The sequence below is a fragment of the Xyrauchen texanus genome, chromosome 16, assembly GCF_025860055.1.
Source record: "Xyrauchen texanus isolate HMW12.3.18 chromosome 16, RBS_HiC_50CHRs, whole genome shotgun sequence".
NCBI classification, from domain to species: Eukaryota; Metazoa; Chordata; class Actinopteri; order Cypriniformes; family Catostomidae; genus Xyrauchen; species Xyrauchen texanus.
In genome coordinates, this window is record NC_068291.1 from 17,053,040 (window position 1) to 17,197,218 (window position 144,179).

General features: G+C 41.4%; 3 protein-coding genes across 4 annotated transcripts; all 3 read left to right on the plus strand.

Moving 5' to 3' along the window:
• The first annotated feature begins 18,662 nt into the window (after nucleotides 1–18,662).
• colec11 (collectin sub-family member 11) lies at nucleotides 18,663–27,044 on the plus strand. Of its 2 annotated transcripts, none has more exons than XM_052145697.1 (7): nucleotides 18,663–18,774; nucleotides 19,364–19,494; nucleotides 19,653–19,724; nucleotides 24,939–25,010; nucleotides 25,097–25,150; nucleotides 25,257–25,352; nucleotides 25,636–27,044. In XM_052145697.1, exons 2-7 carry the CDS (start codon nucleotides 19,365–19,367, stop codon nucleotides 26,043–26,045), a joined length of 834 nt encoding a protein of 277 aa, XP_052001657.1. In that variant the 5' UTR covers nucleotides 18,663–18,774; nucleotide 19,364; the 3' UTR covers nucleotides 26,046–27,044. The 2 variants fall into 2 exon arrangements, with proteins under 2 accessions (XP_052001657.1, XP_052001658.1); XM_052145698.1 differs by having other exon boundaries at nucleotides 25,654–27,044.
• Nucleotides 27,045–28,411: 1,367 nt separating this feature from the next.
• On the plus strand, nucleotides 28,412–94,779 carry LOC127656737 (doublecortin domain-containing protein 2). The gene is made up of 12 exons (XM_052145213.1): nucleotides 28,412–28,695; nucleotides 29,534–29,582; nucleotides 40,499–40,575; nucleotides 41,052–41,183; nucleotides 41,262–41,411; nucleotides 45,721–45,775; nucleotides 60,274–60,382; nucleotides 73,985–74,085; nucleotides 78,960–79,103; nucleotides 79,235–79,336; nucleotides 87,268–87,337; nucleotides 94,748–94,779. The coding sequence occupies exons 1-12, from the start codon at nucleotides 28,412–28,414 to the stop codon at nucleotides 94,762–94,764; spliced, it is 1,290 nt and encodes a 429-aa protein (XP_052001173.1). The 3' UTR covers nucleotides 94,765–94,779.
• A 28,068-nt stretch (nucleotides 94,780–122,847) lies between these two features.
• LOC127657060 (hatching enzyme 1.2-like) lies at nucleotides 122,848–124,225 on the plus strand. Its single transcript, XM_052145703.1, has 5 exons — nucleotides 122,848–122,910; nucleotides 122,995–123,073; nucleotides 123,171–123,311; nucleotides 123,405–123,522; nucleotides 123,835–124,225. The coding sequence occupies exons 1-5, from the start codon at nucleotides 122,848–122,850 to the stop codon at nucleotides 124,223–124,225; spliced, it is 792 nt and encodes a 263-aa protein (XP_052001663.1).
• The last annotated feature ends 19,954 nt before the right edge of the window (nucleotides 124,226–144,179 follow it).

A 144,179-nucleotide genomic window follows, 5' to 3' on the forward strand; every position in this document is an offset into this window, starting at 1 on the left:
GACCCTGAATGACCGGGAGAAAGCGCACAAGCGCGTACTCGACCGCTATCATTTCCAGACAATTTATGTGAAGGAGGAGTTTCCTGATTGTAAGCATTTTGAACGGTCTTTTTGCAAGCACCTTGTTCAAACCCCTGAGATCTAATATTGGTCTGAGGCCGCCGTCTTTCTTGGGAACAAGAAAATAACGGCTGTAAAACCCCGACTCGCTCAGCGAAGGCGGCACTTTCTCTATGGCCCTTTTGCACAGAAGGTTTGCTATTTCTGAACGAAGCATGCAGGCTGCTTCCGTGTTCACAATAGTTTCGAGCCGCGCTCTGCAGTGGGGAGGGCGGTGATCGAACTGTAGCAAATAGCCCTGTTTTATTGTGCTTAACACCCATTTGGATATCCCTGGGATAGCTTCCCACGCTTTGAAGCGTAACGCTAGAGGGTGAATGGCCAAATCGCCCTGATTGCCGCACACAGCGCGCTGAACAGAATGTGTGAGCGTGCTTACTGTGCTTATGCATGACTGCTCGCAGACAGCAGGGACAGGCTGTTCTGTGAGTGACTTCCCGATTGAGGTGAATGGGGAAAGAGTCACATCTGTTAAGTGATGCGCGAGCATAGTCACGGGCACGGGACTTACATACAGAGGTGTTTGCTGGCCGTGTGACAGAGCGGGCAGAGAATGGGCGCGCGCACGTATTCGTGAGTGCGTTTATTGACTCTAACACTCGAGCGGGCTGTGTCCGTTTTATGTGAGTGGGCTCTGATCAGGACACGGGAAGTGTAATGCTTGTGTGTAGAGGTGAACACTGGATTGTGGGCACATTTTCTACACATAAGGCTGGTCGTGTGACAGAGCGGCCAGAGAAGGGGCGCGCGCACGGATTCGTGAGTGCGTTTATTGATTCTAACACTCGAGCGGGCTGTGTCCGCTTTATGTGAGTGGGCTCTGATAGGAACACGGGAAGTGTAATGCTTGTGTGTAGGGGTGAACACTGGATTGTGGGCACATTTTCTACACATAAGGCATGTTTGCTCTTTACAAGATTTCTTTGGGTCGCCGTGAAAACGGAGTTTGAGTGCAGGCAAGCGGACAGTATCACCGGCTTGTTGGCTGCTGAATCCACCACTGTAGTAGCCTGAGAGAGGGGACTGACAGGGGCTAAGCTTTGACGGTGGTCCGGCCGCGGCGGGACTGAGCCGTCGTTTTTTCAACAAGGCTAGGAGGACTTCGGTTGCTCAGGTTTCAGCGCAACCTTAGACCGAGGCCCGCGGGGGGGCGGCGGTCTGCGGCGGCTGTCTGATCGCGATCGAGGGCGGCCGCCCTGTCGACGCTGAGAAGTCTGACTTTGTTGAGCTGGGCACTGTGAAGAGGCTCGTGCAGGAGGCTGGTCACGTGGGCGGCCTGCAGAGGAGCTAGGCGGGAAGGAAGAGGTTCATGGCTTGGGTGGCTTTCTGGACTTCTGAAAAGCGGTCAACAATGCCACTCATCGCGGAGCCGAAGAGACCGGTCGGAGAGAGCAGTGCGTTGAGGAACGTGGAGCGCTCTGCTTCTCCCATGTCGGCTAGCGTTAGCCACAGATGTCTCTCGGTCACAGTCAGCGAGGCCATGCACTTCCCTAGAGCTTGGGCTGCAGCTTTGGTGGCGCGAAGGGTGAGGTCCGTCACGCTTCTTAGATCTGTAACAGCCTCTGGGTGCCTGCCTTTCTCATCCCACTCCCGAAGAAGGTCCGCTTGGAGGATCTGTAAGACGGCCATGGAGTGCAGAGCAGATGCGGCTTGGCCGGCGGCGGAATAGGCGCGGCCAACATAGGCGGAAGTCGCTCTGCAGGCCTTAGACGGGAGCACTGGCTTAGACCGCCATCTCGCGGAGGGCGGGCAAAGGTGTGCTGCTACCGAATCCTCGACCGGGGGGATGGAGGAGTAGCCCTTGAGTGTGGAGTTCCGGCAGGAAGGGAGCGGCCCGGGCCGCGGGTGTTGCGCGGCGACGGCTCTGAAGAAAGCAGCCGTCGAGTCTGTTGGGAGCCTGCTCAGGGGCGGTGACCACTCGAGCCCGAGGTGGTCGACGGCCTGTGTGAGTAGGCGTGTTAGTTCCCCCTTCGACTCCGGCGCGGGTCCTGCTGGATTCCTGGGCCGAGGAGGAGGCGTGGGAGCCTGACCACTCCTCGCTGTCCGAAGCCATGATGGAACAGCCCTTATCCTCCGCCTCGTCCTCCGAGATGGCAGCACTGCGGCCGCTGGGCGGCAACTGCGCGTCCCGGGGGGGCGGGGGGGTGAGAGCGATGCTCGAGGGAGAGGCTCCGGCGAGGCAGTCGCTTCTATCACCGGTTCTGGCAGCCTTTGGGAGTGGCGCTTTTTCCTGCGCGGCGGAATGGAAGGCGGCGCGGCGGCTTCGGTTCTAAGCGCTTCGAGTCGAGCCCGCAGGGTCGACATCGGAAGCTCCTCGCAGAGGTCGCATCCGCCTTCAGCGAGGGCGAGCTCTGCATGCCCCAGTCCCAGGCAGAGAGCGCAGATGATGTGGCGGTCTCTGGCGCTGAGAGGGTCGCGGCATGAAGCGCAAGTGGTGTGAGGCATCTTAAAAAAGACGCTCGTTACTCTTTTGTGAAGTTCGTTAAGAACTAGCTTGCTCTAAAAAAGGATACGTCGCCGGATGGCGTAGCTCGCAGGATGGCTGAAGGTGGCGGAGACGGCCGGCTTCTTCTAGCGCTGTCCTAGATGGCCATCGAACGGCGACACGGCTTCCAGTTCAGAGATGCGAAGAGCTTCGCTGAAGAGATGAAAATCAGGGTTCCAGCCTACGAACTACGCTTATATGCACTCTAGCCACGGCCATTTTGGCGGGCTTTGATGCAGTAAGCGCGTGGACGCCTCTCATTGGACGCGAGTTCGCCCAAGTTCGTCTATAGGCTGCAGCAGTTGCCGCAGAGCAACCAATGACCTCGCTAGCTAGCCCGCTCAAGGTCTGCAGTTGCTGCACTGCGTTGACAAATGATACAAAATTAAGGATAATTTTTTGGCTTCAATATCTCAGAAAAGATGAATCTTTCCCATAGCGTAAGCTAGCTTACGCAATACGAGAGAACCTCTCGTAAGAGAACCAGCAGGACAGTATTTTTTCCCTTTTGCTTTGGTGTGCATATTTACATAGAATAATTAGACAAGCTCAATGCCATTTGATTTTAAATCATTTAAAAACAAAAGCACTCCAAAAAGGCTATTTAACTACAGCAGTGTAACTCCACGCACATAACAATACTTGCGTCTGAGCAAATAGCATTTTCAGAGAAAACTCTTGCAGCGTGCTGCAGTGAAACTGGCTTACTTGCAAAATGATCAAATGTAAGGCAAAGAGAGAGTTGCAAGTTAATGGGCTACCCGATTATATGTGAAAAGGCTTACACCATGTGAGCCGATTGGCATGATATGCCAAATACAATATAGGCAAGCTGATTGGCTAATAGGCATGTTTAAAGAACCTATCAGCTTCAGAGTTTCATGCTTGAACTTATTAATTGACAGACTGAAGTAAATATCAAAGATGGTGATGTCCATAACACCAGACAACCGAGCAACCGAGGTGCGAGTTCATACCATCAGATCATAATAATTGACAGCAGCTTTGGGTGCTTTTTAATTTAGTGAAGAGCACAGCATTTGTGTTGTGTGGCTTGTGAACCTGAGCAGCTCCAATGGAAGACAGTGGCTGGATCTTCGGTTAACACACAGCTCATAACCCCGTCTCCGTGAGTTAACGAAACCAAACATGAAACACATGAGATGTGCTTTTACAGAGCACCATGCCTCTCATATTATATGACATGACATACAACTAATCCAGTGCAGGTTCAGTTCACACAGCACAGGTTGACTGAAAATGGGGTTGGGAGTTCTCAAAATGTACACGTGTCAGATCAGTTGTAGAATATGGTTGTCACTCTTGTAAATAACCGAACTGTGTTTGAACGTAACAGTATTAAGCACTCAAATACAAGACTGACATCCGTATTTTGCTGTTGTGTGAACATGTCATAGCAGTTGCTAGTGTATCTAATTTTTGACTATAATTTTTCATGACATGGGCTTTTGATCTGCCAGGTATTTCTTAATTAAGGTACCTTGCAAAAATCGAAAGTTCATGGAAAAGTTGCTGGAAATTTGCCGCAAATTCACCATTGATCATTTTCACACTCAAATAAGTTTTGAGGCAAGCTTCCAGCAAATTGTCTTTTGTTGCCAAAGATTTGCTACAGGCTCACCACTACCGGTGATGAGCTGCAATGTTCTGGCAAAAATTTGCAGTGAATCACACACTCATTTGCATATGAAAATAATAAGTTGGATATTTGCGGAAATTTGTAGCAAGTTTGCAGCTTTTGCCAGAACTGTAGATTTTTTGTTATGGTGTCTTTGACCATGTGAACAAAATTTTTAACATTTAGTTAAATAATAATAACTACCCCAAGAATGCAAATGTGGTACATAGTACACGTGTTTACTTTGGTATTCAATTAACTTCATAATTCTTGTAATACATTGATTGTTCCCTATTTGTCACTCACTCGATATTGTGTCGATGTAGTGACAATAGGGGTCGCCCTTGGGAGCCCCAAACATCTCTGAACTTTGAGAAAAGGCAATGGTAATTGGCATGCCACTCCCGTAGACATAATTGTATAAAAGGCGCTGGCTTGCAACCACTCATTCAGATTTTTTCTTCGGAGCCGAGCCAAATTCCTCCGCCAATCCATTCACCTCTGAAGACAGTGAAGCTGTTGGATTTACAGTGCATTACAGTGGTTCCCGCCCCTCTTACACCGCCGTTGTGCAGAGAATGCCCCTGGGCACTTCAGCAGCTAAAAGAGTATATTCTTTAAAAAATATATATTCCTACTAAAAGAGTGGCACTGACTTTTTCAAGATGCCTTTCCATTTGTGTATAATTCCTGGTTGCAGCCGCTATCTCTCCGCTTCTGATGGCTGTCTCACGTGCTTGGGCGCCACCCACGCGGAGACATCCTTCGTGGATGGTTCATGTCCACATTGCGAGAACATGACCATGACAACTTTAAGTTTGCGGCTCTCCTTCGTCAAAGGGAAAGCCACCTCAGCAGCTCCCCGCCTAACTACGGGTATGAGGTCGCAATGGTTAGCACTGGGGGACTTTGGGATTTGAGGACCTCAATGGGAGCTTCTCCGCCGGGAAACCCCCCACCGTTTCTTTATGGCAGGTACGGTGCTTCGGAGGTGGGTCCCCCACCCCCATGCGCCCAGCTGTGGCATAATCCCACCCACGACAGGACGGCTGATTGGAAATGGAAATTTCTCACATCATATTGAGAAAACATGGATCATAAGGTTTTGCACAAACTTATGCCAGATCGAGTTCATGCTGTTACTAAAGCAAAAGTGGGGCATGCAAAATCCTAAGAAATTCTGGAAATGTCAATTTTTCATTCAAATTGTTGTGCAAAATATGCTTTTTCTAATGGTCACAGACTTAAGTGTACTCTGTATTTAGATTAGAAATGAATCTACTTTAAATTGACACATCTGGGACAAAATGATCTAATGTATTAAGGACTAGCTACATGAGATATTGTCTTATTCCTAACTTTCATAATGGATTTTTTTCCTCTTGTGCTTGAAATACCCCTCATAGCACATTTAATATGTGTCGACTTGTGAAGCCGAGGCATATTGTGATGTAAAAACCTGCTAAATGTGGAGGTGTAGAAAAAACACGTTGAGCCATGGAACTTAACATTTTTCAGGGGTTTCTTATACTTGCCTTTTGTCCATAGCATATAACATATGTTTATTTAAAAAAAAAATGCATTGTAAAGTCAAGTCATTTCAAGTCATTTTTATTTGTATAGTGCTGTTTACAATACACTAGCCCAATTTGTTTCATGCTTTAATGTTTTAAAGCTTTACAGAAAATCATGTCTTAATTTCTTAAAGTGCCCAGTGAGCAATTGAAACAATGTCATTTTCTGTGTTTAAATGCAAGCAAATATATATATATATATATATATATATATATATATATATATATATAGCTGAAGTCAGAAGTTTACATGCACTTAGGTTGAAGTCATTAATACTCATTTTTTTTACCACTCCACAGATTTAATATTTGCAAACTATAGTTTTGGCAAGTCGTTTAGAACATCTACTTTGTGCATGACATGAGCAATTTGTCCAAAAATAGTTTACAGACATATTGGATCAGATGTTTACATACACTAAGATAACTGTGCCTTTAAGCCATTTGGAAAATTCCAGAAAATGACATCAAGCCTTTAAACAATTAGTCAATTAGCTTCTGATAGGAGGTGTACATGTTGATGTATTTTAAGGCCTACCTTCAGTGCCTCTGTGCTTGACATTATAGTAAAATCAAAAGAAATCATCCAAGACCTCAGAAAGAAATTGCGAAGTCTGGTTCATCCTTGGGAGTAATTTCAAACACCTGAAGGTACCACATTCATCTGTACAAACAGTAGTACGCAAGTATAAACACCATGGGAACATGCAGCCATCATACTCAGGAAGAAAATGTATTCTGTCTCCTAGAGATTAATGTAGTTCGGTGAGAAAAGTGCAAATAAATTCCAGAACAACAGCAAAGGACCTTGAGAAGATGCTGGTCTAAACAGGTAGCCAAGTATCTATATCCACATTAAAACGATTATTGCATCGACATTGCTCAGCAAAGAAAAAGCCACTGCTCCAAAACCGCCATGAAAAGCCAGACTACAGTTTGCAAGAGCACATGGGGACAAAGATCTTACTTTTTGGAGAAATGTTCTCTGGTGTATGAAACAAAATGTTAACTGTTTGGCCATAATGACTATCGGTATGTTCAGAGGAAAAGTCTTGCAAGCCGAAGAACACTATCCCAACCGTGAAGCATGGGGGTGGCAGCATTATGTTGTGGTGGTGCTTTGCTGCAGGAGGGACTGGTGCACTTCACAAAATAGATGGCATCATGAGGAAGGAAAATTATGTGGATATATTGAAGCAACATCTCAAGACATTAGCCAAGAAGTTAAAGCTCATTCACAAATGGATCTTCCAAATTGACAATGACCCCAAGCATACCTTCAAAGTTGTGGCAAAATGGCTTAAGGACAACAAAGTCAAGGTATTGGAGTGGCCATCACAAAGCCCTGACCTCAATCCAATGGAAAATTTGTGGGCAGAACTGAAAAAGCGTGTGGGAGCAAGGAGGCCTACAAACCTGTCTCAGTTACACCAGTTCTGTCTGGAGGAATGGGCCAAAATTCAAGCAACTTATTGTAAGAAGCTTGTAGAAAGCTACCCCAAATGTTTGACCCAAGATAGACAATTTAAAGGCAATGACACCAAATACTAACAGAGTGTATGAAATAAAAGCTGAAATAAATAATTCTCTCTACTATTATTCTGACATTTCACATTCTTAAAATAAAGTATTGATCCTAACTGACTTAAGACGGGGAATGTTTTCTATGATTAAATGTCAGGGATGGTGAAAAACGTATATTTTAAGAATGTGAAATTTCAGAATAATAGTTGAGAGAATTATTTATTTCAGTTTAAATGTATTTGGCTAAGGTGTATGTAAACTTCTGACTTCAACTGTATAGATTAAGAAATGAATGCAAAAATAAGAACAATCCTTTGTTGTTGTATGTACAGTGTTTCTTTATTTAGAAACACTATTGTACATCCAGGAAATTGGGCTTGTAGGTTTCAATGCATGATTTATTTCAACCATGCCTTGATTAACAGGTACATGTTGGCATCCTTGCACGGTATGATTTATTCACTAATCTTTCAAGGAAATTAGTGCCTTTAATGAGCTGAGATGCTTGAATGGGTGTTAAGTCCATCAGCTGAGTTGCCTGCCAACCTCCTGATCCTGACACAGCAAAAAGTGCTATTCTTCTGAAGGTGCCCTTATGGCTGTCATGCTCCGGTGATCAAGCCTCCGTCCTCTCCAGGCTCTGATCCACAGAGAGCTTTTTGCCTTAGTGGAGAAAAATGCAAGAACACAGCATCCAACAGCACAGTTTTAAATTCAGATTATATCCCTGTCCTCTCTGGTTCAGAGACAAGGCAATGTCTGACACAACAGAGAGGGTTTAAGCTATCTTTGAAAGAGAATAATAAAATGTAACATTTTCTTTTTTGTTTACCCAGAAGGTTTGAACCTATTGTCAACTTTAGATAGCAACAGAGATAAAAATGTTATATTCCATAGGCTTATGCCAGTAATATATTGAGCGCATTTTGTAAATGTCAGTGTCAGGAAATTTGTTGAATTCGAATTCCGTTTTGAATCCATTTTAATAATGTTTCTTTGGGGATTTTTCATGACATGGTGGACACTGGGGCTAGTTGTCAAAAAAAAAAAAAAAGTTAAGTTAGTTTTTTTCTCCTCTCTGCTCAGTAGGTGGCGATATGTATGAAGAATGCAAATTGCTAAAAACAAAAGAGGAACAATGTGAAGTTGAAAGTGAAAGTGGAGATTTATTGTAAAAAAGCACTTCAATAATGATCTTTTTCTCACTCACACTTATCATTTCACTTCTGAAGTTATGGATTGTAACAATTAAAGATGGCAAAGGAGGAAGCTGGGACCAGCTTGACAAACACATAGACATTTAATAACACTTTTCAGTGTACAATGAAACAAAAACACTGCTTTCAGCCAGCTATGTCAAATCATAAAAAAACTCAGGTGTAGCATGCATGTGGAAGTCATTCACAACTTATCTTCCTGGCCTCGCTCTGCCCAGACACCGCTCGGCTCCGCCCTGCTCACCACATGGATTAAACCATTGGAGTCATATGGATTACTTTTATGCTGCCTATATGTGCTTTTGGGGCTTCAAAGTTCTGGCCACCATTCACTTGCATAGTATTGACCTACAGAGCTGAAATATTCTTCTAAAAATCTTTGTTTGTGTTCAGCAGAAGAAAGTTAGTCATAGACATCTTGGATGGCATGAGGGTGAGTAAATGATGAGATCCCTATATGTACTCTAAATGTATGCTGGTGTGGTTTTATAGGCTACTTGTTTACTGAACAGCTATAGCATTGTAATAAATCTCATTGACAGTCCTACGGTGGTCAAAACTCGCAACAGCCAGCCGGTTTAATTTAGAGGGGTTTACACTTTATTTCAAATACATAAGCTAAAACTCAGTATCACGGGTACAGATATGAAGAAAGGGGAAGAGAGACACTGGAGAACCTGCAACACATCACTCCATCTACACACAGTGAGTTTCACGCTTAACCATCACGCAGTGTTTTATAGTCAACGTAACATACAGCCTGCACAGAACACAGTGACTACAAGTAGGGCGTGTTTCTCCAGTCTTCGTTCCCCGATCTCCCTCCCTGTCCCCGCTGTCTGCTACCCAATCAAAACAGTTCATACATGCATGAATAAATTAAAAACACTTCCCTCTCCACGGGCCAAGAAGACCCATCCGTATGGTGCGGATAGTGCCAGTAGCAACCTGTATCTGCAGCCGAAGATGCCAATCCACAAGCCGGGGCATTTAGTTCATTCGCATTGTCCGTTCAACGTTCGCGTCAGAGGATTTGCCAGCTCGGAGTCTCAATGGCAGGTGGATGACAATCAAGTGGAATTCCGAAGTAATTGGTGACACTATAATAATTTCCCCCCCCTCTAACTCGCTATGCTCACCCAGAGGCAACTAACTAGCTCACTATCTTCATCTCCGGAGGACCTATTGTCCCCGAGAGACAGCCAAGACGTTCTCCACAAGTCACCACCTCCTCACACCTCTTCACTTCCTCACACCTCTCTTTTAAAGTCCTTTGTGTACAACTTTCACAGGTGAATGTCATCAAAGCAATCAGTGATCGCCCAATGACGACACACTACAGCATGTTTACATCAAAATTTTAATTTAAAGGATTGAATTCACTTAAAGGAATATTCAGTGTTCAATACAAGTTAAGCTCAATGGACAGCATTTCTGACATAATATTGATTACCACAAAAATTTATTTTGACTGATCCCTCGTTCTCTTACGAGAGGTTCTCTCGTATTGCGTAAGCTAGCTTACGCTACGGGAAAGATTCATCTTTTCTGAGATATTGAAGCCAAAAAATTATCCTTAATTTTTGTATCCATTGTCAACGCAGTGCGGCAGCTGCAGACCTTGAGCGGGCTATCTAGCGAGCTCATAGGTTGCTCTGCGGCAACTGCTGCAGCCTATAGACGAGCTTGGGCGAACTCGCATCCAATGAGAGGCGTCCGCGCGCTCACTGCATCAAAGCCCGCCAAAATGGGCGTGACTAGAGTGCATATAAGCGTAGTTCGTAGGCTGGAACCCTGATTTTCATCTCTTCAGCGAAGCTCTTCGCATCTCTGAACTGGAAGCCGCGTCGCCGTTCGAGGGGCATCAAGCAAGCGTGGACAGCGCTCGAAGAAGCCGGCCGTCTTCGCCACCTTCAGCCGTCCTGCGAGCTACGCCATCCGGCGACGTATCCTTTTTAAAAGCAAGCTAGTTCTTAAGAACTTCACAAAAGAGTACGAGCGTCTTTTTTAAGATGCCTCGCTCCACTTGCGCCTCATGTCGCGCTCCTCTCAGCACCGGAGACCGCCACATCATCTGCGCTCTCTGCCTGGGACTGGGGCATGCAGAGCTCGCCCTCGCCGAAGGTGGATGCGATTTCTGCGAGGAGCTGCCGATGTCGACCCTGCGGGCTCGACTCGAAGCGCTCAGGACCGAAGCCGCCGCGCCGCCTTCCGTTCAGCCGCGCAGAAAAAAGCGCCGCTCTCAAAGGCTGCCGGAAACAATGGTAGAAGCGATTGCCTCGCCGGAGCCCATCCCTCGAGCATCGCCTTCACCCTCCCCGCCCACCCGCGTAGTTGCCGCCGAGCGGCTGCTCTGCTGCCATCTCGGACGAAGAAGCGGAGGATAAGGGCTGTTCCATCATGGCTTCGGACAGCGAGGAGTGGTCAGGCTCACACGCCTCCTCCTCGGCCCAGGAATCCAGCAGGACCCGCGCCGGAGTCGAAGGGGAACTAACACGCCTCCTCACACAGGCCGTTGACCGCCTCGGGCTCGACTGGTCACCGCCCCTTGAGCAGGCACCCAACAGACTTGACGGCTGCTTTCTACAGAGCCGCCGCTGCGCAGCACCCGCTACCCGGGCCGCTCCCTTCCTGCCGGAACTCCACGCCGAGCTTTCCAAATCATGGAACGCGCCTTTCTCGGCCAGGGTCCGATCCCACGTCTCCACCTCTCTTGCTTCGGTGGACGGCGCTACTGAGAAGGGCTACGCTTCCATCCCTCTGGTCGAGGATGCGGTAGCAGCACACCTTTTGCCCGCCCTCCGCGAGATGGCGGTCTAAACCAGTGCTCCCGTCTAAGGCCTGCAGAACAACTTCCGCCTGTGTTGGCCGCGCCTATTCCGCCGCCGGCCAAGCTGCATCTGCTCTGCACTCTATGGCCGTCCTACAGATCCTCCAAGCGGACCTTCTGCGGGAGTGGGATGAGGAAAGTAGGCATCCAGAGGCGGTTGCAGACATACGGAGTGCTACGGACCTCGCCCTCCGCGCTACCAAAGCTGCAGCCCAAGCTATAGGGAAGTGCATGGCCGCGCTGACTGTGACCGAGAGACATCTGTGGTTAACGCTAGCCGACATGGGAGAAGCAGAGCGCTCTACGTTCCTTAACGCACCGCTCTCTCCATCCGGTCTCTTCGGCTCCGCGGTGAGTGGTATCATTGACCGGTTTTCAGAGGTCCAAAAAGCCACACAAGCCATGAATCTCTTTCTGCCTCGTCCCGCTAACTCCTCTGCAGGCCGCTCACGTGATCATCCTCCTGCACGAGCCTCTTCACAGCGCCCAGCTCAACAATCTCAGACTTCTCAGCGTCGACAGGGCGGCCACCCTCGATCGCGCTCAGACAGCCGCCGCAGACCGCCGCCCCCGCGGGCCTCGATTTAAGGTAACGCTGAAACCAGAGCAATCGAAGTCTTCCTAACTTTGTTGAACAAACGACGGCTCAGTCCCGCCGCGGCCGGACCACCGTCAAAGCTTTGCCCCCTGTCAGTCCCCTTCTCTCAGGCTACTACAGTGGTGAATTTAGCAGCCAACAAGCCGGTAACACTGCCCGCTTGCCTGCACTCAAACGCCGTTTTCACGGCGACCCAAATAAATCTTGTAAAGAGCAAACATGTCTTATGTGTAGAAAATGTGCCCACAACCCAGTGTTCGCCCCTACACACAAGCATAACACATCCCGTGCCCCTATCAGAGCACGCTCTCATAAAGCGGTTACGAACCGCTCGAGCGTCAGAGTCAATGAAGGCGCCCACAAATGCGTGCGCGCGCCCATTCTCTGGCCGCTCTGTCACACGACCAGCCCTATGTGTAGAAAATGTGCCCACAATCCAGTGTTCACTTCTGCACACAAGCACTGCATGTCTCGTGTCCCCACCAGAGCACGCTCACATAAAGCGGTTACGAACCGCTCGAGCGCTAGAGTCAATAAATGCGCCCACGAATACGTGCGCGCGCCCATTCTCTGCCCGCTCTGTTACACGGCCAGCAAACATTCCTCTGTGTGTAAGTCCCGTGCCCATGACTATGCTTGCGCATCACGTAACAGATGTGACTCTTTCCCCATTCATTCCAATCGGGAAGTCACTCACAAAACAGCCTGTTCATGCTGTCTGCGAGCAATCATGCATGAACACACTAAACGCGCTCACACATTTTGTTCAGCGCTCTGTGTGCGGCAATCAGAGCGAATTGGCCATTCACCCTCTAGCGTTACGCTTCAAAGCGTGGGAAGCTATTCCAGGGATATCCAAGTGGGTGTTAAGCACAATACAACAGGGCTATTTGCTACAGTTCGATCGCCGCCCTCCTCGCTTCAGAGCGCGGCTCGAAACCACTGTGAACACGGAAGCAGCGTGCATGCTTCGTTCAGAAATAGCAAGCCTTCTGTGCAAAAGGGCCATAGAGAAAGTGCCACCCTCTCTGAGCGAGTCGGGGCTTTACAGCCGTTATTTTCTTGTTCCCAAGAAAGACGGCGGCCTCAGACCCATATTAGATCTCAGGGTTTTGAACAAGGTGCTTGCAAAAAGACCGTTCAAAATGCTTACAATCAGGAAACTCCTCGCGCATGTGCGCCAGAGAGACTGGTTTATTTCTCTCGATCTGAAAGATGCATACTTTCAGATTCAGATAAATCCCCGTCACAGGCCATTCTTGAGATTCGCCTTCGACGGCCAGGTTTATCAATACACCGTCCTCCCGTTCGGCCTGTCCTTAGCACCCCGTACTTTCACGAAGTGCATGGATGCGGCGCTCGCACCCCTGTGGAGTCAGGGTTTGCGAATTTTGAACTATTTGGACGACTGGCTGATTATGGCACAGTCACATATGGAGCTTCTGTCTCACAGAGCAGTTCTCCTCAGCCATCTGAACAGTTTGGGTCTTGCAGTCAATTGGACCAAGAGCTCACTACAGCCCAGTCAGACAATTTCCTTCCTTGGAATAGAACTAGACTCCGTGGCAATGACGGCTCGCTTATCTACACAGCGCACGCGCCGTGTTCAGCGACTAGCCGCATCTTTTCAGATGAACAGCCTCACGCCTCTGAAGAAATTCCAGAGAGTGCTAGGTTACATGGCCTCAGCCGCAGCAGTACTTCAGCTGGGTTTACTGCACATGCGCCCGCTTCAGCATTGGCTAAACACCCGCGCGTCTCGCCGGGCTTGGGCCACAGGCCGCCAGCCCATCAAGGTGACTCAGACCTGTATATCAGCTCTGCAGCCCTGGACAGTGGCCGAATGGTATCAGCGGGGAGTGACAATGGGAGCTGTATCTCGCCGAAAAGTCATCTTGACAGACGCGTCCAACATGGGTTGGGGCGCGGTCTGCGAGGGCTCTCCGGTTTTCGGCCTATGGTCAGTTCAGGAAAAGCTCCTTCACATAAATTGTCTGGAAATGATAGCGGTCGAGTACGCGCTCGTGCGCTTTCTCCCGGTCATTCAGGGTCACCACGTCCTGGTCCGTTCGGACAACAGATCTGTGGTATCCTACCTAAACCGTCAGGGCGCTGTGCATACTGAGTTGGTCCCAGTGCCACCTGCGCTCGCTGAGGGCGACGCACGTGCCAGGCCACCTGAACGACGGCCCGGACAGACTGTCCAGAGACAATATTCCCCCAGGGGAATGGTCCCTGCACGCTCAAACAGTCCAGACGTTATGGCACCTATTCGGCAGAGCAGAGATAGACCTCTTTGCGTCCAAAGAGAACTCTCACTGCCCAATATTTTTCTCGAAAAGCGAGGACGCGCTGGCCCAGGACTGGCCCAGACGCCCGCTTTACGCCTTCCCTCCCGTCTCGCTATTGCCACAGGTAATGCAGAGGATCAGGGAAACGCGTCACTCGGTGCTCCTCATAGCCCCGCGTTGGGAGAATCAGACATGGTTCCCGGAGCTTACGCAGCTGTCACTGACAGCGCCGTGGCCCATCCCAGTGAGAGCAGATCTCCTCTCTCAAGCTCGCGGCACAATCTGGCATCCCCACCCAGAGCGCTGGGCGCTGCATGCGTGGGTGATCAACGACTACCCGTCGCTCTGCCAGAAGGAGTAATAAACACCATCATACACACTAGAGCTCCTTCCACGAGAAGACTCTATGCGTCAAAATGGTCTGTGTTCTCAAAATGGTGCACCGACAGAGACCTGGACCCGCGGACATGTGGGGTGTCGTCGCTGCTCGTATTCCTACAAGAGCTGCTGGATAAGGGCAGATCCCCATCCACGCTCAAAGTGTATGTGGCGGCCGTTGCGGCGTTCGCTGAACCCCTGCACGGCCAGTCATGGGGTAAAAACGAGCTGGTCATCCGCTTCCTCAGGGGAGCTAGAAGGATGAACCCCCGCGCCCCCATCGGTTCCTATCTGGGATCTTTCTATAGTTCTCGAAACTATGAAAGCCCCCTTTCGAACCACTTCAATCCGTGGATTTGAAATACCTTTCACTCAAAACCGTTTTTCTGACTGCCCTGTCATCAGTCAAACGTGTGGGAGACCTTCACGCGCTGTCTGTCAGCGCTGCGTGTCTTGAGTTTGGACCAAGTGACTCCAAGGTCATTTTAAAGCCTAGACACGGCTATGTTCCCAAGGTGATCGGTACTCTTTTCAGAGCACAGGTCATTTCCCTATCGGCGCTACCAACACCCGATAGCGAACGCGACGCCAATCTCCTTTGCCCGGTCAGAGCACTGAGATTGTATACTGCGCGCTCCGCCGCTTTCAGACGCTCTGAGCAGATTTTTGTTTCGTTCGGAGGGCGCACCAAAGGTCTCGCCGCCTCGAAACAGACACTATCTAGATGGATAGTGGACGCTATTGCTGCTGCATACGCGTCAAAAGACCTGCCATGCCCGTTGGGCATTAGGGCTCACTCCACTAGAGGCATGGCATCCTCGTGGGCATGGTCCAGCGGGATTTCCATTCACGACATATGTGTGGCAGCGGGATGGACTTCCCCCTCCACCTTTGTCAGATTTTACAATATGAAAGAGCCCGCTCTGCAGGCAAAACTACTAGCGGTTTAATACGCTACAGCTCCCCTGGTGAGCTGCACTGATGGGTCACATTCCACACAGACCGGCACCGCCGCTCTGTCGTTCCCTTCCCACTATGTGCTTATGTATTACACAATCAATGACCCGCATTCTTGCCGGCCAAATATTATTTCCCCACTCATAAGGGCTCCCCCGGGTCCCCCCTTAATTCCCTGGGGCTCATACAGTGGATGCTTGGCACGCACGGCGTTGACAATGGGTTCCCGTAGCGTAAGCTAGCTTACGCAATACGAGAGAACCTCTCGTAAGAGAACGTATCGGTTACCTAATGTAACCTCGGCTCTCTCTAGATGAGGGAACGAGTATTGCGTAGCCGGCCGTGCTCGCGCCACGAGCGACTTTTCGCTTCAGTCAATGAAAACCAGGGTTCCAGCCTACGAACTACGCTTATATGCACTCTAGTCACGCCCATTTTGGCGGGCTTTGATGCAGTGAGCGCGCGGACACCTCTCATTGGATGCGAGTTCGCCCAAGCTCGTCTATAGGCTGCAGCAGTTGCCGCAGAGCAACCTATGAGCTCGCTAGATAGCCCGCTCAAGGTCTGCAGCTGCCGCACTGCGTTGACAATGGATACAAAAATTAAGGATAATTTTTTGGCTTCAATATCTCAGAAAAGATGAATCTTTCCCGTAGCGTAAGCTAGCTTACGCAATACTCGTTCCCTCATCTAGAGAGAACCGAGGTTACGTTAGGTAACCGATACGTTTTGCTTAAAGAAATGCAAAAATCGAGGTTACAGTGAGCAGGGCTGGACTGGTAATCTGGTTTACTGGGCATTTTCCCAGTGGGCCGACGCACTTGGGGCCGATCAGGAGAGGACTGGCCATCAGGAAAATTGAGCAGGCCGGTGTGTCTGCCGCAAAACGGGCCAAATGGCCCAGAAATGGACAGCGAACACCCCCACCCCACACAACAATGCTTTGCTCAACAACCCCCCCTCCACCACTCAACAACTCTTGGCCCAACACCCCCTACCCAAACCCCCCCACCCCCGCTCAACAACTTTTGGGCCAGTTGCTCTGTCAAGTCCCGGACAGATTTATCTTCCCAGTCCAGGGCTGACAGTGAGGTTGACAGTGTACAATGGAAGTGAAGGTGGGCCAATTTCTTAATGTTAAAATAATCACTGTTTCAAAAGTTTTGCCACAAGACATAAACAATATGCATGTTAACATAATTTTAGTTTCATAAAATCACTTAAAATGACAATAAAAATGATAGAACCCCTAAAATGACTAAAAATGATGATTTAAACAACTTTACAGCTCAAATAATACATGTGTTTTAACAGTAGAATTAATGTAAGTGCTTTTATAAAATTATAAGCTACATATTTCTGCCTTTAAACCCTCTAAAAACCCTCAACCCATTGTAAGTGCCTCACTTTAACTTCGATTTGAGCTTTTTTTTTTAAGAAAAGGAGGGACGAGTCAAAATAATTGTTTGTGGTAATCTACATGATGCCACAAATAATGTTGATTGAACTTAACTTGTACTGAACCCAATATATTCCTTTAAGGGTGTTTTGAACTAGGTGTTTTAAAGCAACATACAGACCCTCTGCTGAAGGGAACACACATTTGTGTAATTAGACTTTTGACAAAAAACAATCTTATAGTTGCTAATATGCAGCCCTTGTTATAACAACTAGTCCAGTCCTATGGAATATATACTCAAAAAAGCATAAAGTTAGTTTTTTGGAATCTTGGCTGTACTGTAACATAGATTTTTGCTTCGACAACGAGGGACAGGGTGAAATAAATGTTTGTGGTAATCAACATTATGCCACAAATGCTGTCAATTTTATTTGTATTGAACCCAGAATATTCCTTTCAATACAGATGGACCACTTTGTATACGAACCCAAAAATCAGATCAGTGTTTTCAGCATGCCGTGTCACTGCAGAAGTGCTGTGAATCAGTGTGATAACTGTGCTGCAGCACAATTTCAATTTCAGGTTACAGATTATTTTCTCATCATGTTATCATGTTAGTTTTTGTTACCAAGGGAAAGGATATTCCTTAGCAACACAAGAGAAGAGCACCATAGAGAAGTAGAGATGAATGAAACATTAATGGTTTTATTAAGCTTGTTTAGTAGTTCTTTGACTAAAAATAGCAGCTCGGGTGAATCTTATCTTTATTGTCATTTACTTGCATGTGTTTTTACAGTGATACATATGTATATATTCCTTTATGATAAAATAATTGTTTCATTTAAATGCAAACATCACCAAATTTAACCAAACATTACATCATTATAATAGCCAGTATATATATTTTATTTATTTTGTATTTATTTTTTTCTTTCAGATGGAACACAGACAAATATTTACTGCCACCCCGTGATCCAAAGCATAAACTGCAGCATAACTTTATCCATGCTGACCTCATCCTGCATGCCCCTAATTAAATCCATGGAGCTTTCATGAAACTTCCATGTATGTTTTCTGTACATTCATATTGTAGTGTACTATTTATATAAGGCAATATTATTTGCTTGGCAGCAAAGTAAAAACTATAACAAATTAAAAAAATAAATTTAACACCACAAAATGTCTAAAATTCCACATTTAAACTTAAAAGGATAGTTCACCCACAAATTTAAATTCTCTCATCATTTACTCACCTTTAGCCATCTCAGAGGTGTATGACTTTCTTTCTTTTGCTGAACACATAAACAAAGATGGACCTACAGAGCTGAAATATTCTTCTAAAAATCTTTGTTTGTGTTCTGCAGAAGAAAGAAAGTCATACACATCTGGGATGGCTGAGGGTGAGAAAATTATGAGCGTATTAAAAATGTTGGGTGAACTATTCCTTTATTTAAAACTCTTGAATATTTAGAATGTTTTTGATGTTGAATGTTTGTTGCAATAATGGTATGTGTTAAAAGTAGTACTGTCACTGACCCTGATGCATTCCCATGGAATTATCAGAGAGGAGTATTTCAATGCCGCTCTCTTATCTCTGTGTTTACATGTACTTGCTCACTCTCAGGCCTGTTTCTTGCAGGGTGCATGAAATGAGAAATGTCAGAGAGACCACCAGTGAGCAAACCTCCATTAACTCACTTGGGTCCATATGCATGCTGCGTCTGCTGCTTGTTATTTAGTGTGCTTTGGAATTCAAAACAAGGTAAGTCCATTTTAAAAGCAATAAAGGTGGCACAGACAACACCAAATGTTGCTTTTAAAGTTAGTTATTGCCTGTTTACTATCAGCTTTGAAATTGAGTTGGACAATGGGTTCCTGTGTGTATGAGACAGGTACGTGTTGGTGTTGGTATTTGTTTATTTGCTTTGTAAATGTTTTACCTTCTGTCAATGTGGTCTTGTTACTGTATAACTAAGGTAGCGTGTTTGTGCATCCATGGCACAAGACCAATTCATCTCTTTTAACGATGATATTTACTTTCCATTCACTATGGACACGTTGTCTATTATTCAGTCTTTTTAGTAGTAGAAGTGGCACGGAAAATATGATTTCGATTTCCATCATAGCACACTTAAACACATATCCTTCAGATAATATTAAATGATTATTTAAACACCTGTATTGCAATCATTACAGTTAGCACCAAAGTCTTTGTGAATGCAATATCAATAGCTAGTGTACTGTAATAGATTGCAGAGTGCTGGCATTTTGTTGCAGACAATGTCTGTATAATCAATGTTATGTTGGTCACTAATTTTCGCCAATACCAAAAGCCATCTGTTTGTTTCCAGTATGGGTGGAGAAAAGCTGGTGGCTTGTGTGTTGGTCACTATGCTAAGTCTGACACTACTGAGTTCAGTTGACACTCAGCACATGCCAGAAGAACCATGCTCTGTACAGATCCTTGTACCTGGACTTAAAGGTATTACACCTAAGATATCACATTATTTCATTTACACTGACTCCTGAAGTTCTCAACCAGACTTCTTTTACAATAGTCTGGTTGCAAAAAGATGGCTCCCAGTGTGTAATTCTCTGTTATCCACATTATTATGACATTGTTTATCCTCTGTCCTGCAGGTGAAGCAGGGGAGAAAGGAGAGAAAGGAGCACCTGGAAGACCTGGGAGAGTAGGGCCACCTGGAGAGGCAGGTAATGCTAAACCCTGTTTTGTATGGTTAATTTAATTCTATTATAGTGTATTTTAATTACTGTAATAATTGTTTTAATAACCCATTGGTTGATGGGTTTTCGTGTGGGGGGGATCGCCAAACTAGGTTGCGCAACCTTAAAGCACAAAGGCCCCTGGTAGTCAAGGGCCCCTGGGCACTGGCCCCATTGGCCCGGTTGGTAATCCATCCCTGCAACTAGCATATTATTAATGTACAGTATATAAATAACAAGCAATGTCATCAACTCACACATACAGTAGTCTTTGCCACAAATTAGATTTGTGCAGTGCCTAAAAAGGAAATCACCTTGTAGCCTGCAATATTCAATATGGCAAGAACTGAGAAATGCATGTATTGGGCTAGAGGAACTAATCTATTTAATATTTTACAGCCTAGATCAGTGGTTGCCAAACTCTGTAACTCTTTTTAGATTTACTACCCCCAGAGAAGACTTCTGTCTTATTGTTTACAGATACAATAAATAATGTAGAAAAATAACAGCATATGGTTTGGAATAACGTAAGGGTAAGTATATTTTTCATTTTTAGGTAAACTACTCCTTTAAAGGTGCAGTATGTAAGATTCAGAAGCCCTTGTTATTAGTGACACCTGTGGCCGTTTAGTGAACTGCAGCCAGTTACCTAGTGCTCATGCTCGCTCTCGTGCACACCCCATTGGGACGCAAACGAGTGAGCATTGGCCAAAACAATGACGTAACGTACAAAGAGACTGACCGTGATTCACCGGCATCATGCTGACAGATGAGGTAGCATAATTAAAATTACACAGTTTTCATTGTTTTACTACAAACTTTGAGACTAAACTAAAACTACTTATCAGCTAACATAGCATACTGATACACACATCCAGCTACATACTACCAAAATATACCAGACAGTTTACTGTTGCACTGTTATGTTGCACTATTGTATGTTTTGTATGTCATATGTTGTACTACAATCAAGAAACCAGCGTATTAGCTTAAATTTATCCTGTATATCTGACTTTTTGTATAAAGAGAAAATCATTGAAATTATTTGAAAGTAACGAAGCAAGGTAGCTTGCAATTCATCAGTGTAAGCAGGCAAGATCAAGTTAGCTAAAATGACACAGATCAATCCTTATGGCACTATATTTCAAATGCTTTGCAGTAATGTAAGCTTATCTATCCAATAAGAAGTAGCCAATTCAGGGTCGGTTTTGATCCCCAAAACCAAACGAAGATCCCTCCTGGAATCAAATGCCCTGCCGATGTTCACTCTAGTTTTCGCTCGACCACTATCCCGTTCCCGCTTAATCAGCTAGGATATAGTAGATAAATGTTTTTTTTTTTTTTGGCTTAGTCGGAGTTGGTGTTGTGCTGGGATCCAGACGTTTGCTGGATTACATTTCTAAGGTAATGTTATGTAGTGTTGCAGACTGTCAGTTGTCACTGTTGAATAGCAGAAGAGAGGCTCCGTGGCAAGGCTTTCGGGAGCGCGCATAAACGCCACATCCTTTGGCAAAACCGACATGCTCCCTTCACATAAAAATCAGTCTACAGGCTTTAATAGGCAACCTAGGAAGTCCAGGAAGGGCTAATTTTTTAAGTTGCGTTACAAGCCGTTCACACACTGGCAAAAAAGGCTAATATTACATGATAATTACATACTGCACCTTTAACTGGTGGCTTTATTTTTAATGCACATACACTACACATTATACAAGGACATAACCAAAACACTTGGTTGCACTTCATGAACTCTGGTTTCTTTTAAAAGAAGTCACTTAGAAGGTTGTTGTCCAAACATCAGAATTTATTAAAAACATAAAGAAAATAGTTAGAAAAATTCAAATTTATTGTAAATTATTTGAAAATAATATTTTCATAAAAAATATATGACACTGTTCTTGCCCAAAGGTAAAAACACAATAAAGTCGAAGTCACAGGTCTTTCTGTGTTTGATTTCAAATCTGAGGGTGTTAAACTTAAAGTTCATGGATATTTTTCTAAAAGAATGTCAAGTAAATATTTTTAGACAAATTCAAAAGCTAGCCAGATAACCACATTCATACAGTTCATTCACAATTTTCACACATTCGCTCTTTGACTTATGCCTGAAATGCTGAAAACTGCTCGGTTAACGTTTTCACATTCACAAATACGAATCACATTACGAATCAGGAACTGTACATGACATATTCTAACCAATTAGTATGAAAAGGTACAACTTATACATCAACCAATCACATACGGTTCACAAACATGTGTTTGGAACCCACATGTGTCACTTTTTTCTGTATTACACATCAGACTTTTAACATTAATATCATGTTTACACTCTGGGTAGGTTTTATGGTACGGTAATATGGTGTTACACTACAAACACTACACTTTATTGGCTGGGTTAAAGTTCCGAAAAACACAGTTTTGGATTAACACAGAACAAATGCCACATCAGGAACTACAAAGACACGAGGGATGCGTCTCTCATTGGTGGGTGTATAACTTGTACGATTTTGTACATATTCATCACCTCATGCTATTGTGACAAATTCTCGTAAGATCGGGTTTGGCGAATATCGGCAAAAGGTGAGTGGTTTGCATCCTTGGTCATTTCTATCAGTCTATTCAACACTTCTATCATAAAATAGCAAATATAGTATGTTTAGTTAGATACTTACATTTTGGCACTAATATTCTTAATCTGAACTGCTGAACTTGATGCGTGATGCTGGAATATTCCACGAGGTTCTCGCTGAGCTTCTATGAAAAGTGAGTTCCGCCTTTTTTATTTGTTTGATCAAATTACATTGGTAAGCGCTGAGCATGCTAAATATTTAACCTTTTTAAAAAACAAATCCATGCAACAACTTGATGACATTTAAACAGCGGTGCATAATGGACTGCCGCTGAACAGCAACAAGAATATACATTATTGTGGTAGGGGGACAGTTTGGCCATATCTAAATATTAGGGGGGGGCAAGTCTGTTGTGATTACTGCTCGGTATTATTTATCCTTGGAAAATGATTGGCAGGCCAAGATGAACAAGCTCCTCCCAAAATTTCGATTGGAACTTCCTTTTGTGCAAATTTGAAATAATCGATTATTTTTCATCCTAAATGTGTGCTTATGCACAAAAGTCAGAATTTGCGCACACACAAAAGTTTTAAAAGGTTTATAAAACGTAATTTATTCCAGAACCTGTGCAAAATTCCCTTTATGATTCAGTTAGTGTATAATGTATTCAGTTAATGTATTTTCAATTAGTTAAAAAAACATTTAGGTTATAGGTTATTTTACTGTGTCCTTGTTACAGTGCAATTATACACGTAAGTACTGAGTAAAATGAATTAACAACATGTACTTACTATAGGATTAGATGCTTGTAAATATGCATAATTTACTGTTACTACAATAGTCGTTACATGTAATATGTATATCAAGGACACTGTAAAATAAGGTGTTACTAAAATGTACATAGCCTAATATTGGCTGCATAACAGTTACTTCTGATTCGAGTGCTTAACTCCATACTTGTTATTCTTAATGTGGGTTATTGTATGAAAAGTGGAGTTTTCAGTCTTTTCAGTTCATTACTTAACCAGTTTATGTCAGCAATTCCCACACACCAGTAACATATTGTGTGGATGGTGCATAGTCTGTGCACATTTTAGAAATACCTAAATGTGAGTGGGAAACTGTGTATGCGCATTTCAATGCCCAATTTGTGCACAAACAACATTTAGGCCCTAGGCTCTAAATGGACCCCTAAAACTTACAAATAATTTTTTTTTAGAATGTTTGAGGTAATCTGATCAAGATGTCTTAATTGATTCATCATATTGACTTACACTCACCTAAAGGATTATTAGGAACACCTGTTCAATTTCTCATTAATGCAATTATCTAATCAACCAATCACATGGCAGTTGCTTCAATGCATTTAGGGGTGTGGTCCTAGTCAAGACAATCTCCTGAACTCCAAACTGAATGTCAGAATGGGAAAGAAAGGTGATTTAAGCAATTTTGAGCTTGGCATGGTTGTTGGTGCCAGACGGGCCGGTCTGAGTATTTCACAATCTGCTCAGTTACTGGGATTTTCACGCACAACCATTTCTAGGGTTTACAAAGAATGGTGTGAAAAGGGAAAAACATCCAGTATGCAGCAGTCCTGTGGGCGAAAATGCCTTGTTGATGCTAGAGGTCAGAGGAGAATGGGCCGACTGATTCAAGCTGATAGAAGAGCAACTTTGCCTGAAATAACCACTCGTTGCAACCAAGGTATGCAGCAAAGCATTTGTGAAGCCACAACATGCACAACCTTGAGGCGGATGGGCTACAACAGCAGAAGACCCCACCGGGTACCACTCATCTCCACTACAAATAGGAAAAAGAGGCTACAATTGGCAAGAGCTCACAGTTGAAGACTGGAAAAATGTTGCCTGGTCTGATGAGTCTCGATTTCTGTTGAGACATTCAGATGGTAGAGTCAGAATTTGGCGTAAACAGAATGAGAACATGGATCCATCATGCCTTGTTACCACTGTGCAGGCTGGTGGTGGTGGTGTAATGGTGTGGGGGATGTTTTCTTGGCACACTTTAGGCCCCTTAGTGCCAATTGGGCATCGTTTAAATGCCACGGCCTACCTGAGCATTGTTTCTGACCATGTCCATCCCTTTATGCCCACCATGTACCCATCCTCTGATGGCTACTTCCAGCAAGATAATGCACCATGTCACAAAGCTTGAATCATTTCAAATTGGTTTCTTGAACATGACAATGAGTTCACTGTACTAAAATGGCCCCCACAGTCACCAGATCTCAACCCAATAGAGCATCTTTGGGATGTGGTGGAACGGGAGCTTCGTGCCCTGGATGTGCATCCCACAAATCTCCATCAACTGCAAGATGCTATCCTATCAATATGGGCCAACATTTCTAAAGAATGCTTTCAGCACCTTGTTGAATCAATGCCACGTAGAATTAAGGCAGTTCTGAAGGCGAAAGGGGGTCAAACACAGTATTAGTATGGTGTTCCTAATAATCGTTTAGGTGAGTGTATAAACAAGGGAATCAAATTCTGAGAATTACTACATTCTTCAATTCACATCACATGCTTATTGCTATTTTTGTACAAACATATTACATTTATGTGCATATATTGGTAATTTAAGGAAAGTGAAAAAGAAGATTATTTTTGTTATTTAGGCCCCCCTGGACTCAAAGGCCAAAAAGGCATCATGGGACGTTATGGGAAGATGGGCCCCTCTGGACTCAAAGGTAACTTAATTGAAGTTGCAATTTTGAAATTAATTATACTGTTTTATCTAAGTGCTTAATAATACTGTGTGCTTTCTTTTTTCTAGGTTTAAAAGGTGATATAGGAGATCCAGGACCAAAGGGCCCAGATGGTGAACCAGGTATAGAATTAAGTTAAGATTTGATAATTGGATTGAACTCATTAGGAATCAGTTTAATGCTTGGACTGTTCATGTGAATGGTCTACTAACAAACTCATCTCCTCAGGGCTCCCCTGTGAATGTGCACCATTACGGAAGATGATTGGTGAAATAGACATTCAAGTGGCACAATTAACCAATGAGCTGAAGTTCATTAAAAATGGTATGTCCTGAAACTACATGACAGCAAAAAAGAAAAACAAACTGTGTGCACTCTCTGCTGCTGTTCATGAAGCACGATATTCAAATAATATATTTGATCATTCAGATGCATCGCACCTGTCAGTTAATTCATACAGTAGTTCTTTTTTTATGTACAGGGTGAATGAATGTAGACAAAAGAATTTAGCAATTAGCCAGAAGCTCTTTTGTCCAACTGTCAGAATGCACTTGTCTGAATTGGGTGCTGCAGTGTGATTATAGAAATTCAGATCCTCATTTTTCAGCACTGCCCTCCCCCGCAGCTGTTGCTGGTGCCAAAGAGACTGAAAGCAAGGTGTATCTGCTGGTGAAGGAGGAAAAACGCTACAGGGATGCTGAGGTGTTTTGTCAGGGGCGTGGTGGACACCTGGCCATGCCCAAAGAAGCAGCGGCCAACAGAGCCATCGCTGGCTACATCACTGATGCTGGCCTTAGCAGAGTGTATATCGGTATTAATGACCTGGAACGAGAAGGCCATTTTATATATGTGGAGCGCTCACCCATGACCACTTTCAGCAAGTGGAGGGAGGGGGAGCCAAACAACGCTTATGATGAAGAGGACTGTGTTGAGATGGTGTCTTCAGGCGAGTGGATTGATGTAGCTTGTCACCTCACCATGTACTTTGTGTGTGAGTTTGACAAGGACAGTGTATGAGCTGCACTATGCATCTAGTCAGGAAAGTGAACAAGAAAGGTTAATAATTGCAAAGTATTAAAGAGATCAATTCAATAAGGCTGAATTTTAAATGAAAATCAACACAGTAGCTACTGAAGATTTTCCTGTCTACCAATATACTGCTTTTATGATGACATGAAAATAATATGTAACATAATTAAAAATACTGATTGATTGCCTTCTTTGCATAGTTTACCTTTTTTTTTTTACCATTCTGTGTTATAGTATTAAACGTTTTTAAGTTATTTCTGATACTTAATACACCAGGGATTCAGCATCCTGCTTCCAGTGTCCTCAAAAAGTATTTGGACACCAAAGCCACACTTAAAAATGTATAGATTTAATTGCATGATTTCAAAATATATAATCAAGTGGTATCTACAAACAAATCATGTAGTTGCTTTTAATCAACTGGTGTCAAGGCGGATATATTGTCAGTGACTCTCAAAGGGATAGGTCACTCAAAAATGAAATTTCTCTCTCATTTACTCCCAGATTACTTTTATGCTGCCTTTATGTTCTGGCCACCATTCATTTGCATTGTATGGATCTACAGAGCTGAGATATTTTTATACAAATATTTGTTTGTGTTCAGCAGAAGAAAGAAAGTAATACACATCTGGGATGAAATGAGGGTGAGTAAATTCTGAGATCATTTTTATTTTGGGGTGAACTAGCCCTTTAAATTCACAATTAATGTGTTCATCATATTAATTATGGACGTGTTCATCTAACATCTGATGACCAGAATGTGCCAAAATACTTTTTGAATAAACTTTGAACAGTATACACACTGTTTTATAATATACATCTTACAACATTCATATTGTGCAATGTTATTCTTGAAAATTGTGCTTTTTTTTTTTTCTTCCAATAAATGCCACTTAATTCTGTGTTTTATTATCTAATATTGGGCCATACAATTTTCCAAATACTTTTTTGGGCAACTGTGTATTTCAGTTGTTTGTCTTGATTTCACAAAATAAATATCAAATCATTATACATTTTTTGATCATAAACAATTTGTCTTAACATTATTATTATTATTTGTTTGTGTGTGTGTGTGTGTTTGTGTGTGTGTGCGGGCGGTTTGGATGGATTACAACCAAACCAAATGTTTAGGTTACAACTGGTAATTACAAGTGTATTATGCTATTATTGCAGTTTATGAGGACATTTCTAGTGTCCCCATAATTCAAATAGCTTAAAAAACATATTAAACGATGTTTTATTAAAAATGTAAAAATGTAGAACATTTTGTGAGGGTTAGGTTTAGGGGATAAAATCTATAGTTTGTACAATATAAAAATAATTATGTCTATGGAAAGTCCTCCTAATGATAGGTAGACCAACGTGCGTGTGTGCGCACGTTTATGTTTTGGTGTGTGCTTTTATAAATCTCTAATTGTATTACTCTTTGAAGGGTCTCCATTCTTCTTATGTAAACTTATTAATACTACTAAAAGAAAAACCACTTCAATTTTTGTGCACCATAAAGCTTTTAAGTTGTAAATTGGCGCCCACTATGGATCACGGCTGGCTCTACACACTGATTCTGATTCTGAAGGTCAAACCGTCCTGGATGTAACTATGCATGAAAAATATAACAGCAGGCAGGAAATCTGATTCATTTGTGGCAAAGTGGCAATCTGTATACCTCCAGTTGCATGCAGAACACATTTCCCCAATAAATCTTTAATGATGCAGAGTGTTCTTGAATTTCATAATAGGCCTTAGACTAAACTTTACAAACGCATTCAAGCAACCTGCTTGTGTAAATTGATATCCTTCACTGCCTATCAGAGCTAACAGACAGACAATAGCATAAGTTACCTAGTTTATGGCTTTGCGTTCATAAACAATTAGCCCCAAACCAAATTTCGTAAGTGATAACATCAGCCATGAAATCACACTGAAAAAGGTTAACACATAGACGATAAAACTATATATATATATATATATATATATATATATATTTATCAAGTTTACCTACAACGTCTCCTACGACATGAGTAAGTAATACACTGATTAAAATTTAATGTATTGTTTGGGGCTTGTCTAACCTAAACCAATTAAAGCGATACTGCTAGTGTGTTGCATAGACTAAAGTAGAACAAATGGTATACTTATTTAAATTTACAAACAGATAAAACGATGACGATTCCATGTATATTTTTACTGAGGGGCCTTCGCGCTTTTAGGAATTTTAACTCCGTTACTATGGAAACTCGTCCAAACAGCTGCCTCAAGCAAACGGAAACCAGCGATTCAAATAACTTTCTGTTGTAAACGGTTAAAATAACGTGCATTATTTTTTGGGGGGCTTGTTGTTATTATAATTCATAATGTCGATGGGCCGGGGGTCGCATCAGCCTCCGCCAACAAAAACTGTTGTTGTGTTCAGGAACGGAGATGCTTTTTATCCCGGCCGAAGGTTTGTCATCAATCAACGCCAATTATCGACTTTTGACAGCTTTCTGAACACTGTCACTCGAGGCATCACGGCGCCCTTTGGGGCAGTGCGAAACATTTACACCCCTAATGAGGGTCACAGGATTGTGGATCTGGAGCAGCTGGTGCACGGAGAGAGATACGTGGCAGCCGGAGCGGAGAGACTGAAAAAATTGGAGTAAGTTAATTCCCCACATGATGTTAATGACGCCATTTATTTACAGGAGAGTAAACTTCACTGCTGTGGTGTTTGTGAGTGACCCACAACATTCTGTATGTGTTGTTAGTATGTGAAGAAAGACCTAATAATGAATTAAAACATCTTAATTGCATCTACATAAAAGTACTAAGAGGAAGAAAATGTATTCAATTCTTTATTACTAACAAAAAGAGCCCCCCTAAAAGAGCACCTTATGACATATTTTAGAAAGTGCATTCACATTAAATGAATGAAATAATCATTCAATCTGACAGCAATGACAGTGCATGGTCAAAGTTTATAATTCAAAACACTAGTTGACATAAAGACATCAAGTTGTATAAAAGGTCAAAGCTTTCATCTAAAAACAATTAGTAATGAAATACTTTTAACCATTTCTGCTTCCGGATAGTCCATCATCTATTCCTTAACTTGGTGCATATCTTACTGTTGCATCATAAAAGGAGCACATGCTCAAAATGTTCATCTGTGAGTCTATTGCGTTACAGGGTCAGAATATGATTATATTGTATAAATAATATAGTATATAAGTATATAATATATACTTTTTATATATTATCTATAAAAAGTAACTGTAGCCTGATTACGAGTATTTTAAAACATAATTCAATCCAATTACAAATACTGGATTTTGTAATCTGATTACGTAATCCATTACTACCTAGCACAGACTGTATCTTATACTTGTATTTTTAGTCACACGCATTTTTAGGGTAGGCCTATCTTTGTAGATGCTGTTCATAAAATTCACATTCTTCATTCATTACATTATTTCTCTCTGCTTTTTTGTTTATAGCTATCATCAGATAACAACACAGAAACCTCAAAAGAAGAAGAGTGAACCGGTAATAACTCAATGTCGTGGGAATTAAAATAAGAAATTGAAAATATAAATAACCCTTTAAACTAAGGTGCTATTCGTTAAAGGAATATTCCGGGTTAAATACAAGTTAAGCTCAATAAACAGCATTTGTGGCATAACTTTGATTACCACAAAAATATATTTACATTATCCCTTCCTTTTCTTAAAAAAAAAGCTAAATTTAGGTTTCAATGAGGCAGTTTCAATGAAAGTGAATTGGCCCAATCTGTAAACTTTAAACTACTTACTATTTCAAAAGTATACCCACAACAAGACATAAACAATATGCATGTTAAAATGATTTTGGTGTGATAAAATTGCCTACTAACCTTTTGTGTGTAATGTTATAGCCAATTTTACAACTTGTAATGATCCTGTAACTCTTGTCAGTCCAGCTTTTTGTGTGTCAGGGTCGTGGCATCATTGTTCTGTGTCTGTCTTGTGCTTTGTTTCTGTCTTTGTGTGAGTGCACAGTTTCGGTTGTTATTTCATGTTGGTCTTGTTTCATGTTCAAAGCATGGTGTCTGCATCCTGACTTCCCTGTCTGGTTCAGTTTTTGGTTTTGGTCTGTTATTGGTGTGAGTGCATTGCGCTTGTCATCTTGGCAGCGTGCACTCACGTCAGTCGTTTATGTCTGTCTCTCGCAACCACGGACGCGCTTCGTGTTGCGCACCCGGGTCCTAAGCTGTCTTCACGTTGTGCTGAGGTTCGGTCACTTCGGTCTGGGGTGTTGGGTTTGTGTGAGGACAAACTCTCACACAGCTGTCCTGTCTTATTTTGTCGCCTGTTGCATGCATCGCATGGAGTTTGCCTCACGATGTATGTTCAGTTTCTGTCTAGTGTGGGAATGCATGGCATTGCTTTGTTTGGCATTGCTATGCATTTTCTCATCTTGTCTGTTGGTTGGCATGAGTGTATATTGCCTCATTGTCTTGATGATATGCTCATGCCATTCGGGTGTTTGGGTTTTGTGAGAGCACATGGCTTTGTTTTGTTTCTGTATTGCCACGTGTCTCTCAGTCTTGCATCATACCATGCCTTCCCGTTTGCCCCTTCTAATGAATTGGCATGGACCTTGTCGGGCCATTAGAGCGGATGGCAAATGGGCATCAATTTTTTTGGGTTCTGGTGGACTACACAACGTGATAACCGGAAGCAGTGCCTCTGCGCAACATCTCAGCATGTAGTTTTGCAGAGGCACTCTTCAGAATAATCTCCCGAGTGGGGATGCCGAAAGAAATCCTCTCTAGTTAGAGCACAACATTTATGTCACATACACTATGCAAACTGTATGAATTATTAGGGATTAAATCGATTCGGACCAGCATTTACCACCCCCAAACAGACGACTTGGTTGAATGATGTAATCACACACTAAAGACTACGATTCGTCAGTTTGTGCACTAAGATGCCTGTAATTGGGGCAAGTGGCTCAAGCCCCTATTATTTGTAGTGCAAGATGTCCAGCAAGCCTCCACCGGGTTCTCCCCATTTTAAATATTGTACGTCCGTCACGTGGCGTGCTCGACGTCCTACGGGAAAATTGGGAGGAGGGACCTTTAAACAACAAAAACTCAATGCAATACGTTTAAGCAAAAGTCTACACACTGGGGCAAATAACGCATGAGAATTTGCTCCAGGCTCAAGAATGTCAAATCTGGCTGTATAATAGGGGTACTTGGCTATGGGAATTTGCAACGGGAGATAAAGTCCTTGTATTACTCCCCACATCGAGCTCTAAATTACTCGCCAAGTGGCAAGGACCCTTTGAGGTCACACAGCGAGTTGGGGAAATTGATTATGAGGTTAAACTAATGGATAGATGTGGAGCACGTCTTATATACCACCTAAATCTCCTAAAATGTTGACATTTTCCAGAGAGGGAGACCGCACGCTGCTTATGCCTCTACCTATCTGGATGATATCATCATTTACAGTAATGATTGGCAGCGACACCTGCAGCATTTGAGGGCTGTCCTTAAGTCGTTTACTCATGGCAAATTGATAAAGCTGCAGTGATTGTAGCCTGCCCAAGACCTAAGACCAAAGTTGTGACTAATTATTCAACCGTCACAAGCCTGCTGACTGATCTTCCTAAAATGAGGGCACCAAATCCGGTCCAGTGGATAGAACGTTCACGCAAGTAAAAGCTGCACTCTGTGGCGGGCTGTTATTGCACTATCCTGACTTCTCTCTACCTTTTGGGAGCGGTACTATCCCAGATGGTGGAGGGAGAAGAGCGCCCTGAGCTGTACATTAGTTGCAAGCTCTCGATGAGAGAGACTAAGTACAGCTCAATTGAGAAGGAGTGTTTTGCCATCAAGCGGGCAGTCCTCACCCTCCGGTACTATCTGTTGGGGCATGCTTTCACCCTCTGTTGTGACTACGCCACACTCTAGTGGCTCCATCGCATGAAGTATACCAATGCGCGGATCACCCATTGGTATCTAGCTCTCCAGCCTTCTAAGTTTGAGATGGTCCATAAGCTGGAGGCATATGGCTGTTGTGGATTTCCTCTCCAGAAATAGGGGGAGGGAGTAAGTGACAGGCCGGATGGCTGCCTGGCCTGAGTTGGGCAATGGGGGTATGTGGAGATGGGGGCATGGCCGAGAAACGTCTGTGAAGAGTGAGTGCGGTAAAGGTTTGCACCTGTGGGAAATCACCTCTAACAGCTGTTTTGAGAGCGGAGAGTGATTTAAAGGGTGATCCAGAAAGAGCCGAGCCTGCACTTGTGTGTGTGTGTACACTTATTTGCGTACAAAAAATATTAGAGTGAGTGAAAATAAAGATATTAGAGAGAGTGAAAGAACCATGTCACCTGTGGTAATCAACATTTCACCACAAATGCTGTTGATTAAGCTTAACTTGTCTTGAACCCAGAATATCCATTTAACATTAGTTAATGCATTAGCATCATGAAATAACAATGAACTATATGTTTTTTACACCATTTATTCATCTTTGTTATTGCTATTTAATAAAAATACAATTGTTCATTGTTAGTTCATGCTAGTTCATAGTGCATTAACTGAAGTTAACATACAACTTTTGATTATAAAATGTGTTTTTATATGCTGAAATTGACATTAACCAACATTAAAGGGGTCAAAATTTCCTTGGTCTTTTGACATATAGGAGGTAATTGTACAATAAAAACATTCTGTACATTTCAGAACTGAAAACCTCCTCCTTAAAAGAAAAAGAGCATATATTTAAAACAGGCTCTAGAAACCGGCCATTTGGAATTTGTGGAACTTATACATCTGCATATGATTCTTCCAACAAAACTATTTTTCCACATTGCACCCTTGGCCCCGCCCACTGGTGCTCAGACAGTCACACTCACACAGGTGAAGAGGAGAGAAGGCCTGATATGGGAGATTCATCCAAAGGGGACTTACACAAGACAAAGTCATGCACTGTTAACCATTACTGTAGTTTATAGGGTAAATAACTGTAAAATGACAAGTAAATACAATATTTAGCTGTAATATGCATTGCATAATGGGTAATTTCTGTTACGTCCCTCATTAATGACAGTAAATGACTATCTATCTAATTAATACAGTAACAAACTGTAACTAAATACAGCAAATTACTGTAAATGTATTTCGGCGGGAATCCCACATCATCTTTTCCTGTGGGAGGTACGTGTTTCTGTGTTCATACTATTATGCTAATGGAGTAGACACAGAGACAACTGCAGGTAAGTTGAACGATGAAATTGCCTCTATAATATTCAAAATCACAACGTTTGGTATTGGTAGGATAATGAACTTTAAACTTGGCTCTGTCTCTCTCACAGCTTCCCTCCACCCCCGACGGGTGGAGGCGAAGTTGACCTCAGTTACATTCCCCGATGCCCAGTGCAGCTGTCTGAGGAAAGCTGCATTTGAGCGGAATTCACACAGAATTCAAGTGGAAAAGTAGAAAACACCAAATTAAGTAAGTAAAAGCAGTAATAAGATGATAATTCAAGAATTGCTTTTTTATAGAGAAATACAAAAACTCTAATGATATTGAAAGGATGCCATTGAAGTTTACTTTGGGGCAGTTCACAGAGTACACTTTCTTTTCTTGCTTTCCGTCTGCATTATTAGGCTACGTCTTTGGTCAATGTTTTTTTCTTGCACGGCGTGTGTTGCGTTTTTAAGACAGTGCGTCACTTGGAAAGCAGTTCAACATTTTAAAATGCGACTCGAGACCCGTGTTTTGCTGATTTCTTGCATCGTGAAAGCAGCGTTTTAAGACGATGTGTCATGTTGAAAGCTGTTCAACGTTTTAAAATACGTCGAGACTCGCTTTTCGCTGCTTTTTCTTGCGTCATGAAAGTTGTATTTTTTTAAGATGGTGTGTCACGTTGAAAGCAATTCAACATTTTAAAATGTTTCCCGAAACCTGCATTTCGCTGCTTTTTCTTGCGTCATGAGTGTAGCGTTTTTAAAATGGAGCATCGCGTTGAAAGCGTTTCAACTCGAGACCCTTGTTTCACTGCTTTTTCTTGCTTCATGAAGCCTCATGTTGTTATGCATCATTTATTCACTCTCATGCCATCCCAGATGCGTATGATTTTTAGAAGAATATTTCAGCTCTGTAGGTCCTTTCAATGCAAGTGAATAGTGGCCAGAACTATATTCCATACAACTGCAGTCTGTTCCCTTTTGTAAAACTTTCCCTTTTATGTTCCACAGAAGAAAGACATACAGGTTTAGAGAAACAGGCTAAAGTACATACCGTAATTACATATTTTTTCATCGGATGAGCTAGTGTTGTATTTATACTTCTAGAAGTATGTGACTGAAGTGTGTTTAGTCAGATGTAGAAGAATATCAGCAATATGATGGTGCTATGTGATTACTTTAGGTGCTTCAGGTTGTATTTAGATTGTCCTTTGCGTAACATTATTACTATTTTTATTTTCAGTGTTTTCCTCATCCTGGCCCTATAATAACACACACTGCACTTCTGAAGTGAATGGCATGATGAAGTACAAAAATAGCAAGGCAAAAAGAATGCCATAGATCATATTATCTATGTTTATTACCTTGGTACTTAACCTTTGTGTATGAGGTGCGTGAGATGTGCCCGAAAAGACAGCCACATCTATGGCAAGTGCTACAGGAAGCGTGGGGTGAAATGTCATCTGAGTATCTGGACAAACTGACAGCAAGAATGTCAAGGATCTGTAAAGCTGTCGTTGCTGATTTTTTTGATTAGAACCCTTTGATGTAGTTTAAGAAGTTATGAATTTTTTTCCAAATTGTAATAGTAATTTTTCAAATGTTTAATGTCCTGACTGTATATTGTGATCAGTTGAATGCCACTTTGGTGAATAAATGTACCAATTTCTTTCCATAAGAGCAAAATCTGAACATTATTCCAAACTTTTGGCCGCCAGTGTATATGGAAGAATGTATAGTATGTATATCAAACAATTGCAATGTAAATAAAATATATTCTTCAATATGAATTTTCTTGAATGCACTTTTTTCATAAAATTTCAAACAATTCAACAGCAACAATATGGTTATATATTACAGTAGCCCATTTAAAAATGTTTTACAGTAATATAATTCAGCCACCAATTACAGTAATCAGTAAATAACTGTGAACAGACATTGCAGTAGGCTTTTAAATTAACTAGCTGGCAACAGTGTTGCCAGTATGTTACTGTAAAAAAGCCAGGTAAGGTCTAACAGTGTGCATCTGATTTAAATTTTTTCAACATAATCCTGCACTAGATGGCTTTGACCATTATCATTAATCTCGCGTCACTTTTAAAAGACACAATGTCAAGTAAGGACTCTAAAAAGGAGACCCTCATCCTGTTTCATCTTGTTTTGCTGTTTTGAAGGTATCCTGGGCCGTTTTTTTCACCCATTTGTGCTATTTGTATTTGTTAGTCTTTTGTACACATGCACTATATGGACATCTTTAAACATTTCAATGCGTTTCCGGCCATGTGCAGCGCGTTTTAAGAGTGGTACAAGTGCAACTTATAAAAATGCGTCTCATTCAGCTGCCGCTGCTCTCTGGGGGAAACACATGTCGTTCTGTGTGTAAACAAACACGGAATATGTGAGATGTCACGCCGGAGAAGACCAGCGTCTCTGCTTTGGCCTGTTGAAGCCAATTGAATTACCCAACATCACCATGGACTGTATTACATTTGCATATTCAGAACATTTCTGCATGTATTGTCCGTTTTTGTCTCATACCAGAGTGGATTGCTTGTGAACCAGTCACAGTGTGATTCAAGCTTTTCAAAGAAACTGAAAGTTGCAGCAGTTAAACACTACTAGACCCATGAGTACATTTAATTCACAAATGTTTTAAATGTATTGACTGTTTGATATTTGCTATGCTTTAGGGAACATTTTTGTACATTCAGATGAAATATGCTGGGTATACGTTGTTAACACTGAAATGTCGTTTTATAGATTATAATGTAAAGTATGTTCATTTTCTTTCAAATTGAGTTTCAAATATGGCTGTATTTGAGGGACTGTACAAGGTTACCCAATCAGAACATTGGTTGTTTACGTTGAAGTCTTAAAGGGCCAGATAGCTTAAAACCAAGCGTTTCAGACAGAGGGCCAGAGACAAGGGTTGAAAATCATCATATACAGGTGAAACTCGAAAAATTAGAATATCGTGCAAAAGTTCATTAATTTCAGTAATTCAACTTAAAAGGTGAAACTAATATATTATATAGACTCATTACAAGCAAAGTAAGATATTTCAAGCCTTTATTTGATATAATTTTGATGATTATGGCTTACGGATTATGAAAACCCCAAATTCAGAATCTCAGAAAATTAGAATATTGTGAAAAGGTTCAGTATTGTAGGCTCAAAGTGTCACACTCTAATCAGCTAAACACCTGCAAAGGGTTCCTGAGCCTTTAAATGGTCTCTCAGTCTGGTTCAGTTGAATTCACAATCATGGGGAAGACTGCTGACCTGACAGTTGTGCAGAAAACCATCATTGACACCCTCCACAAGGAGGGAAAGCCTCAAAAGGTAATTGCAAAAGAAGTTGGATGTTCTCAAAGTGCTGTATCAAAGCACATTAATAGAAAGTTAAGTGGAAGGGAAAAGCGTGGAAGAAAAAGGTGCACAAGCAGCAGGGATGACCGTAGCCTGGAGAGGATTGTCAGGAAAAGGCCATTCAAATGTGTGGGGGAGCTTCACAAGGAGTGGACTGAGGCTGGAGTTACTGCATCAAGAGCCACCACACACAGACGGGTCCTGGACATGAGCTTCAAATGTCAAATGTCTTACCTGGGCTAAAGAAAAAAAGAACTGGTCTGTTGCTCAGTGGTCCAAAGTCCTCTTTTCTGATGAGAGCAAATTTTGCATCTCATTTGGAAACCAAGGTCCCAAAGTCTGGAGGAAGAATGGAGAGGCACACAATCCAAGATGCTTGAAGTCCAGTGTGAGGTTTCCACAGTCTGTGTTGGTTTGGGGAGCCATGTCATCGGCTGGTGTTGGTCCACTGTGCTTTATTAAGTCCAGAGTCAACGCAGCCGTCTACCGGGACATTTTAGAGCACTTCATGCTTCCTTCAGCAGACAAGCTTTATGGAGATGCTGACTTCATTTTCCAGCAGGACTTGGCACCTGCCCACACTGCCAAAAGTACCAAAACCTGGTTCAATGACCATGGTATTACTGTGCTTGATTGGCCAGCAAACTCGCTTGACCTGAACCCCATAGAGAATCTATGGGGCATTGCCAAGAGAAAGATGAGAGACATGAGACCAAACAATGCAGAAGAGCTGAAGGCCGCTGTTGAAGCATCTTGGTCTTCCATAACACCTCAGCAGTGCCACAGGCTGATAGCATCCATGCCACGCCGCATTGAGGCAGTAATTAATGCAAAAGGGGCCCAAACCAAGTACTGAGTACATATGCATGATTATACTTTTCAGAGGGCCGACATTTCTGTATTTAAAATCCTTTTTTTTATTGATTTCATGTAATATTCTAATTTTCTGAGATTCTGAATTTGGGGTTTTCATAAGCTGTAAGCCACAATCATCAAAAATATCTTACTTTGCTTTTAATGAGTCTATATAATATATTAGTTTCACCTTTTAAGTTGAATTACTGAAATTAATGAACTTTTGCACGATATTCTAATTTTTCGAGTTTCACCTGTATGATTAAATTATGCCTGTTTTGGTGCATAAAAAACAACATCAACTTTACTGACATTATAAGTGGACCTCAGGGAAGATAATACAATTATAAAAATAAAGAGTATGTCATTACCCTTTTAATAAATGCTGTAAATGTTTTGTTCAATATTAGTTTGTGTTAATCAATGTTATTAACTAATGTTAACAACCTTATCGTAAAGTGTTACCAAAATATCACTGCATGACACAGAGATATTCATTTGTTACGAGTGTCAGAACTGCAAAGTAGAAGCAAATATCCATGGCAAATGATCATAACATGTTTGCAGTATGATGTTTACTGCAGCTCCGCATCTTATATCTCTATATTAACTCTAATCGATACATCCCTCTTGTTGAATATCACTGCAATATTTCCACAGGTTTAGCAGTTGACTGATTTCATGCATCCTGTTTTATTATTGCTGAAAAACATGAAATGAATTGTAATGTATGAAATGTATTGATTTCACTATAAAACCTCCATTTGAGTCAGCTGTTTCACTCCATTTCAAACTATGGTCTATATGTGAGGCAGCCTCTGAATACATATTTTTTTGGTCTACTCATATTATGACTTAACAGTATGGCTATTAGAAGGAAACTCAATACATGTTTTTACTGTACAAGTGTGGGTATATATTTGGATGTTCCTGATGTCTTTTTTAATAGAGAAATTAAATCTGTGGAAACGTCAACTGTCCCCTCTTTTCATTTTTGAATGTACCTAATAGATAGAAAATTGCCAATAAAATATCTTGTGTTATTTTAAAAGCTGTGAAAAGAAAGATCTGAAAATGCTTCTCAACATTTTCCACTGGCAGTCTTTGCTTAGGAGAACCCCCTTTAGCAGTAAATGCTTATAGTACAATCTTTATTCGCCCATTAAAGACATGTGCCCAGGATATTGACAGACAGCTCAGCCTTTAAACCTAACCCTTACTAAACCCACTTAAAGGCTGAACAAGCTGTTTGGCAATATATGGGCTAGCTTGTTCAAATGTGCTGTTCATTTACTCCCTCTAGTGGACATTTTCACATCTGTCCATCTAGCCATATCACATCTAGTAATCTCAAAATTGTTTTGTGATTTTTTTAATATAAGAGTTCACTTCACCTCAACCCTGTTGGTCTAAATGCAATGGTCATACATAATATGTAGATGTAATGTCACACTGTGACTTTCTGTGCGAGTGGAAGAAGGGAACGAATGGAAATAAAATGTGTTACTTAGATTGAGATGATGTGCCTCTTTTACTGTTGGCCAAAATAAAGTTAAATATATCAAATCTGGATTTCAGATGCCCATTATGTCTCTTTGCATTGCTGTTTGCATTTTTATTTGGCACTTTATTTACACTCATTTTTTTTTTTTTAAAGATTTACACATTTCAATTTCAGAAATCTTTCAAATTGAAATATGTGTGTGTCATGTTTAGATATGTTTTGATTTCATGTCTTTTATTTTGGCATTCTAGTTCCTGCTTCCCTTGTCATGTGATTTCATGTTTCCCTCCAGGTTCATGTGTCTTCTTTTCATTGGTTTATTGTCTTATCAGTTCTAGTCTGTCATTGGTTTAAGGTTATTAGTCTTGTTATCTTGTTTAGTGTTCTATTTGATCATTGGTTTATGTTTCCCCATGTTGTGTATTTAAGCCCTCATGTTTGTGAAGTATTGATGTTTGTAAGTGTTACTTTGTTGTTTTTGTTCATGTCTAGTCTAGTCTAGTCTAGTCTAGTCTAGTCTAGTCTAGTCCAGTCCAGTCCAGTCCAGTCCAAGTCAAGGTCATGTTTAGGTTTAGTTCTTGTTTATTGTTAGAGTTTTTGGTTTCATGTTTATTTAAATAAACTGTACTTGGTTTCTTCACTCCTTCGTCTTTGCCAGCATCGTTACAGTGTGTGTGTTAAGTTATATTAATTTGTTAAAAATTGCTCAGTTACATTTGATGGAATTTTGTTATAACTTGGAAATGCGTAAATCTTGAAAACAGGCTAATATTTTTTTTTGTGTATTTCTGAATTCTTATTAATGATTAATGCACATGACATCTAAAAAAAAAAAGTTGCTGCGAAGCACAATCATGCATGCTTTCAGATTTACAGAAAAAATATAAATATGTGAGTAATATAAAGCTATATATATATATATATATATATATATATATATGTGAGTTACAGTCCTTTCCTCAGATAATTAGAAAATAAAATATGTTTTATTATGTCACACCTGCCTGTCATTTTCATGTAAAAACAAAACCTTGATTAGCTGGTTCAGGTTTGTTTGATTAGAGTTGTAACTGAGCTTTGTTCAATGGTAGATTTTTAAAAGCATGCATTGAGGACCTGTGGTGTACTGTTTTTTTTAGTAGCATAATATACTACCACATTACCAAAAACTATTGACATTGGAAGTCAAAAGCAGGCAGGCTTTGGCCTTATATAGAAAGTTTGGTCTATTTGAAGTGACTTATTAAGCACTTAAAGACCAAGCGATGGGACATAATGAGCAATGATCATAACTAAGATGCCCACTTAGATTGAGGTTATTGCACTCTGTGTCACTCTTTTAGCTCTTTGTTTCCATCTGATCAACATCCAACACAGTATTTTCGAGGGCAAATTAGAGAATACCATATGTGTAAGTGCCTTAAATGAGCTGTGGAACAGTTATTGTCAGTGATGCTCAGCGGGGTCTTGTTCATTTTGTCTTCACTGCAGATCCGACCTGTAGTTCACAGCAGAATAATTGTCCCGGCTCGTTGGAAGAGAATCAGTAATGAGTCTTGCACCATCAAGTGAGGCCTGCTTTTAATGTGTCCATTCAATGGCAAGCCTTAAGGCTATGGCAAAGTCTAATTCATTTAGTCAAGTAATGTCTAATAGTATAAAGACCTCAATTCTCTGGTTTATTTTCTCATTATCACACATACTGTTAATTATCAGTGGATATTGCCTTATCTATTAAATGGATGGCTCAAAAATTTTAATTCTGTCATCATTTACTGATCCTCATATTGTTTGAAACCTGCATGACATTCTTTATTTCATTGAATACTAAGGGAGGTGTTAATTTTAGCTACAGTCACCATTCACTTTGGTGACTGAGGCTAACATTCTCCTTAATATCCATACTGGTTTAGAACAACATGAAAGTGAATAAATAATTACAGAATTTTTATTTTTAGGTAAACAATCCCTTTAAAAGAAAGCATTTGGAAGCACAGATTTATGGAATAAGTTCCTGAGTACCTAATGTGGTTGTATTTTGTAGTGTTTTTACCAATGGAGATATCTTGGTTCCTCCAGCACGGATCCTGATTCCAAAGCATACACTCACTAGCTGGGAAAATATACTTGCCATGGTGACAGAGAAAATTCACCTTCGCACTGGAGCTGTGCACAGGTACTGTATGTATTGCATTCAAATGTTTGCATGTAAATTTTTATTTAAGAGGATATTAAGTTGCCTCATTTCTTTCAGATTGTGTATGCTAAATGGGAGAACATTACATGGAGCATATGAGCTTGTGAACAACCAGTATTATGTTGCTGTAGGAGCCGAGAGGTTCCGGTCTTTGCCATATTATCAGCTGGTTTCAAGCAAAGGAGTAATCTACAACCTGACTGATGTGTAAGAAATAGGAGATTGTAATGATTATGCTTTCTAATATTGCAGACACATGACAGATAGTTATGTAACAGTCCATTCATTGCACCTTCTTAAAGGTTTGTTTCACCCAAAAATTACAATTCTGGCTTCATTTGCTCACATACATTCCCTTCCAAAGCTGTATGCTTTCTTTCTTGTGAGGAACACAAAAGGAGAAATTTAGCAGAATATTGCTGCTCTTATCTGTCACTCACTCGATGCTGTGTTTGGGAGCCCCAAACACCTCTGATGTTTTAAGAAAAGGCCAATGAAAATTCGAGAGTGGAATTTGCATGCCAATCCCCCGGATGTATGGGTATAAAAGGAGCTGGTGTGCAACCACTCATTCAGATTTTTTCTTCGGAGCCTAACGGTGTTAATGCATTCCACTACCAATACATTCACCTCTGCAAGAGAAAGCAAAGCACGATCTCCATGGCAGCTGGATTTTAAGGTGCATCACAGTGGTTTGTTCAGAGAATGTCCCTGGGCACTTCGGCAGCGCATGTTGAGCACTAAAAGAGTATATATCTCCTTAAAAAGAGTGTATATTCTCTAAAAGATTGGGCTCTGATGGAAAGGGTCTTTTTAAAGATGCCTTTCCGGTTATGTGCAATTCCTGGTTGTGGTCGTTATCTCTCCACTTCTGATGGTCACGATTGCTGCCTTATGTGTCTGGGCTCCAGACAAGCTGAGACAGCATTTGTGGATGGTTCATGTCCACATAGTGAGAACATGACCATGGCCATGTTGCGATTGCAGACTTCCTTCCTTAGATGGAAAGCCACTCCAGCCATTCCACGCCTCAGATCTTCTGCCCATGGGCATGACAGTTAGCACTGGGGGCGATTTGGGGACTTCAATGGAAGTAACTCCACCGGGTGAATCCCCACAGACCTCCCATTCCCCAGCACGCTCATGTGCCCCAGTTGAGTTCCAGGATGAGCCAGGCGGCCCTCCACAGATCAGGTTCGACCTCTCATTTGGTGCTCAGGAGGTGGATGAGATATCGATAGCAGCGTCAGAGAGCAGGCTGCTTCAGTCCGATGCGGAGAACTCAGCTTGAGGTGTGGCCGCCCAGTCTGAGGCTGACGCCGAGCTGACGGCCATGCTTACCCGGGCTGCTGCGAGTGTCGGGCTAGAGTGGGACCCTCCACCCTCCCCTGAACCCTCACGGCTTGATGATTGGTTCCTGGGGTCGGAGCGCTGCTCTTCCCGGACGTGCATTAAAATCTTGCGAAGTCCTGGCAGGCACCATTCCCTGCCCGGACCTCCGCTCTGCATGCCATGGCCCTCCTGCAGGTCCACCAGGCCTAGGCATTGAAAGAGCTGCACGAGGGTGGTCCTGACCCAGGAGTACAGGCGATGAAGGTCACAGCACGGGCTCTTGGGCAGGCGATGTCCACGTTGGTGGTCCAGAAGCACCACCTTTGGCGATGCCTTGGTTTCCTTTTTTGTTGAGTTCGTTGCACGCCCGATAGCTGCGGTATCCACATAAAAAAAAAAGATCACTTTCCTCACTCACTGGGTCATACACTTGATGCCTTGGGCCATCGTTGTGACAGCCATGCACCAAGCATTCATGGCCAGAACGTTGCAGGTGTGGGTTTCCTGCTTCCACACACCCGGCCGTGACACACACATAGCCATGCACAGGCAGTTGTGGCAGGCTACGAAGACGCTCAGCCTCCTCCCCCATTGCTGACCAGTCCTATGTGGGGTAGTGCTTGCGATGTAAGTGCTTTAACGTCTCTCCCTATACAGCGACTAGGGACATGAGGCCCCCCCGATGTAGCACTTTCTGCCCCGCTCTGCCGCGAGACCTGTTCTGCGGGTACGTCAGCAGCGGTTGTCCCCTTTGTGCCCCTCGTCCGGAGTTTGGAGCTGTAGTTAATGCTCTCCAACCCGTCGCAATGGCTGGCCAGGACGATCCGACTTGGCTACACAATTCATTTCGCCAGGCACCCGCCCAGGTTCAGTGGCATTGCCCTTCATGCGAAAGTTGCAGTCCTTCTGCAGAAGGCACATTCTATTGTGCATCCAGCACCGAGATTGCTTTGTGGTGGTAGACCTGAAAGATGTGTACTAGCCTCCAGCCTCGTCACAGACTGTTCCTTCAGTTTGCCTTCGAGGGTCACCAGTACAAAGTCCTCCCCTTCGGTCTGTCCCTGTCACCTTGCAGCTTCACGAAGGTCGCAGAGACAGCCCTTGCCTCGCTAAGGGAAGTGAGCGTACGCATCCTCAACTATCTCGATGACTGGCTGATACTAGCTCTCACTCGAGATCTGTTGTGTGCACACAGGGACCTGGTACTCACCCACATCAGCCGATTGGGGCTTGAGGTTAACATGGAAAAGTGCAAGCTCACCCTGTCATAGAGCATTTCATTTCTCAGGATGGAGTTGGACTCGGTCGCTTTGACCACTCATCTCACGAACGAGTGCGCTCAGACAGTGGTCCAACTGAAACAATTTCAGAGGCTCCTGGGGCATCCTCGGCGGCGGTTAAGCCCCTCAGGTTTAAGCATTTAAGACTGCTTCAGCACTGGCTTCAGACTCGAGTCTCAAGATGGGCATGGCGGCGTGGCACTCATCGCATGGCTATCACGCTGATCTACCGCCACTTGTTCAGCCCTTGGCATTTCAATGGGCAGTGGTTCCCCTAGAGCAGGTCTCCAGGTGAGTCCTCATCACAACAGACGCCTCCAAGTTGGGCTGGTGCTCTGTTTGCATTGAAGAGCTTTAGACGCTCCAAGCAGCGCTTTGTCTGTTTCGGGGGACAACAGAAGGGGAACGCTGTCTCCAAACAGAGGATTGGCCACTGGATTGTGGATGCCATCGCATTGTCATACCAGGCCCAGGGTGTGCCATCCCCTTTGGGACTACGAGTGCACTTTACCAGGAGCGTAGCTTCCTCATGGGCCTTGGCCAATAGTGCCTCTCTAACAGACATCTGTAGAGCAGTGGGCTAGGCAACACCCAATACTTTGGCAAGATTTAATAATCTCCAGGTTGAGCCAGTTTTGTCCCATGTTAGTAGGTACAAACAGGTAAGGATGCGGGCAGCTTGTCGGGTGTTCCGCTGGCATTCAAGCCCCTTTCCCCTTCTGAGGGAAGATGTGTCACCGGGATCGGTGAACCCTAGATTCCTCCCCTAGCACCAGCGGCAACCAAATTTGTTGGAGGAATTTGACTCCAGGCCCTGTACTTGTGTCAGTATGCCCTATTCAGGTCAGCCCCTGTGCTGGGATAGGTGCTCCATACGCGTTGATTCCGTCAATAACTCCATATGAATTAATCTTCCATGGTATGGTCCCCTGACAGTAGACCCATGTCTCCTCTTGGGCAGAGTCTCCTCTGCCACTGGCCGGTGTGTTTGTAGAGTTCCGTCTCCTCCGGTTAGGACCTACCACGGGGACTCCACATTTGAAACTGCCGATAAAGAATTGTTAAGCCCGTGTGATGTATTTCTACACAATTACCTCCCCTTCGGGCAGGGTGTGGTCTCTGCGGTGTCATTTTTTTTTAGAAAACCTACCCAGACTCGAATACGGTTGGCCCCAGCTGAAATCAAGCGAGCTCTTGAGAAGAAAGAAGAGAAATGGCCAAACCAGCTGGTGTGGCCTGTTCCCATTGTGGGCACGTTTGAACCCCCCCCCCCCCTTATGCTTTTGTGGGGTGAGGGTCCATAAGACGTGCACAGGGCATTGGGAAGGTTACGATGGCGCTGGTGCACTTGTTGCTTGGCATGCAGAGGCCTGTCTGCACATGCACCGCTGATCCATGTAACACAGTTCAGCTGGTTGTGGCGTTTCGTATAGGGACCCCTAGTGTCAGTACATCGACACAACGTTGAGTGAGTGACAGATAGGGAATGTCTAGGCTACTGTTGTAACTCCCGTTCCCTGATGGAGGGAACGAGACGTTTTGTCCCTCCTGCCACAACACTGAGCTAAATAATGTAAAGTAAATAATGACAGTGTTTTTATTTTGGTCGAATTATTACTTAAAGGGATGTTCCTGGTTCTATCATGCTAACTAAAATTACATAAGCATGTAAAATGTTTGAGTCTTGTGGCCATACTTTTAAATAGTGTGTATTGTAACGTTTATGGATTGGCCATAGCAACTTAATGTAACTCAGAAGTTTTTTTTTTTTTTTAAATAAACGAGGGACAAGACGAAAATCTTTGGTGATCAATGCCACATATGCTGTGGATTGAGCTTAATTTGTATTGGACCTGGAACATTGCTTTAAGGTTACCAAGCTTAATGTTTTCCCCCTTTTTTAGGATCAACAGTGGCATTCTTCCAGATATAAAAAGAGACAAACATGATAGAAGTTTGGTAAGTGAAATATATGCACTATATTTTTAAGATAAAATGTGCATATTATTGACAGCATGATTTTAACTACATGATTACACGAAAAATCGACATACTACTTCTGAATGTTCATGTGCCCTGAAATGTACCCCATTCCACCCAATTACTGACAAGCTCCATACTCCATCAAATATTCTTGCATTCATTTTAACTTGTTTAGGTTAGGTTTAGGGTTGAGGTTTAGGTTATTATTGGGTTACTATTATAGAAAAATACATTTTACATTACATTTATGCATTTGGCAGACGCTTTTATCCAAAGCGACTTACAGTGCATTACAGGGACAATCCCCCTGGAGCAACCTGGAGTTAAGTGCCTTGCTCAAGGACACAATGGTGGTGGCTGTGGGGCTCGAACCAGCATCCCAAAATAACATATGCATTCATGTTGAATATATTACATAATTTACCTAAAAATACAGATCGCTTTTAGTGCCACCCTGTGGACATTTCACAGAAACTGGTTAACAACACTGGTCGGCCACAAAATTTTTGAATTTCAGTAAGCACAAACCGATTTCAGCAGCAGAACTTTCGACCTACTGATGCTAAATTCAGTGTGATCAGTTGGTATTTTACAGCATCATAGACTAATAGGCAAATCCTTTAACCTTATCTAATCTATGGATTAACCAACTCTCATGGCCCAAAGGGGGTAGCTGTATCGTGAAAAATATTACGCTTAAAGCGTTAATGTCTCCGTATACATAGTCAGGCATATGAGGAATCATTTGAAAGCTTAGAATCTGAACTTTTCAGATATAACCATCTCTTCTGAGTTTATGTTACATAAAATAACAAAATATGGGGTACAAATATTTATATGAAAATAAAATTCCTTCACCTAGAACCTAAATAAACAAGTCATGCATCAAATAAAATCTCTCCTTCTCAGGAATGTGACTGTTATTTTGTTGCCCTAATAGCACAGTTTGAAAGTTTTTCAAAAGAATAACAAAGTGAAATATGATTGTAAGTCATCAAATACAAACATATCTTTTATGTACTGATCAATGCTGCTGTAAGCCCCAGATAGCTAAAAAAAAACATTATATCCACTTTTACTCAAGCAGTTTTCTAAATAAAACAAAAATCTAAATGCAATTGTTTTTCCTATGAGCTTACACTAATGTTATATCTTAGATGTCCAGAAAAAAATATGACATCCAACAGGAAAAGCATGATAAACAAATCATCAGAAAATATGTTTTCGCCTACTACTGATGATAAAATATTATATATCACAGGATCTCATCTTTCTAATGACACTTAGATTGAGCTTCTAGTCCACGCAGAGGCCGAGATATTTGATGAAATAACAAGGGTGGTGCATGAACTGAAAATTAGACTGAATGTCTATGGAAAAGCATAGCTATGAGGGCTAAAATGCATTAGAGCGCCATCTACATTTCAGATCTGTATATTGTGATGGAATGTGATTGAGAATTTTTTTTCTAGTGTTTGCTGCCATCTAGTGGAATGAAAAAAGTATTTGCAATCTAAAGTAAAGTGAACAGAACCAGAATTAGGAATTTTAAGAATTGTTTTTTTTATTTTTTTTTTATTTTTTTTTTATAAATCAGATACAAATTCTGTTTATCATGAGATTGGGGGGTGTTCTGAAAAAACAATAATAGCTAATGAACTCATTCTTTGCAAGACACTTGATCTTAATCAGCACACATCCCTTTTCTCTGTGACCGAACACTTTTAGTGAGACAGTTTCAATTTGGGGCCAGATGTAAATTCTTTACTGTTCATTAGTGCTGAAGATCAGATAGTTGAGAAAAATGTGACCATCCCAGAATCTCAGTACCTCCAATCAGTTTGATTGTGGCAGTAAGAACTGGGAGTAGATACACCCCCACATCAATCACTGTCTGAAGGAGGTATTGAGTTCTTCTCACCTCGCTTTTTTTCAAACTGTCCCAATGCTCAGAGTGTGTGTTACTTGATCAAGTGAGAGCCAAGCACCCTCACCAGGGGGAGGCATATAAACCCTCCCCCATACCCACAGAATGAGGATAAATAGTTTTGAGAGAGTGCTAGTGTTCGCTTGAAGCTTTGGGAATGTCCAGACTACAAGAAGAGCTAGAACTGGCAAACATGTGATGGAGAGAAAACACACACTTAGTGAACTGGGACTCTGAATGCTCCAAAGTGAAGTTTGAGACATCTGGCTATTGTAAATAAGAGAAATGATGGTTCACGTTTGCCCATTGATGTTAGAAATGAAAGCTCTGGTGGTTACTCCATGAGTGTTGTTCTCTAATTGATTTCTCATGCTTCATGAGCTTCATTGACTGGAGGAAATAATTTGAAGAAATTAGCAAATTATCTTTGATAGAATGAAGATGGAATAGCAATCAAAGTCTCATCAAAGTGTCATTAAATTCCAAGGTGTACAGTAGCTCCATAATCTGTTTACATTTAACCTGTAATCTCTATTTGTTTAGAGGAAAAACAAACACATTCATGCAATCACATATTAGTTTTCCCTTTTGAGTATCTCTCAAAGTAATTTAAAGTTGTACTATTTATAAAATGGAAAATACTTTTGTTTAATGTTAGAGCACTTGTACTGATATTATGATTATTCAGTATCAAAATCATATAATAATTATAATATTTAAGTATAATATTTTGTGCTGAAATTATAGCATAGCAATTTAGACTTTAAGGGATAGTTAAAGTCTAAATTGCTCCCCCCAAAATGAAAATGATCTCACTCACCCTCATGCCATACCTGATATGTATGACTTTCTTGCTTCTTCAGAGCAAAAAACAGATGCTGCATCCAAAATCACATACTGTTACAGTATGTAATCTATTTGATGAAGAAAGCACTTCTCGGCCGGTTAAACAGTTCATTCTTTTAGGTATGCATGCGAGTAGAATGAAAAGATTCAGGACATACGTCATCCAGAGAAGTGAGCATGGTCTCGTTTCCTGAAAAATGATGTAAGAACAACAATGAAAATAATCAGCTCTGGTTTTGTTAAACAAGCACCATTTTAGCACAAGGAACAACTTTCGCCTCAGCTCCCATAGGATTCCATCCACTCTGAGACAGTGTTTTTGACAATGAAAATGGAGCTTTAAGAAAACATGAAAACACAATACAAAAAATACAAAATATAAGTAATTGTATTCCACTACTGTTACAATATAAATCATTGGTAATTAGAATACAGTTACATTCAAAAAGTATTTTGATTACTGAAGAGATAAAATTTGTTTCATTTAACGTTTAGTCCATTCAGATGGAAAACATTTATACATATAAATGATGCAATCCAAAGTGCATTTGAACAGCGGTGAAACGATTTCTTATGATGTGTTACATTCATACGAGCAGACAGAGAAGTAAGTTTGTAGTAAGTTTGGAGTAGAAAAAATAGAAATAAATCTTGTGTAAATTGTCAGCTTTATGCTGAGCTACAATACTATTTCTAGCCATTTTACATGCACGTGACCAGGCATGATCATATTTTTTTATCAAGAAAATTCACGTTGGATCATGTAAACCAGTTCAATGGAAAGGAGGAGGCGAGAACTGGCTTGACAATATCAGTAATAGTTTAATGAAAAACTTAAACCAAAAGACACAAACACACATAGGATGGACAGCTGCCCATAAACGTTCTCTCTCTGTCGCACCACCGTCCGCAGTCGACCTTTATACCTCTCGGAGGCTTGATTAGCCTGATAAGGGACCGGGTGTGTAAAATCATGACCCGGTCCCGCCCTCAGCCCTGTCACATTCCTCCCTCATTCTCTCAGGGCATGACGTACACCCCCCTTTCCCTGGGGGGAGGGCGTGCCTTACACCCCATCTGCCAGCAGGTCATCCCCGCCTTCCTGAATCTGGGAGAGGACAGGGGGAGGAAACAATAATGAAAAATAGGGGGGCACTCCCTGTAACAGTGCAGTACCCCCCAACAAAAAAAAACTGTAACATTTAAAAGAGAGGGAAAAGGCCAATGGGGAGCAGCAGTGGGAGAGAGAGAGGAGAGAGAGAGAGAAAGAAAAAAAAAACACTTACTAGCCGGTTCTCCAATACGCCGTAGCTTTGTCCTCGGCCACTCATCCACCCTCTAACGGATGACAGCCGCGCCTCCCCAGGCAGATCGGAGGCAGTCCTCCAGCCCCTGGTGGACGGAACCCCTGGCGCGTTCTCGAGGAACAGAAGGGGTCTCCCTCGCACCTGGCAGCGGTTCTCTCGCTCCAGGCGGTCGGCAGTGAGCCCCTCCCCACTCGCGGTTGGTGGTCTCAGACCCTGCCACAATTCAGCGGCTGGTAGGGACTCCTCCGCCCCTGGCAGTGGCCCTGACTGCTCCAGGCTGTCGGTTAGGAGCCCCTTCTCCCCTCGCGTTAGGCGGCTGTTCCTCTGCTTCCAGGCGGCCGGGCTCCTCCGTCCCCCAGAAGATGGCTGCAGATGCTCCGTTGGGGTGAATGGTAGTGGCGAGAACTCTACTATGGCGTATCCCTCCTCCTTCCCAAGATTCGGCACCAGTGTGAAGCAGTTCAAGAGAAAGGAGGAGGCGAGAACCTGCTTGACAATATCAATATTAGTTTAATGAAAAACATAAACCAAAACACACAAACACACATAGGACGGACAGCTGCCCGTAAACATTCTCTCTGTGTCGCACCACCATCCGCAGTTGGTCTTTATCCCTCTCGGAGGCTTGATTAGCCTGATAAGGGACCGGGTGTGTAAAATCAAGACCCAGCCCCGCCTTCCGCCCTGTCACAGATCATAATTTCTTTTTTCTAGTAAGACATTTGATACTAGGGCAAAAATCATATTTTTGATAATAAGTTTTTTTTTCCTGTAAAAATATATTAAAATCCTTAAAATAATGTACATTTTATATATCTTGTTTTAGAAACAACACTGCATATGATATTTAGGTTTTTCAGAGAATGTTTTTTTAACATGTGCATTTTGTCTTACTGGCAGAGTTTTTATAGTCAAAACAAGTGGAAAAATCTACCACCGCTGAAGAAGTATCCAAAGTATTAAGAATACATTACTGACCTTGAGTAATCTAACTAAATATGTTACAAATTACATTTTACAGCATGTATTCTATATTCTGGATGATACAACATGGCGCCGCAGATGGCCGCCTCGTGTGGACCAATTCTTTTGTTGTTTTTGTTAGTTTGTCCTGTGTTTAGCAATCTTTTACCGATCAGTTTTACCAGGGACGAACTGCTGAACATTCGGCAGCACATACCAGATAATCTTTTCCCGGTTTTTCAATATTCGGACGTTTTGCTGGACATTTTAGTTGGAGGCGCTGCTGTATTGTTTAGATGCGCTACGAGACGCAGGCGAGGGAGACAAGCTGGCGCGCTGGTTAAACTCCGTCAGCGCGGCGTTCGAACAGCACTGCCAAGCATTCATCTCGCAAATCTCCGCTCTCTTCCCAACAAAACGGACGAACTACATCTCCTCACACATACTAATAAGGACTTTTCAAACTCTGCTGCACTGTGCTTCACTGAAACCTGGCTGAGTGAAGCCATTCCGGACAGCGCATTACATCTGCCGGGCTTCCAGCTGTTCAGAGCGGATCGCATCGCAGAGTTAACGGGGAAAACGAGAGGCTGTGGAACATGCTTTTACATCAACGAAAGTTGGTGTACAGATGTAACAACACTAAAGAGGATGTGCTGTCCTAATCTGGAAGCGCTCTTTATTAACTGTAAGCCGTTCTACTCGCCACGGGAGTTTTCTTCGTTTATTCTGGTGAGTGTTTACATTCCTGCTAACGCGTCTGGGAACTTAGCGCTGCAACAGCTGGCTGATCAAATCTCAGACACAGAACAACAATACCCGGACTCAGTCATTATTATTCTTGGGGACTTTAACAAAACAAATCTCACACGCGAACTGCCCAAATACAGACAGCACATTACATGCCCCACCAGAGACAGGAATATATTGGATCACTGCTATACAACATTAAAGGATGCATATCGCTCTGTCCCACGTGCAGCTTTGGGACTCTCTGATCACTGTCTGGTTCATCTTCTCCCGACCTACAGGCAGAAATTAAAATCAACAAAGCCAGTTGTAAGGACTATAAGGAGATGGACTATTGAAGCAAAGCTGGAACTACAAGCCTGCTTTGACTGCACTGATTGGAGTGTTTTTGAAGCTGCAGCTACAGACCTGGACGAGCTCACAGATACTGTTACATCATACATCAGTTTCTGTGAGGATATGTGCATCCCTACTAGGACATTTTTGTCATTCAACAATGATAAACCATGGTTCACAGGTAAACTCAGACAGCTTCGTCATGCCAAAGAGGACGCTTACAGGGGTGGGGATAGAGTCTTGTATAATCAGGCCAGGAACACACTGAATAAGGAAATCAGAGTGGCTAAAAGAAGCTACTCTGAGAAGCTGAAAAGCAAGTTTTCAGCTAACGACCCTGCATCAGTGTGGAGTGGCCTGAAACAACTTACTAATTACAGGACTTCTACCCCCAACCCTGTGGCGGACCAACGACTGGCTGATTTCACACAACCATTAACACCTCCTGCAACCCCCTCCTCCCCCCTCCTGCTACACTACCTGCACTCAAGATCTGTGAGGACGATGTGTGCCGTGTCTTTCGGAAGCAAAGGTCAAGGAAGGCTCCAGGTCCAGATGGCATCTCACCAGCTTGCCTTCGTTCCTGTGCTAACCAACTGGCCCCCATCTTCACTCAGATCTTCAATAGATCACTGGAGCAGTGTGAAGTCCCATGCTGCTTCAAACGCTCAGTTATTATCCCCGTCCCTAAGAAACCTAAAATCACAGGACTTAATGACTACAGACCTGTCGCCCTGACATCTGTGGTCATGAAGTCATTTGAGAGACTGGTTTTGGCCCACCTGAAGGACATCATTGGACCCTTTCTGGACCCCCTTCAATTTGCTTATCGAGCAAACAGGTCTGTGGATGATGCAGTCAACATGGGTTTGCATCATATCCTGTAACATCTGGACAGACCGGGGACATACGTAAGGATCCTTTTTGTGGACTTCAGCTCGGCTTTCAACACAATCATAACAGATATACTCCGGACTAAGTTAAACCAACTCCCTGTTCCCACCTCTACCTGTCAGTGGATTACCAGCTTTCTGACGGACAGGCAGCAGCTTGTGAGGCAGGGAAAATTCACTTCCACCACCTGTACCATCAGCACTGGTGCCCCCCAGGGATGTGTGCTCTCCCCACTACTCTTCTCCCTGTACACCAATGACTGCACCACCAAGGACCCCTCTGTCAGGCTCCTGAAGTTTGCAGACGACACCACTGTCATCAGTCTCATCCGAGATGATGATGAGTCTGCATATAGAAAGGAGGTTGAACAGCTGGCTTTCTGGTGCAGTCAAAACAACCTGGAGCTGAACACGCTCAAAACAGTGGAGATGATTGTGGACTTTAGGAGGAACACCCCAACATTGTCCCCCTCACCATTCTAAACAGCACTGTGGCAGTAGTGGAGTCATTCAGGTACCTGGGCACTACCATCTCACAGGACCTGAAGTGGGAGATACACATCGACTCCATTGTGAAAAAGGCCCAGCAGAGGTTGTACTTCCTTTGCCAGCTGAAGAAGTTCAACCTGCCACCAGTGCTGCTGAAACAGTTCTACTCAGCAGTCATTGAGTCTGTCCTCTGCACTTCAATAACTGTCTGGTTTGGTGCAGCTACGAAATCAGACATCAGAAGACTACAAAGGACAGTTTGGTCTGCTGAGAGGATTATTGGTTGCCCCCTGCCCCCCCTTCAAGAACTATATACTTCCAGAGTGAAGAAAAAGGCTGGTAAAATCACTCTGGACACCACCCACCCAGCCCACTACCTTTTTGAACTGTTGCCTTCTGGCCGGCGCTTCAGAGCTCTGAACACCAGAACGGTCAGACACAGGAACAGTTTTTTCCCTCAGGCCATCCATCTAATGAACAATTAAATTGCCCCATTGAGCAAATATTATGTGCAATACACAGTTTAATTTTAATTTATATTATCCAACATATCAACTTCTGCCATTACTTACATTGCTCTGTACATAATATACAGTTTTTTGTTCTTTATATAACAGATTGTATTAGATTTGCACTACGTGTGTGTATGTGGGTATGTATGAAGGTGAGTGTATGTACGTATATGCATAATTATTTATTTTGTGTTCTTTTTTGTTTTTAATTACCTATGTCTTGATGCTGTTTTTGGTATTGTTTGTATTGTTGTTGACTGGAAGCTCCTGTCATCTAGACAAATTCCTTGTATGTGTAAGCATACTTTGCAATAAAGCTGATTCTGATTCTGATATGTAGTGGAATACATTTCAAAAGTAACCCTCCCAAACCTGTGCACAGTAAGGGGAATTTTCACCCAAAACTTGAAATACTCTTATCATTTACTAACCCTCATGCCATCCCAGATGTGTATGACTTTCTTTCTTCTGCTGACCACAAACAAAGATTTTTAGAAGAATATATCTGCTCTGTAGGTCCTTTCAATGAAAGTGAATGTCGACCAGAACTCCAAAAGCTCCAAAAAGTAGATAAAGGCAGCATAAAATTCATCCAGTGGTTTAATCAATGTCTTCTGAAGCGATCCAGTTGATTTCAGGTGAGAATAGACCAAAGGATAACTCCTTTTCCACTGTACATCTTGTCATTGCAGTCTTTAGACACCATTATGATTACATTTCCTAGCACTTGAAAGATACACAGAGCGCTAGATGGCGCTATGAGAAGTGTAACAGAGCTTGAAATCATGATCGCCAAGGAGAATGCTGATGTCAAGACCCAAAACCAACTGGATCTCTTCAGAAGAGAGTTTTATATATTACTTTTATGCCGACTTTATTTCCTTTTGGGAGCTTTTGGAGTTCTGGTCAACATTCACTTGCATTGTGTGGACCTACAGAGCTGAGATATTCTTCTTAACATCTTTAGAAGAAGGAAAGTCATACACATCTAGTATGGCATGAAGGTGAGTAAAGGAGAGAATTTTCATTTTAGGGTGAGCTATCCCTTTAAGGAGGATCCCTTGTTTAAAAGCAGTAAAGACTTCACATAGGGAGGGAAAGGAGGACACAGGGAACTGTATAATTCAATTCAAAGGTGAGACTTTTAATAACAAAACTCAAAATCGCTTTTCAGCGTCACACTCATTAGCTTAATACAGTCTGTTTTAGATGGGTAGCTCTCTCTCCTCTTGCCGCTGGCGTGGTCCGTTATATACTGGTCTCCCCAAGCTCACTGCAATTGGAAACAGGTGTTAATCATTATTTGTCTCAGGTGTATTCACCCTTACCGCTTTCTCCCCCTCCGGATGGACGCTCGATTACACCCCTGCTGCCACTAGTACATTTTAATGAGGTGAACGTGTACTTGATGTGTATTGGAATCCCAAAAGTAAATTTTAAAAGTGTACTTTAAGGTAATATTATTTAAATGAATTAAAAGGATTCTTAAAGGAATAAACTTTCATGAGAATGTTTCTTAACTTACACACACTTTTAAAAAGTGCACTTAGTTTTAATAAACTTCAGAGTATTTTTTTTTTAAATCAATACCTTTAAAAAATGTTTTAGAATAATTAATTGGATTTAGTGCTTAACATACTTAAGTACATTCACACTTAAGTATACTTAATTTTCATTTTGATAATTTCAATTTAAGCGTGTTACTTGAAATTACATTTAGTCAATGTATTTTAATATGTTGTTTTATTTTGTTTCAAGACTTCTAGGACATTACTTCATAGCATAGCTTAGGGTGCTTAAAAAGTATCATTGTTTGTTACGCCAACATTTGTGTGTTTTCAAGAAATACACATCTAGGACATTAGTTAACACAACATTATAGTTTAGTATACATGTGTACTGTAGTAGAGTAGGAGTATATTTTATGATTGTGTACTTAGTTGCACTAAAGTAAACTGTGGTAGCAGTACAGGGGTTGGCAAGCACATAATTCACACAAAAAAGAAAAACAATTCACTCAAACCAACTCCATACTGTATGCCTTTCTTCCATGGAACACAAAAGGAGAGGTTTGGCAAAATGTTAGGGACTGACAGTTTTAGTCACTCTTTTCTTTCATTGCATCTTTTTTCAATACTTTTAGTCCATCACATTCTGAAGAAAGAAAGTCATATGGGTTTGGAACAACATTAGGGTGAGTTAATAATGACAGAATTTTCACTTTTGGGTGACCTATCCCTTTATGTTTATACATAGTCTCTTTTAATCCCAAACATGAAACTTTTCTATACAGCATCCATTCTACAGATCCTTCATTTACCAGATGAGGGAGACAAAGACTCAGATATGGCCTTTGCCAACAACCACTACCAAATCAGCCTTTCTTTTTCTCTCCAGCTGCTTATAGTATCCAGTGATGTCATTTTGCATAGAACATAAACATTTTGGTAATGAAATGAAATTATGTCAGAATCTGTCTCCTCTTCTCCAAGGAATCAATACAGTATGTTTATGCTTATATTTTATTTTCTCATTAAAGGGATAGTTCACCCAAAAATGTTAAAATGTACTCACCCACATTGTTCTAAACCAGTATGTTCTAAACCTACCTTTCATTCTTCCGTGGAACACATAGGGAGATGTAAGGCAGAATGACGGTCTCAGCCACCATTCAAAATCATTGTATGGAAAAAATATGCAATGACATTTTGCATTTTGACTGACATCCATAGGCAGGCATCCTGGCAAAGTAAATGTATGCCAGAGTCAGACCCATGCCATGGAACGGCAGGGCAAAGCTGTTCCCCTTATATCTGTGCTGGCTTGCTCATTTTAGATCTGCTGCTCTCCCCAGGTTAGATTCCTGTTTTAGAGTAGCATCAGTTTCTCAAGAATATTGCTGGAGACACCCATCCAGCTGCTCTCTGTCAGGCCGGTCCTGCCCAGGCAGGGGGTGTGGTACACTAATGCAGAGGGGGGTCCTCTACGCCTGGTTTCAGAGTCCCTTCCCCCAGTTTACCATACTCTTCCATGCTTTTGTGCTAAAAGTTGTTCACATATCAGTGTAGAATGTCCTGAAAAACACAAACACTTATCAGTGTACATCAGGCCCCTCAGTAGACCAATGTACTGTAGGCCTGGTCTATATGTTTAAGCCTCAGACTTTCAACCTCCAAATTACAGGGTTTCTTATCAGAAATGAGTCTGGAGTAGTCTGACTTTTGACTGTCGGCATAAAGCCTAATCCACATTGCAGCTTACACTTGCCAAGAACTTGGGTAAGAAGAGTCCATCTGACCAACATGCAAAATAAACAACCAAAGTTTACCCTTTTTTACTGAGATAAAATAAAAATAAAATAAAATATGTATAATATGTATATATATATATATTGGTTCAAACCAAATGATGCGTCCAAGCCTCCGTTAGTAATTCAAAAATGTCACTTCAGAAATAGTATCACAGCTTGTGCTGTTTCTACCAAGTTATTGGATACACAAGGATGGATGTGTGTGTGTCTGTGTGACAGAGAGTGAGAGAGAGAGAGAGAGAGAGATAGAGAGAGAGACACGGAGCATGTGTGATCACCTGTTGCCACACCCAAGCAAAGATGCTGTCAGCTATCTGGAGATCAGCTTTCTCAGTGGAAAAATAGTGGTCCAAGCGGGGGTAATTCTCCCTATTTCGCATTAGCCGGTGCACAAGAGTCTTTCACTTTAGAAACCGCAATGTCCTCCGCCATTTTGAACAGTATTTTTTTATCCAATGTGGAAAATCCAGTAAGTTGTATAATTAATCTGTTTGTTGTGTCTCTCAGCTGTGATGATAGTTGTTAGTTTGAAGCCATTTAAAGCTATTTTGTAGCTTTAGTCGTGTAGTAGTAATACGAGGGATCATGGAACACTGTTCAATGATTGACGGATTCACTTTACGTCACCAACTGCTCATATTACACACAAAAATGATCTTTTGCCACCACCTGCTGACTAACATATGTAATGTCAAAAATACAATAAAAAATATATGTAAGAGACACTTATACAGTAACTCTTAACACATATGCACTACTCTTACACTTTAGTTTAGAACAGCATGAACACAAGCGGAGTGACACACACACACAAACAGTGAAGCATCGGAGTGCTGATGGTGTCAGATCATCAGTGCTCATAGTACATCTCTCGTACAATCAGATTTGAGGACCGGAACTAACTGTTGTATATATATATATATATATATATATATATATATATATATATATATATATATATATATATATATATATATATATATAATTTAAATACTTTTAATACATCAGTGTCAATCTCTAAACGGCTGTACAGAAAACATAAAAGAAATGATCAGAAACATGCATAGGTTTTGTGATCAGAATTTATGTACTAATACCAATTTTTCCACTGACAAAACTTAAAAAACAAAGTGTATATCTAGTTTGCTTGCTACTAACAATGTAGAGTAGATTACCTCAGAAATGTAATCTGGTACTGATTATGAATTGCCCAACTAAAATGTTAATCAATAATGAAATTCAGATTACACTTCTAGGTAATATAATCTGATTACTTTTGAATTAATTATTGCATGCTTTGATGAAAATCTAATTTTAAGTGTATAAAGTACCATTTTGCATCAATGAACCGTTGTAAAGCATTCATTCTAAACTCCTCCTTTCAGAGAGCCTAATCTGCTCTGTTTGGTCAGATGTCCCAGTCTGTTGTGATTGGACTACCGCTTAGTGTAGTGTTTGAGGGCGGGTCAAAGCTGTTTGTTATGTAGGTTAGTACATGAAGTCTGGAATTACTAACGATTCGTTTCAGGTGTTCAGAATCGGTTCTTTCTTTTGGGAATCAGTAACTCCATTTGTCATGCACTTTGATTTTTGAAACTTTGCAGACTTTTTTACATTCACAAACAGATATAGTTTAATATAAAGGTAATATTTGAAAAAAAAAAACACAATTGGTTCTCTTTAAAACAAATCTCTGAGTTCAGTCTTGAGGCCACTAAACTAACAAACTTGGGCAAATCCATTGATTAGTTCTTGCTCAAAAGTGCTCATCGTTTGAACCCTGAACATTGTTAATATCACATTGTTTCCACCTGGACATGGTGCACCGCAACTGTAGGAAATCACATAGAAGCCAGTCAATCAAATCTGAACTGCCAATTTTTTTTTATTGTGGTTGCTAGTTTTGTGCATTATGAATCAGACAGTCAGTAACGGTCCATGGATGTGCTGCCTGGGGCTGAGATCTGATTAAAATGTACTCTTCCCAAACTCTTGCTCTTAGTATTACAGGTGTATATTTTCTTTTTCACAACGTTTTCTTTATTTCATGAATTTGTGTGTGGGAGGATAAATATAAGAACTCCACAATCTGAAGTGCATTGTGTGTGTTGTTTATAGCATTACAAAATGCACTTCAGATTGTGGAGTTCTTATATTCATCCTCCAACTTTTATATAGAAGCACTTTATGAACTTGATCTGAATTCTGAAACACCCAATTGAATATACCAGCTGAACTTACTACTGCTGTTGTTTTTTTGTTCTCCTTTGCCAACTAATGGCTGCTCAAATTCAAAGGAATGTCAGGCAGAGTTTGCTTTTAAAAAAGCAAGGGAGTATAACATATATTCAGCTATTCCCCAAACCCCATGTTAGTGGGCTTGCAAACACCATTGCCCAAAGTGTGTACCAGTGGAAGATGGAGATCAGTGAAGTAGCCCCAAGCTGCCTCTCTATGGAGCCAACTAACAGTGGCAAGAGCTGGAGAAAAATGCATTAGGTCTACTCTTTCCCTCACTTTGCCAGAAATGGCTCACCTTGCTCCCAATGGTAGAAATAGACAGGCTGCTGGAAAAAAAATTACCTTTTGTGGGAGTATTAATTCAGACATGCATCCCGCTGTCAAAGCATCAGTCTGAACTCTTCTTCCCACAGTTTTCTTATTCTCTCTCTCTCTCTCTCTCTCTCCAGTGCCCCAGCCTTTTTTATATCATCAATAACTGACTGCTGTCTGCCTAAGAATAAGTTATTCCCTCCAACTCTCTTTTTAAAGCTTGTTTGGATCCTCATTGTTTGACCTGGCTTGATAAATAAGACTAATGCTGTTAGAAATTCATGGCTGCCCTGTTTCATCAATAAATGATTAGTTTGCTGTGCTCTCTGGTGATTGATAGATTGCGCATGGGATGTATTGGAACCAGATGAATTCAATACTGTGCTAGTCGCTGGGGAGCTACAAAGCATATCAGCTCATGTAAAATTGAGGTCAATGGAAAATGTGAAAAAGAGAGTAAAATAGGAAGAATGCTCGAAACAAATTTGTTTCTTGTTATAAACGGGTTGTAGACACACTTTAAGCATCAGATCAAATCAAAGCCCTGTATGGTCTTTATTTGAAGATTGCTTTTGTTTAACATTGTAGCTCACAAAACGAGGAGTGGACAACAATGACTCAGTTTTTTATGCCAGAACGGACCAAGCAAAACAGCCGAGGCAGGGCTCTAAAATTCCAGATCTTTTCACTACAATGGGTGAGTGTTGGAACTTGTGATACAATAGTTTTCCTTCCATCTCCCTGGAGTTCATACATTTCCATTCCCTTCCTTCAGCAGGGATTTTGCATTTTGCATAATCGCTGATAGGCACTATAGTTGTTGTTTTTGTAAAAGTCTTATTTTCTCCTCTCTTGCACTCTCTTTCTCTTATACTCTCTCTTTTTTGTGATTGTGATGCATTTATGATTAAGGGAGTGAGAGAGAGACAAAAAGAGTGATCTTGTACTATTGCACAATTGCAGCGCAATACAGAAAGTGCGGGTGTGTGGTAGAAATTGCTTTGAATTGACAGGCTGTTCTCTAAAGCCCACCTACTTTAGGGAAATATGCTCTCATTCTTGGATAGAAAGCCATCCTGTGAGAGGAATATTAAGCACAGCATGGATTCAAATGCTGCAGAGGGCTTTAAATCATAGATACTTTCAATCAGACCGTTTTGTTTAAAATGTATGCAAGTGTCCTGATAGCTATGCAAGATAAACAAAATGTTTCCATTTTTTCTGATAGTTAATCAAAATGTTCATAAGTTATTCATGGAAAATCTCCCTCTCTCATTCTCTGCCCCCCCCCTATCAGTTTTTGGTTCTTTCACTTTCATTCATCCAGACTCTCTCACTATGTTTCTGCTTAACACTTCTGTCATATCTTTTTTGTTTTTGTTTTGCTGCTACTTTTATTTCTTTACTAATAGCATGTGCTTCAATTCATTATCTAAGCCGACACAGAACATTTCCTCCATATTTTCTGTGCTGATTTTGAGGGAAAAGTTGCACTTTGTAATTATTTGTTTATGTTGCACTGTCATCTTGGACTTTTACTGACACCTAGTGATGTGGATGCAGCATCACACAAAAGCCAATGTTTTCAGTTACTGATGCAGTTTTAGAAAAGTGCTAATTTTAAGTGTATAAATAGCCAGCCATAGTTATAACACAGGGTCACTAGCTGTGTTTACATCCATGTATTTCTATGCGCATTTTGGGAAATCACATAAAAACTGCTGAAAAACTCCAAAATGTACATAAAAAATGTATACACTCGGTTAAGGTGGATACATTTTTTTATTTGATAGGAAGAGATGTGCATACGATGGAAACACATTTACCGAATAAAATACTATTGAATTTAAACTCACCGAGCACTTTATTAGGAACGCCTGTATACTTACGTATTAATGTGATTATCTAATCAGCCAATCGTATGGCAGAAGTGCAGTGCATAAAATTATGGAGATACAGGTCAGGAAATTCAGTTAGTTTTCACATTAACCATAAGAATGGGAAAAAAAATGTATCTTTGATTTTGACCATGGCATGATTGTTGGTGCCAGACGGGCTGGTTTGAGTATTTCTGTAACTGCAGATCTCCAGTGATTTTCACACACAACAGTCTCTAAAGTTTACTCAGAATGGTGCCAAAAACAAAAAAAATCATCCAGTGAGCTGCAGTTCTGTGGATGGAAACGCCTTGTTGATGAGAGAGGCCAATGGAGAATGGCCAGACTGGTTCGAGCTGACAGAAAGGCTACGGTAACTCCGATAACAACTCTGTACAGTAGTAGTGAGCAGAACAGCATCTCAGAATGCACAACTCATCGAGCTTTAAGGCAGATGGGCTATAACAGTAGATGACCACATCGGGGACTTTATAATGGCCATAGTGTTCCTAATAAAGTGTTGGGTGAGCGTATTAGGAATACAAGATACATATAAAAAATGCCATATGACTAACTAACTCGTTCATAACTGGACCAGAGCCATATAGAGAGAGAGTTGCGACAACTCCATTGACTCCAATGGAACGTTTTTTTTTTACAGCAATGGCGGCTCGTGGAGCCTCTCAATAGTTTCCGGAAGTAGCAGCAAACACATGCCTCGCCGTAGAGATGCAGCAGAACAAACCGTTTGCGACGCACTTTTAAAAGGTGAGACGTTTAAAGAATAATATTATCTTATTCTGTATATTATCAGTACATCTAAATAAAAATAACTTGTAAATTAAAACCTTATAGTTGAGTATTACTCATTAAATTAGGAGATAAGGGATGTTATCGGATAACTAACAGATTAGGCAAGGATTGGAGCTGGATAAAGTTAGTAACGAACACCCTATTAATAGTAAAATCTGTTCTCTTGATTCAGTTTCATCCATCGTTTTAAAAAAAGTAATATCAGTAATATATTATTACAATTTAAAATAACTGTTTTCTATTTTAATGTATTTTAAAATGTAATTTATTCCTGTGATGCCAAGCTGAATTTTCAGCCTCATTACTTTTGAATGGCAGTTTATATATGAGTATGCTTAAGTTGTTTTAAAGCTGAATATATTGTGTATATGAATAAGTATTGTAAGAATTATACATTAGATATATAATATTTATAATCCATTAATAATTATATTACTATATATAGAATTGTAAGAATTGTAAACAATAAGCTTCATTTCACTAAATTTTACATTTACGTAACTGCTGCTAATAGTTAATAGTTCATTGACCCATTGTGCGGTGCGAGCTGGAAATCACCTGTCACCAGCCAGTCTCTGAAAAGTCATAAATATGACATTAGTTACCATGAGATTAGTGAAAACAATGAACATGAGGTAACATAAAAAGGCAACAGAAACCCTAGCCTGAAATAAGTTGAGGCAAATAACGGTAGCTGAACACTAATCCTCAAATATTAGCTGATTTGATCTTTAAAAAAACAACATCGCTGTAACAACATACTCATGCTACATACATATGTCGGTGTGTTACATAAATATATAAAATAAATGCATTTATTGACTACTAATTACCAGAAATCGAAGTTCTGTCACTCTACTCTAACAGTTTGAAATGCCCGCCAAAGCACTTCCTGGAACTATCTGAAGTCTACGTGAATCACGTGACAATCAAGCATTTAGAACTTCCGTTGTCGCAACTCTCCTTTATATGGCTCTGAACTGGACTAACCAGCGGACCAATCATTGCATCTGAAATTTTGCTCTGGTCATCCAAATATCATTGTTTTTAGAAAATCCAAAGCCTGCATAGACATATAAAATGTTCTTATAGATCCGCACTGTAAAGTAAAAAAGGAAGGAGCGCACACACATAACACTCCCGTAAATGTGTAACATGCTGTCGCTCACAGTAGCTACAATTTCTCTAGAAGTGACATTTTTGTACTTTTGAACACCTGGGATGGAAATGCAGCTTTATTCTCACATTGTTTTTGTGATATTAAGTTTATTTACCTAAACAAAATTGCAACTTGGATGGAAACATAGTACCCAATATAGCGGGTGTAGAAAAGTCCCAGCCTTAAAAGTTTTTATGTTTTGTACCGTGATTTAAGCTTAAGAAGCACAATATATGATACTATTGATGTTAGATGTTACTGCTGATTTAAAATATGTTATTTGATCATAATCTTGACTAACTGTTTTCGAGATTTCTGACATTCTCCATTTAGGTTCTGTAGATATGATCTGTAATATTATGCCACTTATATCCATAAAAATTGCTTTCTGAGTGTGTTTCTAGGTCTCTGTGAAATCCCTTTTATTTTTTTCCAAATTCTGTTTTATTGTCAGCCATATTCTGTGTTTTCTGTTTTATTTTCTCTGAATTCTGGGGTTTAAAATTTATTTGCATTTTATTTTTTAAAAACTGCCTAATCAAATTCATATATAAAACTGAAACAATTTCTTATCGACATACTATTGCATTACTTTTTATTAAATGAAGAGCATCTATACTAATCCTCACAGCATAATCAAAAACCCAAAATTTTATGTTTTTGTTTTATTATTATTATTATTATTATTATTAATATTATTATTGGTGGTCAAATACAGCGCTGCACAGCAGAGCATCACATTATTAATTAAAGCAGTGATAAAACTCTTGCTTGAGATATTGTATTTATTACTGATATACACTCAAAAAAATATTTTAGTCTATTTTCAAGATGTATCCATTTCAATTGAATAACAAATTTCCATCTGATTTAATAGCCAAATCTTTAACAAAATAAAATGTACAAATCATACAAAATGCTAGTTTTATTAATTACATTTTCTTCAAGGCTATTCAATTCAATTAGATGGAAATTTGTTATTCAATTGAAATGGATACATCTTTTGTGGTTTAATCATCACACTAGGACACATCAAGATTTTAATATGATTAATTGTGCATTATACATTACGTTCATCCCAAATATGTCATATTCCGTATTTTCCATATTTTTCCAAAACTAATATTAGTTTATTTATGTGCAAAACTTTTTAATGCATAAAAATATTACCGATTGTACCTTTAAACATGTAAAGATGTGGTAAATTAGGCAAAGGGAAGATGATGTGAACAAATTTGTGAATGTTGGGCATTCGAATTTTGCGGAAGTCTGAGGCACTTTCTACTGAGTTCTGCTGGTGCAGATTCTGTGTAGGACTGCAGATTATACATAGGATAAACTGAGCAAGACTTATCAGTACATCATATCCTATAGATGCCATGATGTCATTCAGTGAGTATTTGCAGGTGCACCAGAGCTGCCATCACTTTACACATAACAGCTGAGCCAGCAATCCTTGTTATGGAGTTGAGTTTCTCTCACTCGCGCCGAGCTCACATTAGCGTATAGGCGTATGTTTGCAGCAATGCTTATGAAAGCCCCTTAATGAAGGCTCATGCCTACTCTGGACACTTGGTCATGTCCTATGTGGTAAAGGAACCACATAATGAAAACGGAAAATAGTAAAACAAGAAACCACCTTTTAACTACATCAGTTGCTGCAGAGGGATAACCAAACATGCCATGACCGTGAGAGCCAATCACATCACCTATTGGAGGAGGAGTGCATCTGCTGTCAGCCTATCATTAGAGCAGATTGTCTTACCTTTGAATGTCAAAGTCACTAACCAATGCAGTTTACGTCTCAGGATCAAGAAAGCCCATTAAACACTTTAAGTGCTGAGCTCGCACAGACTTGATTTGATGTGAGCTGAAGTGTTCTGGGTAATGCTAAAGAGTATTTATTACTTTAACCCTCATGTCTTGTCTGCAGAAACAAGACATTCCATTTCCATACAGGTTTTCTTCTTTCGTCTGTGGAAATAGTCTGCACTTTAGATAAGATATTGAATGTTTTGGAACTAGCATTGATAAGAGGGCCTGTTCATTTACACTGCCATTTTGTTAAGTGCACAGTGAAGAATAAAGCTGAGCTTTAACACAATTGTCCTTAAGTGTCTTTCTCATGGACAAACCTGAAACTACTTTACGCTGATATCTCTAGTGTTTTGATTCTAAACTTTGTAAAAGTGATTTTATCCACTTAAAAAAAAGTGTATTATACTGTATGTTTTGCCTTTTTTTTAAATAATGCACACTCTCAGTCGGTCATACCAATTGCCTAGAAAACTTTTTTATTTATTACATATAATACTATTCAGATTAACATTCAGATTATAACATTATAAATCCACATTTTCAGAAAACAAATTGGACTGCATCGGGGAACACTGGCAGCTCTGTGACTGGCCAAAAGTTAGATTACTCTGATAAAACTCAACTTTTTGCAATCTGTTCCCATAGAAGGACTATGTTACTATAACAACATTTTTGCAAACTGACTTTTAAGTGCTGCGTTCTACATTTCGCCACAGTTTCCTTGTGAAATGAACACTAGAGGCACTACAACAACTGTGCGTTTTATTAACTTTCACAGAAATCATGACTACGATGGCTGATTTTTTATTAATAATTGTAAAATGTCAGTACTTAATGGAAAGGAGGAAGTGGGAGACAGTGAGATCCAACTCAAAAAGGTAATTTATTTTCACAAACTCGCTTTTCAGTGCAATTTTAACAACAGCACAATCTCAGTATGTGCGTGGCAGCTCTCTCCCTCTCACTGGTTTCTAGCTCGCTCTTAAAGTCCGTCTCCACTCTCACTGCAATGACAAACAGCTGTTAGAGACAATCATTGCCAGGTGATGATCCTTACCATTCTCATCTCCTGATCTGGCTATCCATTCACAAGCCAGCTCTCAACCATGCCCCCACCACCACAAAAATATTTGATTTGGTTTCACATGAAACGTCTTGGTTAATGTCATAACCTCCGTTCCCTGATGGAGGGAACGAGACGTTGTGTCGAATGAAGTGACACAAGGGGCCTTCCTGGGATGCCAAACGTTCCTCTGAACTTGAGAAAAGGCCAATGTCAAGTTGGCAGACAGAATTTGCATGCCCCACCCCAGACGTACGGGTATAAAGGGAAGCGGGGCAGCGACTGTCAGTCAGGATTTTGCACTGAGGAGACGAGAATAAGGTACAGCCGTTTACAGTGGTAGGTCTAGGGCTGTGGCAGGAGGGACACAACGTCTCGTTCCCTCTCTCAGGGAACGGAGGTTACGACAGTAACCACGACGTTCCCCTTCTGTCACTCACTCAACATTGTGTCGAATGAAGTGACACAAGGGGTCCCATCTAAAAACACCACACACTGACTGTGTTACGTGAACTGTCGAGACAGGTGCAAGCAGGCTACTGTGTGCTAGAGGCAATGGTGTTGGCTGCACGTAGCCCTCCCCAACTCCCCCAAAGAGATGTCACATACAGACCTTAGGTTCCCCGCACACCTGAAGGGGGGGAATAGGTGCTACATGCCTAGCATGTGAGCAAGCCTGGCAGCTGCAGCCTTTTCTCTCACTATGTCTCTCACATAGGACGTGAGCAGCTGGGGCTATCTTAACGCTATCAGATGTGTCGGGGAAGGTGGTCTTTCCCGGTCCTATACTTTCAGGGGGAAAAGACCCTGCGGAGGCCACATCCTACCCAATCTAGGGGGAGGTAACATGTGGAAAATACACCATGAGGGTTGTGAAGCTGTATGTGGGAGTGGCATGGTGGTAGGTCCAGCCTAATGTGGGGGGACTCTACAAGCACGGCAACCGGAAAAGCGGGGCTGCCCAAGGGAAATTCGGGTCCGCCGACAGGGGGACCATACCGCTGGAAATACATCATGGGGACTTTGCCTGAGAAGGGAACTAAGCCTGTGGAGCCCGACCCCAGTAGTGAACATCTGTGACTCGTAGTGGGTCTGGACGTGAATTGCTCCACTTTCCGCCCTCTGCCAGAAGGCTAGGGACGAGAACATCCAGGGAGTGACACATAGTGGCTAATCTGGGATAAAAGGCGCACTGGATAAACTTGCTCGCTGTGGGTGCAAGCGGAACACCGGGTCGATTGTGCCGCGTTACCGAGTTCAAACGAGTTCTACCGACTCGGACCTGACAAAACATGGGACAAGACTGACTCAACCCAGAGATTGTAAAATCTGGCGAAGGTATTGTGTGTTGCCCAGCTCGCTGCTCTGCAGATGTCTGATAAGGAGGTGCCATGGGCCAGTGCCCATGAGGATGCCACACTTCTCGTAGAGTGTGCTTGAACGGCAGGCACGGCCTGGGTGTGATAGGCTAGGGAAATAGCATCAACGACCCAGTGAGCTAACCTCTATTTTGAGAGAGCGTTCCCTTTCCACCATCCGCCAAAGCAGACAAAGAGCTGCTCAGAACATATAAATCTATGCGTGCGGTCCAAATAGATATGCAAAGCACATACACAGCAACGAAAGGGCTGGGTCTTCCTCTTCCTGGGGCAACACTTGCAAGTTCACGACCTGATCCCTGAAGGGGGTCGTAGGAACCTTGGGCACGTAGCCCAGTTGCGGCCTCAGGATAACGTGAGAATGTGCCGGACCGAACTCCAGGCAGGTGTTGCTGACAGAGAACACTTGCTGGTCTCAAGCGCTCTTGATGGAGGTTAACGTGATTCGAGGCCATCTTCAGGGTGCGGGCCTTGAGCTCAACTGAATCAATCGGCTCGGAGAAACCTTTGTAGGGCAAGAGATACAGCCAGCAACTCTAGGCAGTTGATGTGCCAACGCTGCCGGGGTCCTGTCCAGGAGCCAGCGGCAGCAGGCCCATTGCACACGGTGCTCCAACCCTGTTGAGAGGTGTCTGTGGTGACCACGACACGTCTGGACACCTGCTGCAAGGGGACTCCGGTCTGCAGGAAGTAGAGGTCTGTCCAAGGGTTGAAAGTTTGATGGCAAAGATTGTCACACGGAATGTGCCGTGGTGCCATGCCCATCTCGGTACTCCAGTCTGTAGCCGGTGCTGAAGCGGACTCATATGCATCAACCCGAGTGGCACAGCCACGGCTGAGGATGCCATATGCCCCAGGAGCCTCTGGAATTGTTTTAGAGGAACAGCTGTGCTGGACTCGAAGAGAGCGAGGCACCTGAGCACTGACTGAGCACACTCGTTGGTGAGGCGTGCTGTCATTAAAACTGTGTCTTTCTCCATGCCGAGAAAAGAGATGCTCTGAACTGGGGTGAGCTTTCTCTTTTTCCAGTTGACCTGAAGCCCTAGACGGCTGAGGTGCCTGAGCACCTGGTCGCTGGAGTGCATAATACCAGAACCAGGTTGAGCCAGTCGTCGAGGTAGTTGAGTATGCGGATGCCCACTTCCCTTAGTAGGGCAAGAGCTGCCTCTGCGACCTTTGTGAAGACGTGAGGGGACAGGGACATGCCGAAGAGGAGCACCTTGTACTGAAGTGAACCGTAGGAAGGGTCGGTTTCGAGGCAAGATGGAGACGTGGAAGTACGCGTCCTTCAGGTCTACCGCCAAGAACCAATCTAGCTGTCGAACACAGGTAAGAATCTGTTTTTGTGTGAGCATTTTGAACGGGAGTCTGTGCAAAGCCCGATTGAGAACCCTTCTTCATCTTGGCTGGAGGGACGGGCTCTATCGCATCATTGAGGAGCAGGGTCGTGATCTCTGCTTGTAAGGCGCTGGCTTTCTTGCCGTGCACGGAAGTGGAGTGAATACCACTGAAACGAGGCGGGAGCCGGGCGAACTGAATCGCGTAGCCGAGTCGGATGGTCCTGGCCAGCCAGTGCGACGGATTAGGAAGTGAAAGCCATGCATCCAAACTCTGCGCGAGGGGCACTAACGGGACGACCGTTTTTGACGTACTTGGCTGTGAGCGGCGCCCGGAGCCGAGGTACCAGTCATCAATCCGCGAAAGCTGTGGGGAGGACAACATCCAGTCCAAGCCCACGCTTACGGCAGCCCATGGCAGTGAAACAGTTGCTGTTGCACAACCGTTCGGCTCCAAAGAAAAATTCTGACTGATAGTCGCTACCCCGCTTCCCTTTATACCTGTATGTCCGGGGCGGGGCATGCAAATTCTGTCTGACAAATTGACATTGGCCTTTTCTCAAGTTCAGAGGTACGTTTGGCATTCCAGGAAGACCCCCTGTGTCACTTCATTCGACACAACGTCGAGTGAGTGACAGAAGAGGAACAACAAAGACAAAACACACAAACAACAAAAACAAAGATTCAGTGGATACAAGAGTAATCATACAATGTAAGTGGGTGGGGCTGCATGTCATTTGCACATAATCAGTACAGGCTGATTTTGACTTTATAAACACTTTGACTGTAACGCATCTTTACAAAAATGATAGGTTTTAATGCTTGAGACCCACACTTATTCCAATGTAATTTGCTTCCGTGGCAGATCACTTGATAGCAGGAGTAGACTGGGACTAAAAAGTGTCCCTGGACTTTCTGGCCCAGATTGGCCCATGAAATCTGGCCTGCAACACACCAATGATTTCATTTTCCGGCTCAATGAAAATGTTTTATTTCTATTGACTGCTATATGACAATGGACCTCACCAGTGCAAAAGTTGTCATAACTTTAAAACATATAAACCCACTGTTAATTTCATGAGAATATTAATCAGACAAATAACATGTATTTTAAAAAATACAGATTTTAGGTTCAAATGTACATGAAAGTACAAGGGAAAGTGTGAATTTTAGGTGCTGTGACAAGTCAGCATTTCTTCAAAGTTTTTAAAGATCTTAATCACCTTTCCACTTTTTCTAGAAGTGCAAACAAACTATTGTTTTAGTTAATATGAGGTTGTGGAAATAACAAGTATAATAATAATATATTATATATCATATCATAAAATGATTAGATCATAAAATGTTGTTTAAAATAGTTAGATGAAGAAAGTGTCACACAGCAGGACACTGATGACAATGCTTTGGATGAAAATTTCATGTAAATTACTCTGTAACTATCTGTAAATGTTTATTAAAAAACTTTAAATGAAACAAATTTGGCCAGAATACATACACATATAAATATATGTAAAAAAATACAATAAACATACCTCTTAAAGTGTAGATCTTTGCGGATATTTTGCAGATTAATTGCTCATATTTTCACTATATATATAATTGTTGCATTTTTATATCTGCAGTGCTTTAATTCCTTTTCCAGATTATTCTTGAGGAAATGTGAAAAGCCCAATGCTTTGACAAGCACTGTTTATTCTATCCTTTAAACAAAGTAAGCCAAAGTAAGTCAAAGAAAAATAGCCACAAAGTAATATTTTTCATGATTTATTCAGCATTTTTATCAGGCGTGAGCATTATTCAGCAAGCCACATTTCTGCTCCCAGTACTTTTTTGCAATATGAATAAATTATGCAAATGACTATGTACTACTCATAGCTTTAATGTTATATTTACACTACTGTTATTGTATTTGTTATAATTTGCATTTATTTATTCATTTATTTTTATTTTGTCCCCTTTTCTCCCCAATTTGGAATGCCCAATTCCAAATGTGCTCTAAGTCCTCGTTGTGGCATAGTGACTCACCTCAATCCGGGTGGTGGAGGACAAATCTCAGTTGCCTCCTCATTTGAGGCAGTCAATTCGCACATCTTATCACGTGGCTTGTTGAGCTTGTTATTGCGGAAACATAGTGCGTGTGGAGGCTTCACACTAATCTCTGCAATATCCACTCACAACTAACCACGTGCCCCACCGAGAGTGAGAACCACATTATAATGACTACGAAGAGGTTACCTCATGTGACCCACCCTAGCAACCGGGCCAATTTTGTTGTTTATGAGACCAGGCTAGAGTCACTCAGCACACCCTGGATTCAAAATCATGACTCCAGGAGTGGTAGTCAGCATCTTTACTTGCTGAGCTACATTGGCCCCCCTGTAATTTGCAGTTATTTGTCATTTTGTGATTATTCAGAGCTCATCTTATACTTAATATGTTGTTTTTGGTTGTCACCATTATTGTAATTTGTATGTCAAATATTGAGATCCATGTGAAGTAGGTTAACGTGCTCAGACGGATGTTCGTTCGCTGTGTAAGTCATTTCAAAATAAAAGCCATAACATTTAATCAAATGAAAGCTATTGTATTGGTTTACCTTGCAGAGTTTATTGAATTTACAATTTGTTAAGGGGTCCGCGCAGGCATGTTGGTGCCCAGGGTGGCTGTTTATATGGCCTGTAGGATGGGCCGGTACTTGCGCTGTAGCATGCCGGCCCAAATGACCCAGCAGCCCACTGGGAAAATGCCCAGTGCTCCCGATGGCCAGTTCAATCCTGCTTGATAGAGTGTTGGATTTCAGACTTGAAGGACAGAGGCTCGAGCCCAGCCAAGAACATAAGCTGACACGTGAGCCGAAAGTGTCATTGAAGCTACACCAAATGACCTGGTTGCTTTAGAAAATGTGCTTTTCATTTTGCATTTACTTTTACCACAATATTGGTTAGGTTTATTTATTTGTTTAGTATTAGGATGTCTATTTTGTTAACCTGCTATTTGCATTTATGACACTATTGGTTATGTTTAGGTTAAAGTTTGATGTTAGGGAGGTATGTTTTACTCATTAAAATCTCAATCTAATATTTACCTTAAAAACTTTGTCTGATTACGACACCTTTTCGCTCACTTTTGGCAGCTCCCGTTGAACATTTTACTAGGAAACTGAGCGAAACGTATGATGAAGCACATCATTTTGTTTTGTAAAAATTTTGCCACGGTCACGTAATGTTCATGAGATCAGGTGGACTTTTCCTTGTGGAACACGGAAGCTTGAACTTTGGACTAGAGTGTTTACAATCTGTCTGAGATCTGAAATTGTGAGACTGTAATTTGTAATTTTGAATGACTTATTTTGAATTTTATATAAATGTGATAATCTGAATATTTACACCTCTATAAAGAAATTCAAAACAAAAATTCTGCTGTTTTAATATAGACATTTATAAAATGTGCAACAAAAAGCTTACGTTTTGTTAACCTCCTGACACTGAAACGCAACTGTTGAGTGAATTTCTTATGTCCCTTTTTGATTTGAAACTAGTAACCCCTAATAAACATGCACACATTTTTTTAGAGCAAATAGTTTTCCAAAAATTGACGTCCACATACATATATGTAAACAGCAGGACTTTTAAATAAATCCAAGCTATAGAAAGTTCTCTTTTTGCACTGTCAAACAAACAAGTGATAGCCAGTGCTGAAGCATTTTACCATCAGAAATTAGCATAATTTATTCTGATATAAGTAATAGTCAGCATTGTCCAATCAATGCCATCCATGTTAAAATAAAATAATCTATGTAGTGATTACCATTGTCTCATGTCTGACAAACATGTTCAGTGGTCCAAACTTCATCTGCAACCTGAAACTGAACTTTTGGTCTGAGATTAGATGTGAATGCACTTGGCTGTGTAGGAAAGCAATAGGATGCTCCTTTGCTCCCTATTTGGTAAATTACATAACCTCCAGTGTGCTGTCTGTCTGCACTGGTCACAGAACAGTTCGAAATTAACCTTATTTTCATCCTAATTCCATCTAAAGCCTCTAAAAGCAAAAATCTTTCAGCTTTGGACGAACCTTCGATTCTAAATGTGATAATGCACAGTAAATATAGGATTTCTTAGAGGAAAATAGCCCTGTAGACCACGTCCATTGTCGTTATGATTAAAATCGTGCCGTTTCACAATAAATCCCTCAAATCTTTTAAATGGCACATCGGATGAACCTAGAGACTCCAATCTTTTGACTCAAACAGGTTTATGAAAAAATTGTAATGAAGTTTCTTACGAGATGTAGTTGTTTGGTGTTTCTCCCAAACACAAACTCCACTAAGATCAGCACCATGTTGTTTTGTCTCATGACTTAGTGCATCAAAACTTGAACCATTTACTGACAACCCAGTGTGTCCTGAACTGAGATCAGTCGGTTTAAATTAAATGAAATTATGCATAGCGTATAGTGAAGACAAAACATAATGTCCTCACAGGAGGACATGGGTCGCACGAGGTTAAATGTAACAAGTATAGAATTCAAATGAACAAAATTCAGAGTCAAATACATCATTCATTGTTTTAGCTTCATGCATTTTAGGCATTAGGTGTCAGTATGAAGTCCAAAATCACTGTTGTTATACAAAAAATATGTAGTGCACCATAAAATCCCTTGTGTGTCAAAATCCTGAACGGTCACTGGTAATAGTTGAAGTAGTCTATCATTTCAATAAAATTGGGTGCTTTAAAAAATGTAAATTGTCACAACAGACCTGCTTTAATCAAATTTGGCTATTGAAATTGTGTGCAAGATGGGTAAATCAAGCATAATATCAATGTGTAATTGAGATATATTACTCACTTTAGAAAAAAGTGTCTTCAAAGCCACCAAAAAAAGGAAGGAGACACTAGCAGCATCTGAGGTCCTGGAAGAGGAAAGTATGAATGTGGATCTTCCCATAGAACAGGTGAAGTATAATTTCTAGAGAGATGTTAAGTACTTTCCCACCATCAGGCCAAACGGTTCTCATTGCGGAAACAATCCCGTTCCATACCTGTCTGGGCTTGTTGGCATGGTTACAGTTTCTTTTTACTGTGGTGGTGCAAAATAAGGATAAGAATTAACTTCGAAAGTGACAAATTGTGAGTTGCCATGTCACTATGTGTGTTCAACCAGAGTGGTTCTCAGTCCTTAGCAAGTCTAGCTAACTGTGCTGAGAAATCTGGGATGGGAATGGTTTGTAAACCTACTGTACCGAGCCATGCTCAGGTAGAAATGCTTCTAGAACCATTAGTCAAGTCAAGTCAAGTGGTTTTTATTGTCGTTTCAACCATATACAGTTAGTACAGTACACAGCAAAACGAGACAACGTTCCTCCAGGACCATGGTGCTACATAAAAACAACAAAGGACCAACACAGGACCACATGAGACAACACAACGAAATAAAATACCTATATAAAAAAACCTACATATACCTATATAAAGTGCACGTGCAAACATGTGCAAAAAGTACAGGACAGTACAACAAATTTCTGACAATGAACAGGACAATAGACAGTGCAGCGCCGACCAGTACTCAGTAGTGCAAAAAGATGACAGTTTCTAAAAATGTAAACATAACATACTATGAGATAATGTTCTATGCACATAGCAGTTATTGAGGTAGCAGACAGTTATAAAGTGACAGTAATTAAAGTGCAACTCAGGACACGTGTGTGTCAAACCAGTCTCTGAGTATTGAGGAGTCTGATGGCTTGGGGGAAGAAGCTGAATGCTTCGGTACCTCTTGCCAGACAGGAGGAGGGTAAAGAGTTTGTGTGAGGGGTGTGTGGGGTCGTCCACAATGCTGGTTGCTTTGCGGATACAGTGTTTTTTGTAAATGTCTTTGATGGAGGGAAAAGAGACCCCAATGATCTTCTCAGCTGTCCTCACTATCCTCTGCAGGGCTTTGCGGTCCGAAACGGTGCAAGTCCCAAACCAGGCAGTGATGCAGCTGCTCAGGATGCTCTCAATAGTCCCTCTATAGAATGTAGTGAGGATGGGGGTTGGGAGATGTGCTTTCCTCAGCCTTCGAAGAACGTAGAGACGCTGCTGAGCTTTCTTGGTGATAGAGCTGGTGTTGAGGGACCAGGTGAGGTTCTCTGCCAAGTGAACACCAAGGAATTTGGTGCTTTTGACGATCTCCACAGAGGAGCCGTCGATGTTCAGCGGAGTGTGTTCACCTTGTGCTCTCCTAAAGTCAACAACCATCTCTTTTGTTTTGTCGACATTCAGGGACAGGTTGTTGGCTCTACACCAGTTCGTCAGCCGCTGCACCTCCTCTCTGTATGCTGACTCGTCGTTCTTGCTGATGAGACCCACCACGGTCGTGTCATCGGCGAACTTGATGATGTGATTCGAGCTGTGCATTGCTGCACAGTCGTGAGTCAGCAGAGTGAACAGCAGTGGACTGAGCACACAGCCCTGGGGGGCCCCAGTGCTCAGTGTGGTGGTGGTGGAGATGCTTTTCCCGATCCGTACTGACTGAGGTCTCCCAGTCAGGAAGTCCAGGATCCAGTTGCAGAGGGAGGTGTCCAGGCCCAGCAGGTTCAGCTTTCCAATCAGGTGCTGGGGAATGATTGTGTTGAATGCTGAGCTGAAATCTATGAACAGCATTCGAACGTATGAGTCCTTATTGTCTAGGTGGGTGAGGGCCAGATGGAGGGTTGTGGTGATGGCATCGTCCGTTGAACGGTTTGAACGATACGCAAACTGCAGTGGGTCTAGTGAGGGGGGCAGCTGGGTCTTAATCTGCCTTATGACGAGCCTCTCGAAGCACTTCATGATGATGGGTGTAAGTGCGACGGGACGGTAGTCATTGAGGCAGGACACTGAAGACTTCTTTGGCATGGGGATGATGGTGGTGGCCTTGAAGCATGTTGGAACGACGGCGCTGCTCAGAGAGATGTTGAAGATGTCGGTAAGAACATCTGCTAGCTGGTCTGCACATCCTCTGAGCACTCTGCCAGGAATGTTGTCTGGTCCAGCAGCCTTCCGTGGGTTGACTCTACGTGGAGTTTTCCTCACATCTGCCGTGGTAAGACAGAGCACATGGTCGTTGGGAGGAGGGGTGGACTTCCTCGCCATCACGTCGTTCTGCACTTCAAACCGAGCGTAGAAGTCGTTCAGCACATCTGGAAGGGAGGCATCTTTGTCACAGGCAACTGATGTTGTCCTGTAGTTGGTGATGGCCTGGATGCCCTGCCACATGCGCTGCGTGTCACCGCTGTCCTGGAAGTGACTGTGGATTCTCTGGGCGTGTGCATGCTTTGCCTCTCTGATTGCCCGTGACAGTTTGGCCCTAGCTGTTCTTAGGGCTGCCTTATCGCCTGCTCTGAAGGCGAGTCTCGGACCTCAGCAGCGTGCGCACCTCCGCAGTCATCCACGGCTTCTGGTTGGAGCGTGTGGTGATGGTCTTGAGAAAGTGACATCATCAATGCACCTGCTGATGTAGCTGGTCACTGATGCTGTGTATTCCTCCAAGTTGGTAGAATCGCCATATGTTGCAGCCTCCTGAACATGTGCCAGTCAGTACACTCAAAACAGTCCTGAAGAGCAGAGATGGCTCCTGCTGGCCAGGTTTTCACCTGCTTCTGAAGCAGTTTTGTGCATCTGACGAGCGGTCTGTATGCTGGAATTAACATAACAGAGATGTGGTCTGAGTAGCCGAGGTGGGGGCGGGGCTCCGCCGTGCACGCCTGGGATGTTTGTGTAAACAAGATCAAGCGTGTTCAGCCCTCTCATTGCAAAGTCCACATACTGATGGAATTTAGGGAGCACTGTCTTGAGATTTGCATGGTTGAAATCTCCGGCGACAATAAACAGTCCGTCGGGGTGAGCTGTTCTGCAGTTCAGCTCATAGCCCCATACAGTTCACAGAGCTTCCTTAGCGTTAGCTGGGGGAATGTAAACTCCGGTTATGCAAACAGTGGTGAATTCCCGTGGTAGATAAAAAGGTCTGCATCTAACAGTCACAAGCTCCAACAGCGATGAACAGTAACTAGAGAGTAACTAGAGACTAGCATATTACTCACCTTGCTCAAACATTCCAGATGGCAGCAGAGAAAAGAGATGATGATAGGGGTGAGTTTCATCCTTCAGAATGCTGCTGGTTCTGCGGAGGTAGTGTGATCTGAAGGTATCTTCCAGTGAGGGCAGGCAGAGAACAATTATTTTCTGGGCTGTGTTTATGACTCTCTGGAGAGCTCTTCTGTCTGCTGCTGAACAGTTGCCATACCATACTGTAATACAGTATGTTACTACACTCTCTATAGAGCAGTGGTAGAAGGACACAAGCAACTTCACAGACAGGTTGGTTTTCCGAAGTGTCTTAGAAAATAGAGCCGCTGTTGAGCCTTCCTGACCAGGGTACTAGAGTTTATTGTCCATTTGAGGTCCTCTGTGATATGGGTTCCTAGAAACTTGAAGCTGGAAACCCTCTCCACTTCTTCTCCTTTGATGATTAGAGGAGCGAGGTCCTCGCGTTGTTGCCTAAAGTCTATGAAGAGTTCTTAGTTTTTTTTTAAGTTCAGTGAAAGATTGTTTTCAGTTCACCATCCTACTAGTTTGCAGACTTCGTCTCTGTAGGCTGTCTCGGCCCTGTTCGAGATCAGTCCCACCACTTTTGTGTTATCTGCAAATGTAATGATTGTGTTTGTGGGATGTGTTGGTATGCAGTCATATATGTAAAGGGATTAGAGGAGGGGAGTCAGCACACAGCCTTGTGGTGCGCCGGTGCTGAGTTTCAGTCATTGGGACAGGTGGGGACCGAGTCTGACTGTCTCTGGGTGGTTAGATAGAAAGTCCTTGATCCACATGCACAGGGAGTTACAAAGACCTAGGTCAATCAGTTTGGTGACCAGCCTGCTGGGAAAAATAGTGTTAAATGCAGAACTGTAGGCTATAAAAAGCATCCTCACATATGTCCCCTTCTGTTCAAGGTAGGTCAGTGCAGTGTGGAGAACTGTGGTGATGGGATCCTCTGTGGATCTATTTGCTCTGTAGGCATACCGGTGCTGGTCCAGGGTGGGGTGAAGGGTGGATTTGATGTGCTTTAAAATCAGTCTTTCAAAGCACTTTGCTATGATTGGTGTGTGTGCCACCGGTCTACAGTCATTCAGGCAACTGGTGTTGGTCTGTTTTGGCACTACTATAATTATGGCTGATTTCAGACAGGCAGGTACAGTAGCCTGGGACAGGGAGAGATTGAAGATATTAGTAAACACCTCTGCAAGCTTATGGACGCAGTCTCTGAGCACTCTTCCTGGAATCTCATCAGGCCCAGCAGCCTTTTTAACATTTACATTGCTAAGAATTTGCCTTACCTCCTGTGTCTGTATGGTAAGTAATTGATCGGTGGTGGCGGGTGGGGTGTAGCTATATTGTCTGATCCTTTTTCCTCAAAGCAGGCAAAGAAGTAGTTAAGGTCCTCCACCAGCGAGGCATTGTTGCCTATAGGTGGGTCTTTGTTGCTGCTGTAGTTGGTGATGTTCTGAATGCCCTGCCACATACAGGCACGTGTTGGATCCCTTTTGGTGAAGTGGTCCTCAATCATTTCGTTGTATGTGGCCTTAGCACATTCAATACCTTTCTTCAGGTTGTGTCTGGAAGCGCTGTACTGTTCTCTGTCTCCAGATCTGAAGGCTACGTTGCGGTTTCTCAAAAGGATCTGGAACTCCTTTGCCATCCATTGTTTCCTGTTTGGGAATACGCGGATGATTTTGTTAAGGGTGATATTTTCAAAACATTCTAAACTTGGGAGAAGTACTGAAAACAAGCTAAATATTTTCTTTGCAAACAGATGGAATTCAAAGAAGTTGAGGATGAGCAAAATCACCACAGAAATCCCCAACCAGAGAGTTTTTGTAATAGCCCTGCCAAAGACTTCACAAATCATCCAAATGCAGCTGTTACACGAAGATCATCATCTTCTAGAATCAATAAGGTGCACCCTAATATAATTATTTTTTTTTTTTATCTGAATATGTCTGATCAAATGAAGTAAATTTACTTCAGTGCTTTGACCATTTTCTCAGGCCATAACCTAGTAAACATAAACACAATTCCTGTCAACAGATCTCACAACATACCACAAATATGGAGGAGCCAGAAGGAGACCCACAACTCAACAGCCATGGAGATAGTGGGGACAAGTCATTAGCTAAACCAAAGGTTAAGGTATGGAGCTTACAAATCAGTATGTGACTCAGGGTTTCCGTTAGCTGGTAATTCCGGGTTTTTGACCATTAAAATGTCCTGGAGTCTGACATTCAAACATTGTTGGACACAATGTCCAGTGAAAATATTAACTCTTTAGTTGATGCTACAAGTGTACAGTGTAATTGCATGCCAATGATAGCAGCGCTTCGCTGCCACAGAGGTTTAAACTTTCCCGAAGCTTCCCAAAGTTCTACTCAGTGACTACAGCGCATTGTATGCCACACATGGGCAAACGCAGCCTGCATTAATGATTATTCCTGAGAATATTGTAATTTCAGAATCGCACTAAAACAGCCTTGCATTGTCGTCTTATGGAGAGAATGACACCAGGCTTATGTGAATGTCAAGTTGTAGAGAACACAGCAAAACACAAGGAAAATAGTCAGAAAAAAAATTGCCAAGGTGAGAAATTAAGTAAATAACACAAACTAATGATTTGTTGTTTTAATATTTATTTATAAATGAGAACATATGTGGTAAATTGCATTAAAACATTTATTTAGTTTTTCCCCAAAATAATTTAATGTTTTTTTTTAAATTACAAGCTGATTCCATGACGGCCTTTCAAAACATATATATATATATATATATATATATATATATATATAAAAAGAATGGAAAAGTAACTATAATGAACACATTTTTATCATTTGACTTGATTCTGTCATTATTAACCCATATTGCATTATTATGCATCATCCATCATGTTACTGTGTAAATTAAATACCAAAATGAGATGACTGGATTTTTTTCCAATTTGTCTGGCAAAGTTTCATTTTCCCATACATGTTGACCGGCACCAGAATGTTTTTGCAGAAACTCTGATGTGACTATCTGTGCTGTAAGCAATTTTATCCATTCTACTCCCACGAGACTGAGCCACTGAATTAGCCATGCCCCCTTTTCCAAAAACCTGCACTCCAAAGATACAAAATGAGCTTTGAGACTGACACCAAGCAGAAACAGTTGTCAAAAACAACTGCAGATAAATAGCACCCTCAACTGACAACTCTTATGAACAACATGACATAAAAATTGCATTAAGCCTCGATAATTCGCTGCAGCTACAATACTACAGGAATGCGCAAAATGATTGACAGGCAGAAAATGTTAGAGACTGTGGCCCGCAGACCCATTTTTGTTTAGTGTTTACAGAATCTAGTGCTGTCTCAGAGACCGGTGAAATATCTCAGGACACTTATTTCAGTGATAACTTTCAGGGAGAAGGACATTTTTTGCATACGTTTCCATGAAAAAAAAAAATGCTTACAGCACATTCTAAAACTGATACACATACCACAAGTCTTTAATATCTACTCTGTTCTGTCACATAATAGATGCTGTCATGAGGAGGGAAGCAGAACTTTATTTTTTCTTCTTTGCCTGTGATCTAACCCCAGAAATGAGTCCATTTAGATAAAGCACTTATTTTGGTCCAATAGTCCTTGACCACTGTAGTGTGACTCTCATAATGTTGATGAACATAAAAAACAATGCTTTGGAATATTACAATGCCATGCAATTTCACAGTGCTTTGAAACAGAAAGATATCAAGTCTTATTTAAACAATCAATAACACACAGCATTCCATTTAATGAAAACTATAAGTTCAGACAAAAGCAATTACACCACCGGGTATTGTTTTGGTGCTACGATTTTTGCTGTAGTCTGCATTTTCCTAATAAAGATATTCTTATCGAAATAATTATTGAGTGGGTAGTGTAGTTATTACCTTGTTAAGGACCTCATCAATAGTATAATTCATTCCTTATCACATTTAGTCCTGCAAGGAGATTGGACTATGTGTAATAGAGAGTGGTAATTTTCACCAGCCTAACCTCAGATAATTGGCAGAATCATCATCACCACTCAAAACATGATTTGATTTACAAGAGCAGATGAGGGCTCCTTTTTATGACTGTTCACACTCTCTGTACTAAAGACATGAAAGTGCTAATCTTGCAGGACTTGCTTAGAATGAAATGTTAACCATTAACCACACTCCCTAGCACTCAACAATGTCCAATAAATATTCTTGTGTTGAAGGCTTTTATTCCCATTGCACACATAGCTGTGGCACACTTTTCTTTTCATGTTCAGCCATGTTTATTGTCCAGCATCATAATGCAAGAGTATAACCCTTGAGCAGATTTAATAAGAATCTGACAGTAACATGTACTGTATATTATGGCGTAGATATTTTGCGATGAGTTATTGTTAGGCTGCCTGTGCATTTAATAGTGAGTTGTCATTTCTTAATCTACCATAAATGAGTATATATATTTTACAATGGCAGCCACATCTTTATTTAACACAAATCCTCACTTTTCAGCAGAACACTTCCAAATCACACACACACAGCTTGAAGCTCGGCTCTCTGTCTCGCCTGTTGCCATCTCCTCTCTTTTATCTCCGTGTCACAGTTCACTGGGAATACAAACAGGTGTTAGCACAGGTGTAAATCCTTAACCACTCCGCGGAGCTCTCTCTCCACAGATCGGCACTCGATCACTCCCTCGCCTCCACATATCCACACCGCCCAACTCAGGCTGGGGACCATCCAGCCTGCAACCGAATCCCCCCCCCAATCCGAGAGAGAAAATCGTCCATTCTGCGCCCATGTCTGTGGACCACCTCGAATTTAAAGGGCTGAAGAGCCAGATACCAATGTGTGATCCGTGTGTTGGTATCCTTCATACGGTGGAGCTATTGGAGTGGGGCATGATCTGAACAGATGGTGAAGGCACTCCCAACAGGTAGTACCGGAAGGTGAGGACAGACCATTTGATGGCCAGGCACTTTTTTGTATATTGTGCTGTACTTCCTCTCTCACACTGAGAGCTTCTGACTAATGTACAGCACGGGACGCTCCTCCCCCTCCACTACCTGGGATAATACAGCCCTCAACCCCCTGTCCGATGCATCCATCTGTAACAAAAAAGGGAGAGAGAAGTCAGAAGAATGCAAGAGTAGTCCACCACAGAATACAGCTTTCACTTGTGGAAACGCCTGTTTGCACAGCTCCTTCCACTGGACTGGGTCTGGTGTCCCCATTTTAGAGAGAACAGTCAGCAAGCTGGTGACATCTGAAAATGTAGGTACAAACCTACGATAATAGTCAGCCAGCCCCAGGAACTGTCTCACCTCCTTTTTGGTCTTGGGTCTCAGATAAGCCACAACAGTTATTGTTTTATTAATTTGTGGATGCATTTTTCCATGACCCAAGTGGAAACACAGATACCATACTTCCACCCATCCAAGGCATTGGGTCGAATTTAGACACCGTGTTTTCTTTTCTATGGTCCACACAAAACTGGACTGTCCTGTCAGACTTTGGTACAAAAACCACCGGACTGGCCTAGTCACTGTGGGACACCTCGATCACACTCATATCGAGCATGGCCTGAGTTCTTCCTGGACCACTTTATTTCTTGTGTTCCAGTAACCGATTGGGTGGGAATGTACCACCACTCCTGGAGTCGTCTCATTGTGGTGTTCTATGAGGTTCGTGTGACCGGGTAGAGATGAAAACTCATCTGAAAAATCCTTTTGCAACCTGAAAACCTCATTGACTTGGGACGGTGAGAGGTGGTCTCCACAGGGAACTGGGGATTGTTTGATGGCAGTTTTTGATTTCACCTCTGGACCTAACTCTGCCCTCTCTGTGATGACCGTCACCAAAGTCACAGGTGCCACCTCTCACTTTTAGGAGATTCAGGTGGTAAATTTGCAGTGCTCCACCTCTATCTGTTCGATTTAGCTCATAGTCTACTTCCCCAACTCACCGTGTGACCTCAAAAGGCCCTTGAGTGGTTTAATCAATCTGGGGAGCAGGCTTCAGGAAAATGACCCCCTAAATTCACCGGGGGGTTGGGACAGGAACAGTATGGGATGGGTAAGGGGAAAAGAGAGGGAGAGCTGAATGCTGATGGTGCTGTTTTAGGTTACGGCCAACCCGTTGCAGGATGGATCATTTCAGGTCCGAGTACTCCAGCAAACTTGCGACAGGTAGCTGTTGTGCTGTAAGCTGAGGCTCCCCCAAAAACAGTGTCAACAGACAGACCACCCACTGCGTGCGGGACCACCCCGACCCCTCCGCTGCATGCTCGAAAAGTTCTACAATGGCTTCGGGGTCATCCTGTGGCCCCATTTTCGCCAGCATGATCTGAGGCACAGCAGGCATGGTTGGGGTTGCTGCTGGAGTACCACCCTGTGGCAGCAAGTTCCGGATCACCTGCCGGTTCTCCACCTGGGCTTGCATCTGGGCCTGGAACCATTGTTCCTGTTCCGACCGCAGCTCCAGGAGGGACTGATGTTGTATCTGGTGGATGCCAGCGAGGTTTTTGATGATCTTGGCCAGCGGCGAGGACTCCATGATGACGATCTTCCTCATTCCCAGGTTTCGGCACAACTGTAGCAAATAGTTCCAGGGAATGAGGAAGCATGAGACGGTGTACTTCATTCCAATTATTCAGTCTTTATTTAACACAAATCCTCGTTTTTCAGTGGAACACTTCCAAATCACAAAGTCAGCTTTCTTGGACCTCACTCTCCACAGATCAGCACTTGATCACACCCCTGCCTCCACACTGGGTTTTCTTTAAGTAAGTAAATAATAAATTATCATGACAAAAGCAATCATAATGTAAAAATACTACTTGGATGAGAAATCAGAGCATGCTCATCAATTTGAACCTCTAATGTTGAAAAGCATGTAATATGAGAAAGCACAATATATAGGGAGGCTTCTTAAAACACTTAATTCACTAAATAGGAGTCATGCATCAAAATAAATGATATTACCTCATCGTTGACGTTGTTATGAATTGCATTGCCTCCTGCTACTGTTACCATAGTTGCTCTTAGTTATTGATGAACAGATTCAATTATAAGATTGTATTTTATTCAAAATACCCTTCTTAGCAAAAATAATGTCATTTTTGAATTGATTTAACAGGCTCTGCCTCCAGCCTCATAGATAAAAGAAAATCTCAGCTGTCACTTAAACATTAAGATTATTGACAGAAATTTTTGTACTCTGTAAAAACGGCAACATTTCTGTCAGGTAACCTTAAAATTCGCTGATTGTGGTAACATCTGAATTAACTTGTTTAATGTTATAGTCAAATAGTTTATACTATTTAATATGATATAATAGGAATCAATATTTATGTTAGATTCACATATAAAAAAGACTAAAATATCTGCAGAAGTTTGTCAGTCGATTTAGACTGTAACTTCTTGGGGCAGTTAAATATAAATAATCATAATTAATAAGTGTAATTAATTTGACTAATTAATTATTATTACCTCTTATCACAATAACGGTGCCTAAGGATTGATTGAATTGATGTTAAGACAACTACTTTAATGCATAGTTTACAATAAATCCTTCAGATTGTACAAGGATTGAAGCCGAATGAAGCAATTGTTTTTTGGATTTAACAATCAGTCACCTAAGCAGTTTTTCTTAGTTAATATTGTTAGATATGCCGATGTGTCCTGGCATGTTTGATCAATCGTCTTCCTCCTTCACAGAGTTTTGTGATAAAAATCAAATAGATATTGATCATATAATCAATCTCCTTTTGTGGTGTCAATACAGTATCTGTTAATTTATCTTTTGCTCTGCTCTCTGGCTATAGTTCTCCAGCTTAGACTCACTGTTTCGAAGTGGGCTTGACACAAGGTCAACTATAATCAACCCCAGACGATACCATGGGCCGCGAGCAGCTCTGTCAGGCTTTCAGACCCTTTGCAGTAGACCATTCAATTACTGTTTATTAGGGAGTGGATAGTCATTAATCAGTTGGAGACGCACAGGTTTTGTACGTTGAGCCACTTAAGAAAATATTACCTCTGTATCGTTAGTCCCTGTTACACATATCTGTTAATGTTAGTGTACTTTTTTTTTCTTTTTCTGAAGTTTCTCCTGATTCTCTGATTCATACATGTACAATTTTTTGTTCCATCTAGTTCCAAAACAATTAAAAATATCAAGCATATCCCCGGCCTCTGCACTGCTCCCAATACTATGTTTTGAACTAGTGGTGTTTCATTCATAAACTATTTAGTGTTTTTGTATGAACCTTTTAAGAGAACAAATAGTTCTTGTTAAATTCCATTGTTTCAGTGGACAACAACAACGTGTTTTTTAATGAATCAGTTGAGTCAAATATTAAATTACTTACTCATAACATTAAAGCAACCTAGTCTCATTGAATTAACTACATTTTAGCAATCAGAATTTTATGTGCCGCTTTCTATGTTTTGCTACAACAAATGTGCGTTTTATTCACTTTCACACAAATCACAGTTACTATGGCTGTTTTTGACTTTATAAACACTTATTTATTGCTCTATTACTCATACCCTGCTATGTTATTATATCACAACACTTTTACTCTAATACATAATTTGAAAAACTATACATTTTAAAGCTTGTATTACAGTCCCAGCAAATGTGCTTGCATAATCCAATAATGTCTACTCTAGCTCACCTGACAGAGTGTTGAACTTTTGACTCGGAGACCCATCCTTCAGCCCAATCAAAAACTAAAGTGAAAGTGAAGTGAAAGTGCCAAAGAAGGGACCCGATATGACGTATTTGCTTCAGTAAATGTGCTTTTCATCTTAAATTTGCTTCTAGAACACTATCGGTTTAGGCATTGGTTAATGGCAAGGATGTGAGTTTTGTTCACCTCTCATTTATCTTTTAGGACACTATTGGTTAAGTGTAGGCTAAAGTTTTAGGTCAGGGAGCTACATTTTACTCATTAAATCATCCATCTTATACTCACCTTAAAACCCTGTGAATACCACATTACTTCATAATGAATTACTATATCAGAATGTGTTATATCTCATTGGAGACAATTTTACTCTAGAATAGCGATTGTTATCTAGATAATTGCAAGGATTCATACCTATGAATGGAGATTAGCTTCAGTAGTCTCTATAACAGTCAATTTTTAAATCATCCAGTAATAATAAATTACTCTGATTGTCGCATCCTAGCCAGCGCTGAAGAAAGGAATAAGTATCACGTGACAGCGCTGTCTGTGTTCTTTCGGTAGCAGTCAGGACCTCTGGACAATAATTTGCACCTGATTAATGATACTGATAAACTTGAATAAAAACGGACCTTTCCGACATCATTTTCTCACCCTCGTCGTTCAAAATCAGCATGACTTTTTTTTTGTACAGTGTTACAAGATTGAGGGATGAGAGGATCGTGTTTGTGGCTGTCCAAGCTCCGAAATCACACATAGAAATACCATTAAAGTCGTCCATAACAGTCGTGCCTTAGACTTAAATTCTTCTGAAGCCATATGATAGTGTTGTGTGAGGAACAGTCAGAAATGTAAATGTTAATTCACCTCGTCAATCATTTGAAACTGGTGCGCAAGCAAGAATGACCTTGTTTACAGGAGCGCACCTGACACCAACGCTTTGGGCTGTCTAGAGCTGGCGTGCAGGATGCGCTGTGGTGCCAGGCGAAAGTTTAAACAAGGCAGGATAAAAGGCTGAGGAAAAGAAATTGCGCACATCGGTTCTTATGTGTATTTTCACTATTTTTGTTGAATGTGTGAAAGTGAACAAGATTTGAGGATGGGTCAGTATTCTGTGCCCCCTTGCAATACCTCTGCCCCCCTCCCATCCCAAAACTGTCCTAAACAAACTATTTTTGTATAGATTATCATTTATATAGCACACATGTGATAGTGTGTGAGTAAAAGGCATATTTACTTCCTTTCACTTCAAAAACTGCATTAGCTTGACTTTAATATATCATTTTAAGGCGTAACTTGACAGCTTCACTAAATGTGGAACATACTGCATTGAAATGTAATTATATCAAAGGATGAGATTCTGATTTATGTTTTCAGGACACCAAGAGGGAGGAGATGTCCTCAAAGCAGTGTGGAATACGGTCATGCTTGGCTACGTGTTTAAAGGGTAGGTTCCTAAATGCCTGGTATGAGACCACGGCCCAAATTCCTGAAACACGTTCATGATGCAGTTATAAAGAAACCACTAATACACTGAACGTCTCGGGTTACATGTGTAACCCTTGTTCCCTGAAAAGAAGCGGAACAAGATGTTGCACTGCTAAGCGCTACGGGGAACAGCTTTAGCTGTGAGCCGAGCTGAATAATGTGTGGAACACGTCAATGAACATTGACCGGAATTTATAGCTTCGGCTGATGTACTCATTAGATGCACCTGAGGCCAGGCTATAAATGGATACATCACCAGGTGTCGTCAGATACTTCTTTTTGAAGAGCAGTCCTGGGACGTCCCAGTGCAGCAAAGCAGCGCAACATCTCGTTCCACTTTTTTCAGGGAACAAGGGTTACACATGTAACCCGAGACGTTCCCTTTACAAAAAGCTTCACTACGATGTTGCGCTGCTAAGCGCTACGGGGAACGCAATACCCACGCCGCCGCACTTAGGGCTGTCCGGACCCCTACGGTTGTGCAGTGTACTCACAAAAACGCGAGAGGTCTCAGACATGAGCTTCAGATGTCGACTCAAGGGCATAAGAGCCCGGAGTAGCATAAACATCTAAACCATTCAATTTTGATGAATGTGTGCGGAGAGGACCAGCCTGCCACATCACAAACTTGTTCAGGCATGGGCTGAGATGTCGACTCAAGGACATAAGAGTCCGGAGTAGCAAAGCATCTAAACCATAAAATTTGATTAATGTGTGCGGAGAGTACCAACCTGCTGCACCACAAACTTGTTCGGTGTCAACTCAAGGGCGTAAGAGCCCAGAGTGGCAAGAACATCCAAACTATAAAAGTTTAATGAATGTGCGCGGAGAGGACCAACCTGCCGCACCACAAACTTGCTGCAGAGGGAGACCTCTAGCCAAGGCTTTAGAGGAGGAGAGCCCTCTGGTAGAGTGCGCCCTAAAACCTACTGGCGAAGCTTGACCGCGCGCCTCGTAGGCCCGGGCAGTAATGTCCCTCACCCAAAGTGACAACTCGGTCACGGCTTCAAAGTGAAGAACTGCTGCCCTGACTTTACGCCACTAGCAAATGCAGTGGACATAATTCTGAAGGGCACAGACTGGACAAAGTCTGAGTAGTCTTTAGCTGCTCCGGCATTACAAACGGCAGGGAGCAGAAGGCTTAGAGAAAGGCACCTTGTGCAGGTAGTCAGGGTGAGGGTGCAAAAGAATGCTTTTGGTCCTACCTGGGGCAACTCAAAACAGGCCGGCAAAAGAGACAGAGCCTGTAGGTACCCAAGTCTCCTTAGAGACGTAATTGCCATATGAAAAACCATCTTGAGAGTCAGAAGTCTACCAAACGCTGACTCTAGAGGTTTTAAAAAGGGGGGTCTTACCCTATGAAGAGGTCCTAGCAAGGATGCCCACCCGCCCACCGAGGCATGGCAAACCGAAGTGGAGGCCACATAGAACCTGGCAGTGGTGAGGCAAGTGCCCGCTGACAGTTCTTTCTACAGAGACTCCAAAACTGAAGCAAACTGGCAGTTAGCTGGTTCTGTAATATGAACTTATTAGAAGGAAAACGCATGCAGGCACATTAGTGCCATGTATGCGCCACCACGATCAGCCCCCCCCCCCCCCTCAGGGAGAAGTAGAGGAGACATTGCGCTATCAACATAGGCGAAGAGGTCCTCTTCTGCCCTGTAAAATCTACCCAGATCAGTTCCAAGTGGAGGGAGCCCTAGCACTTGAAATGGTCTCGATAACCTCAGGAGAAAGCCCTGCGAACCTCAGTTGGTACCCTACAGGGGCCAAGCATGAAAGGTTTCACAATTCGGGCCGGGGATGAATATGTCCCCTGAGCCTGAGAAAGAAGGTGCTCCCTGTTCGAATCAACCAAGGCGAACCGTAGAGGAGAGATATTAACTCCGAGAACCATATCCTGTTCGTCCAGCGCAGCGCCATAAGTAGGAGGCAAGACCCTTGCTGGTGAACATTGGCCAAGACTCCTGGGAGCAGAGAAACCGGGGAAAGAAACGCATACAGATGCGCTGTGGGTCATATATGTGACTTAACTTCCAGACCCGGGGGCTGGGTGACTCAGGGAGAAGTAGAGGAGACATTGCGCTATTCATAGAGGCAAAGAGGTCCTCTTCCGCCCTAAGATCTCACCCAAACTTGTTCCAAGTGGAAAAAGCCCGGCATTTAAGAAGGTCTCGATAACCTCAGGAGAGAGCCCTGTGTCCCTCAGTTGGTACCCTTAGGGGCCAAACATGAAAGATTCCACAATTTGGGGCAGGGATGAAATATTGCCCTGTGCCTGAGATAGAAGATCCTTCCTGTTCGGAATCGCCCAAGGCGAGCCGTTGAGGGAAGAGATTAGATCCGAGAACCAAGCCCTGTTCGGCCAGCGAACTCTGAGCAGCTACTACCTTAGGGTGGAGTTCTTAACTCCCCCGTTGGTATTTTCTGTCTGGACCATAAATCTGCTCCCATATATGGGCATCCAGGGATATAACTGACCTGAGTGACAGGAGCTTGCCCTGGGCCCTAAGGAGAACCCAAAGTGTCAGAAATACAGCTGACAAGAACGTGGGTCTCCTTGATGATTTATGTAAGAGGCTACCGCTGTATTGTCCACCCGCACCAAGACATGGCAGCCTCAGGAGGAGGTATTTCAGGGCCAGAAATACAGCCATCAACCCGAGACAGAGACTGTGACAACCGAGCTGACGACCCTCCTATCCCCTTAAGCTGGACGACCACTTAAGGCCGCTACCCGCTCATCAGGGAGGCGTCTGTCGTTAGCAGCCTGCGACAACGAGACGCACCTAGAGTGGGACCCAAGGCAGAAAACCGGGGTCTGAACCACATAGAAAGGGAACGAAGCCTGAGGTGCGTAACCCTATTTAGCCTAGGGGTTTTGGCCCTTGAAAGAAATCCCCTGGCTTTTGGCCACAACAAAAAACGGTCTCATGAGCAGAAGGTCCAGAGGGATCACCGTGGATGCGTTCGCCCTGAGACCTGGAAATCGTTGATACTGATAACAGTGCAACCTTGACCTAGCCTGACTTTGCTCAGGGTGATCTGAATGGATTCAATACTAGCGGGAGACAGTTGTGCCCGCATTGTGATTGAACTCCATACGATGCCCCGATTGACAGTGTTCTGAGTGGGAGAGGGCGGCTTTTCTTGGCGTTGAGCCTCAACTCCAGAAAAACAGATGAGCTAAGGCGATGTCCCTGTGCTGAACTGCCAGTTCCTGGAACTGCGCTAGGATCAGCCAGTCGTCTACATAATTCAGAATGCAGATGCCCTGAGTCGCAAGGAGCCAGCTACATCATGCATTGTGAATGTGTGGGTAAAAGGGCTAGGCTGGGTGAAAGAACCTGACCCTGGAAGGCTTAGCCCCGGAAGTGAACCTCAGGAACTTTCCATGTTGTGGCAGAACTTCTAAATGAAGTATAGAAGTGCGTCATAAGATCGATGGTGACCAGCCAAGCGAGTTGTAGGGCTTGAGACACGACCGTCTTGACAGGCATCATCTTGGACTTGAACACCCACGGGTAGTTCAAGCTTTAAGATCTAAGCCAGATGCCACCCCTCACCCTCCATGGGTAACGGGAAGTATTTAGTGTAATAACCTAACTCTCTCTCTGGAAGGGGAACACATACCATGGCCCCTTTAACCAGGAGATTGAGTTTTTGTTTTTACAAAAAAAGAAATCCGGTTTACGGTAGTGAGAACACGCCATTGAAACACGGAAAAGCGGCGAGTGAATTAAATCCTGATGCCCTTATAAGACCCACAGAAAAGAATATATCCGGCAGGAGTTTCCACGCTGCCAGGATCTCTGAGATGGGTATTATATTTTAACACTTCCTGTTGAGGGGTTGTCGGGTGTTTCGCGTCCTGAATAAAATGCAGGAACAGCGAAAACACCCAATTTTGATGGAAGCCTCTGCAACCCGAAACACCCAGAGGTGGCGGGAATGGAGGGGCTTCGAGGGGTACGGGAGGGGTGAAGTGAAGCACGCGCCCGTCCGAGGGAGCTACCCCTAATCTAGGTGCAAGAGCGTCAGGGTTTTCTCTTGGGTCTTGCTTCAGGGGCTGGCGAGGCGCGAGACTGTCCGCAATCCCTGGGAGGAGGAGCACGACTCGCCACGCTTTGCTTTTGAGCCTCCCTTCAGTCAGGACCAGGCGGGTCTGCGGCTTGCTAGTCAAGCGCCAGAACCCACACTCAGGTCGATCCAGGGGTCAGCCTGGTACGCCTGTAAAACAGCATAGTGTGCAGAGCAGCACCAGCCTGACCTGCTGCTTGATAAGCCCTTCCCACTAAAGTGGAGGTTGTCCTACAAGGCTTTGAGGGAGAGAGGGCATCTTAAGTGGCGATGCCGAGCCCGGCAGAGATAGCCCATAAGCGTCTCTTGACCGGCGGCATCACTGAATAGCGCCGTGCCTCAGCACCCACGATAGTCGAATATAATGGCGTCGAGTGTATCGCGAACACGGAAGAAAAAAAAAAAATATATATATATATATATATATATATATATATATATATATATATATATATATATATATATATAATATATTTTATTTATTTATTTATTTATTTTTAGGGGTTCTCCATGAGCGAAAAAGCTCTTCATGGAGGTTATCAAAGAAGGGAAGAGACCCATGAGGCGTTCCCTTTCTTAGACTGGAAGATAAAATATATCCCCTAATTTGGGCGTTTGGAGCGTTTGGAGGTCTCTTTTAGCGTGGCCAGTCCAATCTGGCAACCGCATGAAGTAACAACATCGAGCAATTCCTCCGTAGATTTTTTATCATGGACGGAAAGCTTCGAGGCCGGAAGAGAATCGCGATCCACCTCATGATCCGAAGAAGCGACGAGATCATGTGTGAAGGACCAGCTGGGTTTGGGGAGAGAGTGAGAGAAAGGGATCAACCCGTCTCTTGCTCCTCAGCCAAATCCATGCAAGAGCTCCATGAACGATTTTTTTTTCCGTGAGTGCTGACTCCCGGAACCAAGCGAGGCGAGCACGACGCACTCTGCCTGTTAAAGCAAATCGCAGTGCTCGCACCCGCCCTACTGCAACGCGAGAGCATCATCTATAGAGCGAGAAGAGGGGAACACGCACTGTTTGCGGCTTTCAGTCATTCTCTCTTTTTCTAAACAGAAGAGAACAATGTTCACTGCACACTGCCTAACTGATTCTAACTTCTAACAGAGGAAAGAAAGTTTTGACAGGGTTTGTGAAACACACAGAAACAGAATTGCTCTGAAAAAAGAGTTTCTGATGACACCTGGTGACGTATCCATTTATAGCCTGGCCTCAGGTGCATCTAATGATTACATCAGCCGAGGCTATAAATTCCGGTCAATGTTCATTGACGTGTTCCACACATTATTCAGCTCGGCTCACAGCTAAAGCTGTTCCCCGTAGCGCTTAGCAGTGCAACATCTTAGTGAAGCTTTTTGTAAAGGGAACATGTACTAACTTTCCTTAAATTTCACCATGGCCTAGATTGCTAAATAGCATCATAGACATCATGTGTTCTACTGATATACTGACATATACTGATCCTGTATATAAGTTCCTTTTTAATGTTGGATGTCTTCCTATTAAATGCACCTGATAAATTTGGTTGCCAGACTGGGTTAATTTGTTTTTGAAAGAATTGAGGCTTTAAAGCCCATTGTTGCAGAGTGGTTGTTTGTTCTGCCTGTTTCTATTGTCCATGCTTGAATTCTATAGGCTATAGCCTATAGGCTTAATAAATGCAGCAAGGCCTCCTGGGTGGATATGACCACACTATTTTTCTGCATATGATGGACACCATATACCAACTCTGCAGGATGTTTTCCTTCTCTATGTAAATTTAGCCATTAAATCTGCCATTTGTTCCCCATTTTCTTAATGTCTATATCTCTCATGCAATAACTGGGAGAGATGGAGAGAAGTCGATTTAATGTTTTCTATGGTTTACCCACCATGGTGGCATAAACATCTGAATTACTCTATGGAGGCTGGATGTTTTGTTTGTACTTTGCATTTCACAGCTGTGATTTTTTAGTATCTCACATACAGTATGTCCTCCTGTAATATCAATCTTGACTCTTTGTTTGCTTAAAATCAAATTCTTCCAAATTAACCAACCAGAATTAAATTTCCAAAAGACTTAAGAAGATTTTACAATTGTTTTCCCCCAAGCTAAACTGATCTAAACTATTCTAAACCAAGAGGAAGTCTTCTAAAAGCTGCCTGTTTAAAATCAAAATGTATAATCCATACCAGACCTCAAAATGCATGGCAGCCCTCCAGTGTCCAACAGAAATGGGAAACGCTTGGCAGATGTAAAAGTACATCCATTTTTTTTTTTTTGGACTTTGATTGGGCGCCCTGCTAGTGCTCATTTTGTGTATTATTACATGATCTGCAATGTGTACCATGCCACATTGTGTCTCCTTTATACTGTATATAACCGGAGTTACAAACACCAATCATGTATGATGTGGGAAATGTAATCTGTGTATATATATATATATATCATGTGCTGTCAAATATTTTCCCAGAATTACTGACTCAATCTTGTTTTAGCATTTTGCACTGTATCTAAACATTTAAATGTGTTTAAGAAGCACTAGTTATCGAGGCCTTTTAAAGGGATAGTTCACCCAAAATGAAAATTCTCTCATTATTTACTCACCTTCATGCCATCCCAGATGTGTATGACTTTCTTTCTTCTGCTTAACATGAAAGAACACATCAGTTCTGTAGGTCCATACAATGCAAGTGAATGGTGACCAGAAATTTCAAGCTCCAAATATGACAGAGGCAGCATAAAAGTAATCCACATGACTCCAGCTGTCTTCTGAAGTGATACAATCTCTTTGGGTGTGAAAAATATCTATATTTCAATTAATTTTATTGTAAATCTCCACTTTCCATTTTAGAATGTGAAAGTAAAAGTGAAAGCAGAGATTTATAGTAATAAAAGACTTAACGATTGATCTGTTTCTCACCCACACCTATTATATAATTTCTGAAGACATACTGGAGTTTTGTTACTTTTATGCTGCCTTTATGTGGTTTTTGGAGTTTGAAAGGTCTGGTCACCATTCACTTGCATTGAAAGGACCTACAGAGCTGAGATGTTCTTCTAAAAATCTTCATTCGTGTTTAGCAGAAGAAGGAAAGTCATACATAATCAAAAGTTTTTGATTATGAATTTATAATTTCAATTCATTTTTATATTTGGGAGCAGTGACATATGTCTTTGACCATGTTGTTTTTAATCCTTGTAACCACAGCATCTCAATATTCTTTATTATCTGAACATTTTATTCTGGATTTAAAAGTTGTATGTTGTAATGTATAACTCACATCTTTGCATTTGTTCTAGAGAAAAGCAAAAAGTGACTCTTGACAGCAAACCAAATTGCCTTTAATGCAAAGGTACGTATGTTGTTGAATATTTAAGCAGATTCACTAAATGTACCGTACATTGTGTTTATTGTATTTGATGTGACTTGCAGGGTTCCTAAGGTCATGGAAAGCCTGTAAATATCAAGGAATTTTTAAGTTGTGTTTCTCAGGCCTGGAAAAGTCATGGAAATGAACAAAATCAAACAATAACATGGACATTTCTAAAGAGATTATATATATATTCTAGTTTCTCTTTGCTATAAAATATATTAGATATTGATATTGCTTATGTGTAGAGTATGTCCCAGTTGTCAGTGTCAGTTCTTTACAACGGATCAATCGAAAAGTTTCACAGATTGTTCTAAATGATTAATTTGCAAACCGGTCTAAAAATGTGTATTCTGTTATCACAAATACCTAAAAAAGTCATTGAAATTCATTGTTCAAAAATAGTGGGAACCCTGGAATTGTGAAAGAAAAGGAGCATAAAGTATTTGGAACAAAGGACTTTGCTGCCTTTACCAATTAGTCTTATAAGAAGAAGAGTTGAACAAGAATATTTGTTTTGTTTTTATTTTTAATTTATTTTTTTTTCCATTATTACTACACCATGAATGTATGCCTACAGTATGAAGCCTTATGAAACATGGATCTTTTGTTAAAGTATGAATATTTATATTTCATGTCCTCTCACTTGCCATATGCAAGACATTAAAGATTTTCAAAGCATCTCCCCAAAGTCAGAGCTTCTAACATGGAAAAAAATAGCATGTTCCAAAGACCTTGTATGCTTGATATGAGGAGACAGTGCTGTCTCTGTGTGATCCCAGCTGCTGTTCTGATGATGAGCTTTGTGAAGTGTACAACTGCCCGGTTACACATTAGTTTTGATTGCCAGTTTGCTCTGTTCGAAGCAAGCTTTGAAGCACATCTCAAGATGAAAGACGAACTTCTCCAGTGAGTCCATTGAGCTGCAGTTCCATATTTGCTTCAGGCACCATCAAGAGCTTGAAGAATCTTTCAATGCTGGCATAAACATAATGTATAATTTATCACACAATGCACTGCATATAGTTCATGTCTGCTAGTGTCTAATTCTAAAGCCGTATGTATTTCCCTTGTTGACAGACTCAGTGGTTAACCTATATTTTCTTTTGAAGGTAGCTTTTGCTGCATTTTATGAAATTTGACTGCAAGACTCCTTATAGTTTTTAATACATCACTGATATTCATGTGTGTCTTCTGTTAGAATTAATGTATGATGTCACCATCGCATTTGTGACAGAGGACCCTCAACTCCTTTATCCATTAAGACCCTCTTGAAGATGAAACAATGTTATAACCCAAATAAAAATGTCCAAATCTTGACATGCCCACTGTGGATATATAGCTTTTACGTCTGTTATGTATTGCATAATTATGCATTGCCATTAACATTGCATGGGCCCTCACACCCAGTTCAGAGTAAGTTGCCTAATAGAAGGAATTAATAATTAAGAAGCAAAGGTCTTAAGTGGGAACCAACGTGGCACTTTTAATCAATTATTATATGTATTCCATTTTAATCACATGAACTTTTTTAGACATTGTGAGGTTCCTGCTTTATCGAGTGATTTTAATTCCTTTAATGGGCTAATGTGTTTATAAAACCCAATGGAATCAACTGCAGCTACGAATCAACAAATTAAACTCACTGCTCACAAAATATCAGACAAGTAGAACGGGGACTTTTTGACACTACTTTTTGATGAAAAGTCTAAATCCTTGGGTTCACCCCTGTGTTAATGGGCCAGAAGATGAGGTTTAATTTGCTTTGTTCATTTGTGAAATGGGCGTACAGATAGCATACCCCATGATTGATAAAACTTACTGACACATCTTTGTCAATGTAGCCGATGACATCATGCAAGCACTGCATCATGGCTGGGAATCTTGTATTGGCATTGCAAGGACAACAGATTGTAGATCAATGGTTATTGTCCATTATGTCATAATCTACACTCTGACTTATTTAATTAAACTTGACATGACAACCTTTAAAACATTGTTTGGGGTCCATTGTTTTGAAAATGTAAACATCACTAAGGGGAAAGTTTTAATGCTCAGTCTTAATGGAGCTCTCAGATATGTTTCCCAAAAGATATAATTTCCCCCCAAACAAAATTCTCTCATTATTAACTCACCATCATGCCATCCCAGATGTGTATGAATTTCTTTCTTCTGCTGAACAAAAATGAAGATTTTTGGAAGAATACCTCAGCTCTGTAGGTCCATACAATGCTAGTGAACTTTGGACTTTGAACTCCCAATAAGCATATAAAGGCAGCATAAAAGTAAACCATAAGACCCCAGTGGTTTAATTCATGTCTTCAGAAGCTATATGATAGGTGGGGGTGAGCAACAGATCAATATTTAAATACTTGTTTACCATTTTACCATTTTTACTTTTGTTTTTGGTGATTCACATTCTTCAGGTATATTGCCACCTACTGAGCATGGAGAAGAATTTATAGTAAAAAAGGACATACATTTCGATCTGTTTCTCACCCGCATCTATCTTATCGCTTCTGAAGACATGGATTTAAACAATGGAGTCATATGGATTACTTTTATGCTGTCTTTATGTGCTTTTTGGAGCTTCAAAGTTTTGGTCACCATTCACTTGCATTGTATGGACCTACAGAGCTGAGATATTCTCAAATTGAAATCTCTGACTTTTGATTACAGATACTGGCATCCTATTTTGTCAAATCAGTTTCTGAAATTGTTGAGATCTCTTCTGAAACCCTAGAAGAAATAATTGAGGTAATAAAAAGATCACATTTTTTATTTATCTTTCTATGGAAATCTCACCTAAACTTAAGTGCACCATACCATGGTGTTCCCAAACAAAGATTGTTCAGTAATTAAAGACTTCTGTAAATCTGTTGAAGACTGAGTTTTGGCTAATTTAATCTTACTAGTTTCATGCTGCTGTTACATCTTTTTATACCTGACATAGTTGTGCCATTTAAAGTAAAAGTTTTTTACTTTTTAAAGTATTATTATAATGAATGCCAGATTGTATTATGTCACACACCTCTGGGGTTTGTCTGCCACATATTAGCAACAGTACAGGCAACCTGTCTTTGAGCATTGTGTAGCTGTCATCTTAAACCTGCTTTATTGCTTCACTTTCAGTTAGATAATTAATGCCTAACCAGAAGTATACAAATCCAGACTACATTCACATACCTTGAGCAGATTCTTTGAAACTAGTAATGCAGATATTTTACAGTTATGAAACTCCTTAAATTGATCACAGCTGAACCGTAAGTACCCTTTTCCTACAGTTAAAGAATTGGACTTTCTTGATTGAAATAACATGAATATTTTTGGCCTAAGTTTGTTGGAAACTCCATGCAGAGCCACCAGCATGGCTGTGTTTTTTTCCAGCCTGACATCCGGTTATTCCTTGTAAGTGACTGAAGGAAGGGGTAAAAGCCACCAGTGTGTATGATAAGATGCCAAACGAGGAGGTGTTGGTGTTGCTGTGGCTCATACGCATACAGTACACTAAATAGAAGTTCTGAGGAAAATTCTAAAAATAAAAGAGAATAGATTGGTCTGTGGTGATATCATTCTTAGCTTGGTCTGTTAAAGTTCACTCTGTCATTCTCAAATTGACATTAGGTATGAAGCCCATTCATTCGCCCTTCTTCTCTTTATTTTTTAAAGTCAGCATGAAATTAAAATTCACCATATCTATTTTCTAAATGAATGTTATTGATCTTTTTTTGAATGATTCATCAATGTATGTTTTATTGAAAAAACAAATTGACCTCACAGTCTTTAATCAAAGGCTACATCTCCATTAATCTGGGTACATTTGAAAACTGCGTTTTCAAAAAGCTCTCTGTCCACAATAGCGTTGTCCAGAAGTTGCTCGTCCACACGGAAACATATGAAAATGCTTAAATCAGGTTAATGTTCATGCGGAAAATCCCCGTTGCATGTACGGTCTGAAACGCAATTGTCCTCGTGTTCCGTTGCCGGACACCAATTCCGAGTAAACTTCCCATCGCTTTTGAAGGAACGCAATGTGATGGTTGTACAAAGTAACGCTTATTTTTTATCAATGCTATCAAAGTGAGCATCAAGTACAACAGTGCCGCTATAACATGGGCCGCCATCTTGATTGTTTTTGGTTGGATAAATACATCATCATTTTCAGATATATCCGTTTTCACAGTCATCACTACAACACGAAAACAGCATTTTAAAATGTATCCACTTTGCAGTGCGTTTTCAAAAGTCAAAATTTTCGCAATTTTCAAAATCTGTCTCAGTGTGGACGGAAGGAAAAAACAGAGAGAAAAAGATGCGTTTATTAGTGTGGACAAGGCAAACATTTCATAACACAATCTTCTCGTGTGACATATGCAGGACTTCTCCAATCATTTAGTCTGCTTAAACCCTGCCCCTTTCTCATAAATACCACAACTTTGCGTAGAGTTGAACGAAGCATCAATCGCATGTTGGTAAATATGGCAAGGTTTTATTTTCATCTGTTTTCCTTCAAAACTATTGTTCCTTAATCCAAACTTCCTTGGTTACAGGTCAGCTGGCTTGAATTTACATTTCAAATGAGGAGGAATAATGGCGAATTCACGGTTGTGTTCGAGACATTTCATGCCTGAATTGCTTAGGTGATCACTAATGAATAAAGCGCTTCAGATGCCTCTGGAGTTTATTTATATTTTTGAATGCTTTTATCTTGGGGTGCACAGCACAAGTAAGTTTTTTTTTTCCCCCTTTATATTTAGTGTATTGTGATTCAAAACGTTAAAATGTGGTTATCCTTAACTCGTTTTTCTATGGCTACCTGCCTCTTTGTAAGCAAAGACTGTGATATACTTGTGCGTTTATGTTTTCAGTTTGATAATAAATGTATTGAGATTGCTGCTTATTTGCACCAATAACCAGCTCTGACTCGAGCAGCACTGTGGTAGGAGTGTGTGTGTGTGTGTGTGTGTGTATGTGTGAGCGTGTATTTATCACTTTGTGGGGACCAAATGTCCCCATAAGGATAGTAAAACCCGAAATTTTTGACCTTGTGGGGACATTTTGTCGGTCCCCATGAGGAAACCAGCTTATAAATCATACTAAATTATGTTTTTGAAAATGTAAAAATGCAGAAAGTTTTCTGTGAGGGTTAGGTTTAGGGGTAGGGTTAGGTTTAGGGGATAGAATATAAAGTTTGTACAGTATAAAACCATTATGTCTATGGAAAGTCCCCATAAAACATGGAAACACAACATGTGTGTGTGTGTGTGTGTGTGTGTGTGTGTGTGTGTGTGTGTGTGGCTGTGTGTGTGTGTGTGTGTGTGTGTGTGTGTGTGTGTGTGTGTGTGTGTGGCGTGGATTTATCACTTTGTGGGGACCAAATGTCCCCATAAGGATAGTAAAACCCAAATTTTTGACCTTGTGGGGACATTTTGTCGGTCCCCATGAGGAAAACAGCTTATAAATCATACTAAATTATGTTTTTTGAAAATGTAAAAATGCAGAAAGTTTTCTGTGAGGGTTAGGTTTAGGGGTAGGGTTAGGTTTAGGGGATAGAATATAAAGTTTGTACAGTATAAAAACCATTTTGTCTATGGAAAGTCCCCATAAAACATGGAAACACAACGTGTGTGTGTGTGTGTGTGTGTGTGTGTGTGTGTGTGTGTGTGTGTGTGTGTGTGTGTGTGTGTGTGTGTGTGTGTCCACTGCAAACTCGCACCATTCTCAGATCAGTTCTGAGCTGTGGCTCAGGTGGTAGAGCAGGTTGTCCACTAATCACAGGGTTGGCGGTTCAATTCCCGGCCCACATGACTCCACATGCCGAAGTGTCCTTGGGTAATACACTGAACCCCAAGTTGCTCCCAATGGCAGGCTAGCGCCTTGTCTGGCTTCTCTACCATCATTGGTGTGTGAATGGGTGAATGAGATGCAGTGTAAAGCACTTTAAATACCGCTAAGGTTAAAAGGCGCTATATAAGTGCAGACCATTTACCACAATGCACAGTAAATGTAGGATTTCTAATTAAAACCTAGTGCTATTGCCCACTATAGTGTACATTGTGTTTAGCAGTGTGGCGTTTCAATAAATAAATGTATTTTTTCAAAATCAAAAATAGAAACTAAATGCATTCCGCATTTCCACAACCACTTTTAAAACTATTTTAAAATGATTTGTGTGTCAGTAGATGAAAATGATTAATAATGCTTACATTTGCCATTATATAATGGAGCATAAATCCAAATCCTAATGAGAATCACATTTTCCATGCGTATAAAAGGAGTCAATTACTGTGCAAATAATGCAAGTCATATTTCTATTCTTCTAATTCATTGCATACAATCCATTTACACTATCAACTTCTGATGAATGTGCTGTCTATGTTTATATCACTGGTGCTTGACAGGGAATGGACTATATAATAGGATGCAGACAGTGCCGGAGAAGAACCTCTGAATTAAATTGCACTTGACCTAGCCCATTAGCGCTTTGCGTGCACAATTTTGCCAAACCCACTTGTGCCAAGACTTAGTGCATGCTTGCATGAAAATACTAAAACTTCATGGACATGCCAATTGATTTTGCATGTATGACTTAAAGCATAGCGCTGCACTTAGCGCTCTTAAAATAGGGCCCGTAATGTTTTGAGAATAATTTGATAATAGGCATCATTTTTATTTATTCTCAATATATATTTTGAGTTAAATATTTTCAACTTTATTAGTTGTAACATTACAAATGTATTCGCAAAACATTATTACTTTAATCTCATAATGCTAACACTTTATACTGATAATTTCAAAAAGTGAATTGTCATTGTGCTTCTACTTTAATCTGATAATTAATATGACTTTATTCTTGTAAGAATATTCTCAAAACATAAAAAAAGAAAATATTTTATTATGTCACTAAAAGGCCACTGTAGTGACTCCATTTTTAAGGCTAAAAAAGGATGCAAAGTATCATAAAAGTAGAATTTAAGAACTTTAATTAAAAACTGTTCTTTTAATTGTTACAGGTAGTGAAAAGTATGTACTGTAGCACAGCAGAGGGAGCCAGTAGGACAGGTGCTCTCTCTCTCTCTCTCTCTCTCATTCTCTCTCTCATTCTCTCTCTCTTCAGGTGTTTAGGACCTACATGTACACAAACTCATATCCTGGGGAAGATGGATGTATGTTTCTCCAGGGCAGATGGTCATGATGCTCTTCTATACACATGGCTCACATATTACCAATCCGCCAGGTCTCAGAACTGATGAGGCAGCACTGGAGTAGAGTGTTTTGCTATTTGCATTTGAGCTTTACTGCTTAGCTGCATAGTTGGCCACGCTGGATCTCATGCTCAGTGTCGGATGGTGAATCCTACACACAAACATGTGTCAGAGTGCAATTATCTGAGGTACCAGGACTCCTTTCAACACAGTTTTCCTAGTGGTCTGTGCTTAGGTGATGCATTTTACTTATTTGCAAAATTGTAAAGCTTTTCAGTGCTTTCCATGGACATTTTTTCTTCATTTTGTGTTCTTAGATTGGACCTGGCTGCACCAATGTCAAATACAGGGGCGGGTTAACGATTTCTGAGGCCCCAAGCAACTGAACATGCAGAGGCCCCATTTAAAAACAATTTAGCTTAAAAAATTACATTAAATGTATTTTAAATCATAATTTTAAATTCTATCCTATCAACCATTGTAGCCAAGTACATTCAAAATGTTTAATGAAATACAAATGTAGTTAAAGGTAATTAATGAATGTTTTCCAGTTTTTCCAAAATACAGTAATACAAAAAGGATATTTACCTTTTTTGAACAGGGTGTGCAAAACCTACTACTTCCTACAAAAATTTTGGAATTCAGTTCCATCCCAACAATTATTTATTGTTGTCCAGTTTGCCATTATAATATGATACAGTATTTGTATTACTTTGAGTGTTTGTTGTATACAATAGTAATATATTCCTGTCTTATTTACTTTCACCTGGAGCTTATATTCTGACACTGAGGCAGTATTTCATGGAAGAATTGTAGGTAATATTTTGCTTGTTGCAGAACAATCTGGAATAACTGTAACAGTCCCCTCTTTGCAACCTGAACATGTACAGTACGTTAAATCTTTGTGACACCTGTGCTAAAAAAACAACAATCTAGACACAGTTCAATGACTGATACAGAACGCAGGTGTCCCAGCATGCATTTTTGAATCCTGAAGCTCTTATTAATTTGGTACAGTGTCTAAAAATGTACCAGTCCTCCATGAGACACTGACTGAAGAAACAGTGATACGCGGTGCAGTAGGTATGGACGTCCAGCACGTGTTTACACAGAGATTTGCCCCCCAATATTGTTTTTATTTTTTTAAATAATATTGTCTTTTGCCTTGTTTAAAATATGTTACAATGAATAGTCCCTCTTTAAGAGCACAATAACAGCAGAACCTGTTTTGACCCTGGTCTGTAAATTCAACTGAAGTACTAGGATGCTGCTTTCTCTACATGTCCATATCTTGCCCTCCCTCTGAATATCCTGGTAGAGTAAAATCTGTTTAGCATATAACGATGACCTGAAATATGAAAGATTTATGCCATTTCATTGCAGTAATATAACGTTTTATGAAGGCCATCATTTACCTGTCATGCATGCTGCTCTGTTTCCATGATCTATCAGACTGAAGCGAATCACAGACTAATAAATCTCATCAGACAGCAGTGATGTCGACAAAGTCCATAATTGCTGCATCTACTTCACTTGTGCATATGTAAATCCAACAAGGGTATGTTATGCTCTGTACAATCAGTCTCAGTCACAATGTAACATCAGCTGATGTTTCAAACTGGGGCATCATGCTTTTTTTTTGTGGGACACTTGGTGGCCTTGGTGACCAAAACATTTATAGTAGAATAGTATACACACAAAAGGAATCTCATGTTAGTGTAGTGATAACATTTTTGTTAAGTGTGCAATGTGACCTGGGTTAAATCCTGAACTAAAGGACATTTTTTAAACAAGCAAATGAGTTTTGAGTAACATGTAGATGGGTAGATGATGACAGAATTTTTTGTTTAATGCCCTGAGACCTGAGCGTGACTGCTGTGTGTATTTCCCACCCCACTTTTTTATTTGCCTTAAACTAGTAGCCCCTAAGAAACATGCAAAAAAAAAAAAAAAAAAGTAGTTTTCCTAAAAATGTATGTCCACATAGGTGGACAGGGGGACTAAGTTTTTTAAATAATACCAAGCTATAGAAAGTCGGATTTTTTTTCCCACATCAAATTGTTTTTTATGTTTCAAGGAGTGTTGGTTATTCATGTTTTTGAGATGTTACCGACATTATATCTGAAATTAGCTAAAATAATTCTGATTCAGAGTATTGTCCAGCATTATCCAATCACTGCCAACCATGTTAATATAAATTTCACTGATTACCATTATCCCATGCTGCCAAAAATGCTGAGTTGTTCAAACATAATCTGCAGACTGAAACTGAATTTTAAATAGGATGTCTGGATTGAATGCGCTTTGCTGCATAGAGAGCTATAGGATGCTCCGTTGCTCCCTATTTAGTGAATGACTTAACCTCCAGTGTGCTGTCTGTCTGCACTGGTCTCAGAACAGTTCAAAATGCGTCTTCTTTTCAACCTAACTCCATATAAAGCCCCTGAAAGCTAAATGTTTTCAGCTTTTGGGTGAACCCTTTGCTTCTCAAAAATGTGCAAAAGTACACATTAGTGTACATTGTGTTCAGCAGCATGGCGTTTCACGATTAATCGCTCATATATTTTAAATGGCATATCGGATGAAACTAGAGACTAATCTTTTGACTCAAACAGGTTTCAATGTAAAAATGTAATTAGGTTTCTTACCAGATGTAGTTTTTCTGACGTATGTTCCAAAGAAAAACTCTGATCGACACAATGTTGTTTTAACATATGACTCTGTACACTGAAAGTTTAACCCTTTACTGACAGCACACAGTCTCTGTAACTGAGATAAGTCATTTTTAGGGTTGGGAGGGTTACTTTTGAAATGTATTACAGATTACAGAATACATGCTTTAAAATGTAATTTGTAACGTATTTTGTTAGATAACTCAAGGTCAGTAACATATTCTAATTACTTTGGATTACTTCTTCAGCACTGGTAGATTTTTTCACATGTTTTGACTATAAAAACTGCCAGTACAGTACGACAACATGACTCTATTGACACATGTTAAAAAAAAAACATTTTCTGAAAAAACAAAACTTTTATGCAGTGTTGTTTCTAAACCAAGATAAATCAAACTGATCTTAATTTAAAGATTTTCAGATATTTTTACAGGAAAATATAGAAAAATTATTATCAAGAATACAATTTTTGTCCTAATATCAAAGGTCTTACTAGAAAAAAATGTATTATGATCCAACATGAATTTTCTTGATAACAAAATATGATCGTGCCTGTTAACCATGTGACCTGTAACCATGCCATGTAAAATGGCTAGAAATAGCATTTTAGCTTAGCATAAAGCTGATAATTTACACAAGGTTTATTTCTATTTCTTCTGCACCAAACTTACTTCAAACTTCTCTGTCTGCTCGTATGAATGTAACACATCATAAGAAAGTGTTTCACCGCTGTTCAAATGCACTTTGGATCGCATCATTTATATGTATAAATGTTTTCCATCTGAAAGGACTAAATACAATATGAAAAAAATTACAATAAAATGCAAAATTATCTCTTCAGAAATCTACATATTTTTTGACATTACCAATGATTTAAATTGTAACTGTAGTGGAATACAGTTACTTATATTTTGTATTTTAAATACATAATCCCATTACATGTATTCCGTTACTCCCCAACCCTGGTCATTTTAAATGAAATAAAATTATGTGTTGTGTATAGCGAAGCCAAAATAAAACGTCCATGCATGTGGATGCAGCCTGGGGTCGCACAAGGTTAAAGCAAATGATCTGCGGAAAGTGTGACTCAAATTTAGACACTGAGATTGTAGAACATCGCAATGGTGTTGGGTGTTGCCCAGCCTGCTGCCCTGAAAATGTTGTTGGTCACTGGTCAAGGCCCAGGAGGCCGCCACATTTCTGGTAGAATGGGCTCGTAGCCCTGTGGGAGGTGACATGTGCTGGGCATGATATGCCATCACTATGGCATCAATGACCCAGTGGGCGATCCTCTGCTTGTTGACAGTGTGTCTGCTTTGTCCACCAAAGCAGACAAAGAGCTACTCAGAGGCTCTATAGCTCTGCGTGCGATCCAAATAGATGCGTAAAGCGTGCACAGGACACAGCAACGTCAAGGTCAGGTCTGCCTCCTCCTGGGGCAGCACTTGCAGGTTCACCACCTGATCCCTAAATGGGGTTGTGGGAACCTTGTGCACATAGGCTAGTTCGGTGTCTCAAGGTCATGTGAGAGTAGCCTGGACCAAACTCCAGGCACGTTTCAACATCAGAGCACGCTCCAAATCGACTCCAAATCATCTAGACCACCTGAGGGTGGACTCTCCACTCTCCCTTGCAGGTAACCTGTCATGACAGCACGTCCGCTGTAGTGTTGAGGTCACCCGGGATATGAGGGGCTCGCAGTGACTTGAGCACCGCTGGAGCATCGGACCTGCCAAAATAAAACGGTGGACGGTGATCATACTGACGGCCTTGCACACCGAATATGTGACCTAGGGAATGAGAAAACTACTCTTTTGTTGAACTTTTGGGTACCGTGTGGCAAAATGAAATTAAAATTAAACAAAAGATTCTCCTCCCAGACCTCCACCAAGGGATGAGTGGCCTGTTCACCAGTTCTGCAACAGCAGTTCTCCTCGTCCCTGGGTCCCCATCTCAGGGGTGCTTCGAGGAGTTCTTAGGGTTCTTGGCAGCCGGTCATGAGACGGGAGGCATCTGCTTCCTGCAGTGGGCTCAACGCTGGGGCGGAGCTTCCCTCGTACAGTTCTTTTAGTGCCTTGGCTTGGTGGATTTGCAGGAGAGCCATGGCATGCAGGGTGGAGGCGGCCATCAGGGACGACATAAACCTACAGGACCTGGATGGGAGTTTCGGGCTCCTTATCCACTGGGGGCATACCCCTGGACCATCGAGGGTAGTGAAGGTGGGGGAGTAAAAGGTGCCTCCCACGACCTTGTCAGCTTCTCGTGCACTTCCGGGAAGAAATGAACTGGGGCGGAGCATGGCATGGTTGTGAGCGGAGTGGGCCCAGGACCAATCATCGAGCCGCAAGGGTTCAGGGGAGAGTGGAGGGTTCCACTTGAGCCCGATGCTTGCGGCTGCCTGGGAAAGCATGTCCGTCATTTTGGCATCAGCCTGTTACTGGGCAACCGTACCCGAGGGGGGAAGCTCAGCTGAGGCCTCAGCGTCCGACTGGACGAGCCCGCTCTCCGATGCTGCACTCAAGAGCTCATCACATTCGCGGGCCCCGAACAAGAGGTTGAACTCACCCTGAGATGAGCCCGGACTCATCCGAAAGCCCGATCAGAGCGTGCTGGGGAATGGGAGGTCTGTGGGGGAATGCCCGGCAAAGGTGGTCCCATTGAGGTCCCCAAATCACCCCAGTGCTAGCCACGCTGTCCTCATACCTGTAGGTAGAAGGACCGAGGTTGGGAGTCACTGGGGTGGCTTTCTTTCTAAAAAAGGCAAGCAGTGACAGCAACATTACCATGGCCATGTTCTCGCAGTGAGAACATGACCCATCCACGAACGATGTCTCCACGTGGGCAGTGCCCAGACACAAAAGACAGTGATCTTGGCCATCAGAAGGCGTGAGATAACAACCACAACCAGGAATAACACGCAAACGGAAATGCATCTTTAAAAAACCTGTCTTTAAATAGATGTTTCCGTGTGTGCTGCTCTTTTAGAAAACACTCTTAGGATTTATACTCTTTTAGAAAATACTATTTTAGTTGTTCTACCGAAGCACCCAGGGGTGATCTCTGCAGTGCACCAGTGCAGAGGGGGGATGTAATGCACTGTCAGAATCCAGCAGAGGTGAATGTAAGCCATGTGAATTCAGCTCAATTAATATCGACCGCTCGGCTCCGAAGAGAAAATCTGAATGAATGGTTCGCACACCAACTACTTTATACCTGTATGTTCGGGGGAGTGGCATGCAAATACCTCTCTCCAATTCCCATTGGCCTTTTATCAAAGATCAGAGGTGTCTACCAAGAGTGACCCCTAGTGTCACTTCATCGACACCACGTCGAGTGAGTGACAGATAAGGAACTGAAATTTCCTGCCAAATCGAATCCAACAGCTCTGAAAATGAAAGCATAATTGAAGGCTTACCTTAGTGAACTGGGGTAAGGCACACTGGCCCAATTGTGGCATTTTTTTCTTTCAATTGAAAATTTTTTGGACATCGCATTCAAAAGCCACTTAGATAAAAAATCGAAGAGGGCATTTGCCCTCTGAGTTTGAGTAGGCATGATGCTTCTGGTTTTAACCTCATCTTGACAAGGAAAAGGACATTGTCTTTTATCTGCTCCTACTGTATTACATTTAATGAATGAACTACCCCAAGGGGTGAACACTGTATCTGATATAAGAAAGTAAAATAATTTGCTCTCAGGTTCATGTGTGTTGGAAACATCAAAGTCCTTTTGTGTTTGTGTAATGAGGTGAGCTAGTAAGTGCTCCTGGGTCACTTCAAAGCCAGGCTAATAATGGAAAGAGTGTAAATCAAAGATGTATTTAAGTCACCTCCCATTTTATGAGGTTTATTATTATCAGATAAAATATGCTCTCTCTTGTAATGCAGGGGAAATGGGGGCAGGGGTTATTTGCATCAGCTCACTTACTTCGTGGTGTACTCCACTTCAAAATGTACTTGATGCTGTGAAGGACCATACTGTAAATAATATGTAAGAAGTAGCATTTCCTTAATCAGTAGAACTTGGACGAATGACTGTGTGTATTTAGGAAAATGTCCTTTGGTCTACAAAAATAAAGCTAAATCTTTGTTATTAGAAGTAATTTCAAATTGATATTACATGGAGTATCATAGTAAGGCAAATTGATATGTCTAAAGGGTTTTCTATTAGATCACTTTGCAGTGAAAAATAAAAAAGCTTGTTTTTGTATGCCCCTACAAATCGAGAGTTTGTGTAAATTTGCGGCTTGATAGATTTTTTGTAAGGGTGTAACTTAGCGTTATGCTGCCTCATGCTATCAGAATTATTGTTAATATGATTTTCCCACTTGGAAGTTGCACATGAATAACCCCTTCAAGACGTAATTACAACTGGGAAACAGAGATTGTTTTGATACCTGAGTTTCTGAGTTGGGAGGAGACATAATCATTCAACATGGCGGAGTGTATGGATTCTGTTGTTAGGAATTCCTTGTCTTGTTTCACTGTTGCCCTTTGTCTGCCATTTTTGTCACCTTTGCTTTCCTTAGTTTTCACTTTTGTCCCTTGTGTAGCTCCTTAGTCTCTGTGTTAGCCTTCGTGTTCACTTGTCTTTGTTTAAGAACTACACTTCCCAGAATCCTCCTGCCATCTTCACTGCCATTTTGTGTCATTGTTCACACCTGTTTATCATTTGTATTATCACTCCCTGTGTATTTAAGCCCTGCTTTTTGTTCACTCTTTGTCGTTCGTTGAATGTTGTTAGCCTGGTGTGTGTGTTCCCTGCCTGTGTTTTCTAGTTTTATGTTTATTTCCCCATTGAGGGTTTTCCTTTGTTTTTTTCTTGCTTGTTTATTTAATAAAGTGTAACTGCGTTTAGATCCGCATCTCCTCGTCTGCCTTGCTGCTCAATCGTGACAGAACGAACGACCCAATATGGATCTAGCAGCTTACCTGATGGAACTGACCCAGGCGGAGTTGACCATCCGCGAGTACTCCCACTTCTTTTCCGCTGTTGCCATCCACACCGGCTTCGACGACACATCCCTGAAAACCATCTACCAGCTCGGGCTACCAACGTACCAGCTGAGGGGATTGCCGAACTCCGGAGACCTCACGTGGAGGGAATATGTGGATCTAGTCTTGGGAGTACTCGCTGCCAGGGAACCACCTCTCTCGATCCCGGTTTCCGCCACTGGGCTTTCCGTGCCTGCCACGGCCAGCGAGCCAGAGCCCTCGCCTGCCCCGGTCTGCGAGCCAGAACCCTCGTCAGCTACGGTCTGCGAGCCAGAGCCCTCGCCTACCCCGGTCTGCGAGCCAGAGCCCTCGTCAGCTACGGTCAGCGGGCCAGAGCCCTCGCCTGCCCCGGTCTGCGAGCTAGAGCCCTCGCCAGCTACGGTCAGCGGGCCAGAGCCCTCGCCTGCTCCGGTCTGCGAGCCAGAGCCCTCATCAGCTACGGTCAGCGAGCCAGAGCCAGAGCCCTCGTCAGCCACGGTCAGCGAACCCAAGCCAGCACATACCACGGTCACCCAGCCAGAGCCTGTCGCCTCAGAGGTCCCTGAGCCAGCGCCTGTAGCCTCGACCGTCCCTGAGCCAGCGCCTGTAGCCTCGACCGTCCCTGAGCCAGCGCCTGTAGCCTCGACCGTCCCTGAGCCAGCGCCTGTAGCCTCGACCGTCCCTGAGCCAGCGCCTGTAGCCTCGACCGTCCCTGAGCCAGCGCCTGTAGCCTCGACCGTCCCTGAGCCAGCCTGTAGCCTCGACCGTCCCTGAGCCAGGCCTGTAGCCTCGACCGTCCCTGAGCCAGCGCCTGTAGCCTCGACCGTCCCTGAGCCAGCGCCTGTAGCCTCGACCGTTCCCGGGCCAACGCCAGTAGCCAGGACTGACCAAAAGCCAGTGCCAATGGTCATGCCCGTCCTAGAGCCTGCGCCCCTCGAGCCTCCCGAGCTTCCCAGAGCTCCGCCTTCCGAGCTTCCCAGAGCTCCACCTTCCGAGCCTCCCGAGCCTTCCGAGCTTTCCAGAGCTCCGCCTTCCGAGCTTTCCAGAGCTCCGCCTTCCGAGCTTTCCAGAGCTCCGCCTTCCGAGCTTCCCAGAGCTCCGCCTTCCGAGCCTCCCGAGCTTTCCAGAGCTTCACCTCTCGAGCCTTCCAGGGCTCTGCCTCCCGAGCCTTCCAGGGCTCCGCCTCCCGAGCCTTCCAGGGCTCCGCCTCCCGAGCCTTCCAGGGCTCCGCCTCCCAAGCCTCCCGAGCTTTCCAGAGCTCCGCCTCCCGAGCTTTCCAGAGCTCCGCCTCCCGAGTCTTCCAGGGCTCCTCTTGAGCCTTCCAGGGCTCCGCCTCTCATGTCTCCCGAGCCACCCAGGGATCCTCCTCCCAAGCCTCCTAGGGCTCCACCTCCCAGGGCTCCATCTCTCAAGTCTCTCGAGCCTCCCAGGGCTCCGCCTCTCGAGCCTCCCTCTGCTCTGCCTCCTGAGCCTCCCACGGCTCTGCCCCCTGAGCCTCCCGAGCTTTCCATGGTTCCTCCTCCCTCGGCTCTGCCTCCTGAGCCTCCCACGGCTCCGCCCCCTGAGGCCTCTGAGCCTCCAGAGCCTCCCTCAGCTCCGCCTCCAGAGCTTCCTATGGCTCCGCCCTCAGAACCTCCCGAGGCGCTGCCTCGCCTGGCTCCGCCGCCTCCCGAGCGTCCTGCGGCTCCGCCTCCCGAGCCTCCTGCTCGCCTGAGCCTCCTACGCTCGCCAGAGCCTTCCAGGTCACCGCCTTTAGGGCCTCCTCCCAGGGGTCCTGACCCTGTCCCTGACCTGTGGCCTCCTCCCAGACCTTCTGACCCTGTTCCCGTCCTGTGGCCTCCTCCCAGGCCTCCTGACCCAGTCCCTGTCCTGTGGCCGCCTCCCAGGCCACCTGACCCTGTTCCAGTCCTGTGGCCTCCTCCCAGGCCTCCTGACCCGGTCCCTGTCCTGTGGCCTCCTCCCAGGCCTCCTGACCCGGTCCCTGTCCTGTGGCCTCCTCCCAGGCCTCCTGACCCTGTTCCCGTCCTGTGGCCTCCTCCCAGGCCTCCTGACCCAGTCCCTGTCCTGTGGCCTCCTCCCAGGCCTCCTGACCCAGTCCCTGTCCTGTGGCCTCCTCCCAGGCCTCCTGACCCAGTCCCTGTCCTGTGGCCTCCTCCCAGGCCTCCTGACCCAGTCCCTGTCCTGTGGCCTCCTCCCAGGCCTCCTGACCCGGTCCCTGTCCTGTGGCCTCCTCCCAGGCCTCCTGACCCGGTCCCTGTCCTGTGGCCTCCTCCCAGGCCTCCTGACCCGGTCCCTGTCCTGTGGCCTCCGCCCAGGCCTCCTGACCCAGTCCCTGTCCTGTGGCCTCCGCCCAGGCCCCTGACCAGTCCCTGTCCTGTGGCCTCCGCCCAGGCCTCCTGACCGGTCCCTGTCCTGTGGCCTCCGCCCAGGCCCCTGACCAGTCCCTGTCCAGTGGCCTCCGCCCAGGCCCCCTGACCCAGTCCCTGTCCAGTGGCCTCCTCCCAGGTTCCCCAAACCTGTCCTTGCCCGGTGGCCAGCTCCCAGACCACCTGAACCTGTCCTTGCCCTTTGTGCCCCCTGGAACTTCCTGCCTGCCATCTGTGCCCCTTGGACTTCCTGCCTGCCCTTTTTGCCCCCTTGGACTTCCTGCCTGCCATCTGTGCCCCTTGGACTTCCTGCCTGCCCTTTGTGCCCCCTTGGACTTCCTGTCTACCCTTCGTTGCCCCCTTGGACTGCCTGTCTGCCCGTTGTTGCCCCCTTGGTCTGTCTGCCCACCTCAAGCTCCCCCAGTCATGGACATTTTTTGTTTTGTTTTATGTCACTGTGATCGTCTGGAATCCGATCCTTGAGGGGGGGGGGGGCTATGTTAGGAATTCCTTGTCTTGTTTCACTGTTGCCCTTTGTCTGCCATTTTTGTCACCTTTGCTTTCCTTAGTTTTCACTTTTGTCCCTTGTGTAGCTCCTTAGTCTCTGTGTTAGCCTTCGTGTTCACTTGTCTTTGTTTAAGAACTACACTTCCCAGAATCCTCCTGCCATCTTCACTGCCATTTTGTGTCATTGTTCACACCTGTTTATCATTTGTATTATCACTCCCTGTGTATTTAAGCCCTGCTTTTTGTTCACTCCTTGTCGTTCGTTGAATGTTGTTAGCCTGGTGTGTGTGTGTTCCCTGCCTGTGTTTTCTAGTTTTATGTTTATTTCCCTATTGAGGGTTTTCCTTTGTTTTTTTCTTGCTTGTTTATTTAATAAAGTGTAACTGCGTTTAGATCCGCATCTCCTCGTCTGCCTTGCTGCTCAATCGTGACATCTGTAGTGAATAACAGGTTTTATTAATTGTTCTAAAAATAGCGAATTGTTAGCGATTGCTGTTTCGGTAATCATTTATGTATATCAGCACCAATTTTATGCATGTTGTACATTTTGACACCGTGAAAATAACTTGTATTTGTCCCAAATTCCATTAATGTCAGTAAGCAAACTGATTTGTATTATGGTGTCAAAATAAAAGTTCCTCAATAAATATGTATGAATGAACCTGGCGTCATCCACGAGCACGATGTACTCTTAATTACTACTTCAGAAGTGGAAAGTAAGATAATTCCGATAGCACATGAAGGCAGCAGTCTTGAACCAAAATTAATTTTGGCTGAAAAAAGTTGTTTTGGGTATTCTAGTCGGTGCCTGATAGTAAATCCTACAAAACTTATCAAAGATTTCATGGACAATTTTAATCATGGAAATACATAAATTAATGTTGTGCAAATGTATGACATATCAGGTGACATAACCATGGCAACAAAATGTAAAATTAAAAATTTTAGTTTAAAAAAGTTTTCAGTTAGCATGCTAACCTATTAGCCTGCAAAGCTTACATTCCATCCCTGCAGTTCAAATACCTAATAAGCTAACCTATTCTGTGCAAGTACTTTGTGGAATTATATCAAAATGATATATTTAGAGATACATGGTAAACATTTATGATAACCCTGTATTTCCATGATCAGCTGCAACAGAAATTAGCTGCAGAAACCTTTGTTCAGGCATTACAAGCAACTATCCAACAGGGACAGGATTTCATGGGGGACTTGAGAACAGAAACATGGGCTGTGTCTGAAAACTGAAAATTGCTGCATTTAAAGACTGTATACGTAGGTGGAAAGGCAAAATCTGTGTCACATTCTTTCTGAGATACTTTCAACTGGTCATTTTTTAAAGGCAGCTTAGATCCAGTGGAGATGCCTTGGATATACCAAAATCCTGCATTTGTGGTTTTCTGATTGGTTGAAAGAATAAACATTGCATCTGATGTATAAGGTGAAAGCAGTAATTACTTTTTAAATGTCCTGTTTTTCATCTTTTTCAACCTGCTGGAAAATCCAGCTTAAGCTAGCTGTGTTTTGGAACATGGTAGCTGGTGTGTGTGTGTGTGTGATTGGTGTGTTGCTTGCAGTTGTTTTTTCTCAGAACACTCGTCTACTTTTTAATGGCCGTCAAAGGAGAAACATGCTTTTGTCTGCTTAACAGTTTAGTAATAACATCTATTAGCAGGGGCTAACTGCTAAAACTAACTAGCGAATTCTTGACCCCCTGGTCTTAAGAATAATTCTTTTAAAGAACTGGAGTGTTAGAGTGATGATAACTATGCACTGACATGCATTCTTTCAAACATTTTTGTTGCTTTAGAGCCTATACTTTCAAAAAACACCTTGGTATAGCCAGCTGTGACTAGTGCTTAGTATCTATATTTGAATGACCTAACTGGATCATTTATGGTTGTGAGGCAGATAACAGAGAAGACCCTGCTGTTGTCCTCTTACCCAGAGACAGAAATCACACTCATATGCTGCAGGCTCAGAGGTGGCACTCATTACACATGAGATCTCTGTGTTTAATTGTCCTCATTAAGTGATTAACTTCACAAATTTACCTTTCCCCTCAAGGGCAAAATGCTAAGCACTATATCACAGGACTTCCAGGAGTCACTTCATTAAAACAACCCCCTGTCAGCTTATAACCCTTTCTGGACCCCTTCTTGGAGTTCAAGGGATAGCATTTTAGATTGTTCACAGCCACCAACGGTTTCTTTCTCAAAATATCAAAAGTGATGTGTTTTAAATGAGGTTATGTGTATAAGGAAACACTCCCTCCAGCAACTGACTGAAACCAAGGTCTGTTATTATTTTCATATATTCATTCCATGGATATGATCATTGACTCATCATATTCCACTATGGTCCCTCTGACAGCCTGATTGAACTAGAGTAAAGGTGTCAATTCAGGTAATTAACTTGTTAAGCAACTATACAGGCCCAGTTAGTGGTTCTGATTCTCCTCTAAAGACTGTTGACATAGCCTTGTGGTAAGACTGCAGGAATGGAGCAGAGATGCAGACAAATTGGATCCATCATTTTTCATGCTAGCAGTGACATCCCCATCAGCCAATTTCACTCCAATAGCCTCTCTCAGGGATCATTGATATCTGCATTAGAGATAAAAAAGACCTTTGTTAAAGGTCTCATCTAAATGCATTGAAAAATGCCCTGCTCTCCTGTGTACTTCCAGCCAAAAATGCGAGGGGGGTCTGGCTGTGTGTACTCACTGAGATTTGCAGACTTGGCTCTGTCTACATTAAGGTTTGTTTGCGGCCAGGTAATGTAGTGTCCCTGAACTCTGGAGAAAACAACGATGGAAAAACAACAACTGCAGAAGCAAATGGCAGGGCTTCTAGAGGGGAATTTGCACAGTGAGTATGACAAGTTCTCCATCATGTCAATGGTACTGGCCCATCAATTTCAGTTTGACTTGAATGTTCACAATTTCATTGAAAGAAAAACAGCTGAAGTAAATTTTCAGCTCTCTGCAATGAAGTCAAGTAAACTAGGCAGCTGAATTGGGGAATACAATTTGCTCTTCAGCAAAGAGTCATAAAAGAGACATTTAGAACATTTTGAGTTCGTCTGTTTTCAGCCTGACACAACCAAAGGGACCAGGAAGAAAACACAGAAGTTCTTTATGAATTCTGTAATGTTCTTAAAGTTAAGTTAATGAGCTTTGATTGAAAGTGCCACAAGGATTCTTACAAAAGAAGAATACCACCTGGTTTTTAAAGACTTTCTCTAAAGCTTTCTTCCTCCAAGATCTTGCATTTTGAAATACATTTTAAGTGAACCCTGAATTTAATCTTGAATCAGTTGTTTGCAATTCTCATCACTCTTAAACTTGCAATAGAACAAAATGCAATTGATGTACTTGTCACCTGTGTGCTAGATTGGTGATCATTGTCAACAATGAAACAAGCTTTGGCCAGAGCTTCAATTTCCACATTAATCAAAGGTCTTCTGTGTTGAAAGCATCTTGGCGCAATTTGCCTCGAAATTACACTAGATGCTTTCAGCACCAATATTTACAATTATCTACAAATCAATTGAACAAGTTGGCTTCTATCTGCCTGCTGTTTTATGTCCCAGTATAATTTTATGTAAAGATGTTTGCTCTCTGAATGAAAAATCAGCCCAATGGGGTCAGTGGCAGAAAGAAATAAGGCTTTCACACTGGATCATCCAAAGCACACAACACAAAGGTATGTCTGAGGCTTTCCTCTATTTTCAACATGTCATTATTCCTCATAAATTCCAAACTAGCCTCTAATAGAATGACTGATGAGCCTGCCATTGTGAATGTCAAAAGAAATGGTCTCTCAACCCTTACCTCGCATTTTCTCATTGTGAATGAAACTTAAGGAATACGGCTGTTCTTATGAGTGTTACTTGCTGGCAACCAAGAGCCAAGAGTGTGAGATGCTCTAAAAGCATCAGTCTGATGCAGGTTTACATTGGCGTGTCCTTAGAAAAGCCCTTATAATAAATCTCTGATTGACGAATTCAGTTTCAAAATGGATTGCTGTGAACTGTAGACCAATTACTGGCTTACAAGTGTTGTGAAAAAGTATTTGACCCCATTCTGATTTCTTCTGTTTTTGTGTATATATCATACTAAATTGTTTAAAAAATTCAAACAAAATCTAAAATAAAACAAAGGCAATCTGAGTAAACACAAAATACAGTTTTTAAATGATAATGCTATTTATTGAAGCAAATAAGTTATCCAATACCAACTGGGCCTGTGTGAAAAAAATTATTTGCCCCTTAGTTACTAAATCCCCAAATCTATGAAACTGTATTCATAATGGGGTTCACCTGGGCCTGATTGCTGCCAGCCCTGTTCAATCAAGTAAATACCTAACTAGAACTTTTTCAGCATGAAGTTGGCTTAAAGGTCTCACCCAGTAGCACACTATACCAAGGTTGAATACCAAAAACGATGAGGAAATAGGTGACTGAAATACATCAGTCTAGGAAGGGTTGCAAAGCTATTTAAAAGGCTGTGGGACTCCAAAGAACCACAGTGAGATCCATTATCTCCAAATGGAGAAAACTTGGCACAGTAGTGAACCTTCCCAGAAGTGGCCAACCTTCCAAAATCCCTCCAAGAGCACAGCAACGACTCATCCAGGAAGTCACAAAAAAGCTAAGGACATCATCCAAGGAACTGCAGGCCTCTCTCGCATCAATAAAGGTCACCGTTCATGACTCCATGGTCAGAAAGACACTGGCCAAAAATGCCATCCATGAAAGAATAGCAAGGCGAAAGCTACTCCTAACTTGGAAGAACATTAAGGCTTATCTGAATTTTGCCAAAACACACCTTGATGCTCACACTTCAAAGCTTTTGGGAGAATGTTCTGTGGACTGATGAGTTGAAAGTGGAACTATTTGGAAGACAGGGGTCAATTCAAACACAGAATTCCACAAAAAAAGAACATCATACCTACGGTCAAGCATGGTGGTGGTAGTGTGATGGTGCTTTGCTGCTTCAGGTCCAGGGAGATTTGCAATAATTGAGGAAACATGAATTCTGCTCTCTACCAGAAAATCCTAAAGGAGAACGTCCGGTCATCAGTCCGTAAATTGAAGCTCAAGCGCAACTATGCAGCAAGCAATGGAAGTGAATGAGGCCAGTCCGTAAATGTTAAAATACTCTGATTCTAAAGTATAGCCACAAGACTTGTGGCATTTGTCTTATGCAGCAAGACAAAGATCCAAAGCATAGGAGTAAGTCCACCTCTGAATGTATCAAAAGAAGCAGAATGAAAGTTTTGGAGTTGCTTAATCAAAGTCCTGTCTTGAACCAGATTGAGATGCTGTGGCAGGAACATAAATGGGCAGTTCATGCACGAAAACCCTGTGGCTGAACTAAAGCAGTTCTGCAAAGAAGAGTCAGACAAAATTCTACTACAGCATTGTGAAAGACTGATCTCCAGTTGTTGCTGCTAAAGGTGGCACAACCAGCTATTAAGTTTAAGGGGGCAGTTTGTTTTTCACATGTGTGATATAGGTGTTGGAAAATGTTTTTGCTTCAATAAAATATATATATATATATATATATATTTGAAAACTGTCATTTGTGTTTACTCAGGGTGCCTTTGTTTTATGTTATATCTCGTTTGAAGATCTAAAACAATTTAGTAAATGTTTAATACACAAAAATACAAGAAATTAGAAAGGGGGAAATACTTTTTTCACAGAACTGTATGTTGAATAAAATGTAAATAAACAATATATTGACTTCTAAAGCCAATTTATGTTTTGTATTATCAATGCTTTACATGTCTGCCACAATAATGTAATGCATTTTAATTATCTGAATTATATTTATTCTATATATTTTATTTATAATTATTTAAAAATAATTATGTAATAATTATAGATTTAATTATTGTTATTTGAGGGACTTTCTCAGAAAACATTTTTATATGCGTTTAATTGCGATTAATTTAATTAATCATGTAATTAATTCGATTTAACATTTTAATCGATTGACAGCCCTAATTATAAACTAACATATTTTTATATAACAAATAAGGGATGATGTACAGTCAGTCGGTAATTATCACAAAATTAGGGTAAGAAACTTTATGAATAGAACTGGCTACTTACCAAATAAATAAATGTACATGAAATGTTGATTTTAGTTAAAATTATTGAATTATGTCAGACGAAAGAGACAATCACTTGCCCGTTGTCCTGGCAACAGTCAATCAGGCAGTTTAGTGGTCATTATAAAAAATTATACAACAGTTAGTTCAGGTCCTCTAATCTGATTGGTCAAGTAGCATATCAAGAACGCTGATATTTTGAATAACAGCATTGCGACTTCACAGTTTGTTTCACTCCATTTGTCTGTGCTTGTGGCGTTCTATTCCTGTGGGTTGTACAGAAATTCGCAACGATTGATCCTACTTTGGCTTTTTGTGGAACAATTTTTGCTACCAGACAAAATAACTGCCGATATGGTTTACAAGTTACCTGAAATTGACTTCTTGTTTATACACTGTAAAGCAATAGTAACCTGCAACTGTTACCTTAAGGTTCCTTTTCTACTTTATCTAACCCATAAATTTACTTTTGTCATGTAAAGTCTTGGTTAGTGTTGTAACCGACACTACCGTGTGTCCATGTAGTGACTCTAGAGGTTGCTCTTGGGAGCCGCAAATACCTCCAGTGTTTGAGAAAAGGCCAATGAGAACTGGCAAGTGGAATTTACATGCCACTCCCACAGACATGCAGGAATAAAAGAAGCTGGAATGTGGCCACTCTTTCAGGTTTTGTGCTGAGGAGCAGAGACAAGGTCCCGGCAATTTCAGTGGATAGCAAAGCGTTGTGTCAAGAAGGACTCAACGTTGTGTCAATGTAGTGATACTAGGGTTCTCTATAGAAAAATGCCACAACAGCTGAACCGTGTTACATGAATTGCCGATGGAGGTGCAAGCAAGTTGCCTCATGCGTAATAGCAGGTGCATCAGTCTGCACATAACCTCCCCCAATTCCCCACAAGATGTCATGTAGTTCCCCCCACCCCTGAGGGGGGAGGGGGCGATGTATCTAGCATGGGAGCAGGCCTCGCCAGCCACGCCCTTTCTATCTATGTTTTCTCTCCACAGAGAATTAGATTCGGCTGGGGCCATCTAATGCCATTATATGCATCCGGGGAGGTGTTCTTTCCCTTTCCTATTCTTTCAGGGGGTTAAAAACCCTCGGAGACCACATCCTGCCCGAAGGGAAGGTAACGTGGCAATACGACACGTGGGCTCATCCACCGCACATGGAAGGGGCGGGGTGGTAGGTCCTGCCTCGAAGGGGAGGAGCTCTACAAACACAGCGACCAGGGCAGAGAAAGCTCTGCTCAAAGGAGACGCGGGTCTGCTGACAGGGATACTGTACAGCGATAAATACATACATACTTTAAATTATTGACCACAGAATGCTGCAATTGACCATTCAGAATCAAGTATTCCAGAGAGCTGTCTAATAAAATACAGTTCCATTACAAAACATAACTGCCTTTCGGAAAACTGTATACTGAGTATAAAGATTTTCCAATAACTTATTTTTATATATTAAAAATGCAAATCTTGCAGTGTTTCATGGTAACTGGCACAGTTTTTTGCAAATATGTCTCCACTCCTCTTGCTATGCCTTGGGTACCAGATCAAAAGGAATTTAAGGTGAGCTGAATTCAGCAGGGGCAAATGCAAAACATATTCCCCTGTACCTTACACCACAGAGGCTCCCAGTGGGCTCCCAGTGGATAATGAGGGCTGAGGCAGGTTTCACCAACAGCTATTACCCCACCGATTGCATATTTATGAAAGCTTTATGAAGCATTTACGGTTCAATTCCACTAGAGCGTTATGCACACATACTTGAAAGCTTCCTTAGAGATTAGTTCTAGGCTCCACGGCTAGATTGCAGTCTGCACACATATATTTTTTTCCACTGCCTTGCCCTCAATGTCCCAGGCATTAACTGCAGGGCTCTGTACACCATGGCTAGTTGCACTTGCTTGCTGTGCGCTGGGGAGGAAGGAGAAATGCAGCGCCAGGTGCTCTAGTAAATGTCAAGGATGATGAGGTCACAAGGCCTGGCATCACTCTCACCATTATGCCAGCCAGCACAAATGCATTGTCTCTAGCTCCCCACATCAATGCACACTAAGGATGTGCAAAACTATATTTTTCACAACTGACTAATTGGTGGGTTACCTGAACAATTAGTCAACAGGCCAAGGGGCCTTGAGCTTTTATGAATATTATCATCATTATTACAAGATAGTATTTGCCATTCAATTTATATCAAAATTGTGTTGTGCAATGCGTGAACTTGATTTCTTCCATTATAATCAACAGAGAGGTCTGTGTTGGAGGCCATCTGCCTTCAGTTGACGGACTTACCTATTCTGTGTTTGAAGTTCTGGGAAGCTACTCAAGACACTTTATTTTCCCTGTCAGTATAAAATAAAATAAAGTAGATTTCATTTACAAATAAATGGTGTATTTGTTTATTTGTTGTAATGCTGAAAAAGTTCAAATAATTTCATCTTTTACCCTGTCCTTTCGGAGCAGCAGCCAATGATTACTGGAATATACATTTGTCATATTATTATGTGGGCTGGCCAGCGACTAAACCAAACCAACGGCAAACTTGCCGCAATTTTCCCACTCATTCTCTGCAAAGATTTTCTAGATGTTTGCAGCTCTTAACCGGTAGTTGTGAACCTGCAACTAACTTTTGGCGACAATGAAGAATTTGCCAGAAAGCTCATTTGCATGTTAAAATAAGTGAATTTGCAATAAATTTGTTGCAATTTTGCCAGAACTCTAAAAACGGTTAGCACTACATGATCGAGACTGGTCTGTTACTAAATTCACCAGTTCTGCACTCACACCTGTAAGAAGACTTTTCTTACCATTAATCACAAGACTTTTTTATCCTTACATGAACACCCTTACAAAAGTTATTATGAGTTTATCATGGTAATGCAAACTGTAGTTACTACACTGATATCATGCAAACATCACCCAGACGCCTATTTGATGTGTGTGTTTACATCTGAAAGAAGTATTTTTTTCATTGTTTGCTCATCTGAAATATGTCTATAAGACGCATGTCAATAATTATGTCTCGGATGTCAATAAGACGTTTAGCAGGTGTCTTTGAGACGTTTATGATTTAGAATGTTTGTTAATCGGATCTTTTTATAAGATGTTAATTAGATTATGATGCTTTCCTAATGAAAGATCGAAACAGACATCTCGGAGATGTGCGTGTGCTATCTGGGTATGGCAGAAATGTGCTATTTTATTGTGAATAATATATTATTAATATTAAATATATTTAGGGAATTTGGGAATATTATTAATTGCAAAGCAGAATCAACGGCTTTAAAGCCTGGACCTCTGTGATTTAGGGACCAAGCTATCAGTTTTAATTCTTTGTAAAATATGTTTTAATGCTGTCTGGTTGTAAAAAAAGTAATAAGCTGTGCTATCAATTTTAATTTATGATAAATGTAATACAATGACAGAAATTTAAGTAAAGGCAACACCTTGCAAATGTAAGTTGAATGCTTTACCATCACCACATGCTGTGAATATTTACGCTATTAGAGATATATGTGTTGGACTGGGGTTGGCTAATGTGCTTAAGCTAGCAGGAAAACATTAAATGTACTCGAAACTTCACTTCCTTCATATTTCTGTGTAGTATAAAACAAAAACAAAACTTTGGTGTTCCATCTGAGATTATACTATATTTGGAAAATTCAAACACTTTATGGCTAAGTTCAATGCGTAGTGTGTAATTGAACAGCACATAGTAATTTCACTGCAATAGTTAAGAGCCTGATAAAATAAAAATAAAAAACAACATTTGACTAAGCAGTCCCAACTTTAAATGCTAATAGTCAGAATTTGTAAACGTTGTAAAGGTATAAATTAACTTTGCAAAAATCAGGTGCTGGTGCTACCATTTGTATAAATTGCCCATGAGTCATGGATGATGCTACAGTACATATTTTGAATGTCTCAAAGGAGACTTTTTTCAGTGGATTAGTTAAACAAATGTGGGTACATCCTGTAGTTCTACAAGGTTTTAGACTAACAGAGGTGTTAAACATCTCATCCTTTTAATGACACACTTTAGATGCTGGACACTTAGACCTACCCATAATCCCCATGGTAGACCCACCTACACAGATGACTATAAAGTCCAGGTACAAGAATTCACAGACACCAAACCTCATCACAGGAGCACCCCACTCATTTACCCACACTGAGGCAACATGGACTCAAGAGCCTCCTTCTCCATTCTTCTGCTGCTTGTTGGCATCTCACAGGCTCTCATGGTAAGACTCTGTCCTTCTTTCCTTGCACTCATAATGAAATTATCTGACAAGTGTACTATTTAACCTTTTTACTTCCATAAGCAGGAGCAACGCTTAGAAGATCTATTTGAATCTATGCCAGAAAAAGTGGACATCACTTCAAAGATTCTGGAATCCAACAATGGTCAGACACCTTGTACATAAAGGCATATTTTTAAAATGTGGTCCACATTTGTATATACAGTGTGTTATTTAATAAATATATTTGTTGTTAAATACAGGTTCTACTGAACTCTTGATTGAAGGAGATCTGGTGTTTCCCAAAACTAGAAATGCTCTTTTCTGCTTCAGCAACAACTGTTTCTGGAATAAAAATGTGAATAACATAGTGGAGGTCCCTTACACAGTGAGCGGTGAATTCTGTAAGTGAATCCACCTCATTTAAGCAACATATTCATACAATTCATGTCCTGTAGATCTCTCATTTTTAAACTGTTGACCTTTTTACTTTGCAGCCTTTTATGATAGGTCTGTTATTCAGAATGCCATGGCGACCTTTCACACCACAACCTGCATCCGCTTTGTGCCCAGATCATCTCAGACCAACTACCTCAGTATTGAGAACAAAGATGGGTGAGGGACAATGAACATTCAATCCTACAATCATACAATATTAACATGGCACATTTAACCAACCTTTGGGGCCATTCATACCAAGTGTTTTTCCATCCATTTCTATGTAAACACATGCTAGATGGACATCTTTAACTGTGGCACTGCATCATGCTGTTTTTACAGTGTCTTGCACAGGACTGCCATGTTTTTAGATGGCATGTCAAGCTAAAAATGACTTCAATTGTCAAAAAACCCATCTCGAGAAACCTGTCTCTTGTCCAAACTCTTTCACACATTGAATAATTTTAACCCCAATTTTTCTCTTTTCAGGTGCTATTCTTCTCTTGGTAGAATTGGTGGCAAACAGGTTGTTTCCCTCAACAGGTATGGCTGTGTGTATTATGGGACAGTTCAGCATGAACTCAACCATGCCCTTGGCTTCTACCACGAGCAAACCAGAAGTGACCGTGATCAGTACGTCAAGATTAACTGGGAGTACATCTCTCCTGATATGGCCTACAACTTCCAAAAACAGAACACCAACAATCAAAACACTTCATATGACTACAGCTCTGTCATGCACTATGGAAGAACGGCCTTCTCGACTCAGTCCGGCAAGGAAACCATCACTCCCATTCCTGATGCAACGGTGGAAATCGGACAGAGGCAGGAATTGTCTAATGTCGACATCCTGAGGATCAACAAGCTTTATGGATGCTGAAGCTGATTTATACAGTATACACGTAGTGTTAATAAAAATGTAATAGTCTGTAATTGGAACAACTATGGAATGAGGTAATGATTTTTGGTCTTGTGATGGTGTTACATTTCTGAAATGTGTGATTGTGTTGGGGGAAAATAAAGTTAAATTAAATTACAAGATGAAACATGATTCTCATGTTGTTTTATATGCTGTGTCCATTTACATAAGTCGTCAGTGATTGATGTTGTGAGTTCAACTGACACAATCGGATGCATTTAAAGACAACATTTTTGAGAGGGTTTTTCTGTGCAAGTTGTGTAGGACCTTGTTTATAGCCTATCAAGTTTTAACATCCTGAGATCATAGCTTGACTGCTTTGTGCATTTTCCAATTACATTTTTTATTTGTAATTAGTAGCACCTAATAAACGTAAAAAGTAATTAATCTAGAGCAAATAGTATTCCTAAAAATATTTCAATATTTGTTTTTCCAAATATGTAGATTTGTATTTTAGGAGTGCTCCCTTGCTCCCTATTTAGTGTATGAATTAACTCCAGTGTGCTGTCTGTCTGCACTGGTCTCAGTTCAAAATGCACCTTATTTTAATCCTTACTTCATATAAAGCCTCTGAAAGCATTTTATTTTCAGCTTTTGGATGAACCCATTGTTTCTCAATATTTAAATGCAAATATATAGGATTTCTAAGGAAACAATTTTGCTTAAGTACACATTAGTGTACATTGTGTTTAGTAGCGTGATGTTTTGCAATATATCGCTCAAATAAAATTTAAAAAAGGCATATTGGATGAAACTAGAGACTCGATTCTTTTGACTCAAACATGTTTCAATGTAAAATCGAAATTAGGTTTCTTACCAGATGTAATTTTGTTGCCGTTTCTCCCAAAGACAAATTCTGCTGTGATCACCGCCATGTTATTTTGTCACATGACGCCAAACATCGAAAGTTTAATCCTTTACTGACAGCCCAGTACCTTGTGAACTGAGATCAGTCGGTCTAAATCAAGTGGTGGTGGTGTAGTGGTCTAAAGCACATAACTGGTAATCTGGTAATCAGAAGGTTGCTAGTTCGATCCCCACTGTCACCACCATTGTGTCCTTGAGCAAGGCACTTAACTCCAGGTTGCTCCAGGGGGATTGTACCTGTAATAAGGGCTCTGTAAGTCGCTATGGATAAAAAGCGTCTGCCAAATGCATAAATGTAAATGTAAATCAATTTAAATTAAGCGTTGTATATACAACTTCCATTCAAGTGTATGCGGGGTCGCACCTGGTTATTGGATAGTACATTTGAAACGGGACAATGTTAAAATAGGTGTGAATGGGACCAAAACATATTGAGATTTTCCAATTCAACCTTATTCGGAGATGTTCAAAGCGCATGTGACCACATTTTGCTTGCAGTGTAAAAGCTTATCCGTTCGAATGCATTTGAACAGCAGTGAAACACTGCCTAATTGGTCAGTCAACTGCTGCACTAAGACAAGAGTTTTAAACTATTTTATATATATATATATATATATATATATATATATATATATATAAAAAATATTTCACTAATCAACCAGTTGTTGGGTGACTGACTATCCTGACCCATCTCGAGTTCACACTACATCACAATTTTAAGGCACATTTAGAAGAGCGCGTCCTGATTTTGAGGAACATTAGATTCATTTCCTATGCAATCTTCTGGTACATACAATTTTATCACTTGACCATCGGCATTGCAAAAGGGAGAAAGTATGAAATGCTCCAGAGCTTTCAGTGTGCAAGTGACCCATATTCAATGTAAGACAATGTAAATATAAGTAGGTGTAAGTACTAGAAATTATTATTATATGAGCTATGCAGATGAGCTGCTTGATACATCAGCACTCATTGAGCACATGTCAATATCTGCTATTAAGTCATATCGGAAGAACTTCTGTTCTGAGGCGAAGCTGCTATTCATCTCAATATAAAGCTATTTCAATTTGTATTATACATTGAGAGGATAAACCAATAAATTATATTGTTTAAGCGCACATAGTGCTTACATTCGCTAGCAGTTTGTTCACTTTATTAAAAATCGAAATCGTTAAAAGTGTCAAATCGTTTTGTGTAATATGAACTTAAGTCACGTTTAAAATATAGGAATGTCTTCGTATTAAAGCCTATAACAAAATATTAAACCATGCAGCATTTATTTTAAAGAAATTTTACACAAACACGCTTTCAAGCAGAACATTGCATAAAAACAATTGAATTTATAAACCATAATACACACACACACACACACACACGCACACACACACACACACACACACACACATATATATATATATATTTATTTATTCAAAATGAAAAACAAAAAGAATTGTGACACTTTCTGGTTGTCAAATGTAAGTCCAGATTTATTGTGATGAACTACTACTTTGGTTACTCTGTTAAGGCACCTGTGTGAACTTGAAGGGAACTGAATTCATATAGCCACTAAAACTGACCTTGGTACCAGTCATTACAAAAATAGCTAACAAAAGTTAAGTTTGTTCTGATAAAAGCTCTAGCATGATTTGTTTGTAGATTCCACTTGCTTTGATATTTTGTTTTCTAATGCAATGGCATTCACTCCTTTTCTAAAAGCCAGTACTTGACCCTGAAATTAATGTCAAGGCCACTGTTTTTTGGTAAATGAGTTTTTAGGGGTGATTTCCACACATCAATTGTGCGAGTAGCCTCAAGCATGCATAACAATGACCTGGAATTGGTTCTTTCAAATGTGTTAATGAATTTCAGTCCCAAACAGGTGGAAAACTGTTTCAAAGAGTCGAAATCAAGCACATTTATATGGTAAAATGGATTAATTGGAGGTCTTTTGAGACCAAGTCATTGGCGAGTCTGCACATTGCATCTAAACCCAAGAGAAAGTAAATGCGAGTGGAACTGTCTGTCAATCAATGACCATTTCACTCGCATTGGCCCTTAATTTAATCACTTTTTAATTAGGGCCTTTTCCCTGGAGACCTGCTCTGTGCGGCTCAGTTACAGAGCTCTTTCCTTCTTATCTGGGTGCAAATATAGCCGTCAGACAATAGCAGGACACTGTCTTTACTATCTCAGCAGTATTTCCATCTTACCTCAGGGCATCACAAATCTGCTGATAATGTCAAGGGCAAACACATATGCATATATGTGATGAAAAGTGTCTGCAGGAGGGCTGTAACACCTTTACCTCGAGCACTGGGGAAAACTTGACCCCCACCATTCCCAACTGTCATTCGACATGTGGATGAACAAGATATCTCAGAGCTCGTCAAATCAACCACTTAAAAGGAAAGTTCACCAAAAAAAATGAAAATTCTCTCATAATTTACTCACCCTCACATCTCTACAAACCCATATGACTTTCTTTCTTGGAACACCAAAGGACAGAGTTTAGCTTCAAAAAATTATTTAAAAAAGCACAAGAAAAGCATCATAAAAGTTGTCCATATGACTTCCATGTGACAAGATATATTGTAAGCCTTCTACATTCTTTAGCTTGAGGAAGAGACTCCTTTCAATGAAGGTGAATGGTCACCATTCACTTTCATTATATGGAAAAGGGCAGTCTGTGATTCTGCTATCAATAACTCCTTTTATGTTCTACGGAAGAAAGAAAGTCATATGGGTTTCGAAAAATATGATGATGTGTAAATGATGATTATTAATTTATGTGTAAACTTAAAGACAGTTGTTTGAGGGAGCCTATAGGCTAAGGTTTAGGACCGTTGTTCAATTTTATTGCTATGACAAACACATAGCACATCTTGTAGCTGGATTAGCAGACCACTTCAGACCATATATTTTGACTGTGTCAAGGGAATAGTTTGAATTTAGCTCTTAAGCTACAGCAATCAATATAAATTTAGCATGGTAATAATCAGGCACTCTGGGTATGGTTCTGCAGGCCCCTTGAGCTTTATGATACAAGCTGCTGCAGGCAGCCAGTGAAGGAGAACAACTACAGCTGCTGATCTCTCTCTAAAGCTCTCTCTCATTTTCTCATTAACAAATATTGTTTTACTTGCTAATTTATAGTAAGTATTTATAAATAGTATATTTTCTCTCAATTACACTTTCCTTCATAAGTATTTTGCAATATTCCTTTAACCATTTTTTTTAATGAAATTATCCCCCAGGAAGTGACAATTTTTTGTGGAGGAACAACAGGACAAAGATTGCTAAGTATTAGCAATGGATTTTGTGAACTCTGTGATGTTTTGTGGTAGTAGTTACTTTCCTATTTGTTAGTATCACATTTATTAGTATGACAATATCACTGTGTCAAAAGACACATGTAACCTAACTCACTGAGCAATGGCTAACAATTAGCAATTAGCTCTTTATTTACATCCTGTTAGGTTATATCCTGCTAGGAAACATATTAATTGTCTTGGCATTGTGTAAATAACCAAGTTATAGAACACACATTTCTGATAGTATGGTATGCCCTTGTTGAGAAATAATTCAACACAAGCATATTCCGTTTTTAAAAAAGTGCCTAGCACAAGTACAAAGCTCTAATGCAATTCGCAACCAGCTTTTCCTGACATTAATAAAGATGGAACATGTACAGGAAATTAAACTCTCACTTTCCCTTTGTAATGAGATGGTATCCATCACCCAACTGTTTACCCCACAATCAGATAAAATGATCAAATTGGAGCTTGGTCAGCCCACACACAATGCCATGTCACCATAGAATGATATTATTTTTTTTTTTAATGGATGAGAACCAGAATGAGATTTAAATAGAAACTATTGACCAGATTCATCTCAGTTTTGCACGTAGAGTTTCAGTGATGTGCTCCATGTATTATTTTTGTGTGAAATATTCCTTTAAGTTACAGGTAAAGATTGAGAGACAAAGTGCAAGTATAGGACAGTCTTTAAGATAACATTCATAATTGCTTTCTTGATATATCCGAAGAGTGAGTGATTGACAGCAATGTTTAATGGCTTAAATTTGTGGATTGCTTTCCATAACAATAATGCCCTCATGGCCACAAGAGGGGGTTGGCTGCACAGTGGACTTCAAAGCCAGTCAGTGTATAGTAACAGGTTACAGCAAAGCAGAAAAAATAACAGAAAAATATGCTACAGGCCATTTTACATTTCTTGCTCATCTATTCCTTATTTCACAGTCTAATTATGCCTCACTCAGACAAGAGAAATTACAAAAGACATATTACATAGGCTGTAAGATAGTTTAGCCTCATCCAGGGTCCTGATCAAAGGTTCTCTTTATGAGACTATAGCCCGGTCACACTTGAGTGGAACAAGTGCACTGTAGTCTTGATGAATAAATGACCAAAAAGACAAAATTCGGCTGAAATAGAAAGTTAGTAGAGAGTAATTCAAGGCAGATTTAAGCATATCCATCTGGATCCCTGTGCATCCACTCTAATGTAATTGATGGGTAAATGTTAATTATGTTCCCATATTATAGCAGGACCTTGAAAATGAAGTTATTCTAAAATCTTACAAATGATGTATCCTAGCAGGGAGTATCAGAAAAGCTTTTACATCATATTTTTATCATATTCAAAGGTTTCTTGAGAGAATATGGCCACCCAAAATACATGTCTGTGAACTTTGTTGGCGGTCTGGATGGTCCAGGATGAAGACTTTATGTTTTGGCTATCATCTCATATGCCCCTCTTAACCATAGTAAAATCCCTGTGATACATAGACTCAAATATAAAATGGCTGCAACATTAATATGATAATAGACACCAATGCACAATAAACAATTAAATTGATCATTAATAATAATTGGAATAAGCATTTGTACTGCCAAGTAATGTAGTTCATTAGTATAACTGTAGGCTATTCTCGGTTGACAAGCGATGTAGCAACTTAAAGGAATGTTACATGTTCAATACAAGTTCTGCTCATTCGACAGCATTTGTTGAATATTGTTGAATACCACAACATAATTTCGACTTACCCCTTGTTTATTAAAAGAGAAGCAACAATAGCAGTTACAGTAAGTCACTTACAATAGAAGCAGGGTTGAGGAGTAACAAAATACATGTAACGGGATTACATATTTAAAATAAAAAATAGTAGTAACTGTATTCCACTAAAGTTACAATTTAAATAATTGGTAATTAGAATACAGTTACATTCAATAGAATTTTGATTAATTAGCATTTTTTTGTAATTTGTTTCATTTAATATTTAGTCCTTTCAGATAGAAGGAGGTTTGAGGTAAGTTTGGAGCAGAAGAAATATAAATAAACCTTGTGTAAATTGTCAGCTTTACACTATAAGCTAAAATGCTATTTCTAGCCATTTTATATGCACGTTACCAGGCACGATCATATTTTTTCTATCAAGAAAATTCACGTTGGATCATAACGTCTAGTAAGACCTTTGATAATAGGGCAAAAATTGTATTCTTGATAATAATTTTTGTATTGTATTCCTGTAAAAATATCTACAAATCCTTAAAACAAGATCAATTTGATATATCTTGTTATAGAAATAACACTGCATATGATATTTAGGTTTTTCAGAGAATATATTTTAACGTGTGTTTTTTCTTACTGTACTGGCAGAGTTTTTATAGTCAAAACAAGTGAAAAAAATGTACCAGTGCTGAAGAAGTAATCCAAAGTATTTACAATATGTTACTGACCTTGAGTAATCTAACGTAATACGTTACAATTTACATTTTACAGCATGTATTTTGTAATCTGTAGTGGAATACATTTCAAAAGTAACCCTCCCAAACCTGAATAAAAGTGTATGGGTCCAGTCCACATTTGTTTTATTGTATAGCAAAAGCAGGTGCGTAGTTTCCAGGGCAGCACAAAAGATAAACATTATACATGTTAACATGATTTTATTGTAATAAAATCACTTTCTAAACTTATATGGGTAAAGTTAGTGTACAATGGGCCAAAATATGCTTTTATTCTTGATACAGAGTGTATCAAGATTGAAAAAAGTAATTCTGTCTTTTTATATAATATTGATGAAGCCACATACTTTTTGTGAAAATAAATAATAACAGGTTGATTTGATTATTATATATATTTTTAAAGGTCGCAAAGGTACCACACATTTGGGGTAAAAAGCCCCCAGGGGGATAATAGTGATATTGTGTTATAGGGCAAAATGTGTCAATTTTCACAAATACATTTGAGAAAGCAAAATGCTTTTTTGAGTAATAAATTAGGATAATACTTTTTCAAATAACCACTTCAGAAAAGTGTTAACCATTTGCTGTTAAAGGAATTGTTAACCCAAAAATAAAAATGATCTCATCATTTATTCACCATCATGCCATACGAGATGTGTTTGACTTTCTTCTATTGGACACAAACAAAATCATATTTCAGCTCTTTTGGTCCATACAATGCAATTGAATAGTGGCCAGAGCTTAGAAGATCCAAAAAGCATATAAAGGCAAGATAAAAGTAATCCATTTGACCCCAGTGGTTCCCCTTCTGTCACTCACTCGACGTTGTGTCAAATGAAGTGACATAAGGGGTTTTCCTGGGACGCCAAACGTACCTCTGAACCTGAGAAAAGGCCAATGTCAAGTTGGCAGACAGAATTTGCATGCCCCGCCCCAGACATACGGGTATAAAGGGAAGCGGGGCAGCGAGTGCCAGTCAGAATTTTTCTTCGGAGCCGAACGTTGTGCAACAGCAAGCTGAAGTTCACCACTGTTTCACTCACCTCTGTCAGCGAGAAGCATTGCTTTTGGATCTACGGCGCATTTCCAGCTGGTGTTCTCTCTCTCTGCACGCTGTGCAGTCTACGCACCTGGGCGCTTCGACAGCGCTTTTCACTGTTAAAAGAGTGTTCTCCTCCTAAAAGAGGGTAAAAAAAAAAGTCTTTTTCAAGATGCCTTTCTGCCCCTGTATTGTTCCTGATTGCGGTCGATTTCTCTCCAAGACCGACGGCCACAGACGCTGCCTCGTGTGCCTGGGCAGCGATCACACTGAGGCGGCGTTCGTGGATGGCTCATGTACTCATTGCGAGAACATGACCATGGCAACATTGCAGTCGCGGCTGTCCTCCTTCCACGGGATTGAGGACGACCCGGCTGGCAATGAAGGCGATATGGGGATAACGATGGGCTCGGTTTCGCCGGGTAAATTCCCATGAACCACCCACCCCTCGACACGCTCGCTCGCTTCCATTGATACCATTCGGCCACTGCCCAGGGCTGCAGAGCTGAGATACAGGTCTGAGTCACTCTGATCGGCTGGCGGCCCGTGGCCCAAGCCCGGCGAGACTCACGGGTGTTTAGCCAATGCTGAAGCGGGCGCATGCACAGTAAACCCAGCTGAAGTACTGCTGCGGCTGAGGCCATGTAACCTAGCATTCTCTGAAATTTTTTCAGAGGCGTGAGGCTGTTCATCTGAAAGGACGCGGCTAGTCGCTGAACATGGCGCTGCTGTGTAGATAAGCTGAGCTGTCATCGCCATGGAGTCTAGTTCTATTCCAAGGAAGGAAATTGCCTGACTGGGCTGTAGTGAGCTCTTGGTCCAATTGACTGCAAGACCCAAACTGTTCAGATGACTGAGGAGAACTGTCCTGTGAGACAGAAGCTCTGTATGTGATTGTGCCAAAATCAGCCAATCGTCCAAATAGTTCAGAATTCGCAAGCCCTGACTCCGCAGGGGTGCGAGCGCCGCATCCATGCACTTCGTGAAAGTACGGGGTGCTAAAGACAGGCCGAACGGAAGGACGGTGTATTGATAAACCTGGCCGTCGAAGGCAAATCTCAAGAATGGCCTGTGACGGGGATTTATCTGAATCTGAAAGTATGCATCTTTCAGATCGAGAGAAATAAACCAGTCCCCCTGGCGCACATGCCTTGTAAGCATTTTGAACGGTCTTTTTGCGAGCACCTTGTTCAAAACCCTGAGATCTAATATTGGTCTGAGGCCGCCGTCTTTCTTGGGGACAAGAAAATAACGGCTGTAAAACCCTGACTCGCTCAGAGAAGGTGGCACTCTCTCTATGGCCCTTTTGCACAGAAGGTTTGCTATTTCTGAACGAAGCATGCAGGCTGCTTCCATGTTCACAGTAGTTTCGAGCCGCGCTCTGAAGCGGGGAGGGCGGCGATCGAACTGTAGCAAATAGCCCTGTTTTATTGTGCCCTCGAACGGCGACGCGGCTTCTGCAGTTCAGAGATGCGAAGAGCTTCGCTGAATAGATGAAAATCAGGGTTCCAGCCTACGAACTTACGCTTATATGCACTCTAGCCACGGCCATTCTGGCGGGCTTTGATACAGTGACGGCGCGGGCGACTCTCATTGGACGCGAGTTCACTCAAGTTCGTCTATAGGCTGCAGCAGTTGCCGCAGAGCAACCAATGAGCTCGCTAGCTAGCCCGCTCAAGGTATGCAGCTGCTGCACTGCGTTGACAATGGATACAAAATTAAGGATAATTTTTTGGCTTCAATATCTCAGAAAAGATGAATCTTTCCCGTAGCGTAAGCTAGCTTACGCAATACGAGAGAACCTCTCGTAAGAGAACAATGTGATTTTGGGGGGCCTTTAGGCCTGCAACAACAAATTGATTACTTTGCAGTGTACAGTGACAAACAGGTGTTAAGGAGAGTGTTGTAGTTGTTTTTGTTCCTGTTTAGAGTTTTTGGAGAAAATAAAATCAAAAGTCCCATTGTACCCTATATCTGGTACCAGAATGACAAAGTTTCATTGTCATGAGTATGAAGTAGTAAAATAGGATATTACTTTACAATTGAGCCTAACATATATTGAACCTGAAACATTCCTTTCCTAATGTGTAGTTGACATGAAATACCTTTGGAAAGTTGACATGTCCTGCGGTGTGACATGCAATACTTCATCTAAAACTTCTAACATATACATTTTTAAACCGTATTTTGCTAATTCTTTCATAATTATTATGCATGCAAATGTATGACCTCACATGATTTGAGAAACTACATGTTATATTTGTACTTAAAAATTAAATTGTTATACCACAAGACCATTTAAAATAAATGAGTGAAGGCAAAAATGTGATTAAAAATGGTGAAAAACTTTAAAAAAACCTATGGAAAATCACATACGCATTCATATACATTTTAACCTAAAAATGTTATTCCATATATAGACCCTTATATAGAATGTGCAGCCACTGGGTGCATATAGAATCCGATTTACCCATTTTTTAAATTGTAACAAGCTCCAAATTTCTCCAATTTTACATACAGTGCTCATTCTATGTACATCAAAGGAAAATGCCTTGGTAAAAGTCTGACCAATAAGATTTTCTTGCTTCCTTTCAAGATATCATTCATTCTGTACCACTTCAGAAGACTGAGCGAATGATTGAGTGCCTTTAAAGACTTAGTTGATGGTTCAAAGTTAGCTTGAAACTTCAGATCTATTTCAAAAAACTATTCTGCCAAACAGATCACTAACACCTCCCTTTTTCATATAGCCACAATATGTTTGTCCACAGGTCAGTGCTCCAAAAGCTGCCATTGCATCAGACAATCAACTGAAAGTGAGATTACTGGTGCACTGCAGACCACAGTAATGGGTGACATGGATCAGTATGATGATCATTAGGCCCTGAAGCCTGCAAGGTATGGTTTGTCTTCCTTTTTAAAATGATCTCCCCATTCCATTCTGAGGTCTGAGTGCACACTGCTTTTATATGCTTGGCTGCTTGGAGAATTTGGTATGGCTTTTTTCCCCCCTTAATATCCCACTGTGAAGAGACAGGTGTCTGGTTTCCATTTCCTCTGCACACATCCAACAAGATGCAGATTGCCAGTGGATATCACGGTCTGACTGAAATGATAGTGGTTTTGGAAATGCTTGTTTGAGCTATAGAGATACATTTAAAGCAAAATGGATACAACAGAGAGGAATGATTGCTGTAATGATAGTGCCCTACCCAGGCATTTTTCATAACTGTAAACTTGGAAGTGGGCCTTATTTGAAAGGGAGGGAGAAAGGCAGACTATTGGCCAAGCGCATGTAAAGTTCAGGACAATTTGCTAAAATGTTTTACTCTAAATCACTCCTTGGGTTCTTTAGAGGTTTAAGGTAATCGTGTTCCCCACAATAGTCAGGCATTGCATGATAACATTTGGCATGGATTTAAAACACTTCGATTTCAAATGCTGATTTCACAACAAACTCACATTTAGAGCGAATAGCCTCTGAGATGGTGATGCTTGTAATTTTATGACAGCTAAAATGAGCATATATTAAGTAGCTGTAGCATTATGGCAAGTGGTGATTAAATATATTTCTTTTTATTGTATTTCATACAATGGTGGGTGATCTAAAATTCACAGTGACTTGCATGTTACCCTTTGATGTTTTCTTTACACTAGATAGGAGGTTATAGCCATTCCTCATAGTGACTGCATACAATGTATTACACAAATAACACATTTCTTTGGAAAGTAGTCATATCATTTCTCTAATGAGAATGGCACATAGGAATCTGTCTTGTAATATGGCATGCTTTTAACAGTGAAGTCAATCTGTGGATGTCAGAAAAAGGGGAGAGAAATGGTAATTGCAGGGCCATATATGTTAAATCACGTCATCAGCCCTAAACCACAGTAGAAATCAGATATCTTTGCAACTTAATGTAAAATTTATCATAAAGCACTCCAATCAGCTGAGCAGGTTAGGCTTTCGGTGAACCCTATTGAGAGTGAGAGATAGAGACACTTGTTTTGATGGTATTAAAGGAATACATCACCTGAAAAAATTCTGTCATAATTTAATCACCCTCATGTTTTCCAGAACCCTTTCTTTCTTATGTGGAACACAAAAGTAGCTGTTTTTATGAATATTGCTTTCTGTCTTTTCAATACAATGGCAGTGGATAATGCCTCACTTTAAAGCTTAAAATAGGACCATAAAATTATAATTAGAAGGATTTAAAGTAGTCCATGTGACTAATGCATCATATTACCAAGACTTCTAAAGGTATATGATAGATTTTAGATATAAAAATAATATATATATATATATATATTTTTTTTTTGTGAAAATCTTGACATTGCATGTTTCTGAGAGTTATGATGGGGCTCGGCATTGTTTGGAGCTGAAAGCAGTGCAGAACATGTGCGCGACTGTAAACCAGCTTCCCTCATGCCTTCATGAACATGTAAACGAGTCAAGATTTTAACTGAATATTTGGTAACAACCCTAAATGTATCACATGCATTCAGAAGTCTTGGAATATAATACACGAGTCACATAGACAACATATATATATATATATATATATACTTACAACTTTAAATATTCATCTTCACCCTAAAGCTGAACAGCCCTGATAATAATAATAACCATAGTGATTTTGATTCTTTTCATATCAAACACCAATTAGCTTATCAAATTAATGTTACATTTTAAATAGTGCTATCAGTCAATTAAATCGCGATTAATCACATATTTGATGTAGTTAATCACGATTAATCACAGATTTTGCAAGTGCTGAAATTTGACTCAAAATTTTCTTCTTTTCCTGTCAAAATGCATTTATTTCCTCAGGAAAGAAAAGAAAACAATATCTAACAAAATAATACTTTATTAACATTTTACAAACAATGTATTCCACAGTAAAAAGATAGAAATACACTAAAATATCACAAATTCATGTAACATATAACATTACCAAAGTCTAAGAAGGTTGACTTATTGAAAGATCCAGTCCCCACATGTTGCATTTTCGTTGCAATGGGCATTAAATCTCTTAAACTCTCATCCTCCACAATATTAATCAGCCGACAGACTGTGGCTATCTGCTTTGTTACAGCAATTGTGAAGCAGTGTTCATGATTTGCATCAGGGCATCAACAAAGAGCATCAGCACCAGTTTCAAGTGCCACTTTGAACTCCACATGAACATTTTGCAGACAAAAACTTTTCAATCTGCGTTTTGGTGGAAGTTATGACTTGATGTGCTTCTGTCTGTGGTAATTAAAATGTGCCTTACATAGGCCAAAAAATACTTGATTTCTGTCACAAGTTTCAACTATGCTTGTTTTGTACAACAAATAGCATTGCAAGCTCATCTTCCCATCACTTTATCACTGACCTTGAATCACTGCTGTGTGTTTTTGTGCTGTGATTTTTGTCACCGATGATCTTCTCATTATATCTGGCAATGCTGTTGAGTGTGTTTTTAATATTTCACATTAAGATTCCCAAACCAACAGATTATGGAGAAAGACAACATTGACTCTATATTGGATTTGTAGAACAATTCCATCAAGATCCTATCTACATGAAATGATCTTAGTTTTCTAAGACAGTATAGACACTACTGTCCCTTTTTGCTCAGCGCTTCTGTATTTACATCAAAGCACAATCTATTATCAATAGTTGTTCTCAGATATTTATAACTATTCAAACACTCCACCTTAATATGAGTGAGCTTAAGAGAATGAGCTTCAATTCTAAAATCAATAATCATGTTTTTGTTTTAGATACATTCAGTTGCAAATAGGCATCATCACCCCATTTTAAAAAATCATCAACAACTGGGCCATGACATGTTTAATTATTTTCCAAGAGACTCACAATGACAGTATCATCTGCAAACTTCCAAAAAATGCCTGTTTTTTATGTTTACTTAATATGAGGTTGTATAGTGTTAAAAAGCAGATGAAACATCTATAAATACCAGCCTAGCATGTGTCTTACTACCTTCCAAGTGCTTCAGTACTATATGTAAAGTTCATTTGTTCTACGTATAAGCAAACTAGTGAGGGTCTATAAAGTTCTTAGTTTTAGACAGCATTTTCTCTTTCACCAGTTTCTCAAAACATTTCATTACAAGATATGTTAATTCTATTGGCCTGAAATCATTAATGTTTCAGCATGTGTAATCTTCTTTACAGGCACCACTTGTTTCCACAGTTTGGGTAGCCTACTATCTAGAGAGCAAGTGACCTCTGAAATATGTTACAAAACACTGGACCCAATAGTTCAGAACAAGTAAATGCCCTCCAATATTATCTTCCTATCCAGGACTTTTTATCACATTACAGCTATTAAAAACCTTTGTTACGGTCACTTCCTCAAAGAATTTGTAAGCACAACCAGGTCTCATTTTGTATTTCAGTGTCTCTGTCTCTAAACCAAAATCAAATACATCAAATAAATGTAAATAAACCTATTTAACTCCTCTGCCAGTTTGTTATTAGAATCATACAAAGCTAATTCAACTTTCTTATTCACACACCCTTTAGACCCAGTTATAACACTCATCCCCTTTCAAATGTATCCCAAGTTATTCCAGCTCAATTCTTTCTCTAGTTTTGTTTCATCATTTTGCATAGTCTTTCTTATTTCACATTATATTTCCTTCTGGAGTATATAACTTTTAGCCAGATCACCTTCCATAAATGCCTTATATCTTTCATTCATAAGTGCTTTAAGGGATATTTTTGAGCCATGGCTTACTGTTGGGAAATATTTTGACTTACAAGAGATAAGCATATCTTCACAAAAGGAAATGTAACTACTAATAGCATTTGTAAGTTCATCTATATAACAACAAGCAGTGGTGGACAGTAACAAAGTAAATGTAATTTGTTACTGTACTTAAGTAGCTTTTTTGTGTATCTGTACTTTACTGAAGTATTTAAATTTGGGGAGACTTTTACTTTAAGTCCACTACATTTCAAAGTCAAATATCTTACTTTTTACTCTACTACATTTTCAAAATCAGTCGTTCCTTTTTATTTATGAGTGGATAAAAATGTAACTGGTCAAACGAGCCACCAATCACAGTACAGCGCGTGCGCTTTGTTTTGAACTTGCCTTGGCAGCATCTACTAAGCGCAAACCAGGTGCGTTTCCCAAAAGCATCGTTAGCCAACTATGGTCTTAAGTTCCGTCGTTATCATCATAGTTCAACGAGTCGGTGTTTCCCGAAACCATCGTTCCAACGAACATTCGCAAACAGCATCGCAGAGTTGTGTGGTTGGAACGACAGCTCTCGACCTGTGGTTAGAAGCAGAGTTTCTTGTTATTATAACATGTGGGCTTAATAAATTATTATCTTGAGCCAAATAAGCAAGATGACATTCAGTACAATCAGTATCTTTTATTTAGAAGACATACAAATGTCCTTCATGTCTTTTAGTTTGTCAATAGATTTAAAGCACCGCTTTTGAAGAGTGCGATGTGTGAACGTGCTCTAGTGCGTAAGAACGAGCCTATGATTGAATCTGGAAATAAAGCAAATAACTGAGAAAAATATGAGATAGTCCTCAGATAACATGTCCGTAATTTATAGCAAAACATCTAGCATTAATTCGATCGCAAACAGATTCATTAAAAGTAGTTTTTACTCCACCACATGTGTGACATCATTAACCAATGTGGTTGAACAACCAATTTGCGACAATACGGTTTCGGAAACAGTCGTGACTAGCAAGTTGATTTCTTCAACAGTGCATCGTACTACGGTAGTGGAGCAGCAAGTTACGTCGTTAGTACGGAAACGCACCCCAGAGTCGCTAAATATGAGAGTTGCGAACATAGGCGGTTGCGACAGTGATCTCGCCGCCGCACGGTCACGTGATTCGTGTAGCTCTCAATAGTTCCAAACAAATTGCGTTGCCAATGATTTTAAGCGGGGCAGAGAGCAGCAGCTATTATTGCAGCAATTATCGGTAAATATTGACGCATAATGTACATTGCTTATTATGTTGACACTAAAATGACTTGCATATAATAGCATTTTTTTTCTGGGGAGTAGCAGAAACACTGCATTAATAAGTATTTGTGTTGAGGGAAATGGCTGCTCCCATAACATAGAATATATATATATATATATGTGTGTGTCGTAGCGTGTGTGTATATATATATATATATATATATATATATATATATATATATATATATATATATATATATATCTACATATATTTAATGGCGTTGTGCAGGTTTATGTGAATGTATCACAACATTAGGATGTTAATAATTATGACCATAGACACTGAGAAAAATATATACATTAAATACTGTAAATGTATTATACCTTATGGGAACAGTCCCTTCCCTCCAAAAATTAAACACATAAAAAATGTATTCAATAAAAAAAAAAAAAATATATATATATATATATATATATATATATATATATATATATATATATATATATATATATATACATCTGACTAATTAATGTCATTTTATTAATAGATTGGTGTGCCAAGAGTGACATTAGTCTTCATGTAGACTGAGTTAAGCAAGAGTCTTGTGACAAATTATAATAGGACATTATGGCCATAAAAAATCATAGTACTTGGATACTTAAGTACATTTGAAGGCAAATACTTTTGTACTTTTACTCAAGTGAATGTTTAAAGGCAGCACTTCTACTTTTACTTGAGTAATATTTTACCTTCAGTATCTTTACTTTAACTCAAGTACATGGTATGTGTACTTCGTTCATCACTGACAACAAGTGTCCCAGAAGACATCCCAGTCTGCACAGTCCAAACATCCTTGCAGAGATACAGTAGACTCCTCAGACCAGATTCTAATGCTCTTAATTTGTGTTTTTTTTTTAGTTTTATAGACATGAATGAGGAGAACAGTGTTGTGGCTGAGCGACATACTTGTATGCACCTTTAATTGATTCATAACATGCTGGTGTTCATGCTGGTTTTTCTGTATTAACAGTAAATGTGTTAATTGCTAACGTTAAACATTTTTCATTAATCACATGTGTTAATGTGTTAATTTTGACAGCTCTAATAGAAATCTAATTTATTAAAGTAATCTAACTTATTTTAAACCATTTAAAATCTTCTAGATGTCCCCTGTTGTGACCCGGACCCTAGGTTGAGAGCTTTAAAGTATCTCCTTTTGTGTTCCTCAGAAGAAAGTCATACAGATTTGGAATGATATGAGGGCCAGTAAATAATAACAGCATTTGGGTGAACAACTACTTTAAAAAGACCAGGAAACAAACAACAATCTAAAACAATTTCTAAAAGCAAGCAACATGATTAAACACAACTATTATACAGTATGTGCCTAAACCCCACCAGACAGCTCAATTTTCAGGGCTACTTAAGACCTTGAGGTCAGTTGGTATTTAATTGGCTGTTTAAATATTCACAGGGAGACTGCATAGATAAATGAAGTCCTAAGCACAGAGTAAAATTTACAATAGGTCAGGTGTCATCTAATGCCACGGAATAATTTACTACATGATCTTAATGTAATGCTAATGCCAATTAATACATTAAGCACATTAAAGAATCATAATGGCATTTACCAGTTACAGATTGTGAAATTATTTGGAATGAGAAAGTTAAGACCCTGTGTCAAGATCTAGAACAAAGCACTGGAAAGTGTGTAATGTGCTTTTATTTGAACTGCAATTATCTTTAATGGATGGGATCCATTTAAGAAAGGGCTACAAGATCCTATAATTCTCTTCCCGAGAACTGCATTAGCTCTTGATCCAGTTAACACGACAACATGGAGTAATATCTATCTCCACTTATCCATACAACATTGTTCCCTATCAAACTCAGGATCCCTGCCCTTCCCTTTCATCACTCTTTCTAATGGCTTATTTGATGATAATTAACCCTGAGTCCTGTAGAGATGGGCCGTGGGCAGATTGATGGTCTAGCCAGGATGGAACACCTGTTAGGCAGGGGAACTCACGGCACAGCGATTGCTGAATGTGACCGCGACAAGATGAAGGCGGCGATGCCAGAGACAAGCACATATGTGCTCTAGAACCTTGATCACGCGAATGACACAGTTCTTGTCCTTGGGCAAACAGGTTGTGATCCTGTCTCAGGTAACTCGGCAGGTGGAGAGCATCAGTTTTATAGCCATAAATATCCATGTGGGCAAGAAAGTCATGTCACTGATGTCTTAGCTAGTTACTAGGAGGACACTTTGCTTCTAAAATAAGTCTGCAATATGTTACCAAATGATGATTACAGGAAATTGTTGCAGCCATAGTGGAGATTGGTTGGTTGGGAATGACATTTACATTAATTCTATATTGTAATCAAAGTAACTTATCCTTGTATCATATTGTATTGCGACTTAATGTTTAAAACAGATTTTCTATAAAACTAACAACGTTTTATTAAATGTTTCTGAAATTATGTACAGTAAAATACTGAAAAGTACACTTAATAATTTTTGCAGTGTTAATTGGCACACTTAAACATTTATTTTAAATAAAGAACAAATTTAGTCAGGATTCCATCATGTAATATTAATAAATTTTAGTACATTTTACTCTGAAATGGTAAATAATTTTAGTCGACAAAAATGTAAATTTGGTTGGCGATAATGTACATAATGACAAAAACGTCTAGGTTACTTTTGTAACCCCTGTTCCATGATAGAGGGAACAAAACATTGTGTCCATGTAGTGACACTAGGGGTATCTCTTGAGAGCCTCAGTTGCCTCTGAACTTTGAGAATAGGCCAATGAGAATTGGCAAACATAATTTGCATGTCCCTCCCCCAGATAAACTGGAATAAAAGTAGGGAATCGTGCATCTGTTTAGTCAGGTTTTGCACTGAGGAGCCGAGAATAAGGTTTGTCCGTTACAGCAGTTGGTACGGCGTCTCGTTCCCTCCATCAGACCACATCAGGCTGCACGTAACCTTCCCCAACACCCCATAAGACATCATATACATTTTAGGTTTCCAGGCAAGCGATGTGACAAGTATGGGACCAGGCCGCGCCAGCCGCTGCCTTTTCTCCCATCTATGTTTTCTCCCATATAGTGTTGCGGATGGGGCCATCTAATCCTATACACGTCTGGCCCTTGGATGTGGAGGTTCCAGAGGTCTGGGCACGGATGCCAGAGGGTGCCCCGTCCCTGAGAAAGAAGGTCCTTCCTCAGGGGAATCTGCCAGGGAGGTGCTGTCGCGAGGACCGTGAGGTCCGAGAGCCAAGTCCGAGTGGGCCAGTAAGGATCCACTAAAATTACTTGTTCCCCGTCCTCCCTGATCTTGCACAGCACCTGTGGAAAAGGCTCACAGGGGGAAATACGTATTTGTGCAGCCCCCAGGGCCGGCTGTGTGCCAGCTCGTGTGTCCCGAGGGGAGCCTCTGATAGGGAGTATCAGAGCGGGCAGTGGGAGTTTTCCTGGGAAGCAAACAGGTCTACCTGTGCTTTGCCGTATTGGAACCAAATCAGCTGGACCACCTGGGGGTGGAGCCTCCACTCTCCACTGAGTGTGGCTTGTCATGACAGCATGTCCGCTACCGTGTTGATTCTGCCCGGGATATGAGTGGCGTGCATCTCGGCTGGAGGGACAGGCTCTATCGCATTTGACATACCTGGTGGGGCTTCACAGCGGGGTAGGTAGAATTGCGTCGGGAGGCAAGATTGCGTCCTGAGGAATCTGTGCTGAGGTAAGACTAAAGCACTTACCTTGCTCCATGTACCCAGCAGAGGGCGGGTTGGTGACTGAGGAGGAGTTCCTGTGAAGACATCCTCTGGACTAGTCAGAACCGGCCGGCCGGGGGTCTGTATGTGATACAGTCGCCAGCGTGGAGGTGAAGGGTCCGCGTGAGAAAGGCGTGTGGATGCACTGGCTAGGTGACCCAAGGAATGAGGAAATAGCTCTTTTATTGACAATGTGGGTACCGCAGCCCAAAGGGGGTGCGGCAAAGGTAAAAAAGGAAACCAAGGATTTTCCGCACGGCCTTCCACTGGGGGATGGATTGGTCTGTCTACCAGCTTCAAGGTGAACATCTCGTTCCTCGGGTCGCCCGTCTCAGGAATGCTTGGGAGCCTTCCGGGGTCCTCGAAGAGGTTCGAGAGATGGGGGGCATCTGCTTCCTGCTGGGCACGCGACATGGGGGCTGAGAGCTGGGCCCAGGTTGAGGCGGAGCTGCCTGTTGTCTTGCAGCCGCAGGGGTACACCAAGCAAGAACAAAAAGCTCTGTAGAG

What these genes read in the sequence shown, in the direction of transcription:
- colec11 (XM_052145697.1), top strand. Translation starts at nt 19,365, where the DNA reads ATGGGTGGAGAAAAGCTGGTGGCTTGTGTGTTGGTCACTATGCTAAGT. An exon ending in CCTTGTACCTGGACTTAAAG is followed by an intron (nt 19,495 to 19,652) that starts GTATTACACCTA and finishes TCTGTCCTGCAG; the next exon opens with GTGAAGCAGGGGAGAAAGGA. An exon ending in GCTGAAGTTCATTAAAAATG is followed by an intron (nt 25,353 to 25,635) that starts GTATGTCCTGAA and finishes CTCATTTTTCAG; the next exon opens with CACTGCCCTCCCCCGCAGCT.
- LOC127656737 (XM_052145213.1), top strand. Translation starts at nt 28,412, where the DNA reads ATGTCGATGGGCCGGGGGTCGCATCAGCCTCCGCCAACAAAAACTGTT. An exon ending in AAAAGAAGAAGAGTGAACCG is followed by an intron (nt 29,583 to 40,498) that starts GTAATAACTCAA and finishes TCTTCACTGCAG; the next exon opens with ATCCGACCTGTAGTTCACAG. An exon ending in CGCACTGGAGCTGTGCACAG is followed by an intron (nt 41,184 to 41,261) that starts GTACTGTATGTA and finishes CATTTCTTTCAG; the next exon opens with ATTGTGTATGCTAAATGGGA.
- LOC127657060 (XM_052145703.1), top strand. Translation starts at nt 122,848, where the DNA reads ATGGACTCAAGAGCCTCCTTCTCCATTCTTCTGCTGCTTGTTGGCATC. An exon ending in GATTCTGGAATCCAACAATG is followed by an intron (nt 123,074 to 123,170) that starts GTCAGACACCTT and finishes TGTTAAATACAG; the next exon opens with GTTCTACTGAACTCTTGATT. An exon ending in AGTATTGAGAACAAAGATGG is followed by an intron (nt 123,523 to 123,834) that starts GTGAGGGACAAT and finishes TTCTCTTTTCAG; the next exon opens with GTGCTATTCTTCTCTTGGTA.